Below are 144179 nucleotides of genomic sequence, written 5' to 3' on the forward strand. Positions count from 1 at the left end.
CTGAGGAAGTAAGTCCTAAGCAAGAGATACATTGTCCAAAGCCATAAAACCAGTTAGTGGAAGGGCCGGGGGACCATACTCCACAACTGCCATGCATTCAGCTTTGACTTGGAACTGGCACTGTGGTAAGCACTTTCTAAAAGGAATTGGCACTAAACGTACTTTCTGTTAACTACCAACTTTTCTGTTCCAGACTTCATCTGCCAGTGCATGAGCCTGGTTCGTTGCATTTCATCCCTTCCCATCCCACACTTCACTAACTTGGAATTGGTTAAACTTGAAGCAAAAAGAATACTTGGAGGTGACACTTTCATTGTTTCAGTGAGTGATGAATTAAATAAGACTGAAAATTTGAATCAAGCTTAAAAAGACAGGTCCACTGAACTGAAGTCAGTATCAAACCCATCATCTGATTTTGACCTAGGGAAGCACCTGGAGTGATGGAATGAAAGGTCTAAAGCATGAATAATTATTTAGGTCCGTGTGTTTCAAATTGACATGATGTCTCTCCAGTGATGCCCTGACATTTCATTGCACTAAATTTTTGCCGCCTTTCAGTGTATCTGATATATTTCGGGTAAGGTGAAAAAAGATCGGTCAGCAAATGCTTGAGTATGGATAGAATTTCACTTTATTGGTCATTTTTTAAATTGTATTTGTTTTCATTTAGGAAGACTTTGAAGAAAAATAGAGTTCCACGGAAATGATAGGACAATGCGAAGTGAAAACCTGGAATGTGTTATCACATGCCTGCCTTACCTTCGCCTGACCCGCTCAACTCACGGAGTCCTCTGTGAATTTCAATATCTCACCCAAAGTAACTAACATTAAATCCTTATAAGATGTCAAGCCTTTTACATTAATGATCTCAGATAAATTCTCCCAATGAACCTGCAGAGTAGGAATTATCAAACCGATTTATTGAAGAGAACACTTAAATACAGAAAAGTTCATTTTTCCAAGTTATCATAATTAGGCTGGAGCAAAACTGACCTTCAAACTCTTTATCTCAGTGGTTTTAAATCCTGTGTTTATTCCATCACCCAACCTCATTGCTCCCAGAAGTCTCCTGAACTATGGGAGTGGATGTGCACATCCCTCCTCCACATAGCTTTGCACTTCACTTTCAGAAGGAAGCCGGGAAACTTCAACCAGGTCAGTGGGCTAGCCCCCAAGAGAAATCATTGGTTTACCTTTGCCTGCAATCCAGCAATTAGATAGACTTCAGAAACGACACATCAGTATGTTACAAAAGCAACAAGCTCACTGGCCCATCACAACTTGATATCTGACCTCACTAGCACAATTCCTGACTCAGCCAAGACCAGCCTATACCTTGCAAATCACATTGGATTTGCATGGAGATCACATATTACATCGACTTCACAAGAATTCTATTTACTTGAATTAAAATATTTCCGATGGCCTCATTTCTTCTCATCTCCCATAGCTGTTGCTTAACAAAATAACAAAAGATTGCCATCTGTTTTGCTGGAAAGAGGTAGTTTCTAATTCAGAAATGTTTTATTAATTTGGTGCAACAATGTTGTGGAAAACAAACCAGGCTATAATATAAGAACATGAACTAAAGAGGCGACAAGGACGGCCAAGGATGTCAGAGGCTATCACATACTCTTATCATATGACCCAGCAATATTGCTACTTGATATCTACCCAAAGGAGCTGAAGAATTACCAACACTTGGAAACAGCCAAGTTGTCCTTAAGGGGGGTTGAATGGATAAATAAACTGTGGTACATTCAGAAAATGGAATATTATTCAGCACCAAAAAAGAAAGAACTATCCAGCCATGAGAAGACACAGGGGAATTTCAAATGCACATTTCTAAGTGAAAGAAGCCAGTCTGAAAAGGCAACACATCCTGTATGATTCCAATGATATGACATGCTAGAAAAAGCAAAACTATGGAGAAAGTAAAAAGATCAGTGATTGCCAGGGGTTAGGAGGAGGGGAGGATGAATAGGAGAAGCACAGAGGGGTTTTAGGGCAGCGGAACTCTTCAGTGTGATACTGCAGTGGTGGATATGTGTCCTTATACACTTGTCCAAACCCACAGAACGTGCAACACTAGGAGCGAACTGTATCGTAAATGAGGGACTCTGGGTGATGACGAGATGTCAGTGTAAGTTCATCAGTCACAACAGCTGTACCACTTCTGATGGGGGATGTTGATAACGGGACAGGTTGTAGCCATGGAGGAGTAGAAGGATAAGAGAATTCCTTGAACTTTTCTCTTAATTTTGCTGTGAACCTCAAACCGCTTTAAAAAAATAAAAGTTTATGAATTAAAATTTTAAGTTGTCTTTCCCTTGTTTCCACAAGGAGTCTATGATATTAAAAATAAAAGTGAAGGCATTATTTAAAAGTGAAAAGAGACACTTCAGTGATGGCGAGCTCTCCCATTGCCTCGTGCCCGCTCTGCTCCATGGCCTCGTTCCCGGATGGGGAATGGCTTACAAGCCTCCAATATACTCCCCTGCGTCAGGCTGAATGCTGCCGACCTACCACGCAGGTCAGCTGTCTTGCTCTCTGGCACAGCCACGCCCCTTCAGCTGGTCTGTGTCAGAAGTCTGGTGATGGGGACACTTTCCAGAAGCTGCTTCTGGAGCGTCTGGTTGCTTAGATCAAGGCTGTTGGCCGTTTAACAGCACATCAAGGGACCAAACATCTGGCCAGAGCCCAACAGAGGGCTGAAAGTGTAAAGTGAGGGAGGGAAAGGGAGGATGGGGAAGGGTCTGAGAGGAAGAGGGAAGATGGGGAGGAGAGGAGATTTTTCTGAGATTTGGAGTTTTACTAAGTGCCAGTCATCCAAAGTACCACATCCCAAGCTTCAGCGCTCAGGAAGAAGTTCTGCTCACCACGTTCAGCACGTGGACAGAGGCTCGGGGACCCTGGGACAAAGGCAAGCAGCGAGGAGCAGCTCTAACAGATCTATGTAAGCAGGGCTTGACTGAGAGCGTTTTTCCTCCATGGTACTAAAGTTTTACCAGCCGGCTTCCAGACGCTTCTCCTTAAGACAGATTAGTATCAAGCTCATTGTTCCACTGGAGACTGGGGAATGGCAACGACAGTGTTAGAACCCAACACATGTCAGGTTTTCAGCAGCCCCAGTTAGAAACACCTCTGCAAAGCGCTCAGGGCTGAGCCGTGTTAGACCTTGTGTTGGTCACTTTCAACATGGCGGATTACACAGGAGAGGCCAGGAGACTCTTCCTCTCAAAGGTAGGAAGCATTTGTTTATTGCCTATCAGGAACCTCGTCTTGGCTACAGAAGGCCACCCATTCTGCCTGGGCTGCACTGTTCCTGAGAAGACTCTAATTCTCTGAGGACGTCAGGGCACCAGGATGAGGTATATGAACAGAAAAAGAGGTGGGATTTATGTGAAAGAATTCTAAGTAGAGATTTAACAGCTTCCAAATGAGCTGGACCAGCAGATGACTAGGACCTGGACAGTGGCCTCTCTTGAGAACAGGTGGTAGGAGCCAGGAAAATCCCACGAGGTCATTCCTGTTCTCAATTACCAGGAAAAAGAGGTCCTGAGTCTTCTTTTTTTTTCTTTTTTTTTCTTCATTGTGGCTAATGACATGGCTATAAATGATCACCATTTTGGCTTCAGTTGTGTCTCAAAGTGACAGAATGCAGACACATCTGTGGAATGATGCCGAACTCTGATGCCAGCACCATTTCTGAACCAAGCTCTCTTGGGACAGTGTCGCAATTCCTGTATTTAAGGCCATCAGAAGTACAGACTTACCTCTGAGTCCTTGGAGACAACACGGAGGGCTGAGACCCTCTCTCGGTGTTATATTGTCCGTGTGGAAGGAATCACCGTAACAAAAGTTCTTAGAAACAAGAACTTGGCACCAAACACCCTGATAGAAATGGGAGGCACGAACGTGGAAAGGATACAGTGTGACTCTGACTTTGCAAGTCTCCCAGACCTCTGCTCTGCATGGAACTTGGAGTGTTCCCAGGAACTGCTGGTGACGGAGTGGAGCTTTTTCCATTTGGAGAGGTGATTTTTATTATTATTACAGGCTTTTGTCAGTATCACAGAAACCGGGGGGGGGAGAAAGAGAAAAGGGACTAATCACAAATGCTATTTACCAAACCACATTAGTCAAAATACTGCATTTTAAAACTCCTTAAGTTGTTATACATCATCATATAAGTCATCGCCAAGTAGTTATACAAATTCTTGAGAGTTATGTCGACGTGGAATTTGTCAGCCGAAGTGCTGGAAAATTTACCTCTGCTCATATATCTGTAGTCATATCTTCCAAGAAATTAACATATCATAACGCTAATATTTCAAGGTAATGTTTTCTCGTGAGGGTGCCATATTTTATCAGTTAATATCATCTGTGTAAAAAAACTATTCAATTACAGTATCAAGCTGTATGTGATTAATATTGATTTCGGCACGGTAACAGTGGCTTGGCGAGGCATGAGATTCTTACAGTCTACTCTGCAGTGAACCTAGGGAAAGAAAGAAATTCATTTCTGCTAAGGAACGAAAAGGTGAGCGAATCTGGGACTCACTCATGGAAAAACAATAGACCCACCGAGAGCCAGCTGTCTTTGCTAACAGGACCAGAGCTTTGGAATTTTCTTGAGTCTTCAAGGCAGGATTAGGGCTCTGGGGAAGACCCTGGGGCGTGTGAGGGTGGGGATGGCATGTGGGGAGGAGTCCCTATATAAGGGCACGCAGATCAGTAGCCTGCCAGCATTCCTCATCACAAAGAATTCAGGAAAATTGAAGATGTATTTTTTCCCCCTTGCTGCCTATTCCTTTCACTTTTGTTTGCAGTATTTTCCTCAATAACTCTTTGGTCCTCTCACTTCTTCACCACCTTCCTGCCTTCTTTTAAGCCGTGCCATATATGTTTTTACCCTCTACCTGCTTTTACCTCCAACCTTTCCCTCTTAACTCTAAAAAATTACTCCTGAAATCTCACCTCTTCAGAAGGGCTTCCTGACTACTAAGATACTCACCAGAGATACTGCCTTCTACAGAAACTCACAGCTTCTTCGCCAACCCGCTGCATGCATTTGTAAATTTGCTTGAATGTAATTTAAATTCAGTCCAGGAATATATGTACATATCCATGGACTCCAAGCCCAAACTTATAATATAAGTGAAGGGAGTTATCACCATGAGAGCCAGAAAGCTCTACTTTGCTTTACTGACAAAACCGTTAACAGTAACCAGCCATCTTGCACACCCATGCCGCTGGTCTTGGTGAAAATCAAGCTTGAGAATGTGGCCACCATAGTCTGGATTTGAGGAAGAAGCTCTGAGCTAGTGTCCTGTGACTTCTGAGTCTAAGACAGAATCAGAGGCATCAGTATATGAGGAGACAAACTTCATTTATCTGAACGCTTCACTGAGAGCTGATCCCACAAACTCAAGTGACTTCTGACTCTAGGTAGTTAACAAATTAGATGTGCCGAGTCCATCAGGGATTGTATAGTGAAAGCGATTTGTAGTGACTTATTTTTCTATATAGGAATGAACTAGTGTGATGAGATTTTCTGCAAAGAAAAGTCTAAATCTGAATTTCTACGTGTAATCTTTCAACTACGTATGGGAGGTTAAGCATGGCTTAAACAACTCATGTCTGCAGGCTAGATCTCGTCTACAGGTTGCAATCTGATTTAGAGCACTTTACTCTCAGTTCCTCCCCATCACTCAGTGTTGATGAGCATGGATTGAGGTATGATTGGTGGACTGTATATAGAACAATTCAGACTGAAATCATCTCTGCCCATTTTATCCATGTCAATGTTTCTTAAAGTGTCTCCAGGAGGTGCCACCTACATCATCTGCTAACAGATGTTGCTTGATAAAAAGTTCTACTGTCAGATAAGTCTTAAAAAATGTTAGCTAAAACAGCAATAAGGAGACAGGTGTTCTGAATGAGAGGGTAAGAAGTCCAGCAAACCCTCTTCATAAAAATCAATGGTGAAGCCGGATGGAATTGTCAAAAAACAATCATTTCGGTATTCTGGAAATCAACCAAGGGCATCCAACAAACTGAGAAACATGTATTAAAGAAAAACTATTAAAACTCACGTAAAAGCAGCGTTTTCTCCTGAGGCTGCTTGGATCCCCTCCACCTCAGGTTCCATCATTCTATTAGTGTGAGGAAGCCGTGAAAACCAACAACATCACCAACAAAGCGAATTTGAGCAGGTGTGTAGCCGTCCAGACAGCCAGGGTTAGGTGGGTAGTTTTCAGTGCTCACTATACCTGTCTTATTCCCTGGCTCTTAGTGGTAAATTTCTGGTTGACATCTTCTTGTGTGCCCCAACCAGAATGCAAGCTCAGTTCCCTGCAACGCTGGGCTTCTCCCTTGGCTTGCCAGTGAAGTCTCTACATGGGGAGTTTGTCCACGTTCAACTTCAAGTCAGTTCTCTTTGTCAGTGAAGCTGTTGGTTCTTTGAAAAGATCAACAAAATTGACAAATTTATAGCTAGACTAAATAGAAAGAAAAAAAAAGAGGAAACCATGAGTTATCAAATATCAAGAATACAAGAAGAGACATCACTACCAGCCCTATGAAAGTGAAGATTTAAAGTGTATACTCCTAAAAGTTTGTGCTAAAAACTTAGACAACATAAATGAAATGGACACAAATTTCCAAAACTATTTCCGGAAAGGAACAGAAGATCTAAAGATCCATAAAGAAGTGATAGGAGTGATGAAAAATGTTGCACAAAGAAATCTTAGATAGAGAGGGTTCTTCTGGAGAAGTCTATCAGGTATTTAAAGAAATAATATCAATCCTCATAAAAAGACATTTCACCAAAGAGAATGTACGAGCCATTCGTAGGCATGAAAAGTTAATCATCATTGTTGGTTGTCTAGAAAATGCAAATTAAAATCAATGAAATACCATCTCACGCCCATGAGGATGGCTGTAATTAAAAGACGGGCAGTGACGATGGTTGGCGAGGTTGTGGAGGAACTGAAAACCTCATTCACCCATGAATGGTAGTAAACATGTTTCATACACCTGAACATTATTCAGCAACGAAAACAAAGAACTACTGCTACATGAAATAATAGTTAGGAATCTCATTATGCTGAGTGAAGCCAAGCAACAAAAAAAGAAGACTATATATTGCATAATTCCATTTATATTGAAGTTCTAGAAGAGGCAAGTCTATAGAGACAGAAAGCAGGCTATTTGTTGTCTGCCTCTATGGGTGAGGGCAGGGATCGACTGACTGCAAACAGCCATCAGGGATCATTTAGGGGGGTGAAAATGTTCCAAGAATTGGTTGTGATGGTCACTGCAAACCTACTAAAAATCATCACATTGTTCACTTAAAATTGGTGAATACCATATTGTATAAATTACACCTCAAGGAAACTGCCTAAGAAAACACTAAGGGGGTTCAGTGTGTTCACTGATTTGCTTTGTAGAGTAAATCTCTAGGTGAGGAATATGTTATAGACTGTTTCCTCAACTGATTTGACTCATGGAACACTATCTACATAAATATGTCAACTGTAACAAGTATACAATATGTAATATGTTATATATAATAGATGTGTTATATTTAATATATGTTATATGTAATGGAGACTATGTAAGGTAGTTCCTGTTACTGAGATCCTGGAGATACTTACAGTACTTGGGCTCATCAAGGTCTCTGTCATTCTTCTCTAAGACGTCACATGCACCACATGATTGCTTTGGCCAACAAAAAGTGAGCTGAAGTGTGTCACATCAGAGTGGAAAGCCTTTAAAAGGCAGTGTGTGACTCTAAGTTTTCCTCTCCTGAAACCTGATATTGAGATAACGAAGTCATCAGATGGTGAAGCTTCAATCCACCAGGGCCCCTGAGAACAAAAGAAAACGCCTCCCCTCCTCTCCAGTATTCCTTGGAAGGATGAGACAGAAGTCAAACCTCATTGTTTTGAAGTTACTGAGATTGTTGGATTCTTTGTTACCACAGCATACCCCAACCTATCCTTACCAATCCATCCTCCAAGTTCATCTACACTGATAAAGATACTATTAAGAGAAATTAAGAAATATAAGGGGGTGTTTTTTTCATCCAAATGCCTTAACCTTGGTACTCAACTATAAATAAAACATGTCTAATACTTGTGTACAATGAGCAACAGCCATCACCCGTCCCCACTGAGGCACTTTTAGGCACTTTATTTTTATAAGTATTTAGTTATTTACCAAAAAGCAGTAAGTCCAATTTGACATTTGAAAAATTATAAAGTGAAGAGTATACATGCATAGCCTAAACCCACAGGCAGAGTTTGGCCAGATTATAACTTTGGCTCTAACATTGCCCCTGAGTCCCACAGCTTGGTTATTCCAAGACAGTGTGGGTCAGAGATTCCCTCTGGGTCTGGGGGATAAGCAATGATCCTATATTTCTAAGTCTTCCTTGTGGAAAATAGAGCAAAGTGGATGCGGCTAATGACAACAGTGATGCCACACATGAGTCAACAAAAGATAAGTCCAGGGAAGGCTGAGTTTAGCTGGAACAGCCACAGGAGCACACACAGCTCACCTCTAGAGTGAAGCAAAAATAGATGTAATGCTTAGAGATGTGACAATTGTCCCAAGGGATCCGCGAGTGACATAGACCTGCATGTCCATTTTGAGCCCATACACCTACGAATTCAGCAGAGTTTTGACATAGTCTAGTCACTTACACTGCTGTCCGATTCAATCAAAACGGTCCAATTAGAAATGCTTGCCCTAAATCAAATGTACTTTTCAGTAAACTCGAAGAAGTATGGGATGTTGGTGGAAATGAGCCGGAGATTCTATTCCAAAGGTAGGAGACGTACTCGGGGTACAGCAAATGAGGTGCCACATGAATGCGAGTTCCTACCGTACTTATAAGCTATCGGGTTCTCCCCTGGGTGAAAAGCTCAGCCTGTCACAAGGTGTTGGTGACTCACCAGCCGTGAGCAGCGAACAAGATGCTTAAAAAAAAACAAAAGCTTGACGTCTTCACAAACTATAGTTTCTCCTATTAGAGCGCAACTATTAGGCACCTGTCTCGCCCAAAAGAGAGGACCAAGCTCTTCACACGTTTTATTTTATGTGATTCTTAAAACGATCTTATGAGGGACATACAATTTCTATTCTACTCTTGGAGAAACTGAGGCTGAAAGATGGGCCACTTTGCAAAAGCCCACAGTTAACAAGTGACCCCCCTGCCTTAGTTAACCAAGGGATCCAAGTGTGCAACCAGGCAGTGTGGGTTGTCTCAACGTCCTCACAAACACAGCGGGGCTCTGGGTTTATTTATTTGAAAATTCAGCTCAAAAGCCCCGGTTTCAAAATCCAAATGTTTGGCTCCGAAAGGGAGACATCGGATGACTCAGCGAAGTTGGCTGGTGCTTCGTCATGGAAGGGTCTCACCTGAGCTGACCACGAGCTGCTCCTGCGGACAGGGCATGTGTTTCCCAGTTCTCCACGCGTCTCGCCCAGTCCGCTGCACTCCTGATCGTTATGTGGCTGCCCACAGTACATATCTGAGTTTGAACTGCCTGGTTTAAACGGTGTTGACGTGACAAAGTGAAAAGTGATCTGCTCTGAGACCTACATTCTTCTTTTTTGAGGGGGAGGGGGGCATAAAGACATTGGCTTTATTTAATTTATTTTTTAATTTTTTTTTAAAGTGTAGTTGATTTACAATGTTAGTTTCAGGTGTACGGCCAAGTGATTCAGTTACGTATATAAATACATACATATTTTCTTTTCAGATTATTTTCCATTATAGAGTATTGCAAGAAATTGAATATAGTTCCCTGTGCTATACAGTAGGTCCTTGTTGTTTATATGTTTTATATACAATAATGTGTGTCTGTGAATCCCCAGCCCCTAATTTATCCCTCCCTGCCCTTTCTCCTTTGGTGACCATAGTTTGTTTTCTATGTCTGTGAGTGTGTTTTTGATTTGTAAATAGCATTTTTTTAAGGCTTACATTCCTCTAAAGTGGGGTTTCCTGACCTCGGCACTCTGGACATTTTGGACTAGAAAACTCTTTGTTTTGGGAACTGTCTTATGTACTGCAGGATGTTTAGAAACATCCTCAGCCTTTACTCAGTAGATGCCAGTGACATCATCTCATCTCCCAGTTGCGAGAACCGAAAATGTCTCTAGACATTGCCAAATATCCCCTGGGCAACAAAATCACCCCCAGTTGAGAAACTTGTCTGTGCAAGACACTCTTTTTGAGGCTCAAAACACTAAAATAGTCAAGCAAATAAAGTTTGTATTGGAGTAAATAGTACATACCATTGTCAATTTCCTGTTTTTTTTAAACCTATTATGAGTACTTATAACTTTTTATTGGGGAAAGCTGATACAGGGGTACTTCCTGTGCTATTTTGTAATTGTTTATGTGTCTTTAACAATTCTAAAAATTTTATTTAAAAGAATACAGGATAGTTGAGCAAGTTTTGGGTCCATGAATGCCTCCCGGCACGTGGGCCTCTTTTTAATTTTTAATAATGTGTATTTGGTTTCCTTGGGAGTAACAACCCTCACAGGTTCTATTTCTCTGTCCTGGGTACCTAATAAGGTGTCTGATAAAGAAAATCTTCAGGAAATATTTATGGGCTGGCTCATTTAAAGGGAGTCCTAAAATTGTAGAATAGATAAATAATTATACTGTATAGCCCTGGGAAATATACACAAGATCTTGTGGAAGCTCACAGAGGAAAAAAATGTGACAATGAATATATATATGTTCACGTATAACTGAAAAAATTGTGCTCTACACTGGAATTTGACACAACATTGTAAAATGATTATAAATCAATAAAAAAATGTTAAAATAAATAAATAAAGGGAGTCCGTAAGACTTTAACTCATGTATGTTAGCCACTTGGTGAACTCTTGAAGGAAACAAAGTTACTTTTCTTGATAAAGAGACGGGCAAGGGAAGGAGACTGTGGAGATGAGAAAATGAACGTGGAAGAAATTTGGAAGGCTCAACCCGGTTGATCTATTTAACAGAGGGAAGCACGTGTCAGAGTAAAGACAGAGAGAAAGAGAGAGGGGGGAAGAAAGGCAAGCTGAAACGGAAAAGAAATCATTCCTATAATGATTCTCTGTCGTAAACAGATTTTGAGCAGATTGTAAAAACTAATTCAACCGAACAAAGAGCGCACAGTACACTAAGTACATCTGTATTAGGGAAACGGGAAATTAATTAGTCTGGAAAACGGTATTTGCCCTCGTCCGTAGGAGGCTGAGTCTCACTGGTGACAGTCCTGGGTCTTTGCCTTCAGGTCCTGGGAGTCGTGGTAGCATGACATTTCTAGACTTTGATCCTAGCCTGTCAGTACCCACCGCAGCTAGTCATTTGATTTTTAATTTTGGTCTGGACAGTGGCACCTGTATTCATGGGAGAGCTACTATGTTTTGGGTAGAAAACTGGTTACTTCCAGCCCAGTGTTCATTTGATAAGCAAACCCAGGCAGCAGCGTTTCCGTGAGACCAGCACACAGTGGTAATGGAACACCCCCTTGTAGGTTTTGTGAAATTCTCCCTCTGAAGCGAGGGAAATGGTTTCTAATTATACACGAATGCATTAATCTGCTCATTAATAATTCTCATACTCAGCAAGGGATAGTTTCACGGAGCTTTCCCACCGCTCTCGTGGCCACATTGCCAGTCTAACAGTTTATTTCAGCATGATAGCATCGGATTTGAGCTCTTTTAGCTAATGTGAAAAGGCTTGATGGAGATTTTTGTGGTTGTGAATCACGGGCATTTTTTTTTTTTTTAAATGAGCCTACATTTCAGAGAGAAAAAAAAAAAAAAGACTGGAAAGATAGCTAAGACTTTCCAACCACCTTGAATACTGATATCATATGATGCGCTTAAATTCACAATAAACGAACTTGACCAGAGCTGAGTGTCTTTACAGTAGATTTTTTTGTTTTTCCTCCTCACAATCCTATGAATTCAGTATTATTTTTTCCCATTGGACACATTAGAAATTTAAGGTTTAAAGAAGTTAAATGTTTTGCTTATGGACTCAGATAAGGTACAAACCTGGATTTATTTTGGGAATTAGGTATTTATTTATTTATGCATTTCTTTTATTTATTTTTACTGGAGGCACTGGGGATTGAACCCAGGACCTCGTGCATGCTAAGCACATACTGTACCACCAAGCTATACACTTTCCCACAAGAATTGGATTTAAAGTTGGGTTTGAATTCAAACGTGAGGTCCTTGCTCTTGTCCCCTCTCACTGCTGCCTGTAGCAGGAATGATACGCACCATAATCATGGGTGATACTGACATCAGTGAATGGAAAACATGAAAAGGAGTGAAATGCACAAAGAGACCCTCATCCCAGGACCCATGCCGCCTCCTCTCCTGTGCAGAGTTACCTTCATATCCATCTGGAGGAGTCAGAGAGAGGTACTTGGCATCAGGGCTGTGAGAGCAATCTGATTTCCATCACAAGGACCAACCAGGAAATGCCAGAACAAGTCTTCCTAAGGCCTGCCAACCTCACGCCTGATTTCCCGATACAAAACACCCCCGTGCCTGCCGCTCTTTTAATGAGAGTGGCTTTGCCACTCCCCAGTCCCCTCATTTTAATTTCTGCTTTGCCGCCTGCTTTATCAGGGGAGGCAGAGGCTCGGCCATTCTCCCAGCATCTCCCCACTATCAAACAACGCTCCTTGTTCCCACTACTGGCTGCTTAGGGAGATGTTAACTGATTCCCTGTTTTAAATCTGCAACACTTCAAAAGGCAGTTCTGTCTTCGCTGAGCGCCGAAGCCTGGCGCGGGGCCTTGGCCAGGGAGCTGAGGTTGGCTCTGGAATCCCAGTGCAATCACGCGCTGTCTGCTTCTTGCTGCTCCCAAGTTCTGAGAGTGTTTTCAAAAATCCTCCAGTGTTTCCACAATGACAATTGACTGGTGATGGCCAGAGCCACTCAGGGGCTGAGAAATGCCTGTTTGAGGCCAAGTGATGAGAGGGGAATGTTTTCATGCAGAAGGAGTGCGTCTCGGAGAGCCGTCACGGTCCTTCTGCGATGGGGGAGAGAGGGGAGGCTGGGGCCATCTCTCCCCTCGCCACCGTTTCTCAAGAAGTAGATGATGCCGAGGTCCCACAAAGAAACATACGCTTTCGCCAACCCTTGGAGTTTTACACACCAACCATCCTACAAAAACAATCATGGACCTGCCCGGGCAAGGAGCTGGGGACCTTGAGAGAAAGACATGTTGTTTGTCCTCAAGGAGCTTGCTTTCTTGAAGAAAGAGAAAGGAGGGACATATGAATAAGTCATTACCATCATGAACGATAAATCCAAAAACGGAACCACACAGCGGGTAGCCCAGAGAAGCACACGTTGGCAGCGTGTGTGTGTATGTGTGTGTGTGTGGCTGGGTGTCTCTGGCCCATGTAGGGTGAAGGCGGGGGGAAGGACTGTCTTCATAGGCACTAGCCTGATGTCGGTCCTGCTGGCAGTGAGAACGTCGTGTGCAATGCTGGAGGTTCAGCCCCTGGGAGCTCCCAGAAGATGCCAAGGGGGTGGGGCTGGGAGCTAGGTCTGAAAAAGTAAGCTGAGAGAACTCAGGCCCCCAGGGCTGTGTGATTGGGCCAGGATGTATTCTCCATGGCATTTCTTAAATTTTTTCCTCCAGAGTGAGATGGTTAGTTCCCTAATTTAGAAGGGTCCCTCTGACTGCCATACAGAGGCAGAATCAGGGCTGTGAGACCCAGGGCAGAGAGGCCAGTGAATGAAGCTACAACATTTGTTCCAACACGAGGCAGCTGGGACCTGAATGCTGGGAACATGGGGGCCTAGTTTGCTCTCATCAGTCTTACGAGACACATGGACCACCCTGGTGGGAGACTTGCAGGGCGAGATGAACTGAGGGTGCCTCCTGGTTTCTGTCTTGGGTGCCTGAGAAAAGAAGCAGGGAAAGATGGAGGACAGATACCATGTTAACCCTCCACAAACAAGCACAGGGTGAGTTTAGGAGACTCGGCGTATTCCAGTCACGAGCTTAGGTGAGACTTTGGGGCGTACTGGAGACACAAGGGTGAACAAAGCTGTTCAGGACTTTGCAAAGGATAGAGATTCTAGGAAGTATATTTTTCCATGTGGAGGGACATGCAGAAGTTTAACATCCCAAAGGGGCGGGAGAATGTGCCGTAAGACGTGAAGACAGTCGAGGAGAGAGTGGGGGACCCTCCAGGCTGCTCTCCACACTTCACTCAGTGAGGTCAGCTGCGCCTGTCTGAGTGGCCTCCAAAGCTCGGGGATCAACTCAACACAGTGACCCACGATAATTCCTGTCTGGTTTAGGGGGCTCCAGAGACACTTGTAGACACTTTGTATAGTTATATAAAAAGTATTTGACCTAAAACATGTGTCCAAAACTAGCCACGACTACTACTATTTTTATTGTGTGTGTCTCTGTGTGTGTGTGTGTCATAGGTGTGGGTAAAAATGGAGAAGCCCTTTTTCCCCTTTTCTTTGATCCATGGGAGACTCAGCATTTTATTCTGACTAGTGCAAAAGGCCACGGAAAACAGAGCAACGGGGCAGAAGGTCCAAGCGTGATCCAGCCGTGGTTCACACAGGCAGCAAGCAGAAGGCAGGAGGGAAGACTAAAAACTGCACCGTACGCGCAGGTGTCACCTCCATCCAGAGCCCTGGGGGCCAGCAGCACACAGACGGAAGATGGGTCAGCAGAGGGAATTGACTACCCAGGCTGCAGAGGAGAGCATCCTATTGAAATCTACAGATAATAGTAAGAATGACAAGCTGCCAATTCCACTGTCTTTCCGAAGGGCACTTAGAACCATTTTAAATTTTTTCTACGAAAATCAAGACATAAGATTAAGGAAGAGTCAAAAGTAAATAAATGAAGCGTGCATTGTGAAGTTACTAAAAAAAACCAAATCTGTTGTCCGTAAACTTTGAGACCGTTGTTGGATTGATCAAAATAGATATAAAAGTGAATTCTTACCTAGGGGTGTGAACAGAGGCACAGGGACCAATTTCAGGGGCGACTCAGGGGTCTTTCAAATTCAGCTGTTTCAAAGGAATAGGAGCTGTGTCTCTTAAACCAGCATTGCTGCTCAGAGCATCCCTCTTAGCATGAACAGCAGCGGCATGAAGTAACAAGTACAAAAGAGCAATCCATAAGAGGAAGTAGTGATACAAAAGGATTTTCACAAACACTTCCAGAAAAAAAAAATTATCTTCTTTGCTTGATGAGGCTGATCAAGATAAAAGATATCCTAAGTTAGTACAGTTCCTAGAAATTGCCATAAGACAGACAATAGATGAGGACAAAAAGAAATTTAAATCAGGCCTGGGTGATGCCAAAGAGAGATTGTCTAATTAAACAAAGAAATAAGGCAAAATTAACGTACAGGAACTTTTCCTCACACAGGGAGGAAATCAAGCCTGACAGTTTAAGTGGGAAAGTTTATGGTAATTTTTAAAGAAAAAAAATAATGAAAACATGAAGACAGGGGGTTGGTTGATTTCAGACGGTTGATGCACTTACACACAGACTGATAGTCCTCAATGCAGAGTGTGCGATCATGTGGCCTTGATGGGTACCTGAGGGGGTCGGGGCAGGAGGGCAGTATTACGGCTCCAAGGAAAGTTAAGACGTCATCTGGGTGGAGGTTGCTAGTTGCCGACCAGAACCTGTCTTTCTCTACCTCCTGTGCATGTGGAAAAACTACATTTCCTCATCTTCTTTGCACACAGATGAGGTCATCGCTTCTGACCTGGGCCTTGAGTCATCACCTCCGCCATGCTTTCATTCTCATCCTGCCAGCTGGAACTCAGAAGGGGTGGAAACCCAAGTGTCAACCCAAGTGTCAACTGAACAATGCCCCATGGAAGGAGCTTGGGTTCCTGGATGTTTCTATGAGGAAGTCTTCCACCAACCTGGACCACTTGTCTTCAAGATGAATGACCTCAATAATCTTTATGCCTTTATGTTTTGTTGTATCTACAACTTTGCCTTTCCTGGATTTGTGTACCAATCAACAAAGATTCATTCAAAACTATTTATTGAGACGTTACTAAGTCCTAGGTCCAGTGTCATGCACTGAACACTCAGTGCTAAATCAGACACATGTGTAAATGACTCACTTCAGGGTTGCCACTTTATTCTGGAGCTGTGTGCACAGAGAAATGAGAAAACCAAAGAGAGGGGCACCTCATTCTGCTTGGAAGAGGAGGATGAGTCAGTGTGGCAATGACATTTGAGATGAGCCTATGAACAAGTGTCCTCTGGGCAGAGAAACAGGGAAGGAAACAAAAGAGCATCTCTTGGTGTGCTCAGAGAGGATAGGCATGGCCAGTCAGCAGGGTGAGTGGCTGCAGGAGCTGGAGGCAGACCCAGAAAGACAGAGGAGGACCAGCATGTGCAGATGCTTATCTGGACTTCACCCTGCAAGACAATAAGGAGTCTGCTGAGGTTTAAAGGAAGTACTTGATGAGGACAGATGTATGCAGAAGAGGGTGTACAGGGTGGACCAGAGTAGGGAGAGATCAAGACAGGGAACCCAGGGTGGAAGGGCCACATTAGCCTAGGATGGAGACAGTGGGGTCCAAGATGGGGATGTAACCGCAGGACTGGAGAGGAAGGGGCAGCTTTGAGAAACCTTTCACGGTGGAGGCAGACAGAACATGGCAACAAGAGAATGCGGTTTGATAAGGAAGGTGGCTCAGTGGCCTGCTCCCCATGGCTCTCACTCTGTGTTCTAGACTGTTGCTCTCAGGTCAGTTCTGAAAGAATCAATCCACCCTCTCTCTAGAGTATAGCATGGTCCCTCTGAAAAGGGTCCTCGTGTCAGTTTCAGGCTACTTCCTCCCACCCTCCTCCACCATCCCCCTTCCAGGAACCCTCAGGAGCTGCCCCAGTTCAAGTCCTCTCCTTTATTCATACCACCAGCACGTCTGGCCCTACCTTCAAGAGCCTGTTCCTTGCCCTTCTACAGCTGAGGACCGACCATGCATGGCTTGAAGGATGAAAGATGTGAAGGCTCAAGACAATGAGAGCTGGAAAACAGAGAAGCATTTGTAAGTGAAAAGAAGAGACGATGAAAAGGATGAAGCAGCAGGAGATGGACATTAACCTGGGCTGGGTGTTGAGCCTGCGGCTGCCACAGAACCTCTTCCAGCCTCCTGTTTGTAAAGTGAGAGGATGGCAAGAGAGTTTCTGAGATTTCCGAGTTTCTGAGATTTCCGATGTGGCGAGAGAGTTTCTGAGATTTCCGATAACCCGCGTCAAAGTAACAAACAAATTATTCCAGAACAATGAAAACATAATTGTGTATTAGACAGCGTGTAACAACGTCCAGATTTCAGATATGACCAAATTAACTTTGCAAAGCTACCTAACTGAATCACAAATTCAGTGAGCTAAGAAATGGAAACATTGTACCAGCTCAGGTTTTTAGGACCTAAACAAACGCAATAGTTTTCAGATTCAGAATCATTTAGCAGGAGTCCATGTAGAATATGGGACTAAATGAACAATAATTGCCACTCTTAAAGAAGGAATAATTCTGATACCCAGAAAGGATATATAAAATTAATACTAATAATTACAGAGGAATTACTTAATTATCTGACTTATCGAGAGAATATAATCAGATGCTATTAAATAGAACTGAACCTTATATTACTTTACTCTTATGCGTCAGTCAAAATGGATTTTTTGGAACAAAGAAGCAGTGTTGAATTGATGCATTATGCAAGATGATGATTAGCTCGAATAATTATCTGCTCTAATTAATTTAATTTAATTTATTTGACGATGTCCTGGGTTCAGAGAGGTACCTAAATTGCAAAATATTTGAGGACATTATACAAGGAGGCACATGCTAAGGAAACTGAGACCCTTTCTTGAACTTGAAAGCAAACCTGCCAATAAGAAGATGGATGACATAGCAGTTATACAAAATTCCACGTGATGGCGAGCCGTTCTCATATCTTTTGGAAATAAAGTTTCTACTTAAACATTGAAAATCCTCTCCAGAACATTAAGTAGAAGCATAGAGTAAAATAATTTAAAATCCTTGGGCGCTATGAGTCTGGTCCTCTTTTAAGTTTCTTATAGGTGTGAGCTCATTAAGTCATTGTAATAACCCTAAACGATTGGGACTGCAACTACCCCCATTTTGGCGAGGAGATTGAGGCACAGGAAGGCTACGTAATGAGTATCTAAGCCAGGATTTGAAGCCCAGAAGCCTGCTTCCAGAGTCAGTGTTCTAAGCCTGTCCCTTGGCATCAATTTCAGTAATTCCTAATTCACTGGTCAATAGGAAATTCATGCCCCAGTCTCCTAACGGCTGCTAGAAACTCAAGATTTGATGGGAATCAGTGAGGAGAAAGGGCTTTCCTCAGTATAACACCCTCACTTGGAGCGTTTTGAGTACCTCTGTGAAGGCATATGCCAGTCAGTGGCACCAACGACTTCCAAAAATCAGGATCAAGCATTTCAGACCTGGAGAGACTGGGTTGCCACCATTTATGGGTTTACTTTAGGATAAATCAAATGTTTAAATTTGCTTTGCCAGAACTGCATCTGTAATTCCTGCCAAAGCTTCTATCCATGGCCACGAGCGGGAATATTATCCACAATAAGCCAGAGAAGACAGCCTGTCGTCCCCAAGTTCGACTCCGATGACTCACTCGGCATCCAGAGCATGTTCAGCTTGTCCTTAGGGAAGAAAGATAACTTATTTCTGATCTTTCTGGCGACAAGATAATTTATGGTCCAAATCAGGCACTTTTGAAAGGAAAAGGGACACTGTTAGTAATGACTCCAGGAGAAAAAAAAAAAAAAGACAAAAATAAAGCTTGCCTCACACAGACTGGGACATAACATCGTCAAATCATTCATAGTTTAGCTTTTTTTCACCTGTATTATGATGCATTATGTCTTTTTCCAGTCTGCCATTCCTTAAATTCAGTTTTAGTCTTTTCCATGGGTGCAGAGACATGGCCACAAGTCAGCAAAACCACTTCTCAGCAGCAGATGACTATACACCACCAGGCAACGAGGAAATGTCCTCACAGGTCCCACTGAGCCTTCAGGTGAATTGGGTATCACATGGCCTCCGGGTCAACCCTTCAGGAGAATTTGCATTTATTGCAAAGCTGCCTGGGAAAAGTCTGAGAATTTGTCTTATTACCAAATCCGAAAGTGACAAACAACTAGCTTTCTTATTTCCGCAGGGGATTCTCTAGATTTATTAATTTAGAGAAGGTTTTGAAATGTTGAATCATGGCTATGCAAATCCAGTAGGTACATTTCATTCATTCATTCACTTTCACATGGATATATCTTTAAACAAATAGTTATCATAATTGGAAGTCAATGCTTCCTTTTACCCATGGAAATAATCTAAATTAATTCATTTGTTTATTCATCCCCATTGTCTGAAGGTCTACATGCCAAGCACTACACCAGGTACTGAGGGGTAAATCAGTTAAATATGGTAGACATCATTTCTGTGCCCATGGAACTTGCAAAAGTTGACAGATTAAGCAACCAATATTTTGAGATCAGGGCTATGAAGCAAATAATACGTATGTAAGATGCTGAGTTGAGAAATAACAGGAAAGACATACGTTATTGCTTGTTTATTCTTCAAATGTGTCTTGTCTCCAGTGTATCAGCAACTCTTCTAGGCACCGAGATACCAGTGTAAACAGAAAGAACATCATTCCTGCCTCATCGGATATACGGTCAACAGGAGAGCACAGACAACCAACATGTAAATGAGCACAGGGCTATTTTTAGATCACAAAGAGATGCCATCAAGGGCTCTAAACTGGTTAAGTCACAGCACAAGAATTAGCCAATTCTGGCCCCCTGGGCCAAGTCTAACCCACTTGCTGCCTGTTTATGTAAATAAAGTTTTATTGGAACACAGTCACTCCCAGTCATTTATGTTCTGTCTACAGCTGCTTTACCCATAAAACTGCAGGCTTGAGCAGTTGCAGTGAAGACCGTGTGCCCCCCAAAACTTGAAATGTCCACTATCTGGCCCTTGAGTGAAAAAGTCTGCTGACCCTGCAATAGACAATGATAGCTGATGACAGATGGGAGGAGGGGGGGAATCCTGCGTAAAGGAAATCATCGGGGAATATTTCTTTGCAGATATGGCATTTAACCAGAGGCCAGAAAGAGAAAGAACTAGTCACAGACATCAATGGAGAAAGAGCTTTCCTGTCAGAGGAAATTACGGGAGAAGAGGAGCCAAGGCAGCCAAGAGGCCCAGGAGCTGAGAGGAGATGTGGGTGCCTGCGGGAGGGGAGTGACTGTAGAAGGGGCCAGGTTGAAGAGGTAGGCAGTCACCTGACTCAAGAGGCATTCATGTGGGTGACGAGGAGGTTGCGTTGCATTCTGAAAGCAATGGACACCTTGAAGAACCTTACGTAAAGGACTGATATGATTTGCTTGGAATTGTAAAAGATCGCTCTGGCTGCTGGTATGTAATGGTAGTTGGAAGGTGGAAGCTAAATGCTGGAAGCATGTTAGGAGGCTATGTCTGCTGAGGCTTGGCCAATATAGTGGCAGAGGGATTGGAAACATTTTCTGATTTTGCTGGGAAGTGAGCCATGTAGGAAGGACCTCCTGAGGAAGCCATCTTGTTTGGATGAACTGGTGTTTGGTAAACAAGCCCTTAACCACACCCTTCAGTATTGTCTACGCTTATAATAGTGCCATCTCTCAAGTGCCCCCTCTCCAGCCTGAGTACATGGGAGCGTATTGGAGCTAGGGGCTTCTGTACCATTAGCTTCTCCATCAGCAAGATTGTAGATCTCAGACTGTTAGGAATGCTCAGCTCATATTTTTCTTGCTGCTGGACAGAAGCATCTAGCTCACCAGAGCCATTCAGATTCTGAGTCTCTCTTGAATTTTATTGTCCACAGATAAGCCCCATAGTTTGATGATGAGTCTTGATTGGAATAGCACTGTGATCATCTCAGAGCCTGAAACAGAGAGGGCTGGAGAGGCATGGCTACATACTGTGGTACCGTCCTGTCTTACCTTGGGGTCCCCAAGAAAGCAGAGTCTGAGATGAGGCTTACGGACCCCACAAACAAGAGCTAGATGAGAAGAGCAGGCATGGGAGCATGCTTGGGTTGGCCACTGCTGTGTCACTGGAACTCAGTCTGTCTAGGGCTCTCTTAGAAACACTTAGAATAGGTCTAGAGATGCCCAGAGGAGCTAAGGGGAGGGCTGTCCGGCCATAGCAAAAAGCTTGTGAAGCTGTCGAGCTGTTTGCTCCAGCAATAGCTCAAATGTAAAAACATGGATCTAAATCGTGTGATGAGGGGCATAACTGTGTCCCATAAAAGATCTTCATGAACTAGGAAGCGCTTGTGTACACCCTCTCCCATTTGACTTTCGTAGAGACCTGTGAAGTTTTCATGCAATTCTTTAGTAAGGCTTAACCTCCCCATTTTGCAGATGAGCAAACTGAGCCTCAGAGTTACGATTCAAATACTGGCAAAGGTGAGATTCGAATCCACATCTCAACCCCCAGCTGCTGCTTTTTGCACTACACCTGCCACTTCTCCCAAAGAACTGAATAAAAGGCCAATGCAGCAGAGAAATAAATCTTATGAGTGTGAATGCACAGTAAGGTGGGGGAAGGCTGATTTTGCTGGGAAGTGAGCCATGTAGGAAGACCTCTTGAGGAAGCCATCTTGTTTGGATGAACTGCTGTTCGGTAAACAAGCCCTCAACCACACCCTTCGGTATTGTCTACACTTACAATAGGGCCATCTCTCAACTGCCCCCTCTCCAGCCTGAGTACTCGCAGGCTCCTTGGCCTCTGCATAGGATAAGACCAGTTTTTCATTCCCTGTCAATCCTCCAGTTCTGTTATAGCTTTCATGGGGGAGAATGCAGACATCCCACAATGTGCTGAAAAATGCTAATTAGTATTTATTATTCAAGAAAAACAGGATCAGTCCAAGTGTGTAACAGAGTTCCCCAAAGCAACAACTGCCACTGATTCTGAACATGTCCCTTATCGGGCAGGTGACCTAACCTGTTTTGTGTGCTTAAATCTACAGGTGGAGTCAAAGTCGAAATGGCAGTAGTGACTGCAGATCTGTCACCTATGTTCCCACATCTCACAAGAACTGGACTTTCTTACTCTTCTTGGCCATGGCTTACCTGGCAAAGTGACCAAGTGGAGGCGGGATGAGGGGGTCACACCTGAAGACTACAGTGGCACGGCCACCTGGTCCTTCCAGGCAAGAAAATAAACTCTGCCCCAGGGAGTAAAAATAGCTTTATTGTGAAGAACAGTCCAGATTCCATGCTAGTTTACAGAAAATCAAAGTAAATCACCAGAAAACTTCATCCTTGAACTATCATTAATAATTAGTCATGAGAGACCTCACTCTGGATCCGGACTCCTGCCTTGGAAGCCAACTGCTTCTATGGTTGTTGCAAATTCAAACTACACACTCATGAATAAGATCCTTAGTTTATAACATCCTGATTGTCAATATCAACCCTGCCACCCAGGAAGACAGCACGAAATGGTGTGGAGAACGTGGTTTCTAAGCCCCTCTCCTGCTTGCTGTCACCTGACACTGGATAAAGCCCTTACCTCTTTGAGCCTCGATTTCCATCTCTGTAGCATGGGGACCCAGAAGTACTGGGTGAACGGGGCCAAGAACATAGCAAATACTCAGCAAATGCCCTTTACTATTATTAATAATAGCAGTAGCATTACAGTCCAAAAGAAGACTTGCTTGTCCAGTGACCCACAATATTTCCCCAAATAAACATTCTGAGAGTCTGTGTTAACCAGGAGTTTCCTTAACAGACACTCTCCCCTGCAACCGAATATAAACCAGCTTCCCTTTTTTTTTTCCAGCAAACCTTCTAATTATCTCTGCTGTTTACGGCATCCAGCCCCTCCACTACCAAATTCTCCGTTATTCTGACAGCCAACAAACTAGACCTATTAGAACTCAGCACAACTTGTGCCTCAGGCAGGAACTTTGTGAGACCACAAATCGTCTTGGTATTAAAAGTCAGTGCATAAGAACTGCCCTCAGCTTTTGCGCTAAATTGCTAGTTTGAAGACATTCATTGCCGTATATTGTATTTCCACTATATTTTGCTTTAATAGACTTTGTGGTGAAGTGTATAAGAAGCGTTTTAAAGCCCGAGGTAGCACACAGCCAACTTTTTTTTTCCCTTTTATATATTTTTCCATCTTTTGTTTGTCACCTTATATTGTTTTGTTGCTTCACATACATAAAACAACCTGGCAATCACAGAACAACCCCCAGCAGTTAGTTGGAGGCACACATTGACTTTACTATTAAAAGTTGAAACAATCAAGCTAAAGAATCTGTGGTGTATTTTTCTGCTACTTGCATGAGACTTTAATTTTAAAACGAATGGAAAATATCCCCTTTGAATGTAATAGCGTTTTCATCGACCTTGGTTTGTTTCTGTGCTTTTGCACTGCCTGCCTCGGATGACTTTGCACTTAGAGGGGGAAGTGGAAGAAAATACTCACCCAGCATTTTCACCTAAAAGTGCCGAGGTGCTTTATGGCCATGATTCTTTGATTCCAGGTCAATTGCTGGGCTGAGTGATGCCAACTCACCTGGTTTTGCCTAGGTGTAGACAGCATATGTCATCCCTTTGTTCACGTTTGTGATGCCATGGCAACAGCCCAGGTATCCTGTATCCATCACCCAGTGGCACTAGGGATAGGGGAAAGTGAAGCCTACGTGCTCTGTCTTCATGGAGCATATGGTCTCATCTTCGTGGACCAGAGAGTCTCCTCTTCAAAAAGCATCAAGGCTCACAAAGAGAAGAAGATTACATGAATAGCCATGCAAACACATCTATGACTATAGATGGCTTTATCATCAGAGTTATGAAGGAAATGTATTATCAGAGGCTCAGCTTTGAATCTGGGAGACAGAGAAGGTCCTATAAAATGTGACCAAGATGAAGAGATGAATCTTGAATAATATTCATCTGAAGGAAAAGCACCAAAAAAGGAAATCACACATGAAAAGACCCCCGGGCAGGAGGGATCAGTAACCTTTGAGAAACCAAGGTGAGAACTGCACTGAGGAGCAGAGGACACGGGCAAGGGAAGAGGGAGGTGGAGCCGGAATGGTGGACAGGGCTAAGAGCAGCGGGATTCTGGAAGTGGCGATAGAGAGGGGGCATTTTATTCCAAGGGCAATGGGAGAGCATTGAAAGGATTTCAGCAGAGAAGTTACACGATCCACTTTCAGAAGAATTCCTCTTCCTCTGGGTTTTGTAAGGAGAATGAATTAAAGGGCAGCTGGGGTAGAAGCTGAGACAGCTATCTTGAGAGAAATGGGTCCAGGAGAGAGACAACAGACCCTAAATGAAGGATTTGGAGAAAATATATTTGGGGGGAAAAAGGGGGAGGTTTCAAAAGGGACTTCAAGACAGACTAGATATGTTGCTGAAGAAGGAGACAGTTTCTAGAAAGATGCCAAGATGTTCGACTGAGTGACTACTGGGTACAGGTACAAATTTTGAGACAGGAAACACTGGAAGGATCAGATTTGAAAGACTCAATTTTAGATATTTTAAATATGAGTAAACAGAATCCAACTACAATTAAAGGGAAAGCTCTTGGAAGAATCCTGAGACATGTCACAGAATTCAAGGGGGATGTGATATTCAGGAAGACCAGGGCGACCCAGAGATTCAGGCAGCAGGAATTCATTGACCTTCCAAGCTCTGACAGTGGTGCAACTCAGTTCAGCAGCTCCCAGTCTCTATCTCCCAGTTGCAAGTGCCAAATACGGGAAGAGAGGGTCTAATCGATCCAGGTTAGGGCAGGGGTCCATTCTTCTCTGGTTATCAAAGGGCAGGGAGACAGGACCTTACCCCACAAATATGGCCACTCCAGCCACATCCATGAGGTTTCGTGGTACTTCTCTGAGATGGCTGTGAGTTGGAACATGGGAAGGCACCTCAAATATCTCTGTGTGCATAAGTCTATATCCAAATCTATATCTATATCTATGCAATTCTATTTAACCTTTGCAACGACCATCTGACATTGATCCTGTTATAAGCACGCTATAGAGAGGGTCTTAAAACCCAGAGAAATTAATCAACCCCCAAAGGCATACAGTAGTAGATGGGGGGTTAGACCCAGGTTTGCCTACAGTACCTTAAAATTCCAATGGATTCAGTCTACACTGACAGCTACTCAAAATGCACTTTCCCAGCCATGGCCTTATTATGCAGGATGCTGAGGCCCCTGGAGGAGAAAAAAGATATTTGGTTAATCTTAATTATGTTCTAGTTGATTTATCAGACTTTTAGAATCCGAAATGTATGCCTTTCCACAGATGGTTAACACGATGATTAGAAGGATAAACGTGTATTTGCCCAGGGTTAGATGTAAGGTGGAAAAAGCAGCTTGAATCTGTCTATTTCTAAGCCTGGCCCATTAAGTCATCAACACTGTTACTTTTGGAGACCAAAAGAAAGAGTGAACATCTCCTTCTGAAGCTGTTGTACAAATTGTTCATAGATCCCTCCATGAATTCTATGCTAGATAGTTAAGGTTCATCTTGACTGAAGTAGAAAGAATGGAAATACTTCTATCAACATCAGAGGGAGAAGAGTGATTACACACAATAAAATTCTCTCCATCACACATCACCCTCCTCTTAGTATTAAATCGAGTTGTGAATGGCAGTGGAAAATGCGTTAGTTATATCACAGAGAATCCCTAGACACGTGTAGTATGTTGACTGAAGCCTCCTCAAGAGCGTATAAACTTTACAAGAGCAAGGACTGTCTTGTTCATTGCAGTATCCAGGGTCAAGACCAGTGCCTGACACACGATAGCCAGATGTCTAGCACATGCTTGTGGAAAGAAGGAATGACTACAGTTGCCCAGAGAGATGTCAGTCTAGGTGTCACTTTGTGAAATTCTTTTTTTCAGAGTTTTCTGAGTTTTTGACACCATAATAAAGACAAGTGCCATCTATAAAGAATCCAATAGAAAGTCCGTTGGTTGAAAGGCAATGAGGTTGAATACAGGAATAGATAATTTATCCAAAGAAAATATAATTGTTTGCCTCCAAAAATGTTCATAGTTCTTTTTATCAGCCTTTACCCCTCCCATCTACTGTCCAAATAACACTTATATATGGATGCAGGTGGGGAGAAGGTGGATATAGCAAGCAAGCAAAAATAAACAAGAACCAGATGGGCCCATCCACTCCTAGAGCACTGACATGTAAATGTTGGTGGTCTCAGACCTCTCTCTCCTGGGCTGCTACCCTAAGTTTCCAGTGGACCTGGATGTCCCATGGGTACTCCCATCAAAGACAAAATTCATCATTTTGAGCCACACATTTTGCACTCTAGTTTTAATTAACCACATGCCTCTTCTCCCCAAGTAACCTGAACTTGAAGCTCAGGTCAACATTAAGTGCCCCTCCACCCCCACCTCTGATTAGAGGTTGGGTCATCTCATGCCTACTTCTGCCACCTTTCTCCACCCTTCACACCCTTCCCCGTTGACCACCAGAAACAGAAATTTCAGGAAGGCCATATAGTCCTTTCGGCCTAAAATCAGAATTTTCTATCACCGGACACGTGGAACCATTGAAGAGATAAAGACACTTTCATCTTGTGGCCAAATACACACAATGAACTGAAAAAGATCCAAGAAGCTGAGAGAAAAGCACAGAGAACAAAGACAAAATAAAACCCTTCAATGGTGTGAATAAAAAATATTGCCAGCCATACCAGTAAACAAAGGATGCTGTGTCCATCAAGTCATCAGCCGCTACCGCCACCCGCAACAGTGAGTGGAGGGAACTCAGGTTGGAGACAAGGAGGCATCCTCCAGTGGTGCCCCCGAGGGAACTCAGGATGGGAAAGAACAGAACACTGGCCCTAGGTAGCCACGTGCATATGAAAGGAATGATTTCAATGAGCCCAGACCTTTGCACCTTCCCATATATAGAAAGTGCTAAATTCCTTGACTTGAGATATCTGGGTTTCTTTAATTAACAATCATCTTTTGATGTTCCAACTACCTGGCCTTTGTGGCAAAAATCCTATATATCCTGGCTCCTCCTCTGCCACTTTGGAGCAGTCTCTTAGAGGGTCTGATTTGAATCCTTAGAAAGTCTGCAGAATAAAACATAACTCTCAACTTTCAGGTTGTGCGTTCTTTAGCGTACAATTGTATGGATATTTCAGGATGTAGCAGCAAGAAGTCCCTGGGTCGATCATTTTCAAAATTTGTTTTTAGCTAGAGCCTTTTCTTTAAAACATACAGTAAGTTTAACCCCAGTTTATAGAAGAGGAAAGAGATTCTGATGGAGTCCCTCCCAGGGCCTTCTTCAGCCCCTGTGGCTGCTCCAGGAAACCCCACGATTATGGAAAAGGTAGTTGGCACTCCTGCTCTAGAGAATATTTCCGTTTTAATCCTCACAGACAGCTGAAGAGAGAAAAGAGGAACTGAACCACTCGGCAGTCTCAGTGGTTTTCCTTCTCATCTGGAGATGCTGTGTGCACTGACTTTCTCCTTCTCACTCTGGACGCAAGGCACACCTTCTTTTCCACGCTGACCCCTGCCGTTCCTGCAGGTGGCTTACATGGCAGACAGCGGGGTGATGGCTCTTCGGTCAACTCCTTCACTGCAGAGAGGGCAACCAAGGGTTCCCATCACTTCATGTGTCCCTGCAGAGCTATGTCCTCCCCCTCCCCCACGGTTTTGGTTTTCCATGCATCCCCATGGAAACAACAATCTAGAGATTTAAAAAAAAAAAAAAAACAACTTAATTAGAAGCAGAGAAAATCAGAAACTTCCATGGGGAAAAATGTGTACTTCATCCTTTTTTTCTCTGCACTAAGTACTTGAAAACTTTGTATATATCCCTTCCATTTTATAAGCAGTGAATTAAAAAGGTCGCCTCTGGATAGCCTTTGATTCATGGGTTTAATGCTATTTTTTTTTTTTTTTTGAGAAGTCAGATGCCCTGGAGAGGGCTAATGCCAGGGTTATTGTGTAGAGTAGGGTATTTGGGATTAAGATTTTCAGATGAGGCTAAGACTTTTGGGTTGACCTCCGACATGACCTTTAGCTGCCGTCACCTCCAGAGAAGGATTTAGGCTTATTCATCTTTGAGGTCTCCACACCCATCCTCACAGCGCTGGGCACAAAGTGGACACACAGAAAGTTTACTGAGTCAATGTGGGTTGAATGTCATAACCTCAAACTTCCATTTGCCATCTGCAAAGATAGAAACAATAACACAGACCCAAGAGAATCGTGTCATCCGGAATTTCTTAAAGCACATCAAAATTAGTTCCAGAATGACTGTCAATGGCTCCTTGAAGGCATGAGATGCAACATGTATGATTTTCAACTCTGACCTTTGCAACACAAACCTTCTCCTCCTTTACATAAGTATATAGCCCCAACAAATGTAAAATGTTATGTTTCAGACATGGCCAAAGACATGAAATGAAAACAGTCTCCTGGAAACAGCTGGGTGGTTGGCTGTGTTATTTTAATTTGCCGGCAAGTGATGGGAAAATTCTATGTAAGTCCAGAAGATGCCCTCAGCCTCGGATAATAACCCAGAAATCAAAATGTCTCCTGACCCAGACTCTGTCATCTTTAATAGGGGCACGAGCATATTCTTTAATATGGAATTATTCAGATCCCCAAAGCTGGGAGAATTTATATGAGGAGGGTTTGTGCCCTTAAGAACAAACGGGTAAGAAGAATCTCCTACTATCCTTGTCTTAAGCAGTCTGGATATCTGAGGTAACTGTGAATTCCTTTCTGTGTCCCAGCACCATATTTGTTGAGAATTTCATTCCTTCTCGGACAGACCAGTGTGTTCAAATTTCCACCGAGATAGTTTGCCAATATACACCCTGGATGAGACAGTTTGAGAATAATGCAAATCGTTCACATTGTTTCTCTGCGCACCTGAGAGGGGAGAAGGACCCCCTGAGAAATGTCACTTTACAAAACATGTCCTTAACTGAATCATCCATTTAAGCATTGTTGGAATGGACGATGGGCTCACCGTGGAACATATTTGATCCGTCACAACTTCAGAAAATAAAATTGGAGCAGAACTGGAGTGGAATCAGAGTTCTCAGATCAACTCCTGGTATTTTGCCCTTGTCAACCAAGGAATATAAAAAGAAATCATCTTAGATTAATTCCCACTGCAAGTAGAATCTTGAAGAGGGGGTGGGGAAGGAAATATTTAGGGGAGATGGGATTCAGAGTTGGGTTTCAAACGTGGAAAAAAAAATCTGATTGTTTTTCTCGTGAGTCTGGGATTTATGCTGAGCCGATCGGACACCTATTCTTGGCTGCGTTAAACAGTATGCAGAGGACGGAAGCTGCTGCAAAACCCGAGGCAAAGCCTCCGATGGGACATGGAAGAGTAAGAGTCAGAGGAAAGGGAAGGCGAGCAGGAGAGGGTCAGAGAGACGGAAAGGAGGGCGGCCCTGGGAGAAGACATGAAAAATTAGAACAGGCGCTCAGCGCACTCGGGAGAGCAGGGGAAATGACGGCTGAAATTAGAACAGGAGCTTAGAGGAGCGAGCAGAAGGGGACAGCGGGAACCAAGAAATTTAAGGAGGGGAGAAACAACTGAGAGAAGTGGACAGAATAAAGAAAGCTCAGCTCCACTAAGAGGACCCGGGACCCGTGCGTGTCCAGTAGACGAGCCCAGCACAGGTCAAAACAGATTGTTTGTCATTCTGAAATGCCTCTGAAAGGGGGAATGGAATGCGCCCCAACAATCAATATTAAATTTTATGCCTGCTGCACCTTTCAAAAGCCTCAAGAAGACATTGATTCAAGTAAGTGTCCCGTTTTTTAAAATGACCTTGAATTACGCACTTTTAACATTTTCGGAGCAGAAGTTTGCCCCCTGAGTTGGGGACCAGTGAGAACCTACAGGCGGTGGTTTCTAAGCTGCGGTTGGGCGCCCGCGAGGATGTGCTGGTGGCCATCGTGGCAGGGAAGGGATGCTCTGGGAGGAGGAAGTGCTCGTTCCCGTCCGACGGGAGCCTGCATGTGGAGGCTGGGAGGCTCATGTTTCTCATTATATACAGCAGGCATTCTCAGAAAGCCAAGACGGCTTGTGCTTTCTGGTTGGTTTGGCAGAGCTGTTCCGGGCACTTTATGAGTTGCATTTGTGGCCAGTTTTATGAGAGGAAAATATCCGATTCCAAATGGAATGGCTTGGGAAACCTGGTGGTGGGTTTCCCAGATGAGGCCTCCACAGAACTGGCCAATCAGGACTCCGGCTTTGCAGAGCTTTTACTGACGTCAACTTCTCTCTTGCAGTCAGACACTCATACTGGGTCAGAACTGGTTACGCCGGGTAGAGCTTTGTGCCTGGGACTGAATGAATATGATTTCAAGCTGGGACACACAGTATAGTCAATGCTCCATATTTCTTTACATCTAAACGCCAAAACTAGAGCCTAGGTTTTAGGCCTAGAATCCAGTTCTCCATTATATCAGAAATGTTGCTGATTGGTTTTTGTTGTTGTTGTTGTTGTTGTTTAAATTTTTTGAAAGTAATCTACCACCCTGTCTGCTTCGCACTCGACTTAAATACTACCTTCTCAGGAATCTAGTACCAGCCATGGTTCTTCCTTGATCTAATTCTGAACCTTTGGTTCTGATGACCCATTTTATCTTTTAACTCTGATCAGCTTGTTGGATTTAGCTTCCCCTGACTTGGGAATCCCTCCCATCAGCTGGTGCTGAGAAACACGGTCCCTATGCCCCATCCCACCCAGGGAGAGTCCCCTAGTCAACGTCCCTCCCTGCCTCTGATGAGGCATAGTATCTGGAGGTGAGGGTAGAAGTCCAGGCTGGAGATTTTGGAGGCATCAGTATTTAGGTGACATTTAAAGCCAAAGGCAGGTTGGAATCAGGTAGGAAGTCAAACAGAGATGAGAAGTCAAAAGACCAGTGTCTGGGGCGTTCTAATGTTTCGAAGTCAGAAGGATGAGGAGATACCAGAAACTGGATGGAAGTAGTGTCCAGTGATATAGGGGGAGAACTAAGAGAACGTGGTGCTCTGGAAACCAGAAGAGGGAATGATCAAATGTGTAGACCAAGAACTGAACTGGCTCAGGAATTTAAGTCATGGTTGACCTTGATAAGAGCTGTTTCAGCAAGGAGGTAAAGTGTGAGACGCTGATTTGACTGAATTCCAGAAAGAGGTGAATTGGAGGCAGCAAAAGGATAGACAGAGAGACGGAGCAGGACCTGGAGAAAGACGTGGAGTCCTTGGAGGGTGACAAATTAGCGTGTTCATGTACAAACAAGGGGAAATGGGGGTGCGGGAGAGAGGGGGAAGTTGCTGGATGGGACGTGGGCACACAAGAGGTTGGCTTGGCTGAGGAGTTTAGACCATTTGTTCAGAGCAACAAGAGGAAAGGTAGATGGACCGCAATGAATACAGACACGGACTAAAATGTATGGAAGTTATCTTCCGATCGCTCTGTTTTTTTCTCATTCATTTCGTAAGTGCATAAGCAGAGACTTAGGATGGTTTAGGTGAAATGACCTGAACCAAGATTGTGAGGAGGTGAAAAATGGGCAAATTGTAGAATCTGCACTGGTTGTTACCTAGCTTTACCGCCTTTTCACAGCTGGAATTCTCCAGTACCCGGGCATCTCCTGGTGCTCACACTGGCTTCCTCAGTGCCCCTCATCCTCCATCCCAGCATTTTCAGCTGGATCTTCTAGCCCTACTTCATCACAAACCCAGCAGGCTCTTCTCATTGTTCTCAATGTACCTGCAGCAGCCCTGCCCCCCTAGTGGACCTTGGACCACCCCAGTCTTCTTGAAATGCTCCCATCATTTTTATGACAGTGTAACAACTGGGATGTCTTTCTACCATTCTTTCCTTTATCATTCACTAAGTTTTCATCTTCCTACTCACCACTCCAAGATTCTGCCTGTCCTCTCCAACCTCCTTCAAGAAGAAACCCTGCTCATTCTCACAGAGGCAGCCACACCCCTATAATCAGTGCTCCCAAGCCAGTGTCTCCCACCAGCCCTTCCCTGTGTTCTCATGCTCCATTTCAGACTAAACATTTTTGATAAACTATTTTGCCCAATTAGGCTGTTGCTGGCTCAAACCAAGATATTGTAAGCTATATTTCTCACCTGCCTCCCCAAATAATTTTGTCATCTTAATTTGTCCATTGGTATTAATAGCACTCTGAGTCCCCCCCCCCCTTTCTCTCATCGGCACATCCCATCAGCTTCCCCATGGGCAGAGCCATTGTCTTCACAGCCTGCACCTCTCAAAGAGTCTCACGCAGGGTCTTTAAATATAACAGATACTTGGTTAATATGTTAAGTGAATACTCGTGTAATATTTCTCTAACCTGACCACTGTCTGTGCCATGCTGTCATATTTTCTCATCCTTCACTGCGACCAGTGCACTATCTCCATCCCAGGTGGCTTTGAATCTACCAGCATTGCCACAGCACATCGGCTGACCCCAAAGAGCGGCCATCCCAATTTGCCACAGGTCAGTGGAGGTGCAGGAAGTAGACCGACTAAATGTTATAGAACTTAGTGTCTCTTCAGAAAACCTCCTTCGTGGCTTTGCAAATAGGCAAAAATGTCAAGTCAGCTCTACTCTGAAGCCATTTGGAGACATTTGCAACAATGAATGCATGATTAAGTTTATTGTTTAGTAAACAGTTTGCAGACATTAGCCAAGAAAGAGTTATGGCGGCAGTTTACAAATAATTGCAATTGAATTAGGCAGACTGCAGTGCAAAAGCAGTGCAAATAACTTGCCAATTCCATAAAATGTTTTGCAAACAGATTCCGGGAGAAAATAGAATGAGAAAAGCAGAAAATCCAGAAAGGGATGTTTTCTGAGTTTGCTCTGCAGATAGTGAGAGAGGATGCCCTCATACTTTATCACGACACTGAAGAGCTAGTGAAAGGTGTTTATTTCTGCTTTGCCTCAGAGACAGAACTTGGCACAGACTTCAGAGGAGGAGGAAGGGGGCATGACTCAGTGATTTGGCAGTGAACAAACTCAACCGAACAGAAGTGGCAGAATAATTTTAAAACACAGTATATGTGTTTGGACTGAAGGGGATCATGGTTGGGGAATCCTGGCTTGTGGAAAGACACCACTCATAATTCACGGGCAATTCATGTCCAAGAGAAATTTTTGCCCAGTGTCAAGCAGCCATTGTTTTTCTGGAATATGCTTCACCAAAGATACTTGTTTATTCAAATATGTATTATATAACATATATATTTATATTTTATTCAATATGTATTACATATTTTATTAAACATAAATATGTATTTAATTAAGTGATATATATAGCACCTGTACATATACAGTTACATATATATAGTATATACAGTATGGTATATGCATATTTGATATATGCATATGCATATACATATTATATGAAATATGCATATAACAAATACATATTTAATATATAATAATAAATACAATATTTAATAATGTATCATGTCAATGTCAGGGCTTCCTCTCCTATACCAATGGGGGGAAAAACATTATATTTGTTAGCTATGTTATGTTTGCCTCCACCAAGCTTTTTTATTCATTTCTTACCACTGACTCTATGAATTAAAGATACAAATGCAACTATAAACACATCGGAATAAGCCTAGAAATCGCATGAATAAAAACCTATATCGTGCGTAAATTGTACAGTTACTCGCTGGAACTGCTTAGATAAGGATTCTTCAGCCACTTTGACTTTGCTTTTGTGTTTAGAAAAAAAAGCACAGAGCATTCGTAAATAGTGTGAACATGATTTAGTGGGAGATTTTCTGGGTAAGAAGTACCCGGGGGCTCTCGTGGTTAAAGGTCAGCCTTTTGTTTCAAAATGCAAACTGGACATGTGGTTTTCCTCTTCTAACCACACCCTTTATCATATGCTATTGATTTAGTAACTATCCAACAAGATTTTCAGATTCATGCATTTTGGGGAAAAGAGAGGATCTAATATAAACTCTGGAGTTCGATCCCACATATGAAGGGAAGGGACAATCGATTCACATAGAGCCTCCTGTTCCTTCTGAAGGAACCAGGATCAGTCAATCAGTAAGAAGTATGGATTAAGAACTTGTATTTCCATCCCTTCGCCCACAACGTTTTGAAGTCTACAACAGATACATGATTTGTGGGTTTATCACAAGTGTGTTTTAAGCGTACACAGCTGCACTGTAGCCAAGGCTGGGGTGAAGGGGTCGAGTATATCAAAATGGGGCCCTTCTCTGCACTGAAACTAGATGCAAAAGTCTACTCATCATTTCCAAAGACAAACTATGTTCACGCAGTGCCTGGCCTCATTTTGCACGTTTGGAAGTTTTACCGTCTACCAAAACAGTTTAGGGTGAGACAGATCATGCCCACAAATGGAACCTTGGAGCTGAAGCATTGACAGCATCTTAGTTGCAAAGCCATTCTGTATCTTAGAGGTCGGCATAATAGGAAGCTTCTGAGTTGGAAACTAAATAAAAGAGAACATTAGATGACAAGGGGTCCAGGCTCTGTCTTTCCCTTTGACTCTTGGCTCTTGTGTCCCTGAAAAGAGCCAGCATTTTCTCTTGGCAACACACGGAAGAGAAAGATGATGAGTTTCAGCACTTGCTGATCGCATTCACAGGGAAGATTGACAAGAAGCAGACAATTATACCTGACATGAATATGGGCATGGAGGGGACTGTTGAAATGGAGACCCTTGCTAATGGAAGAAAGATGACCCCAACCTTTTGACAGATGTCAAGTCGATTGGAGTCCAGCAAAGTTATAACCATTTAATCTGCATCACCAGAGAAGACAAATTGTATGACTGATAACCTCTTTATTTTTTATTCTATAATTTTTTTACTCAACAGTGTAGAGATAGGGTTCTCAACTTGCTAATGTGGGCCAGTATTATGCATCCCAAGTTTCAATGGCACTGGGGCTTTTATTAGTTGTTGGCCTCTTCTCTGGGTCAAGGAAGAAAAGAAATAAATGAAAAAGAAGTGAATAAAGAAATGATATAAATCAATCCACAAATCACAACTCTTCAATGAGATTGTGACCTCCGTTACAGGAATGCAATTTCTGACTCTGTCTGAGAGGCATTAGTGACTTATTTAATGCATTATATGAAAGGAAAGTAAGCATGAAAAATGTACTTGAACTCCATTTGGTTCTAAAATATAACAGAGACAGAAAAGGGGTTTTTTTTGGTCTTATTTCAAAATAATCTTTCATGCTTTTGAGATAGGTGTGTGTGTACGTGTGAATATCAGAGTAAAAACTGTTTAAAAAGCTAGTTGCTGTCTTTCTCTAGTGTAGCAGGACAGATGAAGAGGCAAGGCAAGAAGAAGAGTTCAAGAGGCAAGGAACCCTTGAACCCTTTCACTTGTCTTTCACTCTTTTCTTTGCCTAGAGACGAAGGCTCCCCCAAAACTGCCCTCCACCCCCAATGTTTAGACGTGTTGAGTCTTACTCAAAGCCAATTAAAATTTGGTAAACCTTGGAACATTCCTCCAGTAGAAGAAACTCTCTGACATTAAAATGTGATGACCCACCCCCCAACCCCGCCGACCCACCCAAAGCGAAATCACATAGGAAATCTCACTGAAGAAAACTAGTTTTCTCTTGAAATTTCAAAGGAATTGACAGTGGGGTTCAGAGAGCCACCTTCACTACAAAGTAAATGGTCATGGCCTGGGAAAGGGACAGAATTACTGGAAAGCACACAGTAGACCAGGTTATGGGGTCCTGTAGTCCACCATGACTTTGTGATAACCCGATTACTTGTGATATTCTTTAGATCAACACACATTTCTTGAGACCCTACGTTATGGCAGGCAGTGCTGGACCTACAAAGACAGGGGATTTGACCTCAAGTGACTAACAGTCAAATGGGACATTCACAGGCATTTTCTTTCAATGCAATGTAGCAGCACAAGGAGGTCAGTAAAGGAGAAGGTGGTTGGGTGCAGTGACTCCTGATAAAGTCTGAATGTTCTCCACTCAACAAAGATCTCTCTAGAAAGCCCAGCAGTAAGCCAGATAAAGGGACACTGTGGGCTTCCAGGCCACAGGAAGTAGTGTGTGGACCGTCCCGCAGGAGTGACCTGGTGCAGTGAGTGATGAGTACTCCTCAGGAAAGTGTACTGGCTCAGTCCAGGCCTTGAATAGCCTCAGACTTCACCTCTCAATCATATTCTGATCCATCCCTCCAGCCACAGCTCCAACACCACTGTGTCCAGGAGGTCTCCTGTAAGCACCCACCTGTGGAAAGCTTCCCCCTTCTCTGTGATCTTTCAAAGATCTCAGCTCCCACATTTCCTCTGTCCCTTTGGTTTGTTTCAAAATTTCTTGAATTCTTTATTATTCTTTATTTATTCTCCTCCCTTTAATAATTTTATTTAACTTGTTTTGAGTGTTTTTGCTAATCCAGGATGTTCTAAGGCTTTCCGTGTATTTTCTCACTTAATCCTTCCAATAAACCCTAGAAATAAGTAATATCATCCACCTCACTTTGCAGATGTGGAAACTGAGGCAAAGTTGGGATAAGAAAACTAGCCAAAGATACAACTAATGAGTTGAGTGTCCTTGTTTCTACCCCAGGCAGGCGGATCCTAGGACCATGACACTAAAGCTATTTATATGGGTCTTATCCCCTTGACTAGAGTTTAAACCTCGTGGGGTTAGAAACCATAACTTGTTATTTGCAGTTCACACAATGCTTACTATCTTGACATTGTAGTTGGTGCTCATAGACTATTTATTGGGTAAGTGGGTGAATGAACACATGAATGAATGCATGAACTCTACTCACAAAGCTGGTGGGGAAAAAAGTGGCCTACAGAAGATTGAGCAAGAGAGTGAGTGACAAAAAGGATAAAATGGTATTTAAGGTTGATGGGAAAAGCAATAGAGTGCAGACTTTTCACTAGGCCTTAACAGTAGACCAAATACTGGCAGAAAGATGTAGGCCAGCATAGATGCTATAGGAATGAAACATGAGGGCTGAATTTTTGAGTCATTTTAAAGGGAAAACTTGGTGACTATGTGGAAACATGTGGAAGGATATTACTGCAATAAAAAAACTAATTGTTTAATGGAAAATACATAAGCACTTCTAAAATAAAGCAAAATTACTCTTCAACTTACCATCTAACAATAAACAGAATAAAATAAACAGTTTAAAAAAACATTAACAACATTGGTCATTGCATGAAAATCAATTTAAAAATTAGACAGAAGGAGAAAAATGGTCATTTCAATTTCCCCTCAAAACTCCAGCCCCAAATATTACACTATATTAATATCCACTTTGAATTGCCAAATGGTTGGTCCATTTGATTGTGTGAAAACTGATCACTGATGCAAATAACTCAGTAAATAACTGAGTTGACTCGAGTTGAGTCCAATTCCCTCTTCATAGGCATCACTGTGTGCCAAACTTGGAGGATGCAAAAGTTGGGTACACCCAACTCTGATCTTCTGAACAATCAGATGTTCCAGTGAAACATCCTCCAGTTTGATGATTGACTGAGCTACAACTCTCTGACTCAACTCATTCATTCTGCACAGACAGAAAATGCTTATGCAACTTTTGATACGTTCCTTCTGCCTCGTTTCTTAAGAAACACCAGCATTTTCACGGATTCATTAACGTTGCAAATGCCACCTATATTCTGTAAGTGGTGCCTTTGCCTCCGTAAAAAACACAAATTGATTGAAAAGTTGCACTGCAGGTGCCAATTAAGTAGAACATTTGTTTCTCAGCATAGTAATTTCAAATGCAGCCCACTACAAATTCATATGTAATCATGTGAAATGATAAAACCAACACTTTGACAGAAGAGTGGGAGTTATTGCTTTATAACATATTTCCTCTGGAATTATTTCAAGAGGTAAGCATCCCCAGTTCCAACAAAAAGAAATGTACTCATGTTGATTAGTAAATCGAATATGTATGACTTCTCTCCTCTGTGCCAGGAGCTATGCTAAGGGATGACTTATATGTAATTTTTTTCCAGGAGTGCATCTGACCATACCCATGACCAACACACATATGTGTAGTGCTATCAGGAGAATTTATGAGGCAGTCACTATTGTTCGAGTCAATCAGCTCGACAAAGACTGTTGTCAGAGAAGTATTTATTCAGTAGATATTTGCCATAGCTTCAGTTTGTTCTCCCACCTGTCTCCACCAACAGATTTTGTCTTCTAGAATTTCAGGAGACATCTCCAGAACTTAAATGACACTGTTTCCATAGTGGGGACAGATACAACCTGGGTTGTATTTTAGATGTCAAAGTATCCCCAAGTTTTATTAAATATCCATCATACCCTCAAAACAGCCCTTAGACATTAGTGGTCTAAATTAAATTTGGAACTTACACTCACTGGTTGTCCAGTGCCTGTGAACAGAAGACAAAGCCTATCGAAAGTTACTTGAATGTATTGTTTGATGATTCAGAGAATCAAAAAAGAATTGAGAAAAGCTGAAAATTACATATGTTCCTGGCTGATTCAGAATGCCCAGCTTTGGACCACAGTCTTTGGAGACATATGACCCAGTTGGTGTATAACAACTCTGGATTCCTGAGTCTTCCATGCAACATGAGATTTTGTCATGACAAAGATGCTGCTATGACAATGGGATAATGGACACAATGTGCTTTCTAAATTCTAAAGTGACATAATAATGTTATTAATATTATGCTATCTTAATAATATTCTAATATAAAGCGATAAATTGTAACCTTAAATTGCCAACATTCATAATCCACATCATTTATGCATGATAAGGACAATTATAGAAATCCTTATAGATGGGCCATATCCTGGGGCCTCCTATATTTAATATGGAATTATAGCTTTACTCTTAATATGCGAACATCTTGCTGATTCATTAATAGTAAACAATGACTGTGTGCTGAGGACAACCTGACAGGGTTTGGTTTTGCCTTCTTGTTCAAGGTCTGGGGTCGAGAGAATGGTTGATGAGGAAGGAACAGAGTAAAAGTTACTGACCCACCTACCAGTAAACCATGGCCTCTCCAGCTAGCACTGTGTTTTCTACCAAACATTTCTGTTCCTGAGGAACATTCCAGTTGCAGCAACTTCAAACAACTTCCCCAAAGTTAATCACCTGCGGTGCTTACCTGCAGGGTGGTAGATGCAGCTCCCAGGGCCCCTTAGGCTAGGCTGCCCCCAAATAGCCCAGAAATGTCTGAAATTTTGATGCAGCAGACACTTCCCTGGGAAAGCAAAATTCACCCCGGAGCCCCCACATACAAATTATAGTCACCATTTAAACCATCATCACAGTATTTGAGGTTAGTAAAACATATTGCTTGAGCTATAAAACATTCTAAACTAGCATTCCAAATGTCTCGCCTCCAGCAAGCACTTAAATTAAAGTTTCAGACAGCTGGCACTGGAATCATAATAACAGTTTTACACAAAGGGATTGGCTAAACATGATTATTGTTTTGATAATTTATTATCAACAGGCATTATGGTACCCTGATCCCGACGCTTGGCTTCCTTTTTTCTCTGTTGTCAACAGGTGATGACAAGGTCTGGTTCAGGTTATAGAGAAGGACCATTCGATGCCCTGGTCCTAGGTAGATCACACACACGCATGCGCAAGTGCGTGCGTGCCCACTCACAGGAAGACACGCTGTATACTGTCATTAGTTTCCATGATCCGATCATTTTTACTGTCTTCTTCCTATGAACTGTTTTATTTGTCAAGGGGGAGAATCTAAGGGTCCTATTCTTAGCACCCTTATTACAAGAGAAAAAAGGAAAGGAAAAACAGGTTGACCTCCTAAATACAACCTCTATTCCCTTAGAGTATCTATGGAATATCTAATTTCCCATGCCTCCCTTTGTGAAATAGATAAAAGCAGAGAATGCCACAGTCCTTCTTTTGTACTTTGAAGTACGTACACAACATTGGTAGCCTTGTGTCCATTTAGGTAGATAGGTGCTGGTCACCCAGGAGACAGACAGTGCTGACGACACCTATTTGCCCTTTAGCTGATTCTAAAACACAGTATTTTGCAGCCCTATTAACATATTTTCCAGTATCACAGATTCTCTGTTCATGCCAACTTGGACCACTTAGAACAATTTTATTGCCACCATAGGGAAACGTGTGATTGACATCGTCATTTTATTTTATTCAAACTGGGCCCATTCATAGATTCCCTAACAGAATTAGAAACATAATATTATATTTTTTTATCACTAAAGTTGAGCCCAACAAACTGTCCAGGCAAATTTGGCTCTCAGTCTTTGTGAACTGTTGGAAACAGCGTGGTAACCTGCTTTACCATATTAATGAGAAAGTAGACACCACTTGTCTTTGGATGGTGAGATGGTTCTACAAGGCGACAGGGTTTTTTGGTTTGTGTCTCTCTGTGCACAAAACTCTAAAAAAAAAAAAATTAAGGAGAGTCAGAAACAGTCAGTAGGCTTGGATCAGTCAAGAGGGAATTAAAAGGACACTCTGGAGTAACTTTACATTTATATTTTCTGAACATGACTTTTCCATTGACTTTAATTAAGGTTTCATTAAACCCTGAGTTTGGAAAGCTTTTAATTGAGAGAGAATTTGCTTACTGGGCATTTTTTTTTTCCAGGCTGCAAAGAGAATTGCTGTAATAAATGTCTCTTCCAACTTGCTAGTAAAATTCAACTTTGTTCCACCTTTGCAGAAACTGGTTATAGATCCATTCTTAAGCAGCGAGCCACACCGCAATCATGATTTTTATCTCATAATAAAATGGCACAAATTTGGCTCCAGTACACTTCATAAGTATATTGCCTGCCGACGAATTAATCCAATTAGCAAAGGTGAAGGTTTATAATTGGGGTTAACTAGAATTTAACTGGTCATTGCTAATCACACCCTCCCTCACCTCCGCTAGACCGTGGTCCCCAAAGTTATTCGCGTAGTCGCCCTTAGTTCCCTGATCAAACCAAAAGCCTGACTTCAAAAATCCCTTTGCAAGAAAATAGGATGGAGCCACCTCTCCAAAGCCATGACAACAATGGAACTTGGCTGGCATGGTATTTTCCTGCTGTTTGGGGGAGTGAATCTCTGCCCCACCCCCCTCCCCACTCCCCTACAACTGAGAGTATTTTTATGTAGTTCAAGTCCCTATTGGTCTGCAGTTTGCAGTGCGGTTTAAAAAGTAATACATCTTTTCTTAGATGTACCCCAGTTTCTGCTTTTTAATAGACATGATAATGAGCTTCTGGGTCTTCATTTCCCAGTGTGCAGAGAGCTCGAATAAATCTTCGATTGTTCACAACCCAGGAGAAGGTTCTGGAGCCCTGGGACCCATTGAGCGCTCTCTAAACAACTATTGTTTTAAGCGGTTTTTTTTTTTTTTTTTTTTTTTTTGATGTTGGACTTTGCTGGTGCCATTGAATTTTTTTTTTTCCTACTATATATTCAGTAGCCCCTGCTCATCATGAGCTGAGACAGAGAGAAATTCCTTTTGCAGAGAATCAGAATGAATGAAAGTTCCCAACTGTTTCGGAGGGACATCGTATGCAGGATGTAATATTGGCTGTAGAAAAGTTTCCTGGTAGGTAAAAGGAAAAAAAAGCTTCACTCTAGATTTTCACAAAAATACCTCTGCTTGGGCAGCCAAGTTTGTGTTTCCTAGATTTCAAAATTTTGGAAGAGGTTTTACGTTTGGGCAGACTGAAGTACGCCAGTGTGAAAATATGTTTGACCATATCGGGGGTGATATGTTATTTTTGAAAACTGATTTATTTACGTGTCGCATAATATAATTCCTTATTAACAAAATACTTTACCAAAAAAAAAAAAGGCTAATTCAAAGACTATCTAAAAACCTGAGAAATATACAATTATACATCTCTCTCAATTTTTTGTTTAAATGAAAACATCCTCTGGGCAAGTTCTGTTTTCAGTTTTATTGATAATTCCGAAAATTGAAATCATGATAACACAAAGACCTAGTGTTGCCAGGTTTTTAATAAATTTAATGGGAAAAATATACTTCCTCTCTCTCTCTCTCTTTCTTTCTTCCCTTGGGGGAGGGGAAACAATATCAGGTATATATTTTTACATGACCTCAGGTTATGCTTAAAGGAACTTATATTACATTGATTAGAATTTTTGTTTATTGTAGCCGAGGTGACTGATGATGCTTCTACTAATTCTAAAACAATCCAGTGGACATTATGCTACTAAATATATAATCCCATCTATTTCCCTGGCCGGCTCGATCTGGTGGGAGGTGGAGAAAATAGTTTAGTTAAAATTTTTTTTTTAATTTGTGTCCTTATAAAAAAGAAGAAAAAGATGGTGGCTCGAGCCCATCCCCAAAGCTTTAACCAATTGACGATGATTGAATACTTTTTCTTGTTACTGCTCACTGGGATTTTCTTATGAAATGCACATTTCATTTTTATCCGGAACCTGGGGATATGGGGCAACAGAAGAATATTACTTGAAATTCGGCACACCACAGTCTACAGAAAGCTGCACATCATGATTGCAGAAGAGTTATAATTTTAATTCTTTTTTCAACGACAAGATTAGTCCGAAGTTAAGTTATCATTATCTGTTAAAGCAAACAGCACCGTGGCAGTTTTAGTAGGACAAGGTGGCTCATTCTAATTGGTAGGATCTGTAGATTCTTACGCTGAGTTTCAGATCTAAGCATCTCCAAATTAATAGGGTGATTGAAGAGAAGGGATATATTTGCAATCTGTTTGGGCTGAAATGGGTACCTAGTGCCACATATCCTCGTGCAGGAAGCCATCATTACAATTATTACTGCCTCCGTGATAGCCAGGTAGGAGCACCTGCCCTTTCTCCAGCTTCTCCAAGTAATCCCTAGCAATCAATTAATTCCTGAAAAACAGTGTGTGAGCTCTTACAATATCAAAGGAGAATGCGTTTGACATTGGTCAGCGGAAAAGCTGTGCTTGCAGAATCCCAAAGGTTTAAGAGCATGGATGCTTAGATGAAATGAAAAGGAAATCAGTTCTGTAGCATCCTGATACCCAGCAGAATCTGCTGCAACTCTGTTTCTTGGTACGAGTTTCAACCGTGATCATCTCTGTTTATAGACTCTCTGTCAACAGTGGGGTTTGATTATATGACTCATAAAAAGATTCTGGGCTTGTGATTTTGTTAGCAATGTTTTTCTGGTTTTGCATACAAAGGAAGAAAGAAAAAAAAATAGAGGAAGTTGTTTTTCCCCAGATGATATAATCCAGGTAGTGAAAAATACATAAATAAGCATCAAGAATACATATATTCAGGACTGGAAAAAATTACAAAAATTTGCAACCTGAGTAGAATCAAAAAGGCCAATTTATTCTGCTTAGTAGCTTAAATTTGCAAAACGTAACATATCTTCCTCCTGAAGGAAATTTGTAATGAAATAGATCAAACAACTTGGCCAATCGTTCAAAGTGGGAAACTGGAAATTTAGTTCACATTTCCCACAATAGCAACAGGGATTTTTCACACTCATTTTCTACTTCCAGACCAAAAATAAATAAATAAATTTAGAGAAAGCAAATTAATCAAACTAGAGCTCTCCCCAAGGAGGATCGGAACATGCCTATCTGTTCTTCTTTTTTATAATGCATCTCTAGGAAAGAGTCTAATGTTCGAATTAGTGGCCAACCTCTAAAACTTGAGAGAGTTCAAAGGAAAATAGAGATTTTCTTAAGTTTTTCTTAAAAATTTAGATCTGGCAACATGGGACCTTCATTTCCATCTATAAGCCAATGGCTCAGTTTCAGTGGCTGCCCAGTTAAACCACACATCCTCTCTCACCCCATTTTCCACAATCCCCACCTGGCCCACTCGGCTCGTGTAAGTGACCAGAGTGATCACCTTGACCTTCTGGTTGACAGACAATCTGTGGCTCCAAATAGGAACAGTCACACCCTCTGATTCCTCTCACCTCTCTGATCTTTGTCAGGAATTTTCTTTTTAGGGCATGTCAACCACTGTACCATCTTCCATCCCTGTTTGCTGATTTCTACCCTTATGGTTTTCCCAGGTCATCCCCTACTCAGGAAAAACTCACCTTACTCCAACCCATGCTTTTCCTTTGCCTGAATCAAAAACTCCCTTCCATATAGCACTTTAAATTATTCTCAGCTCTATCCTGCCCCAGATTTTATCTCACATCCCTTCCACACTTTGATACATGATCCAGTCAACAGAAGCCAGTGGTAGCAAATATTAAATGACTATCGACTGAAATAAACATATTTTCAATGACACAGTGCTCCCCATCAATTTCTTACAATGATATTGCAAGAACCATGCCACAGGCACTCAAAACTTCCCTTTGAGCTAGAATTTGGCCCCTGCCATCAGATATTTATAATAATTGGTTATGTTCCCCTTTAAGTGTTTCTACATTTCAGTCTTATTATTATACCCAGTCTAGCTAAATAAGACAGGACATTTCTGAGGTCAAGGATAAAAACCTTCCAATTCTTGGTGCCCTTTAAGAATAAGGGACACGATACTATAAGCCGAGTGCTAGGATCCATCTCTCTTGCCTCAGAATTCCCATCACTTGCAACGCACATCACATTTTATTTCACATTAAACAGTAATAGAGTATGTTCACCTCAGGGGCAGGGATTGAACCTTATTCAGCTGTGTATTCTCCTTAAGGATAATCACTTTTCTCTGTGTTTGAATTCATGAAAGGTACCCAGCCATCAAAGAATATTGACAAATTCACTGGACATGAAACTATAGCTTTCCAGCGCCTGAGATTAGCATTCCAGTCACCGGTAACTCATCCAAGACTCACACTCAGAGCTTGAAATTGTCTGCAGATCCCCCAGAACAAGGAATCACAGGACAGAAGAGCCCTTGGTGGCAGTGAGCAAGTGAGCAGGCAGCTGATTCACAGGACAATGTTCTTATTTCTTTCAAAATCTCACCCTCCATCGCCACATCCCTTTATTACGGGAACAATTAACTTGTAATGTGAAGGCGGATAAATGTAGACTCAGTGTTGACACCGTTAGTCCTTCCTTTGATTTAGGGCCTTACATTTTCTGGATCAAAAAGACACTCATCTGAAAGAGCTGGTTTTTTGAAGGCATTAGAATGGGGATCAGTCTTCCCTTTGTCTCTAGCCTAGAACAGTCCTGCAAGGAGAGGAGACACAAGATGGGTAAGTTTTGATTTATGAGTTGGGAATGAGAATAAAGTAGACAAGAGTTCTGGAATGGAGAATCTCGGTGGGATAACTGTGTTGGGGACCTTTATATTAGGGCCAGAAAGGTCTGGAGAGGTAATGCCTATTTTTGTAAAGGGCTGTCATGAGATCTTGAGAATGACCTCATGCATTTGCTCCCAGAAGTGGTGCCAGGGGCCCATCGATTCAAGGTGTGTTGGGGTATCTCAAACACTCCCCATGATATTTATTTTTTATTTTTTTTCCCTAGAATAAAAGAAAAATAATTGCAAAAATCCTACATCATTTTTCCCCTAGTTTTACAGTTTCCTGTATGACTTCTACATAAGAATGTACATTAAAAGAAACTCAAAGCTCAAATATGCAAAATTCTTAGGGGAATAGCAAATCAAATGAGTAAATTATTCCTCCAGGAGGGAAAGGAAAGACAGAGAGGAAGAACAATTGGGAGGGAGGAGGAAGGGAAGACAGAGGACCAAAAGTTGAAGGTACTGCTTTCAGCTTTCTGTTTCTAACTGTTACAACAAATTCCACCCATTCCAACACTTGCACTTTTCTCTCAAGCTCTCCTACTGTACCATTCTCTGTCTTGGTCTCTCTATACCCAATACACATACACCCCCCCCCCAAATTTAGAATTTATTCTGTTCACTTCCAACAGCAGAAATGTGAAGCGGTAACAAGATGGCCAGAGCTTTACATCAGGCTACAAACTTTTGTATGAAAAAGCATTAGAAAAAAAAATTAGGTGGACTCAGCTGTTTTCTGGAAGATCCTGGTGTCTACATCTATGTCCTTAGGATCTGCCTTAGAGATTTTACATTTTGTATTTGGGAACAGGCTCCATTAGAAATTTTGAAGGAAGAGAAAAAAGGACAAGCTCAAAAAAAAAAAAAAAATTGCCACTTACCATTTAGGGGACCTTGAACAAGTTTCTTAGACTTTTTTTTCCCCATTTATTGACAAAGAAAAATGGGACTGTCTGGCGGGATTATTGCAAAAGTTAATAAAATGTGAAATCACCAAACAGGGTGACAGACACATAGGGGAGACTCAGTAAAGAGCTGTTTCCTCCTGCTTCTCCAGCATTCCTCTACTTGGCTATAAATGTGTTCAGAGTCCCTTGCAGAAATGATAATAAAATTTAACCGAGTCAATATGAGTTTTTACTTTTGTTGCAATGGGCACATGAAAGACTTGTAAAAACAGAAGGTGGTAACGAGGCTGCATGGATTGACACTGCTACCTTCGTGAAGAGGAATTCTGGGCAACAGAAGGAGCAGGTTCCACGGTTGGTCAGCTGTGTCATTCAGAAGAGAAGGGGGAGAGGATGTCTCTAGAAATCTGTCTTGGGTACAGACTCTCTCTTCCTAGTGTCAATATTTCTTGGATTCTTCCACCTAGATTATTAAAAGATCATAGAAGAAATGAAAAACCAGAGAAGTATTCTTTTCCAAAGATATTTCAGTGTCCCTGTCAGTATTCACCTGGGATACCCCATGGATGCTGAGATGATCAGAGGACATGTGGTCTAGATTAATAGCCTAAATTAATTAATTAGCTTCCTTGTCTCATTGCCTTCACTTCTCTTCCTCTGCCTTCCCTTCCTCCTCCTCCCAATTGCTTTTCCTCTGTGTCTTTCCTTTCCCTTCTGGAGGAATAATTTACCCATCCTTGAAGATTTGTCATTCCCCTAAGAATCTTGCATCTATGAGCCGTGAGGTTCTGCTAATTTACATTCCTATTTTGAAGTCATATATGAAACATACAGCTAGAAAAAAAAATTGATATGGGATTTTACAATTATGTTCCTCCTATTCTGGGGAAAAAAATGTAAAAAAAAAAAGTTATGGGGAGCATTTGAGATAACGAGAAACCCCAATGCACCCTGAATCAATTAGCCCTGGCACAATTTGGGGGAGTGATCACGTGAGGCCGGTCACGGAATTGACTGCTTCGAGTGGGAAAAGAGTCACCACACACTGAGAGAGGAGGCATAGTCAGGGGTCAACATTTATGATTTCTCCAGGATCTCCATGTTGAGCTTTCCCCCAAATCCATTCCTACCGCAGCAAGATAGAGACAAGAAGTAATTTACCAGCTGTACACATCAATTAATTACAGAGACTAAGGGTCCTCTTAAGTTCCAGAAAGGCATTAGCTCTGTTTATGTTTCAACTAAGCCTTCCTATATAAGTAAAGACCCCCTTGGCCAGGCGCTAAGTTTTAATCAGAAGCAACTACATCAATTATGCAGTTTCTAAATGGAGACTAAAAGAATGAGGATGGAGATTTAATAAATGGACATTGAAAAATACTGCTAGAAACCTTTCTTTCCTCCTGTTCCTCTGCTACGTTTCCATCAACTACTCATGTCGCCTTCTCCTTCTCCCTGATGGGAAGGCTGCTGAGCAGAAGACAATCCCCATGAAAGCAGCTAATCATGGGGGTTTTGCAGTTAATCAGTATCTCGGTGGCTGACCATTGTTTACAGAGGGAAGGGGCCCCGAGATTCTTGATCTCAAATACTGGAGGGCTGCAAGTCAGGGCCTTCAGCTCTCCAGCCAGCCGCTGCAGCCTCGATTTAATTAACTGCCTATCCCTGCCCTGGTGTGACTTGCATGGCCGGGAAGGTGTTTCCCAAGGAAATCAGAATAGGGGGGCAGAGAGGGAAAGAAGGGGAAAAAAAGGTGAGTTCAGGAGGGCAATGAGGCGGGGGTTAACAACGCTGCTTAAGATCAAGGGCTGGAGTGCTGAGATGCTGCCAGACTTGAAAACTTTAATTTACTGTCACTGTTAGCCCCCTTTGAGGTTTATGGTGGTATTTATACACACAGCATCAATCACATGAAACAAGGAGGGGATTTATAGTTTGTTTTAAAGACTGCAAATGCAATGTAATGCAAATAGCTTGCCTCATGGGCATTTACGTTTAATGGGAAAATTACAGATGCAAAAGATTGGTAGAACAAATTTTAAATTGACTTTATTACATCTAGTGCTTTTCAGAGAGTACTATTAAAAAAAAAAAAAAAGAAAGATATGGTAATGGAGTTCTACACTGTAGCCTGACAACTTAAATTCCACTTAACTGACTTTCTTTTTTTTTTCTTTTCTTTTTTTTTTTTTTTGTATCTTCCTGCTTGCATTATTCTTACAATAACTTTGGATAAAATTCCCCAGGACCATAAACTGATTAGAAATTTGATTTTTCTTTATTTCATATTGCTTTTTTTCCTAGGTCCCGCCAAATAACAGATCCAAATGATGTAGATTCATATTATATCACGGTGGCATATGCATTTATAGCCTATGTGGAAAACAAATGACTAGTTTGTATGTTAATATGTGACTGCCTTTAATCAAGGATTGAAAATTTTAGGATAGATCAATTCTCTTGTCCTCATTTCCTTCAAACGTAGCTGTGTGTGCATGTGTGCTTTCGTGTCGCATGCACACATCCCAGGGGATGGTTCTTTGACTTTGAACATTTTGGGTAAAGATCTTTCCCTGAGCTGTGAACACCAAAGGTTATCACATGATGGTCCTTGAGTTGTTTGCATGTGATGAACCGGTGGTCTCAGCTTGTCCTCTGGCCAGTGCCCCTTGCACAGAGCTGACATTTAAATTGGTACCACCCGATCAAAGGAAGACAAGGGTTAAATAGAAAGGAGCAGGAACTCTGCTCATACTATTGGCTGCAGAAGCTTCATCTTCACATGTGCAAAAGCATGGTCTTCTTACCAGTTAATGAAAAACATTTCCATGGGATAATCTGGCCAGCACTGCCTCTATACTATATTCTAAAAGGATTTTTGTTATGTTGATTTGTTCTTTAATTCCCTCCTTCTTTGATAAAGGACTTGGGGTAACTCACAGAGGTGCATATGATTGTAAATGCAAGAGTTTTCCAGTTATAGTCTATTTTTTAACTTCATAATTTTATCTCATAAACCCTTATTTTTTAAACATATTTTGCTCACATATAATCTCACATAGTATTTGTATAAACCTCTTTCAGTAAAAATACTACTTCTAAGGCACGTACGACTTGTAGAATTTTTCAGTTTTTGTAACCATGTGACCATATTCTAAGGAACAACTAAATTAAGAAAGAAATACACCTTTTTGAGAAATTCATAGTTTCTTGAGAGTCAAAAGTAAGTTCCTGGAATGCTGTGTTCACACTTGACCTCCAAATCCTTCTGCAGTAAGACTAATATGTTAAGGCTGGGTTTTATGGTGCATAAGAGAAAAGTTCCAAATAACAGTAGAAGAGTAGGACATCGATCTCTCCCATTTTAGACAAATCAAGGCAGAGGTGGTGGCCCTCTTCCACAAGGTTCAGAGGAGCTCACACCCTTCCTACCCCTTGGCTGTTTCATAGGTGACTTCCCTTCTAAAAGTCACTTCCTGTCCAAGATGGTGGCTCCATTTTCATCCACCGATGCATTGATTTTAACCGGAGGGTGGAGACAGGGGCCAGGCAGGGCGCAGTGCCCCTCATACCCTGCTTTAAAGACCCGTCTCAGGAGTTGCATACACTTCTGCTTTCACCTCATTGGCCAGAAGTTTGTCACATGGCCACACAGCTTAATGGAAGGCTAAAAATGTACTCTTAATTTTTTCCTGACAGCTGTAGGTTCAGTTAAAATGTAAGAATTCTGTGCTAATGTAAAAAGAGGAGGATGAATATCAAAGGGAAAACAAACAGTATACACAGAGCATAACAGCAGTCTGTACTAGAATTGCCAAGATCATTTTCATCCCTATTTTGACTGATACCAAGCCTGACACTCAGCAGAGCTGGGTGATAATCTGTGTCTACTAGTAAGATGACCAGAAGAGACAAGTTAGCTATGTGAGGGTCTGATCACCAAGTCTGTGTAGACTTCCCTTCATTGACGAGACCAGTATTTCCAGTTTTTAGCAGAAGTGATGTGATACAGTCTGATTTTGTAAAAAATTGACAAGTACAGCCATGATTTCAGGATTTACATCATTAAATACTTGATTTATATCTGAGTGCAGTTGCTCAAAGTTGCTTCAAAGCAAAATGACGTGCATGTATTTTTCCTAGTTTCAGAAACAATTGAGGTGGAGGAGGCATCTTTGGCCTGATAATATCAACATCAAAATTGACTAGCTTCCCATTCCAGTCTTCTACTGCTTTATGCAGAGTCAACTGGTATTCTTGAAGACACCAACATTTGCGAGACTTTGGGCTTAATATACTTGTTTCATTTAATCCCTGGGGTAGGAGGGTGGGTAGGTAGTGGGAGGAAGGTATGAGTCTCCCCGTCTCAATTCACAGATGAGATGCTGACATTTTCATAGAGTAGTTAACAATATGCTAGTTACCATCAGGACCACCATCACCGGATTGGAAGACCAGCCAGACTGACAGCAAACAGGGGAATATCTCAAAATACGCATTTGAACAGGAATCAAAGAAAAAAAGCCAGAAACTTATATTAACAGCAGTAACGTAACCACCTTCAGATGATTAAGCAGCCTTTAAAATGCAAAGACCAGTGACCAATTAAGGCTGGAACTTTTGATCTGTGAATTTGCTAGTAGCCTTGAATTATTAAATTAAAAGCTAAGAGACACAAATAACTTCATTAAGTTGATCTCTCAATAGACAGCAATAGATCTATTAAAGACAAATTATGAGAGAGTAAAAAGCCTTCCCCCAAAAGGGCTTCCTGTTTTTCTTTTATTTTCCTTTGTAAAGTAAAAAAGAGCTTTTTTTTTTTCAAAAAAGAGTGTACAGTTTAGACTGTACAATGTTGCAGTCTTTCCTCTTCCAATTTATTTTATCTACGAGAGGTGTAGCATTTTATCCAGATGGGACCGGCATAAAATCTTCTACAGTTCAGGGAATGGGGGTAGAGGGGTGAAGGAAATATACAAAATTTGTAAGATACACAAATATCTTACAGCTTTGTAATGTTTACAGAAGCCTGTGACCATATGAACATGTTGTTCGCGCCTCTCCCGGGTTTTGGAAGGTGCCATGCAGGTGAGGGCCCTGGATCTTCCATAGGATGGTGAATGTGCCTTCCGTCTCAGATTAGGAGGCCATGCTCACTAGAACGTCACTCCAGCATCAGCACCCTGTTTTCCAGTGAAAACAAATGGTCCACCAGGGTCAAGTCCCATTTTTTCATGTTCTACCATTTAGGGAGATACTTCTGAGTGTTACAAGTTTTCAAGAGAAACGAGAACAAAGTAGCCTGGATGGAAGCTCAAGTTTGAATTTACTTCAAGTGAGGAGATGGAAGAAAATTTCACTCTGCTATTCTAAGTACGTCTAGGGCATTCTAGTTTTTTCAATAAGCATGTCTTATTGTTCTGGTTTAAAATAGTTATAGCGGAAGTCTTCATCCTAAGGAAAAATGACTAAGATACATTTTTTAATTGATGTATAGTTGACTTACAATGTTAGTTTCAGGTGTACAACAAAGTGATTCATTTATACACACACACACACATACATATATATATTCCTTTTCATATTATTTTTTCATTATAGGCCATTACAAGGTATTGAATATCGCTCCCTGTGCTGTACAGGAGGTCCTTGTTGTTTATCTATTTTATATATAGTAATGTGTGTATATGTTAATCCCAAACTCCTAATTTAATCCCTCCTCCCCTTTCCCTTTTGGGAACCATAGTTTGTTTTCTATGTCTATGAGTCTATTTCCAGTTTGTAAATAAGTATCCATTTGTATCCATTTTTTTAGATTCCACCTATAAATGATATCATGTATTTGTCTTCCTCTCTCTGACTTACTTTACGTAATATGATCATCTCTAGGTCCATCCATGTTGCTGCAAATGGCATAATGATGCATTTTTTTAGACTAAATATCTACGCAGTTGCCCTCCCTTTCCCCAGGTAATTAGCTCTGAAAGTAGTTTGGCTTCCAAAGCAGGAACTCTCAAAATGTCAGCAGGGGAGAGGGTGGAGCATTGTGTAATTGCTACCTTCCCTCTACTTTAACCTCTCTGCCAACTGTCAGAATCACCTAGGCCTTTGGGAAAATGTCTTCAGAAAAGCCAGGTGCCAGCTCTCCAATGCCAGCACGATTTCGTAGGGAGACGTCCTAAAAGTAAAAGTAATGCCCTAGAGAATTATAAGCACCACCTGGGAAGCTGTTAGGGATGGTTTCTGAGGCCCACCCCTATACCCACTGAACCAGAAACTCTAGGAGTGATGTCCAGTCATCTGCACGGGGCTGACACACTTCACGTTTGAGAACTATGTCCTGAGAGAAAATCTCCTTGGCTGAAAGCTGGCATTTTACACGTCTAGTTCATCCTTATTACTCGACAATGGCTCTAATTCATGGACTGTGCTCTGTGATTAATTCCTCCATCAGGTGTTACAAGGGCAGCCTTTTCGTCCTGAAACCTCTATGTAACATAAGGGAGAACTACAGGTTTATGAAAGACAGGTCTGTGGGTATTTATTTATGTTTCCTTTGCTTTTTTTATTTTTCATTTTTAAGCACAAAAAGGGAAATGAAATTAACTCCCACATGCCAAAACTCATTACCAAAGAAGCCTGGGAAGGAGATTCTGGAAGTAAGTTAACTGATAACAGAAAGTAGGCTTATGACCATGGTACCCAGATGTTGGGGTTTCAGGAGAAGCAACATTTAAAAAAAATATATTTTATCTTCCTTCTTTTCCTTTCTTTCTTTTTTTTTTTTTTTTTTTGCTTCCAAATAAGGACATTCCACTTTTTAAAGTCTTTCTAATAGTATCACCATTTTTTTCCCTAAAATATTTTAGTACCAAAAAGCAAGGTATATATTTCCAGTAATATTGAATGGTCCTTCCCAAGGAAACACTGTTGGCAAGTTTACAGTGAACCTTTGACCACAGATTATAAAACTTTACTGAGACAGTGTAGGTTCTTTGCTTGAAAAGAGGCCTTTGACAATTAAAAAGAATATGTCTCAAGACTTTCACAAATACCTATGTTTGCTAACTAACATGCCTTGTTTGTTCGAGTATCTGGCTCTCCACTGAAACCCAAGTCCATCCAAGGCCATTCATTCCACAAATATTTGAGTCCCCACTTGTGAGTCAGACGATGTTCTCCATGTGGAAATGCTGCCGTGGTCCCAGCTGCCAGGGCAGCCCAGCCCTCAGAGCACTTCTGCTCCAGGGGAAGAGATGGACAATTAAGCCAACACACGTGCACTTTCAGGTGGTGGCACCTGCAGGAGGAAGAATCCAGCAGGGATGGAGAGAGGGCGTCACGAGCTGAATTGCGTCCTCCCCAGAATTCATACGTTGAAATCCTAACTCCTGCCCACTGGTAGGTAGCTCAGAGCATGCCTGTATTTGAAAAGAGGGTCTTTAAAGAGGTAACTAGGTTAAAACAAGTTTATTAGAGTGGGCCCTAATCCAGGCTGACTTGTGTCCTTATGGAAGTGGAGACCAGAACACAGACACACAGAGAGAAGACCTGTGAAAACCCAAGGAGAAGACAGCTGTCTACAAGCCAAGGAGAGAGCCTTCAGAAGAAACCAGTCTCGCAGACTGCTTGATCTTGGATTTCCAGCTTCTAGAACTACGAGAACAGAAATATCCACTGTTTAAGTCACCCAGTCTGAGTTTTATGTTATCGGTGCCTTAGCAGACTAATACAAAGAGTCTCAAGGATGGTTTAAGAGATGGTCTCTCGCAGGGGCGTTTGTGCACTTGACATTCAGTGCAGGAGCAAAGCATGCATACATTTGGTGTTGCGCCCTGCAGACCAAAGGACCAGCTCAAGTTTCTTTCATACAGAGCCTTAAACCACAGACTGGCAACCTTTTCAGCTATTCCTACAATGTCTTTATCCCTTGATGGCCATTTTTCACAAAGAAGCCAAGTTGAGAGTTGGGTGTTAGCTCATCAGCTAGACAACTCAACCAAAGACATGACTGTTCCCATAGATTTTCATAGTGAAACTTGTGCCCCAGTAAAAATTCTAATGTCTGCAAGCCATCCTCCTTCTGATATGCTCAGAAATTATTGTAGTCTTAAAAGCTCCATCCCACTACATCAGTATCCACTTTTATAACTGAATGGGTCCATTTTGGGTACTCTATTTTATGTGGTTGCAGAATGCTATTATTTATTTAAATGTTGCACAGAAAAGCTATAGTCATTGCCAGTTATAAAGTAACTATTATTTCTAGTCCCATCTAGACTTGGTTTGATTAAAAATGCTGGTGTCTCACTGTTAGGCTGGTCCTTTGATGCCAGGTTATTCTGGTTTCTATTTCAGGTTTTTAATTTATATTAATAACCACACCCTTTAGTGGTCAGACTGCTGTTATGTGTGTTCCTGGCCGTTTGGCATCAGAAGTTGTCAGTCTGCATTGCAGTGCTATTTTGAAACTCATTCAAAGAGGCATTATTCTGCCCTTCTTCCCCACAGGCTGAAGCCCCGCTCTCATCTGGGAACTGCCCAGCGAGAGCTGCAGGCCAAATCTGGCTTGAATTTATCCAAAAAGTGGCCTTAGTGTTCACATTTCAACACTGAATGGGCTATTGAATTCCATCCACTACCACCCCCAACCAACCTCTTGCCTGCTTGGAGGTTGACTGTCTCCCACAAACAAATTTGTAGTTTTTATTATTATTATTAACATGTTGAAATTGATAAGGTGTTTCTCTTATGCATTTAGTGAGACAGCATTAAGGGCTAACCACGAAAGAAGCCATTTGTGGTAGCATTGTGGGGTGGCCAGTCTATTTTTGAGACATAAATATGATCCAGTTTATTCATCCATCAGTTGACCCAATTTTGAGTCCAGGATGAGGTAAACCAAGACGCTTTTGACATTGCTCAAGTGTATCAAGACCTGTTTCTTCTGCAAAGTTTCCTTGGGACACATCGACCCTCATGGACTTGTCCCTTTCAATATGGCCATCAAAATTATAGTTGTGATTAAGTATTTAGTATTTCATACTCTCTGATTTCTTCTTAGGTATGCATTCTGCCTTCTCGAGTTGGCGGAGAGATGTTTGAGGTCAGGGAAACAGGGGATAAGCCCCTTCTGAACCATCCTGGCTTCAACTGAAATAAATGCACAGCCTGAAAAATTGAAAGTTTTGTTTTATTTGGCGGACATTTCTGAGGACTCGAACCCCTTTGAACCCAAGATGACAGCCTCTCAGATCGCTCAGGGACTGCTCCGAAGAGCAGCTAGGATACACTGGAGTTTTACAACAAAAGACCAGGTAGTTGGAACATTTAAAAGATTACTTGTTAACTAAAGAAAACCAGGCATCTCAAGTTAAAGAATTTAGCGCTTTTTTTATATACTGGGAGGAAGCAAACATTTGGGCTCATTGAATTCATTCCTTTGACAAGCCCCTAGCTCTCTGGGGTCAGTAACCTGTCCTTTCTTATTCTGAGTCCCCTCAGAGTGCACCATGGTGAGTGGCTGCAGAGGCCGGGCTGCAGGCTTGTCTTCACTGTGGGGTGGGGGCAGCCGATGATGACTTGATGGCTTCAGCATTCCTTGTTTACTGACATGGTTTGCAGTACTTTTCATTCACACTGGCCTCTAGGAGTTTGCTGCTAAGCAGTAAGGAAGCAACTAGAGATTGTTGGCTGGAAAATGAATGAATCATTTTCTTTGCTGAGAGCTTTTGCAAACATTTGTCACTGTTGGTTTTTCGCCTTGATTTCAGGTTCCACTTGCGTTACGTCCCATGGAGCTTGGTGTATGCGCTTTATTTTTTTAATAGCATATAAAAACCTTGAGGAAAGATTGTAAAACAAGCATTTAGAGCAATACCCTATTCTCGCAGCAACTTTAGGAAATGAGATGGTATTCTTGCCCCCATGAAGACAAGCATATGCTCACTTTTGAATTCCTAAGGCTGACCATAGTGCCTGGAAGATAGAGGATGCTTAAAAAAAATTATTGAATAAATTCATGTGTAAATGATTTTTAGAAGATTTTAAATAGCAATGAGTATTGTTATTTTTTTTATCCCTGCAGAATAACACCACATACTTCTTCCTGGAATGAATCCCCCATTTCTTCATACGTAAAGCAATGTATTTTGTTGCAATGCTAAAAGGTTGACTCTTTCAAAAGGTATACTGGGAAAGAGGCAGAAAACAAGAGAATAGACTAACCTGATATACATGAGAAAAAAATCAAGAATTTTTAGGATTGGATGCCTCATGGGGAGGGCCAAGGTGTGAAGGAGCCCGCAGGGGAAGAAAAATTCAAGCAACAAAGTTGCAGAGAGAGAGCCTGTGGGGAGCGTGGGCTGGGGCCGGGGCAGAGCAGTGTGGGAGAGGAGCCTTTAAGGACAAATACATCTAATATTTTAAGTTGTTTTCTCTGTGATATGGTGAAGTTATTTTTCACACCACCCTGGTCACCCCAAACTCTCAATAAACTCTGTGCATTCCTAAAAGCCTACTGTTAATGCTGCTTGTGAGAAAAGCAAGGAAACGAGATAGAGGTCCAAGGTGTGCAGAAATGAGGCAATGGCCACTGTGGCTGAGATCTGCTGTTGTGCAGACATAGAAAGTAGGATCAAAAGAACCTAATCTCCTGGGAATTCAGAGAAATTTCAAAAGGACCTATTTATGCAAATAATATGCATAATTTTAGGAAAGGGTGTTCAAGTCAGTTTTGCTAAACCTTCAAACCAGAGAGTCACATTAGTTGATAATCAGGCTGCAAATGAATTAATGTTTATTTTATACTGATAATTTATTGCCTAAGAAATGAATATATTTAAAGTATAATTTTTCTAGTTACAACAATCAAGTTCAAGGTAAAAATGTTCTAAAACTTATATTAGCAAAAAGAAGAAATATGAAAAATACTCGTAATCCCTTGCCTTAAATACAACTACCATTTGTAGTTTGTTATTTTTTTTGTTTTTTTTTTACCCCCTGGTCTTTTTGCCCAGCTCCTTAAATTGTGGCTGCCCTGCGTGACTTAAATACACTGAGAATGAGGGTTGCAATTCCCAACCTCATCTTCAAGAAGCCTTGGACATGTCCACTTTTTCTCTTAAAACTTTTCTTTGCCAATTAACCAAGCTTGTTCCCATATAGAGGAGATGCTAGTTTCCTATAAAAACCCATCCTAGACCAGACTGTAGTTTGTCAACACATACATGTGAGAGAGCTTGGCCAAAATCAGCAGGCTGCCTCCCCAGACTATAACCCCAGTCTTATCCAGAAGAACCACCTAGCTGACTTTCAGACTCATGAGAAATACTCAGTGCTTATTGTTTCAAGCCAATGTGTTTTGGAGGAATTTTGTTACATAGCAATAGCTAACTGCTACATCTTATTTTATAGAGAAAATTAACTTCATTAAAAATTAAATTACTTCCTCATGTAGCATGTCATATAAAAACAGAATCAAAACTTTAATCTATGTTTTCTACATCCCAGCATGAGTGATTTCTGTTCTAATACAATTCTTTCTACAATAGTTTTCATCCATTCCTGTTTTTTTTTTTAACTTAAGATACTGTATCTAATTTAAATTTCTCTTTATACTTATTCTTGTAGCTTCAATATAGGATATATTTTTTTCCTATGTATTAAATGTATAAACTACTTCTTTCTCAAATGTTTATGGGTTTTTTGCTTTGTTTTGTTTTGTTTTTTTTGGTAGGCTCAGGTATTTTATTAGATGCTATATGTTCTCTGAATGGTTCTGTTAACTTGAACTCAAAATTAATAAAATAACATTTACTATCTGCTTCTACTCATACACACACCCAGCATGGCTCCTTGACTTCTGCCCCAACCCGTGACCAAAGTCTTGAAGCCATCTCTAACTTATCCATCTCTGTCATAAGCCATCTGTTAACACAGCATGGATTTCTCCTTCCAGGTATCTCATGTGGTCTTTTTTTTTCCACTCAAGTCCATGACCACACCGCTAACACAAGTTGTTTCTACCTGTATATTGATGCTTTCACATTTCACCCCATCATCTTTCTAGTGGGAGAAAGAGGAAAGCTCTCATTTCCAGATTCCTTTTCAGTTCTAGATGTGGATTAGTTCTGTCACTCGGATGCTCTTATGCAGGATTTGGAAGGCAGTAAGGGAAGAGATGACCTTTGTCAGACCCCTGACTTCTTTTTAGCTGCAAATTAGACTGTGGGAACTAGGTTCTAGTCTCCATTCTCCACAAGTTCCTAAGTGTTGAGGGCCAGCTGCAGCTGTGGACTCAGAAATATTTGCTTTGCTGTCAGCTCCCTTCTTTAGTGTTCTGGAAGCTTCCCTAGGTGGCCAGCCGAAGTCCCACCCCTTCAATGCTTCCAGTGATTTTGGAAACACCTAATTTCTCATATTAAATCCCCTTTTCTTTCAAATGTGTAGAGTCATTACTAAGAATTTTTTTTTAAATATAATGAAAAAAAAAAAAACATTCTAGAATACAGGACTTTGTCCCCCAAAATGAAGAATAATGTTTTTATTCAAATGTCACTCCATCATTTATAGTTGTACTTCTCTGAATATAACTATACCAGAGCCAATTAATTATTGGTGGAAAATGAAAACCCTCACCCCTAAAGCATCATCATCTTTAGAAGGGGCCTAGATTCGTGCATTTCAACCAGCACCTCAGGGAAACCTATTCTCCCTGAACCATGACAATCGTTGATTTAAAGTAACTCTGCAAGTGTTAAACTTCAAAGAAAATCTCAACAAATAGAAACTGTGTGTGTTCCATTTATTAACCCACACAATTAAACTAGATATTAATAACAAAGTGTTACATCATAAGAAGCATATCATTGAGAAATTTATGTATCCTCCCCTCCAAATTATTTCAAAGAGGAAAGGAAAATGAAATTACAAGCTTTTTAAACAATAATATACATTGGATGACTATGTACCATCGGACAACGAACATAGCCAAAGATGTATTCAGAAGGAAATTTGCAGGTGCAAACACTTATGTTATTAAATGGGAAAAAATGAAGTCAAAGAAAGAAGTTAGAAAGAGAGCAACAAAATGGGAACCAAAGCAAGTGGAAGAAAAGGAAGAATAAAACTAAGGCAGTATTAATAAATTAGAGAAAGAAATGAAGTGAAACTGAAATATTAGTACAAGAATTGATATTTGAGGGAAAATATACTAAAAACTGTCAAATCTATTCACGAATAAAAGAAAATAAATACAACAAAATAAATACAAAAGTTTTTTAATGAAAAAACAAAATAATATAGAAAACTTTCTGATACTTGAAACTATAAAAAGATTAGAAACTTTTCTGAGGGTGTATAAATCATCAAAATAAATTCTAAAAAGGTTTGTATACGTGTGCATGCAAACAGACAAAAGATAAAGGGAAAATGACAACAGTTCAGTGATTAACCTCTAAGTAAGATGCCTACATGATTGTATAGATGTATTTCTTTCTCATTTTTCCCATAGTATATAAGCTATTTTAGGGCATGTAAAAACATGGAAGACTTCTCAATTTGTTTTTAAAGGCAATACATCCCTGACACCTAAAAACTAACAAAGATGACAACAAAAGGACAATTCTAGATGCATCTCAACAATTAATATTATTAAAAAGATTATTGTATAAAATCCCATTAAATCAAGTACATTTCCCAGGAGAAGAAAAAATAATCAGGAATGATTTAGTCTATTTAGGCTTAACATAAAACAATATACTGATATCCATAACACCAATAGATCAAGGAAGAAAAAGTACATGATTATTGCAATAGATTTTGAGAAGTCACTTGGAAAATTCAACACCATTTTAATGCAAGTTATTTTTATTGTGTTTGGAAGCTTCTTTCCATGTTCAGTTTTCTATGTGAAATGATAGCAAAACTCACGTTTATTTATACAACAGTTGAGGTGTGCTTTTTAAGTTCAAGTAAGAGATTAAAATATCCCCATGTCACTGCTACTAATTGAAATCATTTAAAAAGTTTTCACCAATATCACATTCTTTTTAAAAGGTGGCAAAAAAATTTTTTTAAAGATAACGTGAACTACCAAGAACCTTCAAAAACTCAAATCAAATGTTCTTATACCTAATAAGAGATTTTCATCAACGAAACAAATATGGAGGACATATTAATATTTATAAATATTCCATTTTCCTCTACTTCTGAGTGCCTGGCTTCCTAACTCCCTTAAGGGTAGTCATGGCCATGTGACAAGCTGCTGGCCAATAAAATGTGAGCAGAAGTGACCCATGTATGTTTTAGGCTAAAGCGTTTATTTGCCTATGCTCAGTTCTCCAACTGGCCTTTCCCTGGCTAAGGCAATTGCAATTGTGAAAGCATTTTTGGATATAAAGGTGCCCCAAGGGCAAATCCAATCTGGTCACTGAGTCAACACACGAAAGGTAACTTTCCTGGAGAATTGCCCAGACCTGCAGAGAGCTCTGCATGATGACGAAATAGATGTTTATTGTGTTGAATTAAGATTTGAGGGTGGTTACTGAAAGATAACCTGTCCCAGGTAATGCAATAAATATTAAAAAATGAACAACTATCTTACATAATAGTTTGACAATACAGAGGAAATACAGTTAAACAACACAGTGGGAAAATCTGTCACATCAAAGTGAATGTTAAAATAAATATTTAAGCATGAACAAAAATATTCATGATTCTTTTAAAGAAACATAAAACTTTACTTAAAATATGAGTTTAATAAATGGAAAGTCATACCATATGACAGGAAGGGAAAACAATTTTATAAACCTGTCTACCTTCTCTCAAGTTCACTGGTAAATTTAACAAGTTAAATTAAAATTTCAAAGCAACTATTTTTTTCCTAAACTTAACAAAATCATTATAGAATATATCTGAGAGAATAAAAAGTTGAAAATAACTGAGAAATTTTTAAAAGTAATGATCAAGATTTGTGCTATTAAATACTTGGAGAAAATATTTGCTGGGCTTATGTATAATAAAGAACATGTAACCAAAATTTATATTAGGAAAAAACCTCTCACGACTTAATAATGAAAAGGCAACCCAATTTAAAAATGCACAATGATTTGAACAAAGACATCACAAAAGCACATGGATAATAAACACATCAAAAGATGCTCAACAGCAGTTGCCATTTGGTAAGTGCAAAATAAAACCACAGTGAGATATCACTACTCACACCCTAGGATGGTTAAAACTTTAAGAGACTGAAAACAGCAAGTGTTTGCAAGGGTGTGGAACAGTCAGAACCAGTGCACAAAATGGTAAAAGCACTTTGGAAAAGAGATGACAGTTTCTTGTAAAGTTACACGTATACTTACCATATGACTCTGCAATTTCATTCCTAGACATTTTTCCAAGAGAAATGGCAACATATGGCACACAAAGATTTGTACAGGAATGTTCATGGTGACTCCAGTCATGACAGCTAAAAATAACAAAGATCCATCAACATGTGAATACCCAGATAAACAGACTCTGCTATAACCATACTGCTCAGCAATGAGAGAATAGACTATTGACCAATGTAACAGCATTATGCTGAGTCAAAGACAACAGACACAAAAGAACACATACGATATAATACCACTTATGGAAACTTCTGGAAAGTACATGAGGGAAATTTAGGGTGAGTGATTGAAATGTTATGTATCTTGATCATTTACATTGATAGCAATGCATTAAATAAGACACTTAAATAAGTGCATTTTTACATATAAATTACACTTATGTAATTTTTTTAAAATGACAGTCTACCGAGATGATCCCAGCTTTCTCGACCCTAACGCTCTATGGTATGTGGTCAATAATTTATGAAAAACTAAGTTTTATAATGTTACCTGCCCCAACTCACAGACATAGATAACAAACTTATGGTTATTGGGGGCCGGGGGGGAGGGGGTGGAAAGGGATAAATTGGGAGCTCAGGATTTGTAGATACGAACTACTACATATAAAAGAGATATACAGCAAGGTCCTACTGTAGAGCACAGGGAACTGTATTCAATACCTTGTAATAGCTTATAGTGAAAAAGAATCTGAAAAGGAATATATATATGTATATGTATAACTGAATCACTATGCTGTGCACCAGAAATCAACACATTGTATATCAACTATTCTTCAATAAAAAGCCCTCCCGCAAAATGCTATCTGTCCCAGAAGGGTTCCCTCTAATGCCTCCGATTTTAGAAGGAACAAAGTCTTGAATCCAACGAACACACCGCCAGCGGTGGAACACTGAGACAAGGAGAGCAGAAACGCTACCATCCCATCACACAGGGAAGCACTCACTCTACCATTCCGGGGAGAGAACAGCTCCTCTTCTTCAGTTGACTCTTGATTCCTAATTAGACAGAAGGCCCTACTGCTGAATTAAAGGGGCAGCAAACCATTCCCGCGTTGCAGTGTTAGCAGAGAAGCACCTGCTTTCTGTGTCCAACTTAGCTGTCTTCAGACTTAACTTGATTCTTAAAAACGTCTAACTGAAATGGAATGTATATGACAGAGAAAGAGCAATCAGAGTCAGACACCAAGAGAGAGAAAGGAGAAAGGAGGAGAGGGAGGGCAGGAGGGAAGATGGGGAGATGGAAGGAAGGAAGGAGGAAAGGAAGGAGGGAAGGAAGGAAGGAAGGAAGGAGGAAGGTAGGTACGTAGGTAGAGAGGGAGGGAGGAAGGAAGAGGGAAAAAAAAAGAAGGACAGACAGGATGGACTAGAGCATCATTTAATAAGTCGGAAAAATAAAAGAAGGCAGATGAAACAGGACAGCCTTTGTCTAAAGCAACTCTGTTTGACGAGCTTAAGGCTACTCTTTGCTGTCACTGTTCATCTGGGAACTTTTTTGATGATGTCATTCAGAAACCAGGGAGGAAAACCAATTCGTCTTTGGAGAGGCAAAGTTGTCAGCTGTTTTCTTTAAAGTCTAGTATTTAAAAAGACAGCATTAGAGTCCAGAAAGTCCAGAAACTGAATCCAGATTATTTTGAAGTTTTCTTAACCCTTTCCCACCAGCATTTTTTTATAACTTCACAAAATTTTCTAGGGCACCACTTATAGGAAGATCTCTTTTAATCAAAATTTAAATAATCTACACATCATTCATTAGCAACAGGCAAGGCCAGTGGTACCTACAAGTCACGCTAGGTCTCTTTACTTGTTCTTTCTGCAGACTGGAGACCAATGGGAGCTCTTCTTCCAGACTTGGGAAATTTTCTACTAACACCACTAGAAAGTCCAAAGAGGCCATAAGGAACAAGTTAAAGGGAGGGGAGAATCGTGGCGAATGCTTTTGATAGACAGGTCAGAATTAAGTTTCTTATAATAGCTAAGTACCACTTCTGACAGCCATGCTAGATTCCTGCGTCCATCACACCTCGGCTCAGGCTGAGCCAACAGCACCATAAAGGAAACCCGTGGCTGTGTCTTGAGGCAATTAGATCAAACACATGGGAGAGGTGAGGGGCTCTGGCTGGGTCTGCAATTGAAACATAGGCCGTAAAGTCCTGGAAATGAAGGTTTCTCGGCTATCAAACCAATGATTGCCACATGCCAAAACATAAACCAGATTGCATCATGAGCAGGTTTTTCATAATTTCCTCAAATTAGGTTTTTATTAATGCCTGTCAACAGCAAATGATAGGCATGTGTTGCATTAGCAGCGGCCATCGGCCATGCCAGCCCTGACATCACAGCTCATCTAAGCCTTACAGTAGCAAGCCAAGGACCTGTTAGGCTCTCTGTGGATAAAACCTCAAAGAGATTGTCAAAAAGAAAAAGTAGTTGAGTTAACATTTCATCATGAATGGTGCATAATTGTTGTTGAATGTGGTTTTAAATAAATTAAATGGATTTTCATCCCCAAATGAAGGTTCTCACTTTTCTCCATTGTTTGCAGACAACTTGATTTAGTGCAGGGCTTCTGGCATCTTTCTGGGCTATTTCAAGGGTTCTGGTCTATTTACGTTCTATGCTCCTTTAGCTTCTCACACATAATCATGAAAGACTAGTTGCCTCCAAAGGGGATTCTGGTGATGTGGCTGATTTCAGAGAGGCAATCGCACGGTGGGCTTCCAGACAGAAGAGCTAGAATGCTACCATTTTTAAATAAGGTATTCGTCTGACAATGAATCAGCCAAGTTGATGATTTCAGCTGTCATGGAAAACAGTGAAATAGAGACAAAGATACTATTTTACCAAAACCAGAAATGCTTTTTTATTAATACCATACATCTAAAGCCCACAGTTAGCATCATTTTCATTAGAGAAAATAGTTACATGCAAAGGATTCGACTCAGTAAAACCTCGACATCTGTGGGGACATGAGTGCTATGAGGTGGCCAAACCTCCAGGAGAAGGAATCCTGCCCACAGGAGTGAGATCAGAAGACCAGATAATGAACGAAGGATTTACCTGGACTTCAGAGTAAAGAAGGTGGATTTAATGCAAGGTACCCAAAGGTAAATCCCTAAACATTCCCTATCGTGGCATGGTGGTAACAGAATTTTTAGCTGATTATTTGAAAGAAGGATGTCTTATCTTGGATTGTTATAATAAAATGTGTTGGATCAAGTAGCTTAAACAACAGACATTTATTTTCATAGTTCTGGAAGCTATGAAGTCCAAGATCAAGGTATCAATCCATTTAGTTCCTGGTGAGAAGTCTCCTCCTGGCTGGCAAGTTGGCTGCCTTCTTGTTGTGTCCTCACATGGCAGGGAGAGGAAACGCTGGTGTCTCTTCCTTTTCTTATAAGGGCACTAACCCTTTCATGGGGCTCCACCCTCATGACTTCATCATAACCTAATTAGTTCCTGCTTCCTCATATCATCACATTGGCGATTAGAGCACCAACATATGAGGGACACATATGTTTTGAGGGACACAAAACACTCAGCCCATACAAGTGACTTAAATGGAAGACAAGATGGAAACAGGAAAAGGCAGCTGGGAAGTAAGTGTAATAATACAGAGTAGCACTGAAAAAAGCATGGATTAGAGTTGTGGTGTAGAATTGGGGTGGGTGGAAGATAAACCTATATGACATTTCAAAAGAATTATGGAATGTAGTGATTATCAACAAGAAATTACAGATCAACATGGGTTACAAATGACTGAAACAAACCTGTGCACTGAGGTAATCATGCAGTTTTCTTGCTGGTTTTATTTTGCTTTTTGTAGCAATGGGAAAGGCAGATAGGTTTGCCTAGTTGAAGATACACCAATGGGAGAGTCCACTCTTGGTGGAATATTTTTAGCCAAGAACATAGGTGAGAGGATGAAGTGTGTGACACACACATTAGGATGCATGCTGACTCAGGAATCCCTTCTACTCCAAGGAAGGTCTCCTCCACCACCAATATGTTTGTGATTTAAGTGATATCATTCCACTGGCCACGGTTGATTGAATCATCATCTCAGGGTTCAGATTTAAGATCCAACAATTCAAGTTAATCTCTCTGAGTGCCTTGAACTGAAGATGGGCAATCCCAAAAGTTAAAAGACACAAAAACAGAGAAAGCTTGTCACCAGAAAAAAAAAAAAATAGGGTACAAGACATAAAAATGGAATACAGTCATATCTAGGTATCCACGGGGAACTGGTTCGAGGACCCCCAAGGATACCAAAATCCATGGATGCTGAAGTCCTTTATATAAAATGGCATAGTAGAGTCAGTCCTAGGTATCAGAGGTATTTCAATCCAAGTTTGGTTGAACCTGTGGATGTAGAACCCGGGGATACTGAGGACCAACTGTAGATCCTCAGATGGTCCTCAGGGGTGAGCAATTACGTGTGCCAGTGAGAGAGAACACTGAGAAAGAGGCCACCTTGGGTCCCGTCCTCTTTCCTAGCCTTGGGTGCATCCCTTTTCCCAAGATCTACCATCCCTCTCCATCCTTTTCCCCTTTCTCTTCCTTTTTCCTTTCTGCTGAGATAGCTTCAGTCCAATCCTATTTAAGACAAGAAGAGACACTTGACTGAGACAAAGTGGTAGATAAGGAGGTGAACATACGAGACTGGATAAACATTTGAGGATAGCAAAGACTGGAGAAAATGAGATAAGCCAAGAAGCAAGAGATCCAGCAAAAGTTGTGTTTTTGGAAAGTGGCCATTATAGTAAAGAGGCGAGGGCAGATTCCAAAGGGAAAATTTTATAACGATAGTAAACTTGAGCGTTATCAAATATTTCTTTTTTCCTTTTGGTGCTGATAGAACACTTGGATAGAACTTGAAGGATGGATTTATTCCCCAAGTAGTGCAGAATTCCAAATGTTGATGTAAATCCTCCTTCTCTATCAGAACGAAATTCTCAAAAGGCTTTGTTGGCTTAGCAGCCAGATTCCATCTCTTTCTCATCCAATGTCTTTCTGTCCCGTTATTGTTCAGGGAATAATTTCTGGTGGGTCTTTACATCCTTCAGTTCCCCATCATCTTCCACATTGTGGTCATGGCCACAACTTTATGAGCAACTCTTCAGGTAGATAAAGGTAGTCACTGGAAATCAATCAGTCAGACTCTTCAAAACGTTTGGCAGGAAAGTATCAAATGATTGACTAAAAAAGTGATTTATTCACTCTCATCCCTGTTTTTCATTAATACAGAAAATCATGAATTGACTGTAACAAGCATGACAACACCATTTAAAATATACAGAAAACTACATTGGCATGCATTAAGAAGTAACTACAATTCAATGGCAAATTTAATTTTTCCACACTGAATAAAGTTGGCATATTTTCAACTGCCTGCTATTCATGTAAGCACATTCTTACCTCACTGGAAAGCAGGAATTAAAAAAAAAGCAAAACTCCCTGAAGGCAAGATTGGACCCTCTTAATAGATCCGGTGTATCGATCATTTGAGTGATACTGACAGCTAAATTGAAAAGGAAATATTTACATTCCTCACCTTCACCAAACTATCACCACTCTGTATCATCCCACAAAGTTTCCAATATTTTAAATTGCTAACATTTCCAAAAGGCAGCTGTCTCTAAGGTAGATTGCAAGCCCTGTAAACAAAAGTAATCAAGTATCAACCAAATTAATTCCTTCCTATTTTTAAAAGCTTTTGCAGGGAACCCTGCAAATTTCACAATGCTAAGTAAGTATGTATAATGATGGTTAGCTTTGTGCGCATGCCCACAACGCTTTTAATTGATGAAAGTAATCCAATTTGCTAACAAGTAAGTAAACTTGGGAAGAAGGAAGGAGAGAGGGGTACTAAGTTTTTAAGTGCCTGGAAGAAAATAGTTTCTTGTTAAATAGAGTTTCTTTTTAAATGAACAAAGCACATATGGCATTTGGATGGAATAACAAGTTAGAATTGAAATATAGGTAATTTAGAATGTTTGGGGGTTTGGGGGAATAAGTGAGTTTACAGAATGCAGGACTCCTTTTCCCTATACATTAGAAAGTAAAAAGTTGAAGAGTCTTTGAGTGCTGAAATAATCACCTTAGCTTTGTGTGGTGGTAGGAAAGTAAGTTTCCAGGAATCCTCAAAACTTTCGAAATTCCTTTGTGGGTTTTTTGTTTGTTTGGTTTTTTTTTGTTTGTTTGTTCATTTTTTTTCCAAAGGAAAGTTCAAGAGTGAGATCATGATCTCAGCTTCATCACTCTTCTATGGCAGGTCATCTCAGGCTCCAGGCCAGGACAGGAGTGGCCATGAGAAGTTGAATTAAATAACCAAAATGGTGGATTTTTGATCTGTTGTGAAGTATACTCTAGGTAACAAGTAATAGTAAAGAAGCCAAGATTTTGAATGAACTTTCTCTTTCTCTCTCACAGGCACACATTCACAAAAATAGAAGCAAATTTCTTCCTATAGCACCATCATTCTGTCCACTTTTCATAGGGACATGTTTCCTTGTACGGGAGGTTGGGGGAGGGGGTTATATGCGTAGCACCAGAGCCAACTGCCAGAAACTACCTTTCTTAAGAACCCCCTGGAGAACGTAATTCACCTGCATGCTACTACCAAAAAGAAGTTTCATCAGAGAGAATTCAACCCCCAAATTTTCCTCTGGGGAACCCTGTACTGTAACTTGACTCCACTGAGCCCCATGCAGAGCCCAGAATATCTTTGGATGGAGTGCAGCTGGGGCCTAGGACAACAGTCACAGTGATCTACAAAAAAATTCATTTATTAAGTGAATTTTAAATACAAGGCCTTTGGTCTGGAATAATATATGGGAGTTTCTTGACAAAATACAGTATATGGATGAACATCTCATCACAACAACAAGCCTTGGAGCAAGTTAAATTTTAAAAGTTCAGCTCTTCCTTCTGTCTGGCTCCAAGCCAGAAATGGTGCCTTCTTTACTTCCAAAGCTCATTTCCACCTTGAAAGGGGGTGACATTGCCCTAATTGTTGACAGGAAATTGAGGCTGAGATAAATTAATGAAACTAAAGTCACTCAGACAGCAAAGAGCCAAACTGGGATTGGGGCCCCATGTATGAGAAAAGCTGATGGGTATTTCCACTGCTTCATGCCACTTTCCAAACAAAGACCTCGGGTGCATCCATCTCAGACAATCACAGAATTTTAGAGGTGATGGAGATTGTAGGGATTATCCCATCACCCTCTTTGATGAGTCAAATTCCTCTCAAACTCTTATGTCCTGAACATAATTCTCTCCCACAAATCTGGTCTTTTCCCAGTGTTCCCGGTCTACGAATGCCATCACCATCCACTAGGTCATTCCATCCAGAAACCAAGGGTCCATTCTTGAGGACATGTTCTCCTTCCATTTTAAATCTAACTCATCACCAAGTGCTGTCAATCGTGTCTCTGAAATATCTCTTCATTCTGTCCACCCAGAGCAGGCAACCATCATCTCTTGACTGGTCTACTGCAATAGCTTGGCCTGGTTCCTCTCTTGGTCTTCTGCTCCAAGTTCTCCACCAACCTTTTTCCATCTCAGATCTGACCATGCCGCATCCTCGTACCATGTACCTCACTTCTGTGACCTTATCTCACTTGCTCCCTTGATCCTTGGCTGTCCATCTTCCAATCCCATGCCCTTGCCTTGCTTCCTCCCTTGCACATTCTGTTTGCTCTACATTAATTCGTCATATCTCAGCTCACGACGTCTTTCCTCCCTGAATGGGTCAAATCCCTTCTACTCGCTCAGACTGCTGTCTATTTCTGGCTATTGCAATTTTACTGCATCAGTGTCACTTGACTGATGCCTCTCTCCCCCAGTTGACTCAAAGCCCTGTGAAGGACACGTGCCACTTCTCTTTGCTCACTTTTGCATCCTCAGAAGCTACCAGAGTTCATGCCATATGGCAGGCGATCAATAAATATTAATTGAATAAATCCTCCCTCTCCATTTTATAGATCATAAAATTGGGTCCCTTTGAGGGTGAGTAAATCTCTCAAGGCACACAGCTGGTGAGTGGCAGAACTGGAACTTAAACCCACACGTCCTCCCTCAAGGTTCAGCGTACCTTCCCCTTTGCGCCCCATCCCTTCCCGCCAAAACACACCCTTCTGCTCACCCTTACTCCTCTTCCTGTGCCTCATCCCCAACTGACACATGCCCACACTGGCTATATTTAGAAGGTACAGTGTGGCCAGTTCTTCACAGAGCAAAGATGGCAAAGATTGAAAGACTTGGTCCTCAACGTCACAAGCACAATAAACAGTTCCAGTTTCAAAAATGAATCCTCAGTAACTCCCCAGATCCAGACCTTTCTTCATCTTGGCAGGAGGAGGATTTTACCAACCTGTCACTACCCAATCAATTATTGACTTCAGCAGGGAGGGAGATGATAAGTGTGTCCTTCTAGCACACAATGGAAAGTGAAATTAATCTAATTAGTCTGAAGGAGCACTTCAATGCCGCAGTGATAGGCACTAGATGCTGAGATGAAAGAAGGAAACACAGATGAAAATTGATGGTTATTTTCAGTCTAGTGTTAGGTTGGAGGTAATTTTCTGAGATTTGTTTTATCATTAAAATTCCATGCGCTAATGAGACCCAACTGTTTAACTCCTTAAATACTTCCAGACACACATAAACACACACACGCACACATGCACACTCGCACACACACACAACTTCGTAACAGGTAAATAAAAGGTCACAAAGGTTGCAAACAAATCAGTTTGAGCTCCTGTATTTCTTCTTCAGTTCTGGTGACTCTGCAAGGTGGCTTTTGTTCGGTGTAAAAGATGTCACCAGAATGACCAAGATCTATTTGGGTGACTTGTGGTGAACAGTGGCTTGTGATGCATCCTTGCAGTTACACAAAAACTATTTCTATCAAAAGGCTAACTCTTCAATGAATTATCCAACACTCCAACACCTAGATCTGCCTTATGGCTCTCCCCCTCCATGTATTGAAAATACCATAAGCAGTTGGCCTCTGTTTCTAATTAATATGTCACTTTCAAAAATTTCAGAAGGAACAACGGAGGGATCAGTTAGGAGTCTGGGATTAACAGACACATACTACTATATATAAAATGGATGAACAACAAAGACCTACTATATAGCTCGGGGAACTATATTCAATATCTTGTAATAACCTATAATGGAAAAGAATCTGAAAAGGAATATATATGTATTTATATTTACATATGTATAACTGGATCATTTTGCTGAAACTAACACAACATTGTAAATCAACTATGCTTCAATAAAAACATTAAAAATAAATAAAAAATATTTCAGAAGGAAGCTGCCGGAACATTATTAAGAACTAGTGCCCGGATTTCGAACATCTGAAGTGAAACTCAAGCCTGTTTAATAATAGTTTGTATAATAAAATATTCATCTCATCATATATTTCCCATCATAGAGGATGGATCCTAATGTCATTTTAATATTTTGCCGACTAAAATAAAATTTTAATTAAGGCTAAAGCTCTATTGCCTAAGGAAAGCTAAACTGTTTAAAATTATTAACTGCTTGAATACTTGTTGCTATACTACAAGCCGCCATAAAAGAAAAGAAATTAAGTACTCGAGGGATTAACGCAATTTTGAAAGCTGCACTCCCCCCCCGCCCCCGCCCCCAAGCCCTCCCCCTTTTAGATACGCCCAACTGAGCCCTGACTATGCTGCTCCGCTCAGCCAGACTCCAGCTCTGTGGCTCTTTTAATAACCTGGCTTTTCAAGGCCCTGCTCCTGAGAGCCTTTTCATTCCTGCCGCACTACCTACCAGCAAATTTCCTGCAGTTGTTCAACAGTCCAATGCCTCCCTTTCTTCGCTGCTGAAGCATTTCATTGCAGTTTCATCGACGGGGTGGTGTTCTGTTACAGCGGAATCAATAGCTCAGCGCTTCCCCGCGCACCGATTAGCTTGTCACTCAGGGCCTGGGGGAGGTAGTGTAAATCCCAGAGTACCAGGGGCCGGGGGTTTGCACACGGAGGAATGCCAGCAGCCCCCGTGGTTGGCTACCACCTGTTGCTCCCCCACATGTGCGAAGTGAATTAACTTTTTTTGCTGCAGCACGCCTGAAAGGTCAACTGTAATGGAAGCCTGAAGCTTTTGGAATATTTTAACTCACGACGGAAAAAAAAAAAAAAAAAAAAAAAATCCACCCAGCTCTTCTTGATTTGTTCCTGGTTCTGGGACCAAAAGGGAATTGATTCTTTGAGACGCTAAGTTGGACAAACAGGTTGGCGATGGGGGGTGGGGAGCAGTCAGGAAGGTCACATAGGGAGGGAGGCGGGTTTCTTATTTTATTTTTCAAAGTAAATGGCCTGCCTGCTTCTTGATTACACATTAATGGAAAACAGTTTCCACCGTTAATGCGAGCGTGCAGGGGGTTTCCGTGCAGGGTGTGTGCGCGCGCGCGCGCGAGGGTGGGGGTTTCTTGCTCAAACTCTTAATAAACGTCTTTGATAATTGAGGAGTCACACGCTCCTCCAAAAGTTGGACACACTGGTTAGTGAAAGGTATTTAGAGAGAAACACAAAACAACGATGCTTAATCGTTTGGGCCACACACCGAAGGAGCTAAGAGGGGATTGGGTAATTATTGCCTATATACGACATGATCATAAAGGGATGTTCCATACATATATATATGTTTGTGTGTTTTTAAGAAAGCCTCAGATTCCACCGTAGAAAGCTGCAAAATCAACCACTTCAGGTGTCAATGATGCCTTCCAGTCAACCTCAGGAAATCTTTTTACGGTTATTTATTATCCAAATCCACATCACCCCAGACCACAAAAGGAAATTCTGTGCTTACTATATAAAGGCACCAGGTCTGAGAAAGGTTTGCTTTCAGCACTTGGAGTTTTCTCTCAAAACCTCCATAAACTCACCACAAACCACAATGTAAACCAGCACACTTCAGATATGACTTGTTAACCTAATTCCCCCAAATTAATTCACCCATTTTTAAAAGGGATTTCGGACTAATGATGCAAACAAAAGCTCCAAAGCCATGAGAACACCCATCTGAATGCAAAGGTTGGCAAGGAAAATATATCAACCTTTTGGAAAACACACACACACACACATAAGGCAAACACTGAATCCTACGGTGCCAGATGTAACTTTTTTTTTTTAAAGTTTAATTTAATTTGATTGGAGAAAGAAATATGTCCGTTTCAGAATAGAGAATGTATGTAACACCCCAACTCCATTTCCCTGAAGGGAAGAAAGGGTGTGTGTTCTATTTTAAATTGCTGGAATGCTTGTCTTACTGCTATTCTAATTGTACACTTGTTTAATTCTTACTGACTTTTTAAAATGTGAGTGTTTCGTGTTGATCCCACCTCCCTTGTCATTATGTTTCATGACATGGGCATTTCCTGACAACCAACAGCACACCCACCCCTAGCTGACAGTGTGGGGTATACGGAAACAGATACAACCCAAGAAAGAGCCAGTGCCTGGTCTCTGGACTCCAACCTTCTAAAGTCAGCAACATGCCAAGTCATGTATAGTTTGGGAACAGAAACTCATTCCCAGTGGGTAATGAGCACAGCCACTCTACTAGGCATAACTTTGTGTTGCATCTTTCAAAAGTATGTTACCCTCTTTCTCTTCTCCAAACAATACTTTCTAACTTTGCACACATTTTCAGAAAAAGTTTTCAAACCCAGCTTCAGAGTTGGACAAATTCACAAGTACTGGGGAACTGGACGTTGTTTATCCCTCAAGGGTTCCACTGTTATTAATAGCTGTTTTTCTCCTCAAATCCCACAGCTACCTTTAGGCAATGAATTCAGGAGCTGTTACTCATAACAGCTTAAAATTTATGCAATTAAAAAAAAATTAGAAATTCACAAAGAAGAGTGATTCATTTTTTCCATTGATTCCTTCCCTGAGAATTTTCGCTAACAGCTCCCAGATCCACCCGCATCACGCTCTGGTTCCAAAGTGGGTGAGTTGTATGCCTTAGGAAGACAGATACCAGCATAGACTTGAGCGCTGAAAGCCATGTTAAACCCGGAACAATATTTGAAATTTCTTTATCAACATTCTGTTTAAGTTTCTGTTTTCCAGTGTGAGTATCTAGCTATGTAAATTGCAGCCTGCTTAGTTCTTTAGAGTCACCACCCTTCTGTGTGAGTATAAATTTGTTTTATTTCACAAGTACATGTGAATAGCTGTTCTTGACATCTCACAGGGGCTTGTAGTGAATGCTTCCAGAGGAAGAATCCTCTGAAGTCGTAGCATAAATGGTTATACTTCACTGCAACGTTTCAAGCAATGTTTTAACTACTCCCTGCTGCCTCATGCTTGTTTATCATGCACCTTAGCCAAAGGTTGCTCCAGTCACTGCCTGCGCTCGAGGTGGCCTTCCTGCAGCAGCCCACACCCCAGAATATGCTCGTCTGCGGACAGACAAACGTCTCTTGTGAACGTCCCAAGTGGGACATCAAATAAACTCACAACGAGCCCTGAAAGAGAAGTTCTAATGATGTTGCTCGTGACTAAACTTCTGACGTTGCTTGAAAAGGCGAGAAAAGGATACACCATACGATTGTGTGTGTGGGGGGGTGGTTCCTCCCAAATCCTGACAAATATGGTTAAATTGTCTCTTTTCCTTAGCTCAAAAAATATTACATTTGAAAGGTATGATTATTCTCCATCTTTTGCAGTATTTTAACTTTTCCTGAGTTTGGGGATCATCTCAATTGTTTCTCTGAACTTGGGATCAATAGCCGTTTTTAAGTAGGAGTAGTTACCAGTAGATGCATCTGGAACACACATACACTCACCAATATTTACTCGTTCCCATGACTATATCATTGCATCAGAAATTCAAGAAATGAGGTGATTCGACGTAACCATCCCTTCTGCGTGGGATTAAAATCTCATCCAGCTTTTTAACGACCGCAGGAAACCTGACACACCAGGGACATCCAGAGCGCCAGTGCAAGCAATTCAAGTAATCCTGTAACAGACAAGTGTCTGTGACACAGTGTCTATTACAGTACATTTTTATTTTACTCTATTCTAGTCTCAAAAGGGGTTAATATGAACTGTAGCTACAATACACCTAGATAACGTAACACTTAGAGTCAACAGGCAAAAAGAACAAGTGAAGAAGTCGAGAGGGACATTAGTGCATCTGGGCACCAAGTGGAAGTACAAGCCCATGTGACTGCAAAGTTGTCCCAATTGCCACCCACAAAGGTCTGATGGTGACATCATCTCTCCGTCAAACGGGGATAAAGAAACAATTATTTGAGGAGTTGTAGCAGATACCACCTCAGACTCAGAAAAAAAGTGGACAGAACATGTCTTTCCTCTATAGAAATTGTTATGTAAAAACACACTAATTAGACCTGGTTAAATATAGATTAAATTTATCTAATTATCTGAATGACTTTAAGCTGAATTTATTTTTAATTGCACGTTAGAATTGGCTTGACATTAAGCATTTCAAATGTGAATTTTTCACCTTTCTTTTTATTATGTGCAACATTCTTCTTTTCATTAATAAGTTATCAGGATATTGCTTTATTTGATTTTTGGTTTTTCAGGAACCAGTTATAAATGAACATGAAGTCATAGTTCTACAAGTTCTATTCAGTCAGGTAGACGCTCTTAATTCTGGGAGAATCTTTCCCAAGTCCCTCCAACAGACAACACATCCCAACTTCTTACCTCCACGTGTAAAACAGAACTTGCCTCTCGTTTTATTATTTTGCTTAGTCATCTGGTAGAAAGAAGGCGGAGCAAAAGTGACTGAAAAAGAGGATGGAAAGGATGAAGAGAGGCAAGAAGTTTGTCGAGAGAGTAGAGGACAGTCTATTGACCGTAGTCATTGGTCCTAGCACCTTCAGAATTTCTGTTCAAATATCAAACTTTCCAGGTAGCACCTAAAGAGACTTGCTCTAATATCAGGAGTGAGAAGAAAGGAGCAAAGAAATTGGGGTCAGGTGGACCTGGTTTTGAATTCTATCCTTGCTACTTACGAACCTTGGGTCAGTTACTTAACCTCTCTGAACCTCCGTTTAGCCTCGACTGGAAAAAACAGATACTAATATCAATTTTCAAGGGTGCTATTAGAATTAGGAATAACATACCTAAGCACCTAGTAGTAAGTGGCCCAGCACAGGTTAGGTGCTTGGTAAAAAGTAGGATGATGTTATTGAATTTCCTGCTCAGAAAAAAAATAAATATTAGATCCCCAGAAATGAACTGGAGTATAACAAATTATAAGTTAATCTGCTAACTCACATGCTTTTTAGTAATTGTCTATTGAGTCCTGATGCCTTTAAAGATGATCCTAAGTGCACAAGGCATCCAGGTAGGATCACCAGGTTGTCAGTCTGAGGAAACCAGCATGCAGAGAGAGGTGTGATGTTTTTAAAGTACTTCTTACTGAGCCTGTAAACACTAGGCTTACTCATTTATATACATCACCCTCTTTAACACAGCACAGCTATGAGGTAGGGACTGTGGACACACCCACGCTGAAGTCCAGAAAACCCAGACATAGGACCCCAAGGTCCCACAGGTGGTACATGGAGTTGATGGAATTCTAACTCCCAGCTGGACTTGGGAGCACATACCATTAACTTTTATGCCAGGATGAATGTCAGGAGCAGAGCAGTAGATCCAGCGTGTGATGCAGGAAGAAGAACTTGACGGGGTTGGACAGAGGGAAGAACAAATGAGTTAACAGGTTGCAGTACCATCGCTCTAAAAACCGGACGTGAGCATTCTGGCTTCCTTAGTCCTCGTCTCTCCTTCCCTTTCTTTCTCACAACAATTTCCTACAACTGATTATGAGAAACCATGTGCTTTATGTCTCCACCTGGCAAGGGGATGTGGGATAAGTCCTTCCTTCATCCTAAGGAGTAGAGGCTATCTCGGGAGCTAAAACTAATGTTGAAAGCTGGGCTTTCCTGCCCCGGTCTGTGTGTGGAGCAGGAAACAAGCGCTCAACATGTTGGTAAGAAGCCTTAAACCCAGATTATGACACCTCTCTCTCCAGAGTGCTCTTTTTGGGTTGGGGTGAAAGGTCATCCTCTCAGACTCGCTAGTTGCACTCAACCAATTACAAGACCTCAGTGCTTCTACAAAAGAGATCTTTAAAATGCCATCAAAGGATTTTTTTTTTTTTTGCAACTGATTGACAAAAAGCACAATTTAAGCAAATGGGAGCATCGTTCAAGTCTGTTTGGTGGAAGAGGTAGCATATTCTAAGGTCTACTATAATGATTAACAGCAAAAAATATACATTTAAAAGTTGTAAATACAGTGTGCATTATCTGCCCTCTTTTAATAGACTATATAATATCTTCCTTGATTTCATCAAGATCCAAATAGAAAAAGAGGTAAACTTTGTACTATTCAAATGCTGGGACTCAAGACACCTGAGTAGGTATACACCAAGCCCATCACATCAGCAGAAAAGCTCTGGATGGCCTTAGACTTTCAATTCCACATCTTCATTTTCTCTGTTTAACTTGGGGAATTAAAATTGTTTAAATGAAAAGAAGATTAAATTTTTTTTTTCTTTTCTCTGGGCATCATTCAACCAAGGACGGTGACTAGCTAGGATTTTCCCAGTTTTTGAAGGGAAAACTTCAAATGTGAATCTCCAGCCTAAGAAGGTGTTGAGTCAGTGTGTTTAAGTGTCAAAGATTTCCGAGTCTGTTGCAGGTCTAAAATGCCCTTCTTGGGCCTTAATATAATCAGAGGAAATTTAGGTCAACATCTGTGTCACGGTGAATAAGTTTATCTATATCTAATACTTGGTTTCCTTGAGTTTCTTGAGGGCGTTGCATGTGATTTTGACAGATATCTGCTTGCTTTTTTTTTTTTTTTTTTTTTTGAGCACAGAAAAATGCATCTTATTGAGAGGGAAACCATTTTGATGAAAAGAATTTCAAAATCAGAAATAAATGGTTCTTTTTAGGGTATACATTCACTATACCATCTTTGTTATCTCATCATACAAAAAATCAATCACACTCTTCAAAAACATGTTGCAGCAAATTTTAAGAAATTCTGGCTCATAATGAAACAATGCATGACTGTTCTCCAGACTGAGGTCTGGAGTTAGCAAGTTCACACTACTATGCTGTAAAGTTGGGACCTGAAAAATCATTTATTTGGTTTACAAATATTGACCGAGAACCTAACTTTGAGGTCTCGGTGACCTCATGGCAAAGCAGAGCAATGAGGAATGAGCCTACAAGAAACCTTGGAGTAAAATCATAGTGTACAGAGTACAGAGGATTCCAACAGAGCATGACCAATAAAAGAAGAGGAAAAAAATAAAGGGATTTCAGTTTGTTACATATTTTTAAATTAAGCATCCAAAAAAGGTCAGATTATATATCTATAAGTTAAAAAAAATAACACTTTAATGAGAAGTTTCCATGGTAGCAACCATGCATCTAATGTCATCCCAAGTCCAGAAAGGCCATCAGTGGAGTTGGTGCAGGTCCAGCAATGTTCTCATGCTTCCTTGTAAGCTCAGCTCTTGAAATAAGTGCAATAAAGTATCACTTCAGGCAATAGAGATGTGGTATGTCTATTACTCCCTTTTTGACCGAGATGTAATTGACATATAATATATTAGTTTCAGGTGTACAGCATAATGGTTCAATATTTGTATATACTGTGAAACAATCACATTGACATCCATCACCACACATAGTCACAAATATTTTTTTCTTGTGATGAAAACTTAAGATCTACTTTCTTAGCAACTTTAAACAATACAATACAGTCTTATTAACTATGCTGTATATTATATCTCTAGGACTTATTATTTATTTTTTAATAAGGACCCATGTTGATTTATTGCAAAGAAACAGCAAAAGAGCGAAGTCCTGGTTCTGATCATTGAATGTCTGCTCTGAAAATATCTGGTTTACTCCATTCCTCAGCTAATTCTTCAGGAAAACAGGCATTGTAAGTGGAAGCATACCAGAGTCCCACTGATGTCCATAAAGTGTGAGCAGATCTCTCACAAACCACGTGAGAATATAACCATAAAATAACAGTGCTTATTCATCCAACGAGTGTTTGTTGAGTGAATCCCCAGCATGTGTGAGGTCCAGTTCTCAGCCCTGGACAGACAGCAAGAAATAAAACAGACATAAATCTTACCCTCTTGGAGTTTAGATTCTGATAGAGACAGACAGACAGGATCAATTAAGCACATAATTATTTGTTATGTCAGGCCATAGTATGAAATGGTGAGTAGGAGAGAGTTAAATCAGGGACTCATTGGGGGCCACTGATATTTTACCAAGAATGAAAATGGAAGGTTTTTCAAAAAAGTTAACTCTCGGGCAAAGACCTGAGTGAAATATGGAGCCAGGCCATGGGAACATCCAGGGAAGAACATTTTGGATAAAGGGAACACACAACAGGGAAAGAATTCCCACCCATCCACCCACTCATCCAGGCAGGAGTGTGCAAATCTTGTATGAGTAATAGAAAGGTAGTATGAATGAAGCAGAGGAAGCAAGGCAGGAGGGCCAGGAACAGGAGGTGTCAGTGAGGCAGGAAGATGAAATGAAACTGAATCAGAGATAAACAGGAAACAGATTATGAAGCTGTTGACAAGATCTGCTTTGTAAAGATTTGCTGTTCTAATGAGATGAGCAGCCACGGGAGGGTATTTAGAAGAGAAACAGGATTCCAGAGCAAATCTTAGGAGAGGATTTCAGGAGACCAAGCATGAGATGGTCATGGTGATGGTGATGTTACTGTATCCAAACTCATTATGCTTACCACATGACAAGCCAATAAATCAGGAGATGAGGTGCTGGGGCAAGGAATGACGATTTTATTCAAAAAGCCAGCAGAACTGAGAAGATGGGGGACTAAAGTCCTAGAGAACCATCTTCCCCAAGTCAGAATTCAGTTTCCTTTTATACTGAGAAGGGGAGGGGCTGTGGTTGGTTGTTGCAAACTTCTTGGTGCAGGAATCCTTTGTTCTTGCAGCTGTCCACGTGGGTCAGGACATGGTGTCCCTGTAAACCTCCAACAAGACAAACGTTATTCTTTGTTCTGCAACATTTTATCTCAATATATGTGGAAAAGTATTACACCCTTAAAGGTGAGAGCCTTGAGCATGGCTATCCTGTATACTTCAGGCATTAGGCAACATTCTTTCACAAAAGGTGCAGAATCAGCAGGATTAAGCCCAGGAAACAGCACAGGGTTAGAGCTAAAAGAACAGATCCAATATGGAGTCAGTTTCGTTCTTCCCTATCACAGTGACTTGGTCCAAAATTATAAGAAAACACTTCCAAAAAGCCTGGAAGTTTCCTCCTTCTCTATGAAATAGCTTTTAAAAGAACAGAAAGAGTTGCATAGGGCGAATCAGAAACTGTGGTAGGTATTTTGGAATTTAGTGCCATCTATACAAAATCCCAGCCAAATGGGTTTCCCACTGCCCACCCCAGTTAAATGACCCTACACGGGACTGGGAAAGTGGGCAAACAACTTGGTCCCAAATTCTTTGTGTAGGAAGATTAATATTACATGAGTCAATGAATCTTCACTTCTCAAATTTGCCGCAAATGAAAGAACTTCCTCTGCCCCCTCAAAACATCTGGATGCTGCCTGGTGGGCCTCAAGTCCAAGTGGAAACATCTGGGGATCAGCCAAGAGGTAGAACTGGGTGGCATCTAACTGTGATTTTGTGAAGTTGCTGGAGTAAAAGCATTAAAAAAAAAAAAAAAGTTGAGCCCCGTATTATATAAATCTACATAAGTATATTTAGCTCTGTTTATTTTTTTCTGACTCCTTTGTCCGTGAACTCTGCCCGCATCATGGGAACGAGACACAGCCTGATGATAAAGAAATGAAGAAATATGTGTGACCAAGTAGGGCTTTCCCAGTCGATGAGACTATTAACTACTGAACATGTAGCCTTTTTGTTCTCTCCCCCTTGAGTAGTTATGTCCCCCTCTGCAACTCTGGAAATGTGGAATTCATGGGTAATTTTGGCCCTGGCCAATCTGAACTCCCACTCTGCATGCTTCTGGTATGACTAGCTTTCACTCAGGAGGTTCGGGAGAAAAATAGAAGCAGTGTGTATGAGAGGGAGAAATTGTGCGCATTCGTCATTTTATTCAGTGCGTATTACGTTGTCATCGCTGTCAAACATAATGAAAGTGTGGCTAAAACACTTAACCACGTATTGATCCTCTCCCTCATCTCCTGTAGAGAACTTAGAGTAACAGAACCCCCTCCTCACCCCCCCAGCCCTGCTTCAAGCTTTCATGCCAACGGGCGTGAACTTCCTGTAACTGTTTATTTTGGAAACAGTCGAGGAAGCATCTGACCTCAAACTTTCCCATTGTTCAGCTATTGCCATATAATCCCCTGTGCGAACCGAAATATCTTATAGCAAACGTTAAGTTGAACTTGGGTGGCTTGGGAGAGGCTGGTTTGTGATTAATGGGATTATTATTGTTAACATATGGCTTTGGATAATAAGTGTGTTTTCTTTTTTTCTTATTTCTTTTTCAAACCATATACTTTCAGCCTTATTACTAGGAATTCAAATGAGGACCACCATCTATTGAATACTCACTCCATTACAAAGAACTACACTGAGGGTTTTATGTATATGTTGGCTTAAATTCTTGTCACTCCTCCAAAGTATATGGTATTATTTGTATTTTACAGATAGGGAAGTTGAGGCACAGATGAGAAAGAAAGAGAGGTGACGTGACTTAGTCAGAGAGCAACAGACAGGGCAGGGGGTGTGACTCTACAGTGGACTGATTCTGAAGCCCACACATTCAGCCATTTTGCTACATCGCAAGTTTCACAGTGAGAACTGGGAAGACATCTTCCTGTTGAATAAATGTGCATGCTAGACAGCAAAGTTGGGGAATCTGCACATGACCCCCAAACCCAGTGTAGAAACCAGGATTCAAATTCCCAGGCTCCCTTGAGTCTCCCGAGAAGCCACCTTCATGAGTCACCCCTGGTTGAGAATTTGATTCAGGCTCCTGGTGGAGCTTCCAATGTTCTTGGAATGGGTGGCATTATCAGCCTCTGGCTTTGGGCTGCAAAGTTGTGTTCCCAGTGCAAGCTTGGCCTCCATCCATGTAGTCAGCAGCAGTGGCTGCAGAAAAGGTCTTTAAGTCTTCTGCTCAGGAAGGACCCAGTCCATCTGTCTTCTCACGCTGCCATTTTGTGGCCTGATGTGGGATATATGTCTAGAAACTTAGCCTCAGATCTGGTTCTCCAGTCCCCCTCAGTGATTCTGTGAGCCACTCATTTCCTTCATTAAATCCATTTTCTACTTCAACTAGCTACAGTGGATTCTGCTGTTTGCAACTTATAACCCTGATTAACACAGACAGAGGAAAGACAAATAGAGGGACTCCGCATACTTCCCCTGCATTTGCAGCTGTTTCTCTGGTGAGCTGTCGTTTTATGTTATCACCCCCACCACCATCACCACCCCCACACCCATAGGAACTGTCTGACTCCCCACAGAAGGGACAGAGGCTATTCTGTGAGATTATATCTAACATCTTCCAGCATGGCACAGGGTCAGAGGGCAGAAGCTCAGAGCTGTGAAGAGCTTCTCTATTTGGGCAAAAATGGAAAGAGAACCTCAACTTTCCCAATGGAAGCCCCATTCACGTTGAATACAGCTTGGTTCTATTATCGGTAGGTTTGAAAACATGCTTCTTTAAAATAACGCCCAAATCCCTGGGAGTGAAAAATGGCAAAATTATACACAATGGTTTTTCCACTTCTCTAGAGTTGTGTTTATTTCTCTCTGCTGATTCCATACTTCCAGATAAATTCAGGCTCCATTTCATTTCATTCAAGCAAAATCCGTTCAACACTGTCCTTAGTTAAATAGAAAAGCTTTCCACTCAAATGTGACTTTTGTCCAAGAGCAGGGGGTGAGAGCCAGAAGAGAGGAGGTGAAGTGCATGGTGACCTTGACCAATCTCTAGCAGAAAGCAGAGAGAATCCACCACAGCGGATGCAAGGCGGTACAGGCAGGTAACATGGGGTATCACACTTAATAGGAACATCCAGCAGACTGTGGTCCAGGCAGATAAGTGGGGAACGAGGAAGGGTTTGAGTGCAGTACAGGTAAGCAGGTAGTAGGGGGCAATCCAGGAGCTCTAACTACAAATTTTGGGTCCTTTTTCTCCCAAACTGAAAGAAGTTATATTGAACACTGTCAAATATAACTTCAAGGGAGCAATGCAAATTCATTCAGGCATGAAGCAACAGAAAGTTAGATGCCTTGGAAATCTATAACGTCTTTTTTTGGCCCTGAGAGTACCACTTAACAGCTTATGACTCCAGAGTTAATAAATGCTCGTGAAAGTTTTGTTACGCAGATTAATAACATCCTTATTCCTGGGTAGGTTGGTTATTTCTAATTGTTGCTATTATAATTGCTGCTCTGCCTATCTTGTGTTCTTGAAAAATACAAATGAGACTGGGTACTTGACAAACTAGAACATCTAAGTTCCTTTTGGATGATTCCAAATCACAGCGGGTATTTTGAGCTCTAACATCCCCACTGTATATCTTTTTTTTTTTTTCTTGTTAATACCCAAAAGGCAGAAATCCAACCCCAAAGACGACAACATATGATATGATGGAAGTCTCAGGGTGAAATACAGAAGATAATTCAGCCTAATTTTCCTTGTTTGATAAAAAGGTATATATGTTTTTTTATAATTTTATATAATTTTTATAGACGTTAACAAGCGTAGCAACAAAATTTGCAAACACTTCTGTAACTGAGTCCAAACTCATTCTGCTCACCATGCCACAGACCAGTAAATCGGGGGACATGGTATTGAGGCAAGGAATAACAACTTTATTCGGAAAGGCAGCAGACTGAGAAGATAGCAGACTAGTGTCCCGGAGAACCATCTTCCCCAAGTCAGAATTCAGGCTCTTTTTATACTAAAAAGGACCAGGGGGATGCTTGGTTCTTGCAAACTTCTTGGTGTAGGAATTCTTTGTTCTTGGAATCCTTTGTTCTTGCAGCTGTCCATGTGGGTCAGATCATGGTGTCTCTGTAAACCTCCAACAAAACAAACGTTATTTTCTACTCTGCAGCTTGTTATCTCTATATGAATGGGAAAATGTTCATATCCTCTCAGAACCTTGCGAATGGGCTATTCTGTATATTTCCGGCTCTAGGCAATATTTTTTTAACAAAAGGTGAAGGTCAGAACCAGCAAGACTGGGCCCAGGAAACAGAGCACAGGGTTCGAGCCAAAGCAACATATCTTATATGAAGTCAGATTTGTTCTTTTCTATTACACTTCCACTTTCCTTTCTTATTCTAGACCCTCCAAGTTCACTTATGTTATGTATGTTCATATTTCTGATGAAACAGCAAAAATGAAATTTTTTTGATCCAATAATTCCACTTGAAGGAATCCATCTGAAGGGAGGAAAATCACAAAGGCAGCCAAAATATATATGCAAGGCTATTTATAATAGCAACAATTAGAAATAACCAAGCTACCCAGGAATAAGGATGTTATTAATCTGTATTAGGTAAAACTATAATAAATACTTACAATGACTATTACATAATCCTCAAAAATAACACATTTCAAGACTATTTGACAGTAGAAAAATGTTATGGAGTGGAAAAGTAACACTGAAAAAACTGCATGACAACGATCCTAATCATGTGTGTTTTATTTTTCTCAACAAAATTCATGTATGTTAGCTAAAAAGACTGGAAGAAATAATGCCAAAATATTTACTGCAATGGGCTTTTCAATGAGTTTCTGTTTTCTTCTTCATAGTTTTCCTAATTTCCTTTATTATTATATAATATTGTTTTTGTATAATCAGAAAAAAATCAGTAGATATGATATGTAATCCCTGAAACAAAACCAGACAATGACTGGGCAACACCTCTTCATTCCTCAACCTGGTTTGAGGTTCAGAGAAGTGGCTGGATCTTCTCACCCAAAGTATATTTACTGGGGTGGTGAGAGGGTGTTACTTGGAGCCATGGGACAAAGTGGAGGATAGTTGTCACAGCGGCGAATATTCTAAGAAAAAAAAAAATCTTTTATTGAGAAGTGATTTGCTTCATGTTCTGCGAGCAGCTTCCAGCAGGTAACAGAAATCTATTTTCCCTAAGGAAGTGCTACTTCAGGACTAGCTAGACATCCCCTCTTGTATTCCTGACAGCCCCGTTCTCAGCCATTATTCCCTCCTGCAGTTTCTGCTCTGATCTCTTCACAAAACCCCCTTGTTCCGTAAAGGTGTTCATTTCTCTCTGAGTCTATCTCATTTGCTGTGTGTTTATTATGACAGTTTCTGTGCCTTCTATATCCAATCGGAAGTCTGGGAATCTGGTCTTAAGGTGGAAAAGAGTGTTTGAAATGTTTCCTGTCCTAGGATATCTTACACCTCTAAGGACTCTCTGGATTGTGATTCAATGAGTTTATTTAATATGATGAAGATAAAGTTGATGATGGTTCTGACTATGATGATGGAGAAGTGTCCAGTTTCAGTACCTGTGAAATGAGGACATGTCCATTTCACAGGGTTTGGGGGAAGAAGGTAATTAGATGATTGAATATAAAGCCCGTAACAATGTCTGGCAATGAATAATTTGTAATAGTTTATGTCCCATTAGGGTAGCTAGTTCCTAGAAAATGGACTGAAAGGAATAAAGTAACATATAGCGGTGCCAGTACAATGCCCGTGGACTTATGGATGGGCAGCACCACCGGGCAGTCTCCAGCCAGACTGCTTGGGTTTGAATTCCCTCCTTGTGAAACATCGATGGAGTGACTTCATTTCTCCATACCTCATTTTCTCTGCATGTGAAGGGGGATTGATAACAATCCCTGTTTCATAAGGTTGTTGAGAATTATGCCAAGTGGTTTAGAGGATGCCAGGCAAACAGTGGTCCCTGTATGAGCTATGGTAAATATCTTTTTATTCTGCCTTGTTTCACAGTAACACAAAGAAATTGCCTAGAATGCAGCACTGCCTGCTCTGAGAAGTTCCTGGGATGCCCAGAGTTACCGGCCCTCTGCGGCATGCTTCCTTCACCCACGGCAGTTCTTTACACATACATTTCCCTCGGTCCTTAACTCATCAAGATCCTGGCTGTGCCTTATTCATTTTTGTGTCCCCAAAACCAAGCACCCTGTAATGTCTACACTGAATATTTAATACCATTAAAAACAGGCTACAACACTTAACCGAGTATGGACAATGGATTTTGTTAATGTTAAGTTGTTTTATTAACACCGGCTCCAACACACACACACAGTGTACCCTTTAGGGAGATGTTGGAAGAAAGGCCACATTTTGCCTCATGCATTGAAAGGTATTAATAAATCTGAATTCAGATTCAATTTTAAGAAAATTTATATAAAATTGTTAAGACTTTAAGTAATTAAAATTCCATCACCTACTAATTACAGAGACATGCCTATTATTCCAATTTGAGCTACTAAGGAAACCTTAAGCAGATGCTATTTGACCAGTTATTTCTACGCTGCTAAGAATATAAACAAATAGCCAATGCTTATAGCTCATCAGTACATCCTGGTAGATGGAACAGGACGCCCAGGAACACCGCAATGACGACATGGGACTTCCAGGCTTGGAGCTTTGGATTCTGGATCACGGGACCCTGAGGAAGTCATAGTACCTCTCCAGGTCTGATTTCCTTCTTTGCAACGCGATAGGGCAGACAAACCCCGTCCAGAATGCAAGCTAAGGGGAAACAGCCAAGACTGAATAATTCTGCCGAATTCAGAAGGCGGCAAGTAGCAAGGAGGAGGTGAGGAGATGCCTTTAATTACATGAGTAACTAAAGTTTATTTTGTTTGAAATTTCTAGACGGAGTTTCTAGATGTTCCCAAAACAGCGCTGTCTGTCTCAATTTCCCTTAAACAACTCCAAGCCATCCTTAAACCATTTGCGGAATGGCCGTTCCCAGGCAAAATCGTTTCAAGCCCGTTCAGCTCCGCACCACAGATCTGCCTCCTCATATCAAAGGGGGCTTCCTGCTGAGTTTGTTTACACCATTAAATTTCCTCAAATGTAAAGCCGGGAGAATTTTTCCAGGTGTTCAAATTCCTAGAGGGTGGGGAGAGCGCCGAGCCCTATATTAGATCAATACCACGCTAGAGTGAGACACAAAGAACCTTTTTCACGGTGTTGCCCCCTCTGGAGATCCCTATTTTGGAAGCAGCCTCGGCAGGGTCCCGCAAGGCCGTCTGTCACTCTCCTGTGACACCGACTGCCCGATCGACCAGGGCGGTCCCTTGAGCTGTCGTGCGGGCGGCAGCCGCGCGGTTCCGGGGCCCGGCCTGGATCCGACCGGCGCCGCGTGCAACGTGGCGGGATGGGGCGCACCTGCTGGGCGCACCTAGTACCCGCGTGGGATCTGGCCTCCCACGGCCGGGTCGGAGCGCGAGGGGATCCCTCCGCTCCCTCCAGAAACCCAGTTTCAATGAGGAGGGATGGAGATTCCCAGCGAGAGCTCCGGGTTGAAATCAGAGCGAGAGGCTGGGCTTCTCCTCGGAACCAGGTGAAAAGAGCTGGCAAGGTCACCCATTCAGTCACCAGGTGGTGCATTTAATTTAAAAGGAGTGTTAACCTTGTTTATACAAAATCACACCAATATGCAGAGAAGCAGTAAATCCATTGTCGTTAAACAGCGGGGAGCCGCTGGCGCTGGCAGCCTGCCCGCCGGCGACGTGAACTCGGCTGGCACCGAGCAGGGACGCGCGGGCCCGGGGCCGGGGCTGCGATCCCGCCCGCCGCCTCGCAGGAGAAAGCCGGAGCTGTGCCCTTTCCGCCCTCCAGATGACTCTTTGCATTCTTGTCAAATATATTTAGAACAAGAGGTGTCCACTTAAAGAGAAACATTTGTTAATCACTTAAATGCCGGCGCTTGGCAGCCCTCCAGTTTCACCTTTATAAATATGTAGGCTCGGTTTCCAGCTAAGCAGGGAACTCCGGAGCGAGTTCTCTCTTCTCTCCGCGTCCCCTCCAATTGACCTCAGGTGAATGTCCCTAGCACCTTATTAATTTTCCGTCCCAGCGGGCTTTCCGGAGTCCATGCCAGCCGTCTATCTGCACGTTGACGGAGATAAATAAATGATGCACGGTGGAGAGAGAAAGAGAGGGGTGTTGCTTTAAGCAAGGGACAGATTAAAGTGAAATTCCTATTGACCGAGGCGCTGGTGTCGACATCCTCCTTGTTTACCAGCAGCTGTCCCCGTTAATGACACTGATAACTTGCGGTGGCTGCCCTGCGGGGGTGGGGGGAGCAGATAAAGGGGCCTCTGTTTAAATAGTCCAGTCCTCGACCCCGCTCCTTGTCACTTCCCTTCATTTAACAATCGGTGAAACGGTTCAGAAGAGGCAGACCCTGGGTGCAGAGGCTTTTTCGCTCTCCCATTTTTGGAGTTCACAACCTAAAACCCGCGGCTGTCCTGGCCAGCCCTCCGCGGGCTGATGAGGATTCCAGGAGTGGAGCCTGGGGAGGGGAGGGGAGGGGCGGGGAGGGAGGATGCAGCTGGCAGGCCAGAGGAGGTGAGCGCTAGGTGTCTTGCAGAACTCTTCCATTTGTTTGAAAAACACTTGCCACTCCCCTCCCCTTCCATCCCCCAGGTCGTAGTAACGACCAGGTTAGGGCCAGGTGGCAGAATTACTGTTCTTTAAGGGCCGATTTAGCATTAGGGGTTAACCATGTAAATTTTGCTTTTTAATATTTGGAACAATCTCCGCCCTAAGACTCTAACGTTGCTGGGGGCCTTGCCTGGCACCCAAGCTAACATTCTGATCTTACAGCTGAGAAAGCAGATGCCTAGGAGGTTGAGGGCTTTGCCTACAGTCACTTAGAAGTTTAATGGCAGGATGGGGGCTGGAATCCAGCTCCCAGTCCACCATTCTTTCCAGACAGACAGACAGAGCTATAAAACATACATATTTTATAATATTTCTACAGAATATATTTTTATAATGTAATATATACACACATCAGGACAGGAAGAGGAAATTGAAAGATCTATGCCTGTATCTTTATATAAATATGCATAGATTTTTCAATTTCCCCTTCCTATCCTGATGCCATGGGCAGGCAGCAGCTTTGTGGTGTGTTTCACCCTGAGAGAAAGCCACAGCCCTCACCTGGCTCAGGTCCCAGCCTGGAATATCCTTGGGCTTCCCTCAAGATCCACCCCTACTTGGCTTATTTAGTGAACACAATCCATTTAAAGATCAACAAACCTGGAATCTCATAATCTTTTTCATGCTCTAACCAGTCAAGCAAACAGACCTCCAATAAAGCCAAATGCAGAGAGCAGATTAAGCTCTGCTTTTAGAAAGTGAAGCTGGTGTGCAACAAATGGTCTTCCTTCCACACATTTCAGTTTCGGCACCTGGAGGATGTCCCATATCCCTCTCGAGAGATTTTGGGAGGGGAAAAAAATAAGTCCAAGGCAGGCAAAGTATTCTGAGATATTCAGAAGAAAGATTAATATTTTGATCTATGTGATTTCCTCAGAAAAGTTCTTTACAATATTTTTAAGGATCAGCCACTGGAATGTATTTTCCAGTGTCTACAATAATGTGTGGTCATCACATATCTCCAAGCTGTATTGACTCCCAGTTTTCTCTTTATAGCAAGGCATTACAAAATAGTTCTTTCTACAAAATTTAAGGTTAGCTTATAATCTCTTTATGGCATTTCCTTAACTATCAGTTAGGCCTCCCTAAAGGCATGTGTTAAAGTCCTAAAGGACCTTATCTGGGACAGGGTCTTTATTCCTAGAGGCACTCAAGTTAGGATGCCTTCACAGGATGGATCCTAATCCAATATGCTGCTGTCCTTATACAAAGCGGGGGATTTGGACACAGAGACCCACATAGAGGGAGGATGTGAGGAGACATGGGGAGAAGATGTATCTGCAGGGCCTGGAGGGGAGGCCTGGAACAGAACCACAACTGCAGACTCTTTGATTTGGGACTTTTCTGTCTCCAGAGCTGTGAGACAATCAATTCCTGTTTTTTGAGCCACCCAGTCTACGGTACTTTGTCACAGAGCCCTGGAAAACTCATAGACCAACCGATTTTAACCATCTCAGTAACTCCAAATATCCCCTAGAATCAATACTTCAGAAATGTATGGTATGAACTCACCTACAAAACAGAAACAGACTTGCAGACTCAGTGAACAATTTTATGGTTACCAGGAAAAGGGGGTGGGAGGCGACAAATTTGGGACTATGAGATTTCCAAATGTTAGCTACTATATATAAAAATAGATTCTTTTTTAAAAGTTTCTTTTGTGAATTACAGGGAACAATGTTCAATATCTTGTAATAACCTTTAATGGAAAAAATATGAAAATGAACATATGCATGTATATGCACGATGGAGACATTGTGCTGCACACTGGAGACTGACACTCTGTCACTGACTGTACTATAATTTTAAAACTGTATGAAATAAATTTAAATGGCTTGAAATTATTTTTAGACTGTTATATGCACTAGGAATACAAACAGAACTAATCTTTATTACACATCTACTACTCCTGGGTAGGATTTGGGGAATGTTTTATATTTTCGTTCATTTTACGTGTATTACCATGCTTTCAAAATAAAATTGTATCTGATTCAATAGAAGCACATTTTGTGCAATAAGAACATTTCCAGTAAACATGAGTAATTTAACTGAGTACCAATTAAGGGGATTGTACCTTGCTTAGTATATTTCATTGAATTACATATTGCAGAAGGTAGAATCTTCTCTACATCCTGAGCAGTGGTACTTGTTGAATTCTTCTCCATCATTTCACCCACTTTTTTGGTGTCTAACGTAATTGATTGTTGAAAGGGTTATAGTAGGTTTTGTCAAAGACCCAGTTGTGAACAGAGATTATAAGTAAGTACAGTCAAGAAGGTTTTTTTTGAAACATTTTTTATTGAGTTACAGTCACTTTACAATGTTGTGTCAAATTCCAGTGTAGAGCACAATTTTTCAGTTATACATGAACATACATATATTCATTGTCACATTTTTTTTTTTTTGCTGTGAGCTGTCACAAGATCTTGTATATATTTCCCTGTGCTATACAGTATAATCTTGTTTATCTAGTCTACATATGTCTGTCAGTATCTACAAATTTTGAACTCCCAGTCTATCCCTTCCCACCCTCCTCCCCGTTGGCAACCACAAGTTTGTATTCTATGTCTATGAGTCTGTTTCTGTTTTGTATTTGTGTTCATTTTTTTTTTTAGATTCCATATGAGTGATCTCATATGATATTTTTCTTTCTCTTTCTGGCTTACTTCACTTAGAATGACATTCTCCAGGAACATCCATGTTGAGGCAAATGGCATTATGTTGTCATTTTTTATGGCTGAATAGTATTCCATTGTATAAATATACCACATCTTCTTTATCCAGTAATCTGTTGATGGACATTTAGGCTGTTTCCATGTCTTGGCTATTGTAAATAGTGCTGCTATGAACACTGGGGTGCAGGTGTCATTTTGAAGTAGGGTTCCTTCTGGATATATGCCCAGGAGTGGGATTCCTGGTCATATGGTAAGTCTATTCCTAGTCTTTTGAGGAATCTCCATACTGTTTTCCACAGTGGCTGCACCAAACTGCATTCCCACCAGCAGTGTAGGAGGGTTCCCTTTTCTCCACAGCCTCTCCAGCATTTGTCATTTGTGGACTTTTGAATGATGGCCATTCTGACTGGTGTGAGGTGATACCTCATTGTAGTTTTGATTTGCATTTCTCTGATAATTAGTGATATCGAGCATTTTTTTCATGTACCTATTGAAGGTTTATCAAGTAAGTGCTCTGTATAAAGTCCTAGAAGGAGGAGGGGGAAGTGCAGAGGCTACACTTCCTACCTGTGGGTAGCTAAGAGTCTAAATGATAACGTAGGCCATCAGCAAGTCAAGAAAGCAAACTAAAATAATACTTACAGACAATATTTTATCAGTCGAAAAGAAAACCATCTCAAGACAGGGGACCACAGATCCTGTCTGCCTTCAGTACTAGTCCCAGTTTGCACCTCCTGTCCAAGCTTAACTGTGAAGAGGGTTATCTCTCACCCCAATATGTCCTGATTTGATTGGAAAAGTCTGCATTTACCCTAACTCCAGGTTTCTCAATCTAGGCACTGTTAACATTTTAAGCTGAATAATTCTTTGTGATGGAGGCTGTCCCGCACATCACAGGATGTGCGGCAAGCTTCGTGGCCTCTGCTCACTGGACACCATTTGCAGTGTCAATTTGACTACCAAGAATCCAAGAATGTCTCTGGACATTTGCTAGATGTCCCTGAGGGCAAAATAACCCCCATTTGAGAACCACTGTTTTAGCCCAAGGTGACACAAAGTTTAGGGGAGGTTAAGAGATGGTACAGGAGTGATGGTTAAACCAGGGAGAACCATCTTAAGAAGGTTAGATGTCAATATCTATAGATAAGGAACCCAAATTGGTTGAAGAAGGAGGCGGACCTTCCGCAGGTAAAAGGAGGACAATGGAAAAGAGCAAGGTGAAAGTCAAAAGTACAAGAGGAGGCAAAGATTGGGGCATAAGGTTTACCAACCTGTTCACCAAGCTACGGCTGTATCTACATACCCTTCAACAATGCTTAAAAAATAGTAAGTTGCTAAAAAATCTCTTCATCCACAGGGGTCCACAGTCCTTGATCTCGTGCACCAGAGTTAGGCTGGCTGTGTTGCTTTGTTTCTTTAAGATAAATTAAGAGGCAGAGGGTGATCGCTCCCCATCCCCATCTTTTCCTGAAAGAAGAGCCATTGAAAGCTTGAACACAGTAATAGTAGTTACTGCTGCTTATTTGTGCCTTGTGTATCCCAGACCTTTTACAGGCGCTATCTGGTTTAATCCTCCCAAGACCTTAGCAAAGGCAGTATTCACTTCCCTGGGGCTCAGTTTCCGAAACTGCAGAGTGAAGGTGGGTGATGTCACACATGTATTAAGTGTCAGGGCCACAACTTGAAACCAGGTCCAGCTCCACCAAGCCCATGTGTGTGTACCTCGCCCCACAGCACGAGCCTGAGAGACAGCAAGCAGGGGAACTTCCGGATGAAAAGAACTCAGCCAGGTTAAGACTAGAAAAAAAAAGAATGATCATTCTTCATACAGAGGTTCTAAAAAAATGAGGGAGGGTAGTAAGATCTACTCTTCTTTATTTTTTTTTTTTATTCTTTTTTTCTTATCTTTTATTGACGTATAGTCAGTTTATAATGTGTCAATTTCTGTTTTTTTAATTTTAATTTTTTATTGAAGTATAGTTGATTTACAATATTAGTTTCAGGTGTACAGCAAAGTGATTTAGCTACACATATACGTACATATATACATATATTTTTTTTTTTTTGCAGATTCTTTTCCATTATAGCTCATTACAAGAAATTGAATGTAGTTCCCTGGGCTATGCAGTAGGTCCTTGTAATTTATCTGTTTTATATATAGTAATGTGCAACTGGTAATCCCAAATTCCTAATCTTCTTTACTTCAGATTAACCTTTAATGATTGTGAGTGTCCTTATTCATCAAAGTGAAGTGACCATCGTCTGGTTCATTTCACTTAGTTGTCAGGCAATCATTTTCGATTAGGAGTTTCTAGACCGGTTGATGTTTAATAGAGGTACAGCAGTGTGATGATGAACACTGGTGGTGATGAAACCCCTCAGAAGGAAGACTTAAGCTTTTAATTTTTTGTTTAAGACTCTCCCAGATAAGGATATCCCACACATCCAGCCGCAGGCTCTCTTCCCAGACCGTTTCATTCTTAGCTCTTCACTTAGTAAGTTTCACTCACACATGTGGCTGGAAAGAAGTCATCTAGTTGGGGAAACACCAAGTCCTCGAAGCACCAGTCTTGCAAAAGGAACTTTCATGTAAACGCAGTCACATGTGATTTAGACTAAGAAGAATTATTAATACCCCGAGAGAGAGAGAAAGGGAAGATGTAGGCTGGACCAGAGAGTATGCTTTTACTTGTCCAGGTTGAAACTGTGTGGTATCTTAAAACTGCTATTTCATTGTATCCACCCCCCCCAAAGCCCAGAGATGGGAGATGCTTATAACCCCGATACGTAGGTGGATAAAGGGAAGATCAAGAGAAATTAAACAACTCGCCTGAGGCCACATGATCGGAAAGTGATGTGGCCACAATTCAAACCCAGGTCCACCTGATCTCAGAGGCTCTATTCTTTCCACTAACACAAGTAATTCAAGGAAAATGTAATGATTTAACTTAAGAATACAAGGCGATCATAGTTCCAGCCAACCCCAGAGAAGACGAGGGGAACCCTTGGTCAAAGGAGAGGCGAGGAGGCTTTGAGGTTCCCGGGATGCAGTTGCATCAGCACCCTGCAGTGCCCTGAAGGACACCCCCTGGAGAAGAGCAGTCACTGAGCATCATCTTCTTGTCTAAAACTTAATGACTCTCTGTTCTCAACCCTCGAATGTCAGCATCATGCTAGACTGTGGCTTTTGATGATCATTTCCAACATAAATGGTAGTGCAAAACATTCATGGTGAAGCAGACAAGTTCACTGGGATCTGATCACATGCTTTTTCTCTTGCTCGTGCTCCCATGTGTGCCATCAGCCAGGACCCTCAGACTGGGCACAGCCTGGTTCCTAGATGAATCATTTGTCCACGTGCACTGCAGCCCCACAGAAGGACCCAGAGAGCAAGCTATGGAGGAGCGAAGAAGATGGAGGGTTTCACAGGCTGCCCTGTAGCCCCTCATTTCTCTGCTCATCCAGTGCCCTGGGAGAGGGTTTGCTGTAGAAAGGAAGGTCTGCTGGGTCTGATGCCACAGAAAACTCTGAGAGTGAGAGAGGATGGGGATCACACGAAGGGAGCTCAGAAACCTCCAAATGTCCTTGGACATCTATGTATGGCTTCAACAGATACTTACACACTGTCACCTGAGTGACAGATGCCCTTCTAGGAAGGGAGCTACAGTTGTGAACAAATCAAAGTGCCCCCATGCAGCTTATCTTCTTGTAGGGCGAAGAGAAGACCAGGATCATATACAGGAGGTCAGAGGATGATATGGGTCGGGGAGGTGCAGTGTGCTATAGTGTCTTCACACAAGATCTTTCCAAGGAGGTGGCATGAGAGCAGAAAACCAAATAAATCCCAGGAATGAACCACAAGGATGTCTAGGGGAAAGAATGTTCCAAAAAGAGGAAACATTAATATAAATCCCCGGAAGGCAGCCAGTGTGGTGGAAGGAGAGAATGGACGGTGTAAGAGATAGATGAACTACTGGGAGATCTACCTTACTCATTTTTAGTGCTGTATAATATTCCTTGTCAGAATAAACCATATTGATTCATTCCTCTGTCGATACACATTCAGGTCATTTCCAGTTATTCACTATCATACACTGTGATGCACATGGAAAGGTTTTCTCTTCTGTATACATAAAGGAGTGAAATTGCTGATCACAATGATTGCATATTTCAGCTTTGTTACATATTGTCATATTATTCTTCACCTGGATGGTTCTATTTTACAGGTCCTACAACAGTATATGAAGACTCCCTTTTCTTTACATTTTCTCCAATATTTGGTGATACTGGATTCTTCTTTTTTAAATTTTTTGACACTCTGATGAGTTTGAAACAACTTGTCTTTGTCATTTTAATCTGCATTTCCCTGATTACCAAGCAAAGGGAAAGAGTGCATTTTTTCCCCAATGTTTCTTGTTGATTCAGATTTCTCCTCTCATGATTGACCTTTCATACCCTTTGTTCATTTTTCTCTGGACTATTTCTCTTTGATGAACTAGTAGAACTTTCTAATACATTCTTGATATGAATTATAAGTGTTAAAACATGTCATCTCAAAGTAGAGCATTTAAAAAATATTTGGGGGTATCTATAAACAAAGAGAAGAGTTTTTATAGAAGGGTTTTGGTTTAATTTAATCAGATTCATTAATCCTTTTAAGACTGGTACTTCCTGTGTTTAAGAAAATATTTCCTCTCATGATGTAATAAATACATTCTCTTCCATTTTTGTCTAAGAATTTTAAAGCTTTGCTTCATGATTTTAGTATCTGAAGGTTTTTGTATCTGTATATGTATAAGATATCTGTATCTATTTTCTTTTGGGTGGAAAGCCCATCCTTTGCCCACTGTAAGACCACCACTCTTCCACACTCCATGTCTGTATGGGTCTGTTTCTGGGGATTTTATCCTATTACCTGTTTATCACCAGAGCACTATTTTGAATGTGATAGCTTTAAAATAATTCCTTATCCAATGGATGTCTGCTGCTTCTTCATTCTTTGTCTTCAAAATCACCTGAGCTGTTTTGGGCCCTGATTCTTCAAGATGCATGAGGTAGCTCCATATGCGTTGACTAACTCTATAACACCAAAAAAACCCCAAAAACAAACAAACAAAAAAAAACAGAACAAAACAAAAAACCCCAAAAAACTCAAAAAACTGGTGAGGTTTTAATGACTATTTTAGCATCGTTTGGGGATAACTGATCTCTTTAGGAATTTTCCCATCTGTGAAATATATCCCCATTTATTTAAGTCTGTTTTGTGTTCTCTCAGTTATTATAGTCTCCACACAGGTTGTTCATTTATTTTCTTAAATTTATTCTTTGACACCAGGTGGATATTGGGCATGGAGTCCTTTCAAGGATACATTTTCTGATTAATCCTTGCTGATAGTTAGGGGCACAATTAGCTACTTGTATTTAAATATTGACCTTCTATCATATTTCCAAAATTCTTCTACCTTTTCTATCCCCCCAAATTATACTGTCTATGATCATGACAATTTTTTCATCCCCAATAATTGGGATTCATATTTCCTTTTCTCGCTGTCTAGGCAAGTAGGGTGCTGCCAAGAATCTAGAGAGGGTAACAGGGGAATTTGTTGTCTTATTCCTCCCTTTGAAGGGAGTATTCCTGATCTCTTACATCAAATATGATTTTTGCTTTAAATGTTTGTAGATATCTTATCTAAGGAAGTTCCTTTTGTTTCCAAAATACTCAAGGAATTCTGATACACTAGTGGAAATTTCATTGCCATTTCTGGACTGGTATCTGGTACCTAATGAATGTGGTCCTTTCTCCACCAATAGAATGATAAGTAGCAACAGGGTAACTGTTTCCATGTTCATGTTGGTTATAGAGGGTATACTTGCAAGTTACTCCTCTGTGAGTCAATAGGTAGTATTTAGTGGTGGGAGAGCGTAGCGTTTCCTATAAAAATAGTCTCTTTGGGTTTAAAATAGTCTCTTTTGATCAGCATTACTACTGTTTCACTTTAGATCCCTAGAGGGATGGAACTCACTCTTTTGTCTCAAAAACTAATGTTGAGAGCTCAGAATGTAGAAAATTATATATCAGAAAAGTCTTCCAAAAAGTACAAAGCTAGTAGACTAGACTAAGTTCAGTTCTTAAAGGTCTCATTCTTAACAGCACTTCAGGAATAACTTAAGGTTTCAAATTATCTGTCAAAATGACATCCACATTTCTAGATTAATTTACTTTAAATGAGTACATTTTTCAATAACGTTCTTGATGGGTCTGCAAATACTTTCAAGGCTTTATTTTGTTTCCCATTTCACTACTAATCACATCCACTTCCTTACAGGATGAGAAATGATATATTTTTCGCTAAATATAACTGAAATTGAAAAATGCCATAATAATTGAAAACCTTTCAGAAATGCAATATAAACTATTTGAAGAGGGGGAGGGAGATGGATTGAATTATTTTATAGCAGGTATTTTTATACATTTTACATTGAATAATTATACACTGGGATAATCCACAGATTGAAGGAAGTAACTAATAATGTGTCTTCAAGGGTCTCAAGAATTAGAACCAGACACATGATAGCATTTTCTCTCTCTTATCCCTGCCATTCATCCATCATACCTCTTATCTATGCTTCTCTCTCTGAGCCTTCCTCTATCAGTGAACACATATGCCCAATGCCCTGTAGAATGTTTGAGAGGTCCCTAAGACCACCCTCAGTTTCAATCATTTACTGGTAAAACTCATAATACTGAGAAGAGTCATTATACTCATAGCTCTGGTTTATCACAGTGAAAGGATACAGATTAAAATTAGCAAAAGCATGAAGTTTCCATGTGTCCTGTTCCAGTGGAATCATGTGGATAGCCCATATTACTCCCAGTGACCATGGATGGGAACATGCACAGAACACTTCCAGCCAGGAAGCTCACCTGAGCTGTGTTGTCCAGAGTTTTGATTAGGAATTGGTCATCTGTAGACAAGCTGATCACCCACATGAGTGATCTTAAGCTCAAGACTTTCTAGAACTTGAGCTGGTACCACTCGACCCAATGCCCTTCACCAAAAATTATACTGTTGACATAGACTATCTGGCCTGGCTGAAGACCCCTAAGTAAACAAAGATGCTAATATCAGGCAGAACATTGCACGAGTTTAGAGATTACTTCCTTGGAGTCAAGGGCAAAGGACCAAACTCTTCTTTAACCAAGGTCAGTCCTTTACTGCTCATCCTGAGTCATGGAGTCAAGCTTTAACAACCTAGGAAGGAAGAATTGTATTCCCGTTAGTCACAGTGAAAACAAACAAAAACAAAAATGAAAAATATCAAAAAAACTTGGGGAAGAATTCTGGTAAGAATTGGGTCACTTGCCCACCTCTGTACCAACCACTACAGTTTGTGGAATGAGGAACAGGACCAGCCTGGTCTATGACACGTGTTCAGCTTTGAAGGCAGAGAGCTGGACAGGTTACCAGAAAAATTTCATGTTTGTCTGGGAAAATAACCACAACCGTTATTACAACAGCAACCTTAGACATTAAAAAGGAAAAAAAAAGGGCAATCATGCATTATCTTGTTCTTCTTATTTTGAATTAAGTTCTGTTTGCTGAATCCAGGTATCTAAGGCTAGTCGATCTTCTCCTGTGTTAACTAGTTGTGTAACATCAGACACACCCAGTCAATTCCTTCATACTTATGTTATCAGTGGGAGAAAACAGAAGTCAAAACAGCCCAGTAAGATTTTGATTTTTAAAATTTTTGCCACTCTAAAACTCAGAGTGTCTTCAAAATTTTTGTTTTACATACTATAATTCCTATTTGAGGTATCATTACTTGTGGTGAGAACCAAAAATTCCAGTTTTATTATTATTACTCAAAAACACTATGAATTTTAAGGAAACAAGAAATGATTAGAAATTTGGATTTTAAAAATGTTATCACAAATATCCTTTCATAACAATCATTTAAATTGTTACACTCTGGTTGAATTCTGTAGTTATTAATGCTTTTATGGAGAATAAATCTTCATTTGGAGAAAGCTGGATATTGGCAAGATATAGCAAACCGAAAAGAAATATGTCTTAAATGTTTTCTCTTAAGCCATTTCCAGTAAACAAAACAACCTCAGATATTCCTTGAAGTGATTACTCAATTAAACTCCAGAAATAGAGGTTCCTGAGATTTTTTTTTTTTTATTCTTGACTTGGAAAAAAAAGTCTAAGATTTAATAGGGTATCATAAGACATAGGTCGGTGACACCCGTGGCTATAGCTGAATTTATCAAGACACTAAATGCAAAGTAAATATTAGGGCATAAACAAAACTATCTCCCAGGGAAATGTATTTGGCATATTGCAAACAAAAAACAACAATAATTGTTTTAATAATAAATCATCTAGCCTCACACAATGCAATTATGACTTTTTTTTTTTTTTTTACAAATGTAAAAACTACCCTGTCAAAGAACAGCAGACACATGCCCCAGGGCCACAGGTAACAGTTGACAATGGAGAGATTTGAATTTGAGGCGAGTTCCAGAGTGTGTGTTTAATCAAGTAACTTGGGAAAGACAAGGTCAACTCATGAAATGATCATCAGTCCCAGGGTCCCCCTCGATCCTGGTTTTGTTCTGCTCACTCTCATGTCAATGCCTTCCGCAGTCAAACTGACTTCCCCTAGCATCACCTGTCTCCGTGATCACCTTGAAGTATGTGGAAGCTGGTGGTGTGGGGAAGGTGGAGAGATGGGAAGAAGGAAAATTATTGCAGCTGAAGTAAATAATAGAATCCCTTCCAACCATTCTATAAGGCTCAGTTCAAATCTTACCTTCTCCCTAAGTCTTGGTTATCTCAAAGTACATGCTGTTGATCACACTGCCAAAGACCTGCCAGGTTCGGGTTGGCAGACAGCTGGGATCTCTCCATCCATGGCTCCCAAGTGTCATGAACGCGGACTCTCGTCTCCCCTCAGAATGGACAGACCCTGTCAGGACAGCGATACACCAGAAACAAACATTCTCTGTGGTCACTGTTTAATTTTGACCTTGTTAGTCGTAAAGACACTTCTGATAACATTTTTTAAACCATCTAGTTATTTGTGCATTTTCAAGAAGTTGTATGTTTATTTTTCTTAGCTGCTTAAGTTCGATTGTTGCTATTTATCTTTAAGTAAGACTAAATATTTTAGAATTTGGAATGACAAGCTGATATGGCCCAAATTCTTTTACTGCGCCAAATTCTAATTTTTTTTTTTTTTGGTAAGGATAGTGTTTGCAAATTTATTTTGGAAAGGCCAGTTGCCTTGGAAAGTCATTCTCAAGCTAAGTGGATTTATAAGCCTATAGTATTTTTAGGCTCTCTAATCCTTTTTCCAATTCCCTAATGGTCATAACATATAAAAAAAAAAAATAAGCAGACCTAAGACATGCCAAAAATAAAAACTTGAGGTTTCAAGACTTTATAGATTGCCTCTCTTCTCAGTGTTTTGAAAAAAGTTTTAATTTGAGAAAGAAAAATAATTCTATCCCTAGTAGTAAAATTTTGAGTTTGTGAAGGGACCTTTTTGTACAGTGCTCAAATAACTTTTCATTTAGTCTCACGATAAGTAAGTAGAATAAACAGGTGATGATAATGATATTAGAATGTTTCTCAAACACTCACTGTGCATCTGGACTTGACACGTATTATTGCATTGAATTCCCCACTGAAAGGCAATTTTAATCACCTAGTTATGCATAATGGAGTTGAGAGATGGAGGAAATAAATACAGAGAGATGGAGGAAATGGTTAAAGTTACACAGAAGTGATCAGGGTTTGAACCTGGGTTGTATGAGAATTGTATAATCCCATCCAACTGTTCTTCAAGGCTCAACTTAGATCTTACCTTCTCCCCAAGTCTTTGGTTATCTCAAAGTACGTTTTGTTGACCACATTGCCAAAGACCTGCCAGATTCAGGTTGGCAGACAGCTGGGATCCCTCCATCCATGGCTGCTAAGTGTCTCGAATGCTAAGCCTCATCTGAGTCCAGACAGGACAGCCCCTGTGAGGACGGCCATACACCCAGCTCTAACCTTAAACACTGTGTGGTGATGACTATGCTGAGGGGGCTCATGGTCAGGGCAGCTGTGCAGAGTGCAAGCTGGAGCAGAGCCTCAGGCTCCCTCTCCACCTGACCTCACACCATCACAGGTCACCAGACCGCTGTTGCCCATCCGGTTCCTGTCCATTCAGGACAGGATTAGCAATGTATAGCTATTCATGTAAATCTTGCTTCAAATACTAGATACACCTGTAACAGCAATACAACTCTCCTCGTTATTTCATTTTAGGTGGTTAGAATTAGACCTTCTTTTTTGAGACATAAATTGAATATGAAACATTCAGTGTATCTTAAGGCCAAAACTGAGTCACTCATAACAAGGATTACACCATCCATTTGTATCCAATTGAACATTTTCTTCATTTGGTCTACAGAAAATCATAGAATTTAGAGTTTGGGAAAAAAAGGCTCTTAGATTCACTCTATTGATTCCGATAAAAATGATGCAACTGGTTAAGAATTTACTATTCCCTTCAGAAGATGTTTTCCCATTAGCTATAAATTGTTATTTTTACCATAATCTACATAACCAACGTTATTCTTAAAGTACACACAAACTTACCGTCTGTGATCCAATTTTCTCCATATACAGTATCCATTCAATAGCTGTTTATTTCTACCCCAGATAAAAATGACACCATGCGTTAGTAATATGGTATACATGTCACAAAGGTTTCCAAGTGTGTGTATTTCTTTGACCTCTGGCATGAAACAGGCTCAGGTGAATCCTTTCCCTTAAGTGCAATCTTGTAAATGAGTGGGAGAATGAGACGCTTCATCTCTAAACACCACACAGTTTAGACGGGGAGACCCCAGCTGCTCCCGCAATGAGTTTGCTGAAATGATGGACGCCACCGGTAAATATCCAAATCTATTGTTTCCAAAACATCTTTGGAATGTAATGTGTTTTTAGTTTAATAACAATGAAGTAGATTCAATACCACGTTTGAAGAAATACTTGAGTAGCTATAACAGGTGTCATAGACCCACAACACAGCCCCACAACCTGATTCATTTGGCTTCGATGTAGTCATTTTAAAAGCTATTAAATCATTAAGCGTTCTTCCAGGCAGAAATGTGAGGTGCTGGATTAACGCTTCTCAAGCAGAAGATCTCATCTCTAGCCCTAGGCTCCCTCCTACACATCGCCGGGGTCTCCTTCAGGATTTCCAGGGCTCTTCTGTGGGTCTGCACGTATAGGATGGTCTTCACATCAGAAGCACTGGGAAGTCAGGGAGCTAGAAAAGGCCACAAGCTAGAGAGCTACCCACCTGTTCCCCCAGGGCTCAGGTCCAGGAGAGGAAAAACCATGGGTCCAGAAGGAGCCTTGGACTGCAGCCACTTCTGGATTTCACTTTGCAGCTGAGGAAATAAAGATGCTGGGAATAGATCCTTGGCTGTGGCTCCACCAGAGTCCAAACCTCTGGGTTTCTTGTCCAGTATCCTCATTTACAACAATGCCCCTAAATCAGGGTCCTCTTAGCTCTTAAGAATTCTCAAAGGTAGCAATGGAAGCCCTATGATTATTTCCTACAATGGAAAAGACCAAGAAATTCTACATTTATCTTCAATTAAGCCACACAGTGTACTTAATAAATGCAGTGGGGTATTTTTCAATTAATGATGTTCATGGGGAGTCAGAAGCAGATAATTAAAGGGGTCCTTGATTAAAAATAAAAGTCAGGAACACTTGCACAATGGCACACAGCGCGCTCTGAGGAGCTATGGGAGAACACGGGCTTGCAGGCACATGTTTTATGTGGTCACGTGGCTGGATGCACGTGGGTGTGTGCCAACTTCACGGCGTGTCAATAGCCATTCAACCTGCAGGTTGACGTGGCTGCAGCCGCTCCCCTCAGGAGAATGCATGCATTTGACAGAGGCCACCAGCTTGCAGATTTCCATAAATGACCTCAACAGAAATAAAAGGAAAGTTAGAGGGAGAAAATGGAGAGAGGAACAGAGAGAGAGAGGAAAAACAAACAAAAAAAAGGTCTCAGAATTATTCAGGCACCTACTTGATTCTCTTTAACTTTACGACGCCTGACCTAACCAGATAAGAATCCGAGGTTCAAGGGCAGAATAAGGAGATTCAGTATGGGGCTGGAGGAAATGGGTTCCCTATGTTGCACAAGGGGAAAAGAAAAAAACAAAAAAACGGAACCAGTTGTTCTTTTTCAGAAACGGATATATGCAAACAAGGAAGTCTCAGGCATCTCTGAGTCAGCCAGGTCTGTACATCAGTTTGCTGATGCCTGGGAGGGAGATGGCTTGGGGAACAGGGCACGTGGCCTGGATGTTTGCTGCTGGTTCTTTACCAACAGTATCAGCAAATGTGATCTCCTGAGATCGGCCTGTGCCCTAATTCAGAGACTGCTGCAAGGAAGGGAACCCAGTGGCACTGTCTCTCCTGTGAGGCCCGCAGTTCGGTTGGCATGGCGCCCCCCGAGCAGATGGGCACGAAAACATCCTGCCAGGAAAACAGTGTGTGCATCATGTCGGCAGTTTAGGGGGTGGCTTACCATCCCAGAATTCCAGCTGAGAAGTCAGGATCATATAGTTCTATGCCCAGGGAAGAAAAAAGAAGGGGCTACTCCAATTCTTTGCATCATTTTTTTTCCTAGGTAATTATTCATGAGTAGGAAAAAAAAAAAAAACAGCTTTTGCAGGAAACTGAGATGAAAAAGAATTCATGCTTAAGACTTTAGTGTTAGAATTTAACTTTTCTCAGTGCCAAAGAAACCCCTTTTCAAATGAAACAGTAGTCAGAGCCTCAGAATACGGCAAAAACAGAGAGCCAGGGAAACTGATGGAGAGGGACGCGTCCTTAATCTCCTCCTTACAGCCTTCTGGGGCTCAGAAGAACACGTTTTTAAAGTTCTTAAAAGACAGTAATTCCTGTGAAACTGAAAATGTCCCCTTCAAAGATATTCCACTAAGTGTTTATATCTACTGTGAATAAAGCATACATAGTGAAGCTTGTGGATGTTACATCAATAATTAGCTCCAGATCAGGTGTTCCCATGATAGGGAAAAGTGGGAAGGGCCTTATGTGGTCCCCGTTTCTCTTGTGAGCAGGCCTAGCTTACTGTTCAGTTTTAGCATCATTGATCGCGCCCCTAATATTGCAGTCAATCCTAGGGATATGCAGGTGAAGCCCGGAAGAATGTTCTTCAGCTGAGTGTCACACTAGCTTCTGTGTCAACCCAGGACTTCATGGGACGAGGAAATGAAGAGCCACATGCCCAGTCATGCAAGCCTCCCCCCAGCTCTGGGCTGTCCTTACCAACACCGAGCTGACTCTAGACCTTATGTCCCAGAGGCTGCCCACTGAGCCCCAAGGTGGCAACCAGCCCACCCATGTGCCTTGCTTGGCTCTCACAGTGTATAACAAATATGATGTGATATATAAAACGAAATGCACATATAAAATAAAATGTACTTATAAAATAATACATATATAAAAATACTATGTATATAAAACAACAGGCATATACAATGTGATAGTTTTTAAATCTAGAGGCTCAATATTTTAAAATTATAGATGGAGGGGGTGGGGAGAGCTCCGGGGTAGAGCACACGCTTAGCATGCATGAGGTCCCAGGCTCAATCCCCAGTACCTCCATTAAAAATAAATAAATAAATAAATAGACAAACAAATAAGTAACAATAACACTATGAAGTTCCAATTTCACATGGAAAAAGCAGACTGAGCCACAGCTTCTCCTGCAGATGTCCTAACGCTGTCAAGTGTGCCTCCCTAAGGCAGCCCCACCCATTGCTGCTGTGAGAATTCAATGAAATAACATATGTAAATGATGTCAAAATTTTCCTGGCACATAGTAGGTGTGCAACAAGTAGTATCTATTATCATGTATTTTTTTGCCTGCCTAGCGAGGCATTTTGAAATTGCGTCCCTGTTTTATACGCAGAGACTTTTAGAAATGACTTGCAAACTTACTTTGCCCACACATTACACACCATGTATGGTCTGGGGTCTATTTACCTTAACTGATTTCCGATATAGGAAAGTAGAACATATGTGAACTTTTAGGGGAGGATGAACGACTGCATTGTGTTTTTTAAATCATCATTTCCTGAGGTTTAGTGACAGAAAAATAACGGAGGGTAGAAATGACATGGAAGCCACTTGTGTTCTCTTAGAATGTGTGCTCCTGAGAGAGGTCAGTACAGGGGCTGTCTGCTGCTGGACCTTCAGGCACTTGGCCCAGGCGTGGGCCGAGTGGAGATGCTAAACAAGATGCTGAATTCATTCACGGCTTGTCCCGAATCCTGAAAATGGTACAAAGGGAGCCATGACAGGCGTGGCCACGGTGGAAGAAGGCGATTATTTAGAAAAACCTGGCAGTACCAGTGGCCAAGTAATTAAGACCAAAAACACTTCCAACCCATCCAATAAACCAAATAATCACCAAATATGTTCCCTTTGCTTTGGAGATAATACAGTGAAACCGTGCAAAGAAAGACATGATCAGCCTGCCTGGACATAACCAGCCACTTTAAATACTTTTTGGATTTAAGCAAGAAGAGGACAAAAAATAAATAAATCTAAATGTATAACTATTAAAAATAAATAAAAATGTATAACTGCTTAAAATAGCAATTTAAAAAAAAAAACTTCCCAAGTCAAGCTGTAAAATGAGCGTAACTTCTAAATTAAATGCAAATGAGTCCTCAGGTAAGAGTAGTGTTTCTATCCATATAAATTTATCTGTACATAAAATATATATTCAGTAGTTATTAAATGTATAGGTGTCAGGAATTAAAGACACGAATGAAGCATGTGTGATGACTTTGTAAACCATCAAAGACTGTTTCTAGCAAAAGAAGATTCAGGAGTGAGGCTGCCTGATTGAGGACCTAATATAAAGTGAATTCTCCTCATATTTTCCAGAAGAGTGGCAAATTTCCCCAAACCGATCCTACTGAAAAATATGAGGGGGAGGGGAGAAATTGGAGCTGGTAGGGGTGATACAGTGGCAAGGAAGCTGGAAGGAGTTGTAAGTTCTCTTAGGAAACTGGGAAGAAAACTCAAGTTGGACTCAACTTGAACTCCTTTTGCACATCCCCGCTGCTCCTCCCGCCATCACCTTCCCGTTCCCAGGGGACCGATCTGCTGTTGGATCTTCTCTCCCTGAGGCCTCTGCATGGTCTCTTAAGGGTTTCCAAGTTACTCAGCCCACATGTGTGTAGCTGAATGTAGTCTCAAGGGGGTGAGACCCAGGGGAAATGGAGCAGCAGGACCAGAATATCGATCAGCCAAGTATAAGCTGTCTTTGTTGGGACATCAAGCAGTCAGGTCTAGGGACGAAAAAGGAAGCAAATTTACTACTAAGTGGCACTGCCAATATTCATGTTTCTTTCCCAACAGATGGTGAGTCAATTACTTTTATATTGTCAGATCCAACTCAGTGCTATTCCATAGTATGTGCTCAATTAGATGTTTGAGTGATTACGCAAACACAACTTGGGGGACCTGGGGGGTCTTCTTTTAAAAAGTCCAATAGCAATACATGTCTTTTCTTCTCAGCTCCTTCTGCTGGATCCTCTTCTCCTTTCTCTCTAATTGTTGGAGTCACCCTGACTCTCCTCTTCTCTGACTATATATTCATTCACCCTGGACGATCTCATTCGGTTCTTTCAGCTTTAAACACCAGCTGTCTGTTCTTGACTCCAAAAGTTCTATCTCTATGTCTGGCTTCTCTACGGAGCTCCAGACTCGGGTATCCCACTGCCTGCTGGACATCCGTACTTCCATCTCACCACACATATCTTACGCTTAATATGGCCAAATTAGGTCTCAGGATTTCTCACACACCAAACTTCCATTCTAGCTCATCTTTGTGTATGACAGTGTACTCAGTGTACTCAGCATAAGACTCTAGCCAAAAACCCTCTTGTCCTCGAGCCTTCTCGTTTCCACACTGCCAACGTGAAATCCATCAGAAGATCCTTCGGTCTCCATCACCACTTCTCTCTGACTCTGTTGCTACAATCCTCCTCCCCATCACTCCCATCTCTTGCCTCTGCTCCTGAAACAGCCTCATAACTGGTCTCCCTGCTGCTCCTTTAGTTATTCTAGAATCCGTTCTCCGCATGGCAGCCAGTGATCTCTACAGCGTAAACTAGACCATGTCACTCCTCAGCTTAAAAATCTCCCTCACCTTCCTCATGCATTTATCGTGATATCCAAACTCTTCATCCTGGCTCACCAGGTCCTACCAGATGCCTCACCTCACACTCTTCTCCCCTGGGCTCACCGTGTTCCAGCTACCAGTGTTGATTTTATGTTTTTTTAAATATGGCAACGTTAGTTCCATCTTAGGGTTTTTCATTTCCATTTGAAGGTCCACCTGACGGTTCTACCTCAGTTTGGAATTCTCTGTCCCAATTCTTTCCCCACCAGCTCTTTTTGGTTTTCAGTTCAAATACCAGATCCTCAGAGCTATTTTCCTGATCACCTAAATTATGCACTGTCCCCTTCCTGCAAATATGTCACTTTCCAGCTTATCATCTAAGGTTTTCCTTTTCAATTGCCAAACTTTTACCATTCTCTGAGATTACCTTCTCTTTCATTTGTGGGTGTGTTTATTTGACATCATACCCCTTTAGAACATGAGCTTTCTGTTCTATTGGAGCCTAGCCAGTCTTCTTGAACAATGTGTCCCCACAGCCTGGCACAATGCCTGTCTCAGAACAGGTGACCTGTGAAATGAATGCTCTGCACATCCCCCCACACCGGTCCTCGTCTGAAGACAACACCAATGGTAGGAGCAACAAACGCTCTTGCCCTGCTCATCACAGTCTGCTTGACCTTGGGCAAGTTACTTAAGTTTTCCTGACCACGAACTAGGAGGTAACGCAGAAGCCTGAATCCAGCGCCTTTGATGAAGTTGAAAAGCAAACTCTTCAAGTGGAAGAAATGGCAGACAAGGGGCTGGGATCTTGGCAAGGGGCAACGTGGGAGAGAGTAGAGTCCCATACCTTGGGAGTAAGACTGTCTGGTATATAGATGATGGGAAAGACCTGTGAACATGAAAGTTGCCACCACTGAAGAAATGGCAGAACCCTACAGTTATGGCATGAGGTGAGACTTACCCTCTGATATTTGAAAACATTTTCTCTGTCCTTCTTTCTTCCATTAGGAATGGAATGGCTTTGCCCATCACATCTACTAAGGGGAACACAATAATCTACAACAGGCATCAAAAAACATGTATTTTCTCTACCATTGTCTTGAAAGTGGGCAAGTGGCCCCACTGGGTGGGCAGAAAAAGAATATCAGAACTCCTATGAATATTGATATCACCTTATCTTATTCCTTTTATTGCTATTTTGCGTGTGTTTAATGTGCATAACATCCTTACAGTAGAACATGTAAAATGCATGTAAATGTGTATACAAAAAGCACGACTACATGCAGCTATAGGGGTTTTTTTTCCTTCCTGGTAAGAGTTTTTGGTCAAAGTTTTAGTTATGACTGGTTTTAATGGCACATGTACCTCTATATTCCACTTTATAGTTCAATCATAGTTTTTAATATAGTTTTTAAACTATATACATATAATAAGTTTCTACAACCAGATTATGCATTTAAGAAAGGTAGGGCCCTTGTCTCACACATGGGCATATTCTCCACAGAGGCCAGCAGAGCATCTTGGAATGTGACTCCCACTCCATAAAATCATCATTGTCATCACCATTATAAGTATATGCATGTGTGTGCATATATATATATATATATATATATATATATATATATATATGTTTTATATCATATAAATATCCTTTTCACCATATACATCCTATATGTCATATATGTATACACCTACATATATACAGAATATCTCCTACATATAAATAGGATATATGTGTATATTATATACTCACACAAAAGACGTTTTTTAGAGTCACAATGATATACAATTTTCTACGTCAACATAAAAGGCATATGTGATGGGACTACAGCTTTGGTTTTAGAAAAGACTTTCTATGAAAGCCCTTTGACCTACATTCATCCTTGCACCAGGCATTGCTCATTTAGTTGCCAGAAATGTAAATATAAATTAATGAATAATTTTTTTCAATTGTCATTTTATGGATTGGAGAAGTGGCAAGCATTTCTTTTGCACATCCATGATTATTTAATGATGTCTACATAAAGACTTTTAATTATATGGGAAAAGTGATAATAATTTTGAAGGCCCACACTCAACTGATAGAATATATATTGCTCCAGAAAAAATCACTATATCTATTAGAAATAAATTATTTCTGCCAGTGAATGGCTCACATGACATTTTTCAACAATTAAAACATAAGCAGTCTCCAGGTTTTATACTTATTGGGGTAAAAATTGCTGGTTTGTGAAATCAGAAAGATGTTTTTTTCCTTTTTTTTAACCCCCACCCCCTAAAATTTTATTTATTTTATTATCCTTTTAGTACCAAGGATATGGACTACTGAATCTAAAAAGACTAGTAAAAAAGGAAAGTAGGGGTTGATTTTGCGTGTCAAAATTAAGTTTCGAATTGATGTTGTGGAATAGAATCAAGTGTTTACATCCTTGTTTTGGTCAGTGTGTGTTTACCAGCAGGTAAATTGCTGCTATCTGGGGAAACAGTCTTGTCAGCTTTTCATCTCTTGACTATAATGTCAACATCCAAATCTCTGTAATTTTTGTATGTATTTGCCAATATTTATAAAATCAAGATAAAACAAAACTCTTGTCTTTGTGTGTGCAGTAACTTTTAAAATAGTGTTTCCTTCTGATACACAACCTACATTAAGATTGCAATAAATCATGCAACAGAGAAGATCATCGTCTTTTAAAAATGACTGAAAATTGAGAATTTAGTCTCCTTAGGTGAAGCTGGCAGCTAACTAAATTGCATTAGAGACATTATTGCAAAGTCAATAAGATAGTCTTACTACAATTTCTTTTTTCTGAAAACTTAAAAAAAGGAACATTTATTTTGACAAAAATGTTTACCTTTTGTGGCTTCATACAAAAAAAATGTTGAAATAACCTCCTGAAATTAGAATATTTGCATATTGCATTTCAAGATTTGGGTTCGGGGAGTGGGGGATGAAGAAATTAAGGCTGGTCAATGAGATTAGTGTTTTAAAAATAAAAGAGAGAGAGAGAGAGTCCAATTAGAAGTATCCTGGGGTTATTAGCGATAACAGTGCTCATATCCAATTAAGATGAAAACCATTTTACCAGCTTAATGTGCCACCTCTGGCAGTGTGGGTTTATTAGTTTTATCAGACTTGAGAACTGAAACTTGAAATGATATGTATGCTGAGTACCAAAGAGATACTGTTAAGACTTAGAGATAATTGGTATAAAATGAGATGCCTCAAAAGTTGTTGATTAACAAGCATTGTGGATTTTGGAGAGGGGAAGAAACTGGCCATTGCAGACAGTGTTTGAAATGAAAAGACTCACTGAGCTGTGCAGTGACATTCCAAAGACAAGAAGGTACCATGACCTTCCTTGATATCCAGAAATTCAGCAATATGACATATTCACATAGAACAAGACAGCCTTCAAAATTCACGATGCACATTCTCTGCAAAAACTCAAGTGAATAAAATCAATTGTTTACAATGAATGTCAGGTTTCTTGTTTACCCTTCTGGATTAAAGGCTATCATAACTAATGATTAGTATTAATAATTAATAAGAAAATCTTCTTGTATTACCCTCAAGCTTTTCAAAATAGGCTATATAACCAGGAAAACTTATTTTCATTAAGTTGTATTCCTTTACGCTTTTAGGCAATCATTTGAACTTTTCAAAAAAAAAAAAATCTTTACATTTCTATACCATCCATCTGGGGATCACAGAATGATTAAAAGCAAACAAATATGTACACAATAAAGCTTCGCACTTAGGCAGCAATAAAATCACTGTTGCGTTGCTTCAAGAGACATCTCCTTGGCTAATAAAATTCTTGTCACTCATTTCTGAAGCTGGTGGCGGGAAACCTTTATTGTGCAGGCATAGTGTTCTGGATGCTTGTCTTTGGTAAAATATTCAGCGCACGGCCAGGAATGTGCGATGGAAATTGTCGGGGAGATGGCCCCGCGGTGGGCAAGCGCGCGCTGCTGCCGGGTGGTCTGGCACAAGCGGTTCCTCTAGGAATCACACCAGCACTTCCTCTGCTCGAGTGTTTGAGCCCACGTATGAAAGCCCTATTCCGTGATACGAAGGAAGGCACATGAGAGGCAAGTGAGGCCCATTCCGGGGGCTGGGAGGATGGCAGGATCCAGTTAAAAAAAAAAAAAAAAAAAAACAGGCACTCTCAGCTAGATCATGAGATAAATCAGACTAGTCCCTTTCAGAGAAAAGCAAGATGAACCTTGCTCTGGTAGATACTTTATGATGAAATTTCGAATCATGTTTGTTTCATGTGTCTTTCAACTTCATAAAGGCGTGAACGTACTACTGTGTTGACAATACGTATATTTGTTTCTGCCAAATAGGAAACCAAGGGCCCTGAATAAACCTTAAGTTGGCACAGGTTACAGGTATCTTCTAGAAAATCAAATGTGAATGTGTGTACATGTGTGTGTGTCAGACTTTTTTGAACAATGTGTCTTAGAGCCTGAGATACCAATTATCAGAGAAATACAACTCAAAACAACAAGATATTGCCTCGCACACTTTAGAATTGGCTGTCATCAAAAAGACAAGAGGTGACAAATGTCAGCGAGGATGTGGGGAAAAGGGAACCCTTATAGAGTGTTAGTGGGAATGTAAATGGTTAAACTACCATGGAATCAGCATACAGTCTCCTCAAAAAATTAAAAATGGAAGTATCCTATGATTCAGCAATCCAACTTTTGAGTATGTATCCAAATTAAATGAAAACAAGAACTCAAAGAGATGTACCGTGTTCACTGCAGCCTTATTCACAATAGCTAAGATATGGAAACAACCTAAGTGTCCATCAATGGATGAATGGATAAAGAAGATGTGATTGATAGACACACACACACACATACACATACACACACTGGAATATTATTCAGCCATGAGAAAGAAGGAAATGTTGCCATTTTTGACAACAATGTGGATGAACCTTGAGGACATTATGCTAAGTGAAGTAAGTCAGACAGAAAAAGACAACTACTATATGATATCACTTATATGTAAAATCTAAAAAAGCTGAATTCATAATAACAGAGACTAAAATAGTGATGGTTGCCAAGGGCTTGGGGGTTTAGAAAGAGGGGGATGTTGGTCAAATAGTGCAAATGTCTAGCTATAAGATGAATCAGTTTTGGGAATCTGCTGTACAGAATGGTGGTTAGTAGTTAATAATACTGTATTATACACCTGAAAGTTGCTAACAGAGTAGATCTTAAATGTTCTCACCGCAAAAAATCGGCATGCTCTGCATCTGCAGATTCAACCAACAGCAGATTAAAAGTATTTTTAAAAATCCAGAAAGTTCCAAAAAGCAAAACTTGAATTTGCTGCACACCTACAAATATTTACATAGCATTTACATTGTATTAGGTATTATAAGTAATCTAAAGACAATTTAAAGTATACAGGAGTGGATGCTGGGCTATATGCAAATATACACCATTTTGTATAAGGAACTTGAGCATCCTCAGATTTTGGTATTTGAGGGAGGTTCTGGAACCAGCCCCCTGTGGATACAGCCAGACAGGACTATGCTAATTATGTGATGTGGTGCTGGTGTTAGCTAGCATCATGGCGACAATCAATTTTGCAATATATAAGTGTATCAAATCAACATATTGTACAACTTAAACATATTATATGTCAATTACATATTGATAAAGCTGAAGAAAATGTTTTTTTTAACCCTAGACATATATAATATGGGATAAGAGCAGTTTTTAAATTGTTTTTAACAAGTTTTAAAAATTCTTAAAAAATCAATAATAGACATCAAATATCTTTCCATATGTAAAGATTTATTTTCTTTTCTTTAGTGGCTCTTTCTATATTTATTATACAGGGATACAAGCATTATGGAATTACTCTTTTAAGAGAGTGACATTCAGTCTATTTCCAGTTTTACAATGACAAACAACGTTGCAAAGGATATTCCCTTGTCTTATGAGATTATCTCCTTAAATTAAATTCTAGAATTACTTTTAGATCAAGAGATATAAATATGCAATAATGACCATATTGCATGACAACACTGACTCCTCCTCACATACTCAGAGTAAAGACCTGAAAAGAACTTGGATCATGGAAGAAAAGAAAGTAGCAGGGCTGTTTGAAAAGCCATATGAGTGGGCTTACACGTGGTGCTCTTCTCAGAGTGAAAACCAAATAGTATGCATTTGTGTATGTGGGTGTGTGTGTCCGCATTAGTTATCTACTCCTGCAGAAAAAACTACCACAAATTTAGCATCTTAAAAAATACATATTTATCATCTCACTGACTGTGGATTAGGAATCAAGAAACATCACAGCTGAGCCTTCTGCTTCTGAATCTCTTTCAAAGCTGCAGTCAAGATGTTCGCTAGAGTGGGATCTCATCTGAAGGTTCAGCTGGGGAAGGAGTTACTTCCAGGCTCACCTACCTGGCTGTCAGTCAGCATCATTCTGTTTCTTTTGGGTTATTGGCCTGAGAGACTTATTTCCTCCCTAGCTAGTGGCCAGAGGCTGCCCTCAGCAATTTGCCACATAGGCCTCTCCAACATGGCAACTTGCTCTGTCAAAGCCATCAAGGAAGAGAGTTACTTTGCAAGACAAAGGTTCTAATCGCATGTAATGTAACCATGGAAGTGATAGCTGATCACTTTTGCTGTATTCTTACCGGTTAGAAGTAAGTCACCAGCCCACTCTCAAGGAAAGGGGATTATCTAAGAGTGTGAATTCCAGGAGGCAAGAATCATTAGGGGTTGTCTTATAGTTTGCCTGTCACAGTGGGTCTGTTGGTTGAGGGTGTTAAAATAATCTGAGATATGCTGGTAAAGTGTATTTACAGAGGAAAATTATTTCTAGACACGACAGGAAATATTTTCTCCAGCTGTGCAAAGTTCTGAAAAAAAAAAAACAGGTTTTTAATAACGCTCAGTTTTTAATTATTTAATTTTCTTAGTCATAAAAATTAATCTGATTTGGATATTTCTGTAATTATCAACAAACATTTAAATTTCTTAGATGTTAAAAATAATCCTCGAACTTCCCCCTGTGGCTTTCATAATTTAATATATAATCGAATTTAAAATGTCTTAATTGGTAGACAGCTGGTGTGTACATACTTTAACTAACCACGTTATTTTTTTTTAGGAACAAACCCCATCTATTAAAATATGGCTTCTACTTCATTTCCACTTTCCTTTGCCTCACAATATAGATGTGAGCAATAGTAATTATGGGCTATAAATGTTCCATTATTGGTATAAATAGCACTTATTTGAAAAATATTTCTATCAATCTTTTTCATAAATGTATTTAAAATATATGCATCCAAATATGTAATCACAAGGAAGGGGGATTGATAACAAGAGATATTAGGTGGTAAATTTTCTGATGATTGTTGATATCTTTTGCACATCTGCACAATATTTTTCCTGTTTCACCAATGATTTTGTGTTCCTGCAGCGGAAAGCTCACCCATATAAGGCCATAATCTGGGGTCAGGTAGCAGATAGAACCCAGGGCTATCATCTTCCCCCAAATTGGCCTTTAATCGTGATAATCTGCAGCTTGAATTATTGGTTCAACTAATGGAAATGTGTTCTGTCTTCTGGACAATAAGAGCTTCTTGTCATTGTCTGGTCCCTGATTTTTAGATGATAGGAAAAAAAAAAAAGCAATACCTTAATGACTTTTTAAAAGGGTTAACCAGAAACTGAAACATTTGTGAATTAAATGGAATTTAATGATAAAGCACAGACTGCCCAGCTTCATTCTCATTAAAGAGAAAAGTATTTATGTACCTAGCAAATGTTTAAAACTAACTAAGCAGCCAGCAGCACCAACTCAGGGCTGGGGAATAATGAAGCTGCAAACAATTATTGATTAAGCTGTGAATTCAAGATCACTTCTTAACCCAAGAAAATTTCTTCAGCCATACTTTTTTCTTTTTTTTTGTCAAATGGATTCAATTCAATTAGTAGTTACTGAACTTTCATCTAATGCATGGTGCTCTAGGAAGGTGAAAAATACTCAGATTCCATCTTTGGCCTGCTTGCCAGGGAACAGTTTTCCTACCAATGTCAAGGCACTCTTCCAACCCAGCCCACACATTGGCCCCAAGGCAGAAGTCTACGCCATTCACTTATAGGACATTTTGTCCTGTGCCATGTGCACATACAGAATGTTTAGGCCCTGAGCAGAATTCCGTGCTCTGCCAGGAGAGTAGCCTTTCTGCAGACAGTGAAGTAGTCAGTAAGTAGGAAGTGTACAGGATGTGTAGAGTCAGTCAAGTAGAACGGTAAGGGAAGCTAGGAGTCTCCACTGATAAAGAAGCTAAGGTTAGCAGGGGGTCCAAGCCCACAGGCATCTCCTAGGACCTTCTGGAGGTCAGGCCTTGGGAGAATCAAGTACAAAAAGACCTCAGTGCCTTCTCAGAGCTTCATGGAGAAGCCATCCAGAGCAGGAGGCTTGAGGTTTCAGTTCAGTTTTGCTACTTACTCACCAGCTGTTTGCCCTGGGATACATTGTTAATCTGTTTTTTTCATCTTTTATAATTAAACCTGGGACTAATGTTTTACATGAATGTTGTGAAGATTAAATAAGGTAGCAACAGATAAAAAGCAAGTCATATAAATCCTGCTTCATTTTTCATGATAAACACCAGCTCAATAAATATATGATGAAGAGACAATGCGTTCATATTAATTAATTTACCTTCAAAATCTTTTTAGTAAGATTCAGCTACAGGTATATGGGCTAAGAAAAATACTTTGGCTACAAGATCAAAATCTTAAGTGCATCCCTTGAATTGACCTTATACGCATTAAGTTCCTTTGGAAGTAACCTAAGTGTCCAACAACAGATGAATGGATAATGAGGACGTGAGATATAGATACACACACACACACACACACACACATATATAGGATAGAATAGAATACTACTCAGCCATTAAAAAGAATGAAATTTTGTCACTTGTACCAACAGGGATGGACTTGGAGGGCATTACACTAAATGAAATAAGTCAGACAGCGAAAGACAAATACTGCATGATATCACTTAGATGTGGAATCTAAAAAACTACAACCAACTAGTGGATGAAACAAAAAAAGAAGCAGACTCACAGAGATAGAGAACAAATTAGTGGTTACCAGTGGGGTGAGGGAATGCGGGAGGGGTAATACAGGAGTGGGGGAGAAAAAGGTTATTATGGGACTGTATGTTAAAAAAAATTGAAAGCTTTGGTGATAAGCAAGAAATAAAAAAGACTAAAAGCTTTTGGCAAGTGACAGTTTAAAAAAAAAAAGAGGAAGGCATATATTTACAAGGAAGAGAGTCTAGAATTCCTTATGTATTGTCTGTATGCCTATTTGGCAATAGATGTATATATTTTTGTCTTTTTGTCTATACTTAACTGAGGGCTTATCACAGGTCAGGCACTGGGTCATTTACGGATCATATTCTTTTATCTTCCCAGTAATGCTGTGAGTTGGTACCACTCACCCTTCACAGACGAACAGACTCTGGTTTAGGAAGACGAGGGCCCTTGCCCAAACTCACATGAATACATTCAGGTTCTGCCAAGTTTCAGGCCTCTGTTCTTTACCACCAATGTGTTTCAATAGCGTGGGTTTTGATGTGCTGTCTCTGTGAATCTTCATATTAACCGACGGTTCAGGTGTAGTCATTGTCAGAGAATATACATAAAGAAACAGAAGCAAGTCAGATCGTTGACAAGGACTGAAATTCTGGCCCTTGAAGGTTCTTCCATTTCCATGATGCTTCTCAGGGAAGTAAAACATTAATAGAATTCTATTTAAAATGCTAGCTTCTGCTAGACCCTGTATAACATTAGGACTTTGACCATGTTTCAAGGACTTCTATTTATGTATTATACATGCTTTCTCATCTTCAAATTCTTTGTCTTCTCAGTGTTTCCAGATGGCTCTTTCTGCCCATCCAGATCCAAACCACAGCCATCTTTGCCTCTCTTTCTTTTCTCAAAAACCCTTCTGGTCCCAGTGATTTACTATCGCCCCATCACTCGCCCAGCCGTGGCCCCAGAACTGTCCTTGTTCACCTTCAGCGACTGGAAGGCTGCAACCCCGCTCGGGGGTCTTCCCAGCCCAGGTGCCTGGGACACCACATGAGCACAAAAGAGATTTATTTGCCTTGTGTGAGGCCAAGCATACAAACCCACCCACATTCATGAATTGCAGTTGATTCCACTCGAAACGTACTTTGGAAAACACCTTTCCCTCTCTTGTTTCAATTTTGCTAAGGATGACGTTCCTTAAAAACAAATATGCCTTTCAAAAAATATCTTACATTTTTAATAAGAAGGGAGAAAGGAGAATAAAACATTTCCTATGGCTCAGAATGGACAGCATTTACCATCCTCATTCACCTAAGATATGTGCTTATGGTAAAGATTTTTTTATAGGAATCTTTTTAATTTATTTTTATTTTTTATTCATTTTTTTTTATTGAAGTACAGTCAGTGTACAATGTTGTGTTAATTTCTGGTGTACAGCATAATGCTTCAGTCATACCTGTACGTACATGTATTCCTTTTCATATTCTTTTTCATTATAGGTTACTATAAGACATTGAATATAGTTTCCTGTGCTCTACAGTATAAACTTCTTGTTTACCTGTCTTATACATAGTAGTTAGTATCTGCAAATCTCGAACTTCCAATTTATCCCTTCCCACCACCTTTCCCCTCTGGTAACCGTAAATTTGGAATCTATTTTTATTTTCAAAACTACCTTCTTACACAATATTTTGAAAGCAATAAGAAACAGTCAACTGTGTTACAAATACTACAAAACGTACTCAAGGAAAACCAAGATTTTAAATCAGGATTTTTTTTTAATCCATTTGCTTATAAACTAAATACTTTGTCTTCTTACTTACGGAAAATGATTAAGAACCTTAGGGAAATAAAATACGACCACAAATTTAAAACAGAATACCTCACAGGATCAAACTTTTACCAAATAACAACTTTAGCATGGAACGTTGGTAAAAAGTTTAGAGTGAGTTTTGTGTTCATTGAATATATTATGGCGGTGGGTGGGGCTGTACGTGTGTGTAGGGGGTGATTTAGTAAAATTAAATCAAAAATTCACTTTTGCGTGAAATCAAAAGTGCTTCCAAACTGTGTCACTGTTGAGTTGTCCAGCTATTCCTCTCTGACTATATAATCATTAAAAAAAAAAATCAGAAAGATTATTCTCCAAAAAAAACCTATCCAACGAAGAATTTAGTTAAATGTGGTAAATTTTTTTTTTCCCTTCCTTCCATCTGAATATTTAACATAAGAGAAAAGTCTTGCTCTATTTTTCAGCTTGGAATCACAGCAGTTTCTGTTTCTAACCTGGGAAGAATGTGGTCGGGACTGAAAAGCCCCCTGTCCTATTGTTAGACTCCGCGGCACTGATCCTTGCTTTTAACATCATAATGAAGGATGTTCTTTAGTGGATTATCTTGAGAAGGGATTAACTCCTTCAAGTCTTCTAGGGGGCAAGGTGTTTTGAGCCCTAAATACACACCAATTGCCTGCTTAACTTTTCATCTTATTTTGAAAACTGCCCAGCTGGAATTCAAATTCTTTTCCATAGAGCTGAATTTTATTAGTAGCAAAGTTGGAGTTGGGGGCAGGCGATGCTAAATATAAGCCCTGTTCTTTTAATCTCGTGGGGCCAAATGCTTCAGATATTTCACTGAGACAGGCATGTCAGGATAAGACTCAATCTAAACTTTGCTGTAAACTCTGTGAGTGCCTAAATCCTCGCCCCATCTCCCAGGCCCGTGACTTAAGCCTTCCAGAAGACCAACACTTTTCTGGGACTCTACCTTTAAACTCCATTTGTCTACATGGCCCCCTGTACCATAGCTTTTAACTTTATTATCGACATTTTTTTTTGAAGTCACACTCAAAAGTAGAATTCAAATGCCTAGTAAACACACATACACACACTTGAATAGAGGGCTAATTGCTCTATCATTTATAATCAAGTGGTTTCTTTAACCTTTGCTTCTTTATCTTAATAACCACTTATTTCTGTCTGCCTAATACATTCACACCGAAATTGTGCATTTCTTTCACATTCATGTTACCCCTTCTCTAACCTCATTTCTGTTATTAACTACCCTATTGTATTACCATATGATTTGCTACATCGTTCTAAACTTGTTCTTCCTCCTACTTGGTGTTAATTCAAACTTTTTCCCTTAATAGCTTACAACTTTTCTTTTGTTCGGCCGAAAGAATATCTTTACCGCCAAATGTACATTTTAAAGATGTTGGTTACATGTAGAAAATTCCTCTTAACCACATCCACAACAAAACTTTTCCTCGAAACTTTACCTTTCAGGCTGATTTATTTAGTTTTTTTTTTAAATCAAATAGTCATACAAAGCACCTGCAGCTTTAAAAGAAAATAAGGTATCGATGAATAAGAAAATGCTCCATTAATGGTGCAAAAAGGTTTAAGCATAAATATCACCAAAACAACAGTTAAAAGATCTTGAGAAAATAAAGGATCATAATTTTTTTTTCAAACTCCAGGTGCATTTTCTGGTGAACAAAATGAAATGAACTCTTATTCTTTGTTTTAGATATATAACTGTATTCTGGAAGCTATGCTTTAATTGTAAATAATCCTCCACATTCTTTCAGTGTAAACTCTTTAAAGAGTCATGAATTTTATTTATACTGTCTCTCTCTTTGAGAGTCTTTTGTTTATTTGCTGTTTCGTTCTTTGTGAAATAACACTCCCAGAGGAAAATCCCCCTCTCTGCTTAAGGAATTAGGCCAGAGACAAAAGCAGGGAATTCTTTAAGCCTTGTTTTGTGCTAAGAGAAATGTTTGACATTTCTGTGGAGAGGTGTTTAGTTTGGATTCATTAGGTCTTAGGAACTCTTTTCTCTCTTCTGGCCTTTCAGATTCTGTCACTGTTTTTTTCTGTGTTTGGTAGACTGAAGAGAATTTACCAGGGTGTAATTAGGTTTCCGACATTCGAACAGCAAAAATCCCGTTGTTTTAAATAGGTAGACCAAATATCCCCGTCGCTCAGCAGGCCCGAACCTGAATCCTGCTTTCTGATACCCATCTGGGTAGATGAACAAGCAGGAGCGGGAGCAAGGAAGAGCAAGGCTTTCGCAGAATTTTATGCCCTGATTGAAATAAATGCCTCTCGTAAGCATAACTTGAACGAAATTAGTTGACCGTCACTCCCACAGTTCTACCCAGGAGAGTCAAGACATTTAGTTTTCCTGGGTTTCATCTAGAAACACTAAATAAACTCAGCTGCAACATATTTTTTTTTTAATACAAAAGGAAATTTTAAAATATTTTAAAAAAAATTTTACACCACCTCGACTGGCCTTCATTCTTTCCCAAGCTCATTTAAAAGATATGAATTGTCTGGCCTGCGAATGGCCCTTGCTTGACAGAACATCACAGCCAGATCAGTTGCCTTCACGAACAACGGAGACACTTTGCTAGACTATTAGTTTCATTGCCTGAATGAGTAGACACTCATATCCTTGGCAAATGCCCAAATCCTAAAGCCAGAACTAGAGCTTGGTCACAAGTACCCTTTTCTTCTTGTATGTGACTTTACAGACCAAACCATGATGATTTGCTTGCAACTTTTTCCTACAGGAGCGGAGGCAGGAAACCTTGAAGGCGTCATTTAAGAACAATTCAGAGATTAGCACGCTTAAGCCGTACAGACGTACAGGCTCCTTTCCAACTAAATCCCAATTGATGTCAGTCTCAGCCCAAAGGCCCCTGACTTTCAGTTTAAGAAACTTGCCCTCTGGCCACCACTGGACCATACGTCCATCCCACACACACAGCACCTCAGAGAGTGATGGAGTTAACAGGGCAGCCACAGAGCTGTGGCCAAGCCCTCCTCACCAGTGACATCCTTACTGGGACACAAGTTTTCTCTGGCTGGTTGACAATAACCCTTTGGCAGATCTGGCTGGGAAAGCATTACCCAAAAACAAAAGACTGAAAACACTCAAGGAAGGCGTAGCGCCCATGATTAAACAGGGAAAGACCAGATAATAGCATCTTTAACTAGTGGATGGCACCATTGTCAAGTATACCTCCCCAGCCCTCCCTCCCTCCCCCCGAAAGAGTACCGATTTGTCTTTATTAAAATTGTGGAGAACTTGTGAGCCGTGTCAATCCAACCCCGTCAACAAAGACGTTTATAAAACACTGACCCCCCTTCAGCCTACTGTTTCCAGGGGAGCTCTCAGGGAGATCCAGGGAGTGTACCCCAGTGGATTTGTTGTCACTGGATGTTAAACTCTACCATGTTTGTTATAATTAATGCTAATCTTGCAAATACTGACTACTATATATAAAATGAACAACAAATTTCTTCTGTACAACACAGGGAGCTATATTCAGTACCTTGTAGTAACCTATAATGAAGAAAAGAATCTGAAAACGAATATATGTATGTATATGCATGACTGGGATATTGTGCTGTACACCAGAAATTGACACATTGTAACTGACTGTACTTCAATAAAAGAAAGAAAAAAAAACTGAAAATATATTTTAAAAAATTAATTCTAATCTTAATATTATTTAATCGAGTGAAAACTCAGACTGTAGTTCAAGTGTTGTGAGGACCGAGAGGTGCACATGTCAAAAACCATTGCACAGTGCCACGTGTTTTAGAAGACTTTGAGAAGAAAGGTAAAGTTAAGAAAAAGTAATGAAGGAAATCATTGTGTTTTTATTTTTTTTAAGAAGGAGAAGGATGAAACCATCTTATGTTGTTTACTGAAGAATAAGTAGGAAGGGATACAAAATAAGTGCTTATATCAATAAATAGAAGTAATTATTTAGGACATTAGAAGAAAGATTTAAGAATCCAAGTATGAACCATGGGTTGAAATGTAGAAGTTTCCTTGCCTAAAAGAAAAAACATAACTGTCTCTGGGCAGAAAAAAAAAAAGGATTAGAAGGAAAGGAGACATACTCCAAAATACAGTGTATTCAAACTTACGAACTATAGTTGCCCAAACATCTTCCTTTGAATTGAGTCTTGAAAAACTTAGAGAACAGACAACGGTTTTGTAGTTATGGAAAATGTCTCCAGACCCTGATATTAGGATAGCATATCATTGATCAGTCCCCTTGGGTAAAAATCTGTCATTCTCAAAAATGAGCCCATGTTCTAAGAAGTGTTTCCACTTCATCCCCTGCACTGGTCCTAAAGAAACAGGAGAGGCAGGAAAGGGGGCAGCTACAGACGTTCACCTTCTATTTAAGAGAGCAAGGGGGAGAAAACAAAGTCATACATCCTTAAAGTAACAGTACTTCGAGCAATAACACAGATGAATAAACTCTTGAGAGGAAAACTCAATTGGTTATTTCATTGCAGAGAATACGTTGGAGTTGGCCAGATACATTTTAATAATTGTATTCATTATTTTCTCTCCTGTTTTAAAAAAAAAAAATCTCAAAGTCAGAGTTAGAAGCTAAGCTCTTCCTGATTATCAAAAGAAACAAAGTTCTTTGCCATATGCCTTGGCATATTAATTCTTCAATGGCAAGTCGACTGGGCTGTTTACCACCGGAATGCCATTTAAACAAAAGGCCAATGGTAAGGACATAATGATGGAATTTGCTCTGCAAGTATGCATCCATTCATACCATATAAAATCAATTACTATAATTCCCACAGGACTTTTTCCCCCCGAAATCTACCAAATATAATGTGTTTCAATGTGCAGAGAAAGCTAGAGAGAACATTCTCTGTTTTAACCCTGAAGCTCTTGACCTCAGTGTGAAGATTCAGGGTCTTCATTCATTGCAATTAATTAGAACCAAATGTGGTCCCATATTTTAAATCTTTGTGTAAATAAACCTCTTATATTCCAAACACACAAAAAAGCTACTATCCCTGAATAGCATCCCTGTTATTTGTACATTACCGTGTGGATAATAACTTTAAAGAAACATGGTCCTTAAAATTCTTAATAAAGACCAATTGTCTTCTTTAGCCATTATAAAAAGTGGCACAGTTTGTAACCAGATGTGGGTTTACAGCTTTGAGACTGTAAAAATTAGCATTTCTTTTTGACAGTAGCTTTGTTTTCCTTACCATGATCAAACTGTGTCCCATCCTCCCTCACTTACTGGCAGATAAGGCAGAATGACTTCAGGCGTTAGAGATGTGATTTCGCTCCATACATTCAGTTGGTTCCCAACTCTTCTCTCTGTGTGAGGTCTAAGATGCTCAGGTCCACATTATAAGTAAATATAATCAATTTCCCAAGGGAATGGTTGAAGCAACAAGAGAGGCGTATTTAGAAATGATGCTTTGTTGAACCATTGCTAGAAATAAGCGAACAACCTCAGAAAATTAATGTAAGTAATATTGGTTCTTTACAGAATGGATTTCAGTTAGACTTTGCAATATTTTATGTCATATTGTTTAACAGGATAGCATGAAAGTCAATGGTACCTTTCGAACACCTACAAACATTACTCCAATTTCTCAAATTACGAGCCCAGTATTCTTCAAAATTTGAAAAGATTTCTAAAGAATATTTTTTCTCTTACATTTGGATTAAATATAAAAATCAAATACTTTGACTTCAGGTGCTAATGGGACGTTTCAGTACAGCATTAACCAAACTAATTCTCTGTATAGCAAGACAATTTTCTATATTTGGTATGGATTGTAAGGGTTCCTTTTTGTTTCATGGTGATTTTATCTTATATGTGATTATCTCACCTCCTTTTTTTTTTTTTAATTGTTACCAAATACAGACTTTTTCCCCGTAGGTTGCCTGTCACTTCTGAAATGGGAAACATGATAAATTACGGCACATTTGCCTCACTGTGCTTTATCAAGCTCATTAGAGATGATGCATGATCTGAACTTTACAGAAGGGAAAAAAATACATGGACACCCTCTTTTTTATCTTCTCTGTTTACCTCTGAAATTGTGCTGTTTCACTTGTTGCACAAACTGACCACCTATTAAGGCAAAAAAAAAAAAAAAATCTTCGCTATAAAACTCGTGGCTTTCCTTTAAAGTAGCCTGTAAACATGAACTGTTATTTCTCAGAGAGTAACATCTCACACTTCTAGCTCAGAATGCTTTGTTTTATCTTTCATGGTCATGCTATGCTAACAAACAACTTCATATGCTTGTATTGAGTTGTTGGAAAAGGTTATTTTAACTCACTTTTCCAGTGTGATACCCTTATAATAAAAACCTTCGATGGGAATGCTTCAGTTTGATAAATCAACTTTCATCCATAAATGTAAACAAATCTTATTCTCCTTTAGAATTAGATGGTATGCTGAAAATTCATTTTTAAAGAAAAAGTTAAGACTGAGTTTTAAATGGATTTATGCCAAACAAATTTTCAATAAGTCTTGAAAATCCAAAAATTATTACCGAGATAAAAAGCTGTATCTTCTTACCTCTCTCTGTCTACTTTGACAATTTCATTTGCTCTAAAACCTAGACAGACTCACCAGGATGAAAGTCATCAGATAAAAAAAAAAAATGTTGCTCCAAGTTTAATTCAGTACTTATCAGCTAAAACAATTCCTCTCTAATCCTTCAGATGTTAACTGCTACTGAGATGTAAAATGCAAATGAATATTATTTTTAAATGTTACATACAGAGTTGGAAAAATGCATTAGGCTTCAAAATAAGAAAGGTGACTTTTTGATAGCAAATAAACGTTATTATCTGAGTTTCATTTTCATTAATAGATCTTTCATTTCTAGCACTTGTGTTGATGAATTTCCTTGGTAATAGAAAGAACACCAAGATGCTCACGTTCAACGTGACAATCAAATTCCAAAATCATGGAGAAATGCGCTGTAATTCCTTAACATACTGAATCTTCTAAGTGGCCTCCGGGTCAATCTCTACCTGCAAGGAGGTTTTCAAAATGACTATACTTTTGCATCTGTAATTAACAAGTCCACAAGAGAAAGTTCATGATTTATGTGTAATTGATGCTTTGCAGATTCAAACTGGTTATCACCGACATCAGCTCGGTTTCTTCCTTCACTCGCTCAGAAACTTTCTGTGTCAGGTACTCTGCTGGGTTCTGGAGTACTGTGTGCCCCTGCACTGACGGAGATGGGAGTCTGTGGGGAAAGATCTACCTGAATCAAATACCCCTCAGTCAGATAGAGAATGAAGGTACTTACAACTGAGATGAGTCCCGTGAAGGAGAATGTATGCAGGGGGCTCTGCAAACACAAGTCAGAGGCCCCTGACCTAGTGTGGGATGTCAGATGCCCATGACCGAGTGCAAGATGTCAGGGGGCCTCTACCTAGTGTGGGGTGTCAGGGAGGCTGGACCTTGCTGGGGATATGGGGACCTAGCTTGGGATGTCCACCTAGGGTCCTTCCGTAGGAAAGAATGTTAAAGAGAATTCAAGGTTCTGAAAAGAAAGTCAGTGGGGCTGAAAGGAAGTAGTAAGAGGTGAGGCTGGTGAGGGTAACAGGGCCACATGGTGCAAGGCCCTGAAGTCACCATAAAGATATGATTTTTGCTCAAAGATCTAAGCCCTAAAGAAATGCAGAGGAAGCTTCAGTGCAAGGAGAGTGACACTGCCTGACATGTTTTTTATAGATGACTGACATAGACACCCTACAAGGTAGACAAAGTAAGTGTGATGTCGCCCACTGAATCAATGTAGAAACTAAGACCTTAAGACTGAGTTCCTCGGCAAAGGAGGAAAGTGCAGCGAGTGGCTGGTGTGTGCGTTTGTCAGCACGCATCTTGTGTGTCTGTGAGTGGACAAGTCTGTTCTTTTTATTTTCATCAGTGCTTTCTATCCACCACTGCACACAATCTAAATCAACGCCATGCTTCTCATAGGTTTTGGTGATATTTCATCTTAATGCCAAGTAGGAAGATAATATGTTAGGTAGTTTGTGAATCAAAAAAGCCTAAGAGAAAAGTTATTGTTAACAATAGATTTCTCTCTCATGTGTGCCAATTGGTTGTCTGGGAAGTTTACCAGATGCATTTTTTTTTTTTGCATAATTTTAGAAGTATGTCAGCTCAAGGGCTAGAATGACACTGAAGTAGTAGAAACACGATCCATTCTAAAAAGCAGATTAAATAGAACATTATAGCCACATCCTAAGCTCCACATAGAATAATTCCTGTATTCCATACTACGTAATAATTATAATTAGGTTTTCCAGCATTGAAGATGAGATCTGAGCAAAGTATGGTGTATATTTACAAGGCCAGTTTCAAGTTCTGGTTATGTTTGCTTTTCCTACCATTCTTTTTGTTTGAATCTAAAGGATTGTCTTAATATGTGCTATAGACTGAGTGTGTTCCCTGCACTCCCCAACCCCACCCACCAAAAAAAAAAAAAATTCATATGTTGCTGTCCTAACCCCTGCATATGGTATTTGGAAATGAAACATTTGGGAGGTGATTAGGTTTAGACGAGGTCATGAGGATGCTCCCCGACCCCCATGATGGGATTAGTGCCCTTATAAGAAGAGACATCAGAAAGCTTCTCTCTCTTCCATGTGATGATGACACAATGAGGAGGCAGCTGTGTGCCAGCCACAATGTGAGTTCTTACTGAGGAACCAAATTGCCAGGCACCTTGATTTTAAAATCTCCAGCCTCTAGAACAATGAGACATGAATTTCTGTTATTCAAACCACCCAGTCTATGGTATTTTGTTATGGCAGCCCAAGTGGATTACCCAAGAGGACAACAACAACAAAAAAAGCTTTGCAAAACTACAGAAGTTTACTTTAAGGTATAATGAGAGAAATTGTTGAGAATGTCTAACATGAGACTTTTAAGACATTTGATCATTTGGAGTGATTTAGAGGGCTTCATGATGTGATTAAAGAATATATTCCATTTCACTGTAGTCAATTTCATTTTGTAGGAATTTTGGTTTACTTGGTAATGCAATCTACATTTTAAGATATTATTCTACAACTTATTTGAAGGGATTTGCATCTGATATAAATACATAGATTTCTCTGATTAAACCAAATGCAATGAGAGAGTTAAACTCTGTGCCAGAAATATCATATGGCATTATAACTTCTCTATTTAAAAAAAATAAATGTTTCCAATTTGGAAGAAGAACTTTTTGTAAATTCTTGAAATTTGAAAGTTGATTTCATGTCCGGATTCTCAGTGGGGCACCTGGTACGTTTCCCTGAAGCCTGTCTATGTTGGTGGATTGGTACGACCATTTCTTTCATAAATCTGCTTTGAAACACAGAAGAGGCATGCTGTTTAAAAGCTGGTGAAAGGTGACTGCTAGCTTTGAAATAAAAAAGCCGAGTTTCATTTTAAAAAACAAGGCCCTTCTCAGTTTGACTGAAATGCATTAAGCAGGATAGAGAGGCTATCTCTTGTAATTGTCAGCAGATTGGCAATCTGACATATAATTCTGGCAAACCTGGACTTAATTGCTAAAATATGACTTCCTAGCAGCTACAAGTATGTTCTGGCAATGTCAAGTTATCCCAAACCACATGACTTGACTTCTGCTTTAGAATTAAAATTGAAGATTTATCCCAGGCTGAAGCTGTGCCTCATGCATTCGGCAGGAACTCTATAGAATGCAGACAGGAAAACGGGATATCGTTAAAGCATTGCAGTGCCCCAGGGGTCAATGTCAGATACAATCTAATTTAACATCTTTATTAAGGATCTCGAAGAGGGAGTAAGCCACATATTAATGAAATGTGCAAATGATATTAAACTGGGAGCTGGTGTAACCACCAGTAAGGACAAAGAAATAATAGAAGCACCAAAAGAGCAGGAAATTATTACATGAAAATCACCTTCTTGGGATTGATAGTTTGGGAGATGAGCACTGGGAGTCAGAATTCTCAAAGTCTGGGAATTAAAAGGAAGAAAAAGAGGGCAACCTTTAGCCAGTACCTAATTAAGACACCAACATAAACACTTTCCATTATGTTATGCAAATGTATCCAGACTTTAAGTTGGAAAGATCACCAACTAAAAGTTAGATGCAAGCCAGCTCAAATGTTGTGGCTTAACTAAATACGATGTAGATAGCTATTAAAAACGACTGGGGTATCTAAACAATATTGACAATCAGAACCTCTGAAACAGCACGGAGAATAAAAAAGACAGAACATAAGAGATGTGCATGATGATAAATATAACATAACACATCATAAAATATGGCTGTGCTTATTAAACAAGCTCCAGAACTTCCTTCTAACCAGCACAACATCAGCAGCAAACCATCAAAGATGCAACTGTAGGTGGATCCAAAGAACTGAAGATGTTGATGTTCTAACATGGTGGGGGTAAAAAATGATTTTATTTGTACTGTAAAAAACCTAACCCACATCACTTAACTGTGGGATTTAGTGCCTTTATATCAAAATAGTTCAGAGACACCAGTGGGTGACCAGAGTCAAGGGGTACACGAGGGAAGATTATAAACCCAAATAAAGATTGCAGCTAGTAGGGGTAGACATGCTGAAACCCTTCAAAGCATATTCTTGCCAAGGAGGAGGAAGATGTATTTTAAATATACTAGAAGAAATTACTTGAATTATGGGAATAAAATTCAAGGAGAAAATCGGTGAGTTAAACCTTAAGAATTTTTATTATAGCTTAGTCTTTTCATGGACTTCAGATACCTAAAGGTGAACTGAACAAACATAGAAAACACATACCGAAAGACAGTTTTACTAATAATTTCTAAATTATAATGAATGAGAATAAGCTTCTCTATATGAAGTGTAAGGTTTCCTTTAATTCACGACCTGAATTCATTTACAAAGTGGAATGTCCGTGTAACCTGCTCACTGTGTTAAGCACCAATGAACTGCACCCCATTTCAACAGAAATTCAAAAACGACTTCAGAAAGTCATTTTGTTTTCTTGGATACTTTAGCTTTCTTTAATATATAATTAGAAAACACGTAAGTTCAACTATAGAAATTAAACTATTTCCTACTAGGAAAAAAATATAAATTTTTGTTTCTACTTAAAGAAAAATAAATTCAACTTACCTGTTTTCTGCCTTCTTCCAGGTGTATAAAAAGTACAAACTGTTCATGTCACAATGTATGAGAAGACATTTAGTGCCTGATTTGTGCCAGCCAATCTTTTAGGTTGTGGGGATACAGAAAAAAGAATCAGACCTAGTCCCTGCCCTTAAAAATTTTCACACCAGGAGAGAGATATTAACCAATAAACAGTTTTTTGTTATAGGCCATACTTAATTAGTAGAATTAATAATACCAGTAGGATTCCAGGAATAATATGGATAATAAATGACTTGGTTTTCAAGTATTAAAATACAAGTTCATTAAACAGAAATGTGTGATTTTTTTCAAAGAACAACACATTAATTTTCAAAGATCATCAGAAAAGCCTGTGGCAAATGTTATACTGGTCACTGATATTTAGTTCCCTTCTTCTGGGCACATGGAAGAATTGTTATTTCTTGTTGCCTTAAAATTAGGCATGACCATGTGACTTGCTTTGGCCGAAGAAATCTGAGATGAGGTGAAGAGTGGAACTTCTCAGTGCAAGTGTTTAATTGCCAGCCGTTGAATTCTCCTGTGTTCCTCTTTTGGTAATTGCTGAAGGGCATGTTAATAGGAAGGGAGAATTCAAAGCCATCACCTGGAGGATAATATCTGGAGAGTCACCTAGAACTTTGCAAAGAACTTTACGTGAGCCAGGATCAAACCTTTTTTGTAAAAGTTGCTGATACTTAGGGATGTTTGCTACTGCAGCAGAAATGTGCCTACTCTAACTGCATACACATTAAACTTAAGGACAAATACAATGTCTTCTCTATGAAACAAGTGTTGCTCGAGAAATATATTAATTCTAAATGAGCTAATTTCCAGCTACTCTAGAAGCATTTAATGCTGGCCCACAAGGTACAGAATAGCTTCACCAGCAATGTGTCAGGATTTTAATTTTGTAGAATAATGGGAATTTTGACTTTTCCCAGCTCACTACTATCCATGAATAGTGACAATAAAGAGACCTGGTAGAGAATAGCTGTGTTACCAAGTGGGCTGCCTTCTCCATTTCACAGGTGGCTTGTGGATCTGCATCTATGCATCCCTGAAAAACATTTCAAGAGCTTCTAAAAGAGGCAAAGTGGTTTTACTATTTTTATTATTAGACACTTAAAAGAGATTTTGACTAGGGGAAAAAAATACAAGTGATCAGGAAATTATTCTTAACATTGACTATATAGTTATAATGATGGGTAAAAATAAAAATAAATATGTCTAATCACAGAATAGTTTATCATGTGAAACAAAAATGAACACTCTTTTGCATTGAAGATCATTCTCTTGTATCTAATTTGGAGAGATACTTAACAAATAGCATAACAAAGGCTTTCTTTCTATTATAATAAGTAATTGATGTAGACTTAACAATTTTGCCTGATGGATTTCAGAGCCGAAGAGTGACAGTCACTCACTGTACCATCATTGAAAAGCTGCATTCTAGATGATTTGTTTTTTTTTTCTAAAAGATGTTTGTCTGCTTCCTGAAATGAGAAAACATCCTAGCCATGAAAAAGCATTATTATAGCTGTTTTCTTGAAGTGCCATGTGCACAATTTCAAAAGAACAGTGAAGCCCTGCCTTGTAAAACCATTGAGAATGGATCTAGCAACTGATCTGGACTTTGAGTCAGAGAGCTGTTTTCCTGGTCTCTGGACTCAGATCCTTTTCACACCCAAACCTTGTAATAGTCACCCATCAGAGCTAATTTTCTCAGGATAAAGCTGACCTTGCACTTTCTCCTTGAACCACCTCCAAAGCTTCTCATTTGCCTTGTGCACAAAGTTCAAATTTCTTAGCCCATTCCTCTGTCCAAAATACCCTTTACTCCCATCATGCCAAGTGGGTCTCACTCCCCAGATTTATCAAGCTCTTTCATTCTCTTATCTGACACATGTTTCTTCAACTTGGTTTTCTCCACCGGTCAGCTCATCACTCAAAACTCGCTCATATGGCATCTCTCTTTGGTCAAGCCAAAGTTCCTTGTTTTTTTTTGTGATGCCCACTCTGGATGCCTGTTTGTTGATATTACTGCATCATATGATATGTTTCCTACATTTTATTATAATTATTTAGGTACCTGTCCAAGTGGACTAACCAAATCTTTTCAATTGGCAAAGAACATATTTTTATTTAACTTTACATTATGTCAGCCCCATCAAATAGTTTAAGCGTCTGGCATATATGTGAATGGGTGAATGAGCGAATGAATGAATGAGTGAATGAGACCTGAATTCAGCTGATGGTTTTACCCAAAACCCACTGTGTGACCTTGGCTAGATCAATTTATTTCTCTGCGTCCCAGATTCCTGATATGAGAGAAGGGGATAATAATTGCTACCTGCCATAGAGGGATGCTGGGAGGATTAATGAAATAATTTTTGTAAAGCAGTTTGAGCTCCCTGGAAGAGAGGCACTATGTTAGAACAAAGTGTTATTATAATTATTATGTAGCACCTTTCATCTGAGAATCTCAAAGCACTTCAGAAAACATTAACTCATTAATCTTTCCAATGCTCTTGTGAGAGATTTCCATCATCTCCATTTGAGAAAAGGGAAAGATGCAGACAGTGAAAGGTTAAATGCCCAGCCCACGATGCCATCCTGTTGCATGCCAAATCCAAGAGCAGGCTGCTTGCTCACAGACAGCCCCTTGAACCTTGAGGCACTGTAACTGCCCCCCTGCCCTTACCCTATACAGAGCAAGCCATTGAGCAGGCTGGGCTGCATGGCAGAGATCCAGCTGGAATCAGAGCCCAGGTTAATACCTTCTACAGAAGAAGGGGTGGGATGGGGCAGCCAGGTGATGACCACAATCCTTCACTCAACTGTAACAGTAAGAAGAAGATGTAAGCACCACTGGCAACCCATCGCTCACCCTCCTGTGAGGGCTTTGGTTCAGATCTTTTCATCAGCCCTCTTTTAACTCAACACCTTTCTGAGATGTCTGTCTCTCAGCCAGAAAATGTCTCATCACCTTTGAATACAAAGGTAGCAGTTTAGCAACCAAAGAAATAATCCTAAAATACTGCATTCAAAGGAGCTTTCCTCTCCTAATACTGTTTTTCCTGCTGAATCCCATGAATGTGAGCTGAGACAGGTGGTACTAATCCGCCTTCTAAAAGGAAAAGGAAGAATGTGAGCTATTCTGCATATACTTGGGGGGTGGGGGCAAGGAAACTATAGTTTGGATAAAGACGCTTTACATCGGGCACATCTAGCAAAGTGGAGCCATTTCTATTCATAGCCAACCAGAGAGGCAACATCTGTGCTTTTCTCACAAATGTTGAGTTTATACTTCCTGGAGGTTGAGGTCAAGATTACTGGCAGTGGGCAGATTTGCCACAAACATACACTGTGTGTGTGTCTTGAGGTCCTAGAAATAACAAGACCCTGTCTGGAGGCCAGGTGAATTTGACAGTCATCATTCCAAGATGAGGTCCTTCATAACACCCATTTCCAAAGGGAACGTGACGTTTCTGCCTTGCTTTTCCATCTGGAAGCACAGTGAGGTCATTATGATAAGTGTCATGCTGGCATCTCCTCTGAAACCTTGACTGGTGCACCCCTCAGCCTCCTGCACACTTGGGACCTTTGTCTCCACACCACCCATTTAGAAGCCCGCCCCTCCGAGGTTAATCCCTCACAAACTGTAAAGGTCTGAAACGCCTAGCTGACTCTTCTTGAACATCATCTTATTCACCTTTCTAACTTCCTCACGCCTTCTTGGAAGCCACCTGCAGTCACGGGAAGACAGTGAGCTTTGGAACCAAACCAGTCTGACAGTAAATCCTAATGCCTGTCTACGCATTTCCTAGTGGTATGACCTTGGGCAAACTTCTGAATCTCTCTGAGCCTATCTGTGTGACCTGCAAAATAAGAATTACAAGCCTACAGTGAAAGCTGTTTGAGAGATCATGAGCACACGTGGCAGTTTCCTGAAAAGTTCGGTGTGCTGAACCAACAGGACCTCCAAACATCAAGCAGAAGAGTGACTCTAAATTCATTTAACAAGCACCAGAGGATGAGATGTACCCCAATGCTAGGAAAGTCATCCCAAAGAAAGTTCCAGAAACAAGAGACTAGACCTAGGCAAGGCATTGACAACGGGAATCCAGTGGATGAAACCAAGCAGGGGTCGGCGGGTGTCTGGGGAGGTAGAACAGATCAAAGTCAAGGTCTAAACTGACAGGTAGTAATTGCCAGAAAGATCTAAAAATTAAAGATAAAAAAAAAATCATCATAGGGACTGGAGTTTCTTGGTCTTGGTTCCTGTAGGAGACTCAGATTTGGTGGAGTCAAGGAAATAGGGGATTGGATTAAGGGTTAGGCCAGGACTTAAGTGACTCCAAGTCGAATGACTCTAGGCAGTGTATAAAGGGCCACCTCCACAGAGCTCACAACACAACCCTCCTCCCCACCATCGGCCTCTCAGCTGCACATCAGCTTCTGTGGCTCACAGCCCTCTGGGGTTTGCACTTTGCTCCTCCTCTACCATCTTGTCTTGTATGGGCTTGAATGTTGAGCTTGAACTGTTTCATCTATGACTGACTCAGAAGCCTCATTAAATACAAGACTCAGGTTTGCTTCCAGGCCCCGTAGACACCATGCTGCTCAGTCACCACGGCCACTCAGGTTCCCAGGGCACAGCTGAGCACCTTCTGCCCCCTAGGGGGAAGAACAACAGACATGAATAGGCCAGAATGGGAATCAATTACTGGAACCCTAGGACACCATCCCACTGAAAACATCACGATGCAGAAAGGCACGAGCATAGGACGTCACTCCCATTCCTCTTGAAGGGGATGGAATGCCAGACTTGGGTGAGGACAGAGGGGCTGGGCCTGCAGATGGGAGACCAGTCCCTCCACTGGGGCGCCTGACAGATCATCACCCCAGCCGTCCACCCTCTGACACTCTACTGGTGATCCCTCCTGGTCTCCCAGCTTCAGGTACCACCACTGAACAGTCTTCCCAAAGGCTCAGCTCTCCCACCTAGCTTTTCTCTGGAACTTCGGGCCCACATTTCAAAAGGCTGGTAGGCATTTCACTTAGGTACCCAATGGACGTCTCAGATCCGTTAGTGTCTCTCCACTTTTATTAGTGGCATCAAATGTCTCCTACATGCTGGACAAAATAGAGCTTGGGCCTTCCAAACTGGGGACTAAATAGCCTCCCACCCAGCCCTTGGGGCCAGGGAGAATAGAGTCTGACTCTGCATTAGCAGTGCTGGAAGAGGCTTCTTGGCCTCAGCCAGAGTCACTTCTACAACATGTGTGATAAGGGCAGAGGTCTTCACTCAATGACGAGGTGGAGCAAAACTTCAGTGTTCTCTGTGAGAACTCGAGTTCCTTCCCAGGTATGCGGACAATGGCCCCAGGGCTCCCCGCACACAGATGGAATGAACTAGAGGTAACTGAACAAAGCAGGAATGACTCAGTTACCTTTAGGATACTGAATTGGTTTTAAAATTTAACCATCGTACTTCCTTCTAGATACTGAGAAGAAATGAGGTGACTTCAGTTATAGAGAAGAAAATTAAAAGTATTAGTGGTGACTATAACTTTTAAATCAACCATCTATCTAGCTAGCTAGCTATATATATATGCCCCATAGGGTCCAACACATGTTACATAATTAAAGATTTACTGAACAAAAGAATGTATCTTTGGTTTGTAGTATTCTGTTACCTGTGAGATCTTGCTTTCTAAGTAGTTGTCTGTTTTTTGTGGGTTTTTTTTTTTGTTTGTTTGCTTTGTTTTGTTTTTTACCTTCCACTGTTGAGAATTCTAGGTAGCACTTGACTTTCCACATGGAAAGTACATTTCACACTGTGACCCAGTACTATGGACCAGTCAGCATTGAGCAAACACTTACTTAAAGGATGGATCTGCATGGGGTACCTCATTCCCCTACAGAGAAATGAGAGTAACCCCAGGAGAATCAAGTCAAGTGGATCCCAGACCAGTTTGCCAACAGAGGGCGGAAACAATAATCACTTCTGTGTATCCACCCCGAAAGATGGGCCAGGCACTGTGCTAAACCCTTCACAGATTCTAACTTTCACACAACAAGCAGGAAGACCATACAACACCCCCCTGTCCAGTGGAGACATTCATTGCACAATTAATAAGTGGATAGTTGGGTTCTAAACACAGGTTCCCTCTGCTCCCCAAGTGAGGCTCTGCCCACCATTCAATTTGGTGTGCACCTTGCGGGGAATCCTTACCAGTGTTCCCAAAGTTCTCAGAAATTGCATTTCCAACTGAGACTCAGCAGAAGACACATTTGCCTGTCATAGTTTGCAAACACTAAAAATAGAAATTAAAAGTTCATATGCCAGAAAGGGCAATGAAAGAAAGATTCCTCCTTGCCCAGACAGAAAAACATCAACGAAAAAAAAAAAAAGGCATGCACATAGTTTTAAACTTTTGAACTGGTTTCTTAAACATTCAATTTACTCAACCAGAATGAACATGTCAAAATAGAGAATTCTCCATAGCTCAGATTCGGAGATTCGAAATGTCATTGAAAATTAAGATGTTTCTGAATGAAAGAACTCTTCTGGTAGGTTATGTCTGAACATGACCACTGGAATTTCAGAATTGACTATTGGGAGATAAAAAATGTAAATGGCTCTGCCTAGAGGAGCCCAGGCTGCAGGGTTTTCTGGAGAGAGTGATAGGAAGTCGAATAGCTCTGGTTTCATCCCAAGTAAATTAACCTTTCATTAAGAGCTGAACTTCTTATTAATGCCAAAAAGCACCCCTAGATGTTTCTATAACTCAGTCGTCTCCAAAGAGTGAGATGTTACTTAGGAAAAGAAAAATGCTCTGTAACATTTCCCTTTTGCCAAACACACCTAGATTAATTAGCATCTTCTATGCCATTCTTTTTTCCCTGCCAACACTGAGAAAAAGAACAATTATGAACAACCACACCCTGCGGTGCTTCTGCACCCAACAGTTTTTATTGGCCTTTGAAATTCTCCATTTAAGGACCCTTTTCATTGGCCCCTAGATCTCACTCACATCTGTTCCAGAAGACTCAGGACAGAAGGCAAATCTATCCAGGTTTCTTCCTCGGGGTGGCTGGTGGCTTTCTGAAGAGGAAGGCCTGCTGTTGCTTCCTTAGCTGTTCAAGTTTAGAGTTATAGCTTTAATTTATGGACAGGTTGCTGGGGTAGTGACCCACTGATGCTGGTGTAATGCCATAGGATCAAAATTCCACCAGGAGGCAAGTAAGGTCCACACCTAGGGCCAAATAAGGCCAGGAAAGAGCTAGATAGAACAGGAAGCAGAAAAAGACAGTGAATTCTTGAAGAGAAGAATTAAGATTGCAGTGTCAGCTGGGCCTGAGGGCGCCAAGATGTCCTGTGATTCCGTACAAGACAGAGCCTAAAGGTCATAAGCGTTTTTCCTATTGGATCCCATTCCATCACATACATGGCAACCACTTGCTAAATCGTCTGTATTCCCTACTGAGATCTTTTAAGGGCAGGAAATGGATCAGTTCCTTCCCCCAGTACATCCCCAATACATTGTGCCATGCCCACCAAAGGGTAAGCACACAATATATTTTTTTGAATATTAAATGTCCACCAGTGACCTCCTGGACAATATTCATTCATGCTACAAAGACGTGTTAAGTTGCCCTCTGTATGCCAGGCCCAGCACCAGTGGGATGAAGTTCAATGACACGTGAGTTCTAACGAGGCAGGCCAGACCGTTTCCAAGCTTGCATCACAGACGTGGTCCGGGCTTTACGTTAGTAACCTCAATTTCAAGATGCAGAGATGCAGAGAAGGGAATTATTAGATCCCAGGCAAGAAAAGTAGTAACACTGCAAACAAGGAGGAAACAGGGGCCATACAGGCAGGTGGTCCCAGGACAGGCTCCACCTGCTCTCTGCTCTGGTTTTCTACCCAGATCTGAGTGTGGAAAGACAGTGGCCGACAGGTGCACTGGTCGCCGGTGAGGTGGGACTCCACAGGTGTTCCAAGTTTTTTATTGCAGGGCCAATAGAAGGGGGGGGGGAGAGGTTCCCTGGGGAGGTCTCACAGCCCTAACAGCTGATTCCTTCCCATTATCCCCGGTCAGTGCCTAGCAGACAGCTGCTCCCGGCATGTAACCCTTTGTTCACCTCGGTGCCAACGGTGATGTCCCCATGCAGTGAGGACCACCCCTGCCCTGGGACTGAAAAGCCTTGGTTCATTCCCACGCCATCACTTAAAAGCCCTTCTCCGAGCCTCGTTCCTTCATGTAGACAGTGGGGAGTGATTTCTGCTCTTCTTTGCCTCCTAAGTTTCTTGAGGACAAAAGGACCCCTAGATTGCAAAGAAAAGTGAAACGTAACATGATGGCTAAGGGAGAGGAGTATGTGCAGAAAGTGATTTTCCTCCTAATTTTCTTCTCACAATGGAGATAGTGATGAACAGGAGAGCAGCGGTGGTAAATAGCGAAATACATGAATTCAAAAGGATATCGCTGATTTATTTGTGTTTTCATTCAGCAAATGACGGAGTACGTGTCATATACCTGTCCCGTAATGTCTTAAACAGAACCTCCCCCTGGTGTCTGCTGATGCTTCATCATCGCAGCATTTTCCCAAGAGAGGAATTCAAGCCGATGGCTGGATAGTAATAAAATCAACTTACCAGGAGTGATTACAGATCAGGAATTTGTAACTTCAGTAAGAAGATGGGTACCTTAGCGAGTGGAGGGTCATTTCTTCTTTCTGCTGTCTCAGCTTAATCTTCACCCCGTGAGGCTGCTGCACAGTGTGTGAAGGAACTCACGTAAGAGGGAAGACAGAACCGAATCTTTTCAAAGGAGTGGTTCTCAAAGTGTGGTTCCAGCTTCAGTATCACCCGAGATCTGATCAGAAATGCAGATTCTCAGTTGGCCCCAAAGCTGCTGAATTGGAACTCTGGGGTGAGCTCAGCAACCCGAGTTTTAATAAGCCCTCCAGCTGGTTCTGAGGCACCGGCTGTAAAGCTGTCAGATGCGGCTAAGATGCTTTAAACAAAGAAGCTGAGGCAGGGTGCTAAACTCCACTGCAGTAGAAGGTCAGAAACCCAAGGATGGATGGAAAATAAAATGGTTTAATTTTTCATCTTGTAACAGGGGAAGTTTTTCTACTTATTTGGAAGTATTTTAAACACTATTTTTAAAAAATCATTCTGGTTATCAAAGACTATTGTAACTATTACATGTGTCTTTAAAATTAGTGTGGTACAAAAAAACTCTGATAGTGCCTGCATGAGAGCCAGGAAAATAACAATCCGGAAAGGAAATTTCTTTTCTGCATCTTTCCCTTAATACCTAATTCAGAGACAGTCAAAAGCATTTTGATCTAAAGTGCCATATGAACATTATTAACGAGGAGACAGAAATTGAGGGAAATGACTTAGCTAAGATATCAACTTGATTATTTCCACAGTCATTATTCCATAGTCACCTATATCTAACGAAATTCTCATTTTTGTTGTGTTGGAAACATTGTAAATAATCATCTCAAGTCATCCACTTGTTGGCTACAGAAACACAAGTGATAAATAGAACTTTTCCTAAATTCTTAAATACAAATTTCAAGAACTGACAACCTCCTATAAACTCCAATCCAAGCCAAAAAAGAGCAAGCTAACTTCTCTGGGGTTGTTGCACTTTAAAAAGCAAAAGCGTGATGAAGTCTCTTAAATGCAACGCCTTCTCTTTCTGTGAGTCTATGTGGCCATGAGGTCACACCCAGGACTAACACTTAGGCTCAGCCCCGGTGGTCACAGAAATCAGAATGTGGGAAATCAGCCCTGCTGAAAACCTTCATCCTAAAGTTGTTCTGAGGTCCTTTTAGGCAACCCCCTCCCCCAGTTTATTTCATTTATTTATTAAAAACCTTGAGTGAGGACAACTTTCCATAATTTTTCAAATACATCATGATCCACTAACATGACTCTTCACCTTACCATGGTCACTTTTAAGAACATTTCACTAAATAGATGCACAGGCAAAACTGACTGGCATTAATACCTCCAACTCAACAGGTGCTAATGTGAAAATAATGGTGGCCACAAATCAAACAGCTGGTGCCGCACTGACTTTTTTTCCTCCTTAGTGTGACTATAATCAGATCTGTACTATGTATAGATTCACATCTAAACAGATGGGGTCGACGTAAACCTGTTCTTTGGGGACATCTATACACGTTCACTCACAATCTTGGATCACTTTTCCACTTCCCTTTTCGTAAGTCCCACCTACCACTTTTTAAAAATCAAATAAGTCTGTCTTGAAAATGATGGCATAGATGGCTGACGGGTGAAAAATCCAGCATGTTTGGATGCTAATTTTATGGAATAAATAGTGACCAGTAGTTCCACTCACTATGCGGTTCCATTAGTTTACTCTTGCCCACAGATGATGCCATAAAGACCCTGAAATACAATGTGATCTTCAATTCCATCCACCAAATTTGTATGGCCCTTCTACTACAGGCAATATTATATTGCTTTATGTCTTGACAAACATAGCATCTAACCATTCATCACTGGGGATGTTAGAAGGGCCAATGGGTTTAGCCCCTAACCTGACTTCCTTGAGAAATTAACAGAGAACTCTAGACTGAACTGAGAAAATTAATGCAAGAAATTCTTTCTCATATGGCATCTGAGAAATGAAAGCCTGCTGTTGACCTGTGTCTTCTGTAAGTTAGCACGTTCTGTCTCACATAAGGCAGCATGAGATTGTGAGCTATCCTAAGAATTTGATGCGTCTTCCCATCTAAGAGGGGGAAAAAAAGATAACATCGTGCCCTGCATTGACCAGTTGTTTCTTCCCATTGACTGAAATAATCAGGTGTTCCATCATCTTACTGTCTGAATTATCCAGGCAACATGTTCAAACCAGTAAACTTCGAAAACTAACCTCACTTGCTCAAAATACTTTATTCTTTTATCATTAATATATGTGGCTTTTCTTACTGAAATATATTAAACATACAACATTTGGTAAATTTAAGGTGCACAACACATGAATTTGATACATTTATATATGGTAATATGATTTCCATTGATTATAAGAATATAAAGTTGTGAAACTTAACAGTAACCTAAATTCCAAAATAGAGAATTAGTTAAATAAAATACAGTCTGCCATAAAATGAAATACTAACTATATTTACTTTAATTATTATAACATAGATGACATGGAAAGATATTCATGCTCTATCTAAATAAAAAAAGTAGATTACACTCCCATGCCTCAATATAATTCAATATTTCTTCAAAATATACATGGACTACATTTATACATGTTCTCCAAAATGTTAGACAAGGTCACTGTGGATGTTAGAATTACTTTTCCCTAGTTCATATTTTCTTTTCATTGACTTTACTTTTGTAATATTTCTTCACTGATGATGTATTACTTTGTGACAGGAATAGAGAAGTACATACTAGCTTTATATTTTTAATACAAAATGTGTTCTTAGGACATGATTGCAGAAAAGTCTAAAGGTTTGATAAAGCCAAAGAAAATGTCACCAAGAGCAGTCTTGAAGTGGGTCTACCAGTTCCCTGGAAGGAAGTTTCATGCATGAGAAACTCCCCATATATTGGGCAGTGGTCACTGTGCACTGTCCTTCCAGTGTTTGGAGCTCTCTCTCGGCATTATAAAGGTTAGAGGGGAGAATATAGCTCAGCGGTAGAACGCATGCTTAGCATGCACAAGGTCCTGAGTTCAATTCCCAGTACCTCTGTTAAAGGAATAAATAAAAGTAAACCTCATTGCCTCACCACCCAAAAAGTTAAAAAATTAAAATTAAAGAGAAAAATTATTATTGTTCCCTTGAAGCTTTCCCATTTGCTTCTAGCCCTTTCTCAGTGGGATGTCAGAATGCCTGCCTGCGGAATTATCCCACTATATGGGTAAAAGGTAATTCTAATTTGATGAGGAAGATCTTCAATGTTCATTGCTACGTGGGTGGGTTTGATCCCTCTTCTAATTGCTTGGCTCGTCTGCTATGATATATCCATGATACATTCTTCTTTTCTACTATGTTCTGTCCATTATTTCATCAAATCTTTATCAAGCCCCTATCAAATGTCACACACTGTGTCCTTTGGGTAGTCCTTGGCCCATCTAGTTTATGAATATAAATTTTCCTAAAAACTCCATATCCATCTGCTGCATTCATCAAAAATACAGACTGACTGTAACTACTGAATCATTCTTTTGCAAACTGTAGGTCAGAGCCTCCTATTAGAGATATCCATGTTGTGGTTTGCAACCAGCCTTTGTTTTTAAAGCAAAATAGAGAATATGATAGAAGACATCTGTGTGCATTGCAGGTAGCAAAGCAAACACGACATTGGCCACTTTTGCATTTATTGCAACGTAAAATATGTCTCTTACCGTGGGTCTTGGCAAAAATCGTTGGAAAAACACTTCCTTGGTCTAAAGGTGCTTGAGAACAGAGTATATCTTTTGTTTCTCTGTCTCCAATTGAGCACATCACTGCCAGTCAGTTGGGTGGGTTAATACCTCTAATTGGGAGAGAAAGTTCATAGCTTGTTGATTCTGAATACCGACTTTGAAAATTGCCAATGATGGTCTTAATGTGATGGTCTATTCCTCCATTTATCAACGCATTATTGGACAGTGGACTGTCTGGAGAGCATAATTCAGTGACTTTGTGTAAAGGAAAAAAAATTCATTAGCAATACACTCATTTATTCCTTTCCAAAACACTTTTCATGATGTGGACATGGTCTTAGCACCTTGAATGTTAATTATCCACTTAGATGATACTGGATATTCCTGTGGGGAAAATATATTTGATGAGCAAGTCTAGGAGAAAAAAAAGTTGAGAAACATATCTTTTCAGTATGATTTATGCAAGGCCAATTAGAGGTCACATGGAATAGGAAACTCCAGGTCAGACCCCAGGTTTGTCACTCTAGCTCATGGTTATACCCAGTTTCCATGAGTCTATACTTTTAGGTGCTTACGTTATTTGTGGAAGTGAATCTGTAGGATGGTGGTTGTCTGGGGCTGGGGGAGGGACAGGAGAAATGGGGAGAGGTTGATCAAAAGGTACAAATTTCCAGCTATAAAATGAATAAATTCTGGGCATCTAATGCACAGCATGGTTCTATAATTAACAATACTGAATTGTATACTTGAAAATTGTTAACAGAGGAGATCTTAAAAGCTATTACCACCAAAAAAGGTAATTGTGTGAGAGGATGGAGGTCTTAGCTGATCTTACTGTGTGGGTCATTTTGCAATATATGCATGTATTAAATCACATTGTACGCCTTTAACCTACATATATTATATGTCAATAGTATTCCAGTACAACTGGGGAGATTTTTTTCAATAGACTCCTAAAGAACAGGCAAAAAAAATGAGTATCTGAATATATGTCAAGTCATAATTTGGTGACACAGAACCTAGAATACAGTGTAAAACATGAAAACTGCACCAATTTTCCACAAGGTCTATCCAAGGGGTTTTATTGTCAAGCTCACGTGTATGTCAAATGGAGACTGAAGTCAGAAAAACTCTGGATTGGTTTGATTTGGGAGTAGGACGGGAGAGGATTTTGTAAATTATATGGAAACCACAGTTTCAAGAGGAATTCAGTGTTAGAACTTGGGCCATCACCACTCCCCAGAGTCAAGGCAGAATGTTAAAGACTGGATAAGAGATAAAAATTAACATCTCCTCTAGGTAATGAGACAACCCCTCGGTGCTGGATAGATTAAAAATCAACTTTGTTTTTGCCTATTCTTTGTTGTAAACTGTCTTGGCCCAGAATGAAATCAAATCATGTAGATGGGAAAAAAAAAAAAGCCAACTATTCAGTTCATTTGGAAATACTTGCCTCCCTCCTACAGAGAGAGCCTGGGCTGGCTTGGGTTGTTAACACTTTGTTTTCTTCTGCCTCATCACTCATTTTATTGAGAAATGTCTGCAAGGTTCAGCTGAGAAGTATCCATGGGTTACACATTGTGGAATCTGTGATTGGAAAGAAGAATCTGACTTCTGAGTTGCATGGACTGAGTCCTTTCTGGCAATATGCTTCCTTGTAACACATAACTTAGAACTCAAAGTATGGGTAGATCAATTTCAGAAATGCTATAGTCAGCACAGTGATTTGCTCTGAAATCTTGTGGGATTATATACCTGAAGGGTCCTACATCAATGCAGAATGTTTTAAGGTTGGAAGTACACAGCTATTTCCAAAAGCCCTCAAAACGCCCTGGCTGATGCTTCCCCATCTCGTCTCAAGCATCGATGAAAACACAAGGACAGGCAACAGGAGAGCAGAGAAAAATCTCCTATATTCAGGAGGCTTCCCTCCCTTTGTTTACCCACAGTATTTCATCCACGGTATTGAAATATTTGTTTCACATACCATCTCCCACCTCATCCTCAGTTATATAAAAAAGACCTGGAAGAGAATAAAGATTTATCAGTATCAATTAAAATTTTCCATTACCCGGGCATTTCTGTTCATGAGGTTATGACTCATTGAATAGGCCATCTTCCACATGGTGACGATGAGGGGGGACTCTTGTTATAATTTATTGTCCTTTTGCCTAGCCACCCGGTCTCACATTCATTGAATCCCAAAGAGTGGCGCAAAGAAAAGCTGGTTACTTCAATCTCCAAGACATTATGAAACACTGAAACTCATTTCGCTGTAAGAAGAATGTTCTTCCTTAATCAAAGTCTTACC

At 40.5% G+C, this 144179-nt stretch overlaps 2 long non-coding RNA genes across 2 annotated transcripts; one reads left to right on the plus strand and one right to left on the minus strand.

Annotated features, from left to right (window-relative positions):
• The first annotated feature begins 29483 nt into the window (after window positions 1-29483).
• On the plus strand, window positions 29484-82883 carry LOC116660226. Its single transcript, XR_004315632.1, has 3 exons — window positions 29484-29926; window positions 82058-82166; window positions 82661-82883. It is a non-coding gene; the product is annotated as an uncharacterized LOC116660226 (long non-coding RNA).
• LOC116660225 lies at window positions 55625-72100 on the minus strand. Its single transcript, XR_004315631.1, has 3 exons — window positions 71506-72100; window positions 61661-61767; window positions 55625-56136 (listed from the first exon to the last, which is right to left on the minus strand). It is a non-coding gene; the product is annotated as an uncharacterized LOC116660225 (long non-coding RNA).
• Window positions 82884-144179: the final 61296 nt, after the last annotated feature.

This window comes from Camelus ferus, chromosome 27, assembly GCF_009834535.1.
Source record: "Camelus ferus isolate YT-003-E chromosome 27, BCGSAC_Cfer_1.0, whole genome shotgun sequence".
Lineage (NCBI taxonomy): Eukaryota > Metazoa > Chordata > Mammalia > Artiodactyla > Camelidae > Camelus > Camelus ferus.